This window comes from Adelges cooleyi, unplaced genomic scaffold (genome assembly GCF_023614345.1).
Source record: "Adelges cooleyi isolate 19-005CV unplaced genomic scaffold, UGA_ACOO_1.1 ACOO_flye_CR_arks_rails_tigmint_CR_PRNA_793, whole genome shotgun sequence".
Lineage (NCBI taxonomy): Eukaryota > Metazoa > Arthropoda > Insecta > Hemiptera > Adelgidae > Adelges > Adelges cooleyi.
In genome coordinates this window covers 457,691-601,869 of record NW_026096506.1, presented here as the reverse complement: position 1 = coordinate 601,869, position 144,179 = coordinate 457,691, and the positions used below count along the sequence as shown (strand labels likewise).

The window sequence follows — 144,179 nt, the reverse complement described above, 5'->3', positions numbered from 1 at the left end:
ATCATCAAAAGACTGCACAAAAACTTAATGGGATGTCATAAAGGTAACTTATTCGACTGGTATCACTATGCGATTAAAACAAATGCGAATCCTTCACAAACTGCGTTAACAGCAATGTTATCGAAAAACAATTCTGAAGCTAAAAAACTGTTGGGTAAAAATAAAATATGCGATGATTTGAGGAATAACGAATTTGCATTTAAATTAAAAGTAAAAAGCCTCCTTATGAATAACTTAGGTGTGAAAGAAAATTGCAAAACTGATTTAATGGACGTATACAACGTGCAAGTCGACTGGAACGAAACGACAATACGTATGAGTAAATCTTGGGAAAATGCGCGTACACTGGATTGGTCTACCGATAACCTTCAAAAGATCAAATTATATTATGTACTTAATTTTTCATTTCTCAAAATCATCATGTTTCGACTAACGTTAAAACACATGGCATATTTAAAAGACTATATTGATTCGGATCAGTACGAGCTGTACGCGCAAGAATGGTGCAATAAAGTAAATGAATTCGGTATTATGTTAAACTTGTCGGAGGATCTTCACGTGCAATGCTTATTAGATTTACTGAGTAATCGCGTTAAAAGAGAAGAAATGTTGGACAATGTGGTTAGCTATTTAATTGCAATTCTCCATACTCTTTGTCTGCCTCTCAGTTGCGTGGCTACTAATACTATTTTTCTAGACGGTCGAGAATTTGAGGTAGCTTATAGATGTGGTATGCCAAAGGAATTTGAATTGAACGATGTACACAGCCGTGCGCCAATCGAGTACAACAGTTTGGAAAACACTAGAATTTTTCTGCTTTACCTTAGGCGGGCGTTCGTAGCTGTCGATTTCGGTCTCATTCGGTTACTCGTAGATTTTATTGACGAAATCCGTTACGAAAATTATATCAAACATTTTGGTGATTGTCATTTATATCATTCAGATGTAGTAGAGTACCTATATAAATAAAAAACAGGGTAACTTTGTTGAAAATATTATAATTTTGAATAAAACTCAATTCACAAAAATAATACACTTGTAGCACATACGCATTTCGACACCTATGTTGACACGTGTTTAAAATAATAGTCATTATAACTGTATACTATGCCAAAAACAAAATTAATTTAATAAACAAATATAATTTATCGTACTATAGTTTGTAGATTAACATTTATGTAATACTCTTTATTAGCTATTAAAGAAAATATTAAAATTTTTAAACACAGTTGGATTTTTATATTTGTATTAAGCCGTTTTCCGGGATCCTATATATAACAGTTTACTCCGACTATCATATGTTAGATTTAAGATACTTTAATTCTGTGAGGACGGGCATGCTGATATGATGTGATTTTATATCAAATATAATAATAATAATAATATGTGCTTTGGCGTTAGCCACGCTGATAAAATAAAAATTTTTGGAAGAACTGTCCCAGAATAACCAGAAAAATCAGCATATGTAAACTAACATAATATAAACAAAAAACGATTTCTATGTTTCATATATTATATTGAATATAATTTATGTATTTGAACCTTTTTTATGTTTTTCTTTTTTTTTTTAGTAATTGTTTTAAGATGTTAACTAGTCTACTTTTAAAAAAATTGCAAATTTGTATTATTATGTAAAATATTTGCTTTTTGAAAATTTTTTAAATTATAGTACAATATTGGACAATATTCTTGACCGATCTACCAAATAGCAAACGAATAAAATCAATCTTAAAACACCATAATTCTGTCAAATAGTTTAAAATGATATACCTATTCAGTATGTATACTAATTTGCTTCTTTGATCATTTATGTATTACATACAAAACAATCAACAAACTAGTCACACTCTTAGTTATTTTTTAGGTTTTTTTTTAATAGTAGCTGTATTAACGTCGTATTGTTTTTGAAAAAAATAATTCGTTTTATATTTGTTCAGGACACATTTTTTCGTTTAAACATTTCGAAAATAGAACTTTGTTTTTTTGTAAACAATATTCACAATTTTGTCTTATGTTTTATTTTATTTTATTATCCCAACTGTAGTACGCTGTTTAGATTTGATATATTACTTACTTATAATAATTTTGCAGTTTTGTTTTGTTGTACCTACTTGATAGTATATTTTCGTTTTTTGTATGTAAAGCAATACAAATAATAATTACTACTTAAATATTATTAACAAGGTAACAAAACTATTATCATATTGAAACCTTTATTTTCTTTTGATAATAATTAAATATGGCTATTAATTAGCATAAAAGTTAAATTAGATGGTCTAAAACAAATTTATAAATTACTATAGAACTATGAAACACTGCCATAGATTTTGTTTAATAATAAATTATCTTAACCATCAAACAATTTATTAAAATTTTAATTCAAGTATCAGTTTAACATATTGTTACTCCTTATAATAGGCTAAACAAATATAAAAACATTAAAGAATTTGCTTATTCGACGCTTATAACTTTTACTAAGAGATGTCGTTAGTAGATACTGGAAAATGATTTACATTATATTTTTTTAATTAAAACAGAAAGTTTATAATCTGAAGACAACATACTACTACGAGTAAATAAAATATAATGACTACTAGATACGATGAAGATAAATATGTGCTCATTAACTACTACTCCAAATTATACACCAAAGGTTGGTAACTTGCTGATTGGCCCAAAAGAAGACGGACGTTTATCTGACTACTGAAAGAGTATAACATCTGAATGTCTCCGTATGTATTAAATATCAATTATTTATACCGAAAAATTGCTAGCAGCATTAGTGTAGCCAGAAATTAACCATTATTACAAATTATTCATTGCTGCCGAAACTGATATCAAAGATTTTCTGGTTAGTAAAAGAACAGTGTCACTTGAAATAACGCAGAAAAGGTAATTATCTTCATACAGCATCAAGCTCCCGTAGATGTGGCAAATCTATCCCCCGTAAGAACCCATGTAATTCTTGAAAAGTGTCTTTTCTTGTTGAACCTGTTCCCAGTCGCTATCAATGATAACAATAATTTGATAAAACAATAATAAAACGATGAATAATTCCTGGAAAATTTAGTTTTCCAAATATTAATAAAGTCAATAAAAAAACTCACAAGACATCTTCTCGTTATTTTAACAGTTTACATACACAGTTAGGTATTGTTTATCATTTGCTTCATGTTTTTTAAATGTAAAATTATACAGTCACGGGATGAGAGAGCAAAGGACAGTGGCGGCATAAACCAGACGCTTCAAAAATGGATGGAAGAGGAAGATGTTGATATCGTTGGAGAATACGCATACCAGTTACAAATAGATAAATCGCGCAGGCCTATACTCCACAAAAACTAGGGCACCATTTGATTTCAAACACACATAGAAAATGTTGTCGCGTTACACCTTTAATATCGTATAAAATTTAAATTGTATGGTCTAAAAACTATAAGCAAAATATTGTTTACCAATAAAATTGTGATTCAAATATTTTGTAAACCGTGCGGCCCCGCTGCCTATTATTATACACGCGGAATGGTATAAATTTCAAGTAGCTATAACTTAAGAATTAGAGGAACTCGCAGATGTTTTACTTCAGATTCGTAAATAGCATCAAAAATAAATTTACTGTGAAAACTAACTTACAAAACAATGGGCGATTAGAAATAATAGCGTTCGAAACATGTTTTTTAATAAAATCTTAATAACTTGTCGGTTTTCTACAAAAACTGTAATAGAATAACAAAAAAAGTGAATATAAAATGTATTAATTTTAAGTTTTAAGTATTAAGTAAATTGTAAGTTTTAAGTTATCATATATTAATACCTGTTCAAGTTAATTTGCACTATGCTATATAATTGTAGAAATCCAAATTGGCTATTTTTCATGCTATATTGTAATTCAGTGTATAGTATTTTTTTCAAATATAATATTAATAATATCTCAATACATAAACCCCTTAAAAATATTAATTTTGAGCTTCTATTATTACTGTAGGATTTTCATTCATTAACATAATTAGGTATTGTTGTTGTATTTATTATAGTTGTTATTCATGTTTCTCACTGATGTATCTGTTTAATCATTCTACTTTTTAAAAGTGTACCATAATTCAATTAAAAAAGTCTTAAATACATAAATTATATTTAATATGCATTATGCTATCTATATAAAACATAAACATTGTATTTCAAAGCATTGGGGTACACAGTACACACTACAATATCAAAAACAAACAACATATTGTAAAATGATTGCCTGCTATGCATTTTTTTGAACACCTATTAAACCTATTTAAAAATGTTTAAACGAACGATTTGGTTTAAAAAAGTATAAAAAATCTGTTGTTTTGTCTAAGCAATGCGTCATGAACAATCTATTTAAATAAAATAAAAAACAACAATAAGATTGTAACTGTTTGTAAGTAAACGATAAATAAGTAACTTGTTCATAAGTTAGTATACGTATGTTCATTTTACCGATAGGTCGATTATTTATCAAAAATATGGCGTGCTCAGACCTACTAATGCAATTTGTTGTTTTGTGCTTGATTTTGTTCGTTTGCAAATCGGTAAGATCGATGGAAACCAATGATGAATATTCTGAACAAAAACTTATCGGTAATGATTATCTCAGGAATGATTTGCCTTGCGCATACCTGTTAAGCGGTTTGATTCATATGGAGTTAATCAAGGTTTTTCTTGTCAACAAGCCAAGTTTACAAATAACACAGGCGGCACAAGAGATATTCATTTATAATCATATCATAAAACTTCAAATAGCTTCACTACATAAATTAAAAGTACCTATTGGAGACTTGTGGCTACTACATTTGTACACGAGCACAGTAATTTATAAAAATACAATGAATAAGACGGTGGACTTCAGAACACTTGTGGCCACTCACGACTATATCATCAAAAGACTACACAAAAACTTAATGGGGTGTCATAAAGGTAACTTATTCGACTGGTATCACTATGCGATTAAAACAAATGCGAATCCTTCACAAACTGCGTTAACTGCAATGTTGTCGGAAAACAATTTTGAAGCTAAAAAACTGTTGGATAATAATAAAATATGCGATGATTTGTGGAATAAAGTATTTGAATTTAAATTAAAAGTAAAAAGACTCCTTATGAATAACTTAGGTGTGAAAGAAAATTACAAAATTGATTTAATGGACGTATACAACGTGCAAGTCGACTGGAACGAAACGACAATACGTATGAGTAAATCTTGGGAAGATGCGCGTACACTGAATTGGTCTATCGATAACCTTCAAAAGATCAAATTATATTATGTACTTAACTATTCATTTCTCAAAATCATCATGTTCCGACTAACGTTAAAACACATGGCATATTTAAAAGACTATATTGATTCGGATCAGTACGAGCTGTACGCGCAAGAATGGTGCAATAAAGTAAATGAATTCGGTACTATGTTAAACTTGTCGGAGGATCTTCACGTGCAATGCTTATTAGATTTACTGAGTAATCGCGTTAAAAGAGAAGAAATGTTGGACAATGTGGTTAGCTATTTAATTGCAATTCTCTATACTCTTTGTCTGCCTCTCAGTTGCGTGGCTACTAATACTATTTTTCTAGACGGTCGAGAATTTGAGGTAGCTTATAGACGTGGTATGCCAAAGGAATTTGAATTGAACGATGTACACAGCCGTGTGCCAATCGAATACAATAGTTTGGAAAACACTAGAATTTTTCTGCTTTACCTTAGGCGGGCGTTCGTATCTGTCGATTTCGGTCTCATTCGGTTACTCGTAGATTTTATTAAAGAAATCGATTACGAAAAACGTTACAAACATTTTGGTGATGGTCATTTATATCATTCAGATGTAGTAGAGTACCTATATAAATAAAAAAACAGGGTAACTTTGTTGAAAATATTATAATTTTTAATAAAACTCAATTCACAAAAATAGTACACTTGTAGCACATACGCATTTCGACACCTATGTTGACACGTGTTTAAAATAATAGTCATTTTATCTGTATTCTCTGCCAAAAACAAAATTAATTTAATAAGCAAATATAATTTATCGTACTATAGTTTGTAGATTAACACTTATGTAATACTCTTTATTAGCTATTAAAGAAAATATTAAAATTTTTAATCACAGTTGGATTTTTATATTTGTATTAAGCCGTTTTCCGGGTTCCTATACATAACAGTTTACTCCGACTATCATATGTTAGATTTAAGATACTTTAATTCTGTGAGGACGGGCATGCTGATATGATGTGATTTTATATTAAATATATTAATAATAATATGTGCTTCGGTGTTAACCACGCTGATAAAATAAAAATTTTTGGAAGAACTGTCCCAGAATAACCAGAAAAATCAGCATATGTATACTAACATAATATAAACAACTTTTTTATCGATTACTTGCATACCGCTAATTTTATACTTTTTCAGACCATATTTTTTGTTTATTGCAAACAATATTCACAATTTTGTTTTGTGTTTTATTTTATTTTATTCTTTCAACTGTAGTACGCTGTTTAGATTTGATTAGATTGAAATTAGATGGTCTAAAACAAACTTATAAAATTACTATAGAACTATGAAACATTGACATAGATTTTGTTTAATAATAAATTAACGATTCATGTATCAGTTTAACATATTGTTGTATCTTATAATAAGCGAAACAAAAATAAAAACAATAAATAATTTCTTGAAAAGAGTTTTTTCTTGTTGAAACTGTTCCCAGTCGATATCAATGATAACAATATTTTGATAAAGCAATAATTAAACGATTAATATTTCCGGGAAAATTTAGTTTTCTAAATATTAATAAAGTCAATAAAAAAACTCACAAGACATCTTCTTCGTTATTTTAACAGTTTTTTTTTTTACTTTTGTGTGATCATAAGATTTTTTCTTATCTAGTTACTTTACTATTATATACAAGTTTGTACCTATATGTTAGTTAAGTACGCAAAAAAGCTGGTCAAATTGAAAAACTGTTAAATTCGTCATATCCAGAGTTATTGGAAGTATATTTGTTTAATGGTCTTGCTAATCACTTTTGTGATGACGGTGTAAGTATAGTATGAAACGTCTAAAATTGCATTGTCAACATATGTTGGAAACCTATGTCAGAAATAACAAAATTAGTCATACCAATCAAATAAATCACCTCTATGACATCCTATAAGAGTTTTGTGTCTGGACAATTTTGAGGTATTCAAAGTATTGTTAAATCGAAATATCGAGCGTTTTTACTTCCTTTTTTTTTTTAGTTTCTATTTCCTTTTTGTCTACCTTTATGTAAGCAGTTACAGAAGGTTCATATTTTGAAAAAACTATAAATATAGTTGAAAATGTAGTAATCACCCTGAAACCCATTCGAGATAATTGCAAAACAGAATTTAGTGATATCTATAAAAATGTTAAAGTAAATAAATTTTTAAAATAATTTCGTTCTATTGAACTTTATTAATTATTATTGTGTAACAGTATTCATACCGTATTTGGATTACTATATAATGCAGTTTGTTGAGCGATTTATTAACCATAAAGATATTTTTTTAAGTGTATAATATTTTGTATTTATACACATTTTTTAGTATTTGAAATTGTGTACCTATGTATAATTTAATTTTTTAGGATTTAACTGTTTTTTCAAATCCAAATCTATAGTGACAGAAAAAGAAGATATGATTGCTTTTCAAAAGCTTGTAGAGTTTTATTCCTCAACAATTGACCAACATTCTAGCAGGGGTAGTAGAGAGGAAAATTAATTACTGGAAATATTTCTCTCAACTCTGGGTTACATGCTTTAGATGTCTGTAACGAACTAGGTACTAATTTATCAACTTATTCTCATCGTTTTTTTAAAATTTTTATTTAAATTGTTTGTTTATGACGCATTGCCTTAAAAAAACAACACCTTTTTTTGTACTGGTTCAGACCATATTTTTCGTTTAAACGTTCGGAAGGACAACTTTGTGTTTTCCGAGAATATTCACAGAATTTGTTTTTATGTTTTATTTTATTCTAGTTAAAACATTTCGAAATAAATTCGATTAATAAATTCGATAAATAAGTTGTTTCAGATATTTTGGCTTGGTGTATGATAACTTTACAATGTTGTATTATTGTTATCTTGATATAATAATATATTATAATATATAATTTATGTATTTGAACCTTTTTTTTTATAAGTGATTAGATCCTAAACCAGTTTATTTTTGAAAATATTTGTATTTATGTTATAGTATAAAATTTAACAATATTCTTGCAAACGAAAAAATCAAGCTTGAAAATTCTTAATTTTGTCTAATCGTTTGTATGCTAACTTGTTTATTTAATAATTTTATGGATGAACCTAACCAGAAGATTTAAGTCTTATACAGAGAATCGAATATCAACGATGTCTTAAAAATGACTTGAGTAGATTAAGCAGCTGGACTGGACACGTGTGGAGATCGGAGGGGCTAATTAGGCAAGTTACAAAATGGAAACCAAGCACAAAAAAAACAGAGGACGTTCCAGACAAAGATGGGAAGATAGAGTCGCTAAGGAATTGAAAGAACTTTGAAATAAAGAACGGGAAAGAACTGGCTAGGGAAAGAAAACCTTAGGAGGCAAGTTGTTGTTGTAGCAATGAGTCTAAATAGCCTGTAAAACGCCAAGAAAATGAAAAAAAAACAAGTAATATTAAAAGTTTTTCTATTTATTAGGTATGTTGTTGTGTAAATTATTATCAACTGTAAATTATCTTATTTTACAAGTACACATATTTAATTACAAAATTGATAACTATCTAACTACAATTTTCAATAAAGATACGAACCTAATTAATATTTTTACTATAATTTTTTAACTTTTAATATTTTAAAAATTGTTAGACATTTATTTCTTATCATGTATTATCATTCCTCGAAAGGAATCTATTGGAATTCTGACACTTGATTGGCCGTGCAAACATTAATTCAAGAAAACATACATCTTTGTAATGTTTTCAAAAATTGATTGTAGTTTTCATTTATACAGGTACTCTACAATATCTGATGGATATAAATGATCATCGCCCGAATGTTTGTGACGATTTTCGTAATCGATTTCATCAATGTAATCTAAGAGTGACCGAATAAGAACAAAATCGACATTTCGGAACTCTCGCCCGATATAAAGTAAGAATATTCTAGTGTTTTCTAAACTGTTGTACTCGATCGGCTCACAGCTGTGTGTAACTCTAGATTTATAGTATCCAGTTAGGATAACACTCGTATAAGCCACCTCAAATTCTCGACCGTCTGGAACAATTAAATTGGTAGCCACGCACCCAAACGGCAGACAAAGAGTATGCAAAATTGCATATAAATATCTAACCACATTGTCCAACTTTTCTTCTCTTTTAACGAGATTACTCAGTAAATCTAACAAGCATAGTACGTGAATATCCCCCGACAAGTTTAACTTATCAGCGAATTTATGTACTATATTGTACCATTCTTGCGCGTTCAACTCATAATGATCCGAATCAATAAAGTCTTTTAAATAGTCCATGTGTTTTAACGTTAGTCGGAACATGATGATTTTGAGAAATGAAAAACTAAGTACATAATACAATTTAACCTTTTGAAGGTGGTCGGTAGACCAATCCAGTGTACGCGCATCATCCCAAGATTTACTCAAACGTGTCGCCGTTTCGTGCCAGTCAACTTGTACGTTGAATACATTCATTAAATCCGTTATGAAATTATCATTCACACCTAGGCTGCTCATAAAAAGGTTCCTTATTCTTAATGATTTTTCAATCTTCTTATTCCTAAAATTATCAAATATTATGTTTTTGCACGGCAGTTTTTTAGCTTCAGAATTGTTTTTCAACAATAGTGCTCTTAACGCCTTTAGTGTAGGATTCGCCTTTGCGTTAATCGCATAGTCATACCAGTCAAATAAATTACCATTGTGACATCCCATTAAGTTTTTGTGTAGTTTTGCGATGATATAGTCGTGAGTGGCCACAAGTGTTCTGAAGTCCACCGTCTTATTTATTTTATTTCTATAAATTATTGTACTCGTGTACAAATGCAGCAGCCACAAGACTCCAATAGGTACTTCTAATTTATCTAGTGAAGCTATTTGAAGTTTTATGGTACGATTATAATAAAATATCTCGGAGGCCACCTGTTCAATTTGTAAACTCGGAGTGTTGTCAAGAAAAACCTTGGTTATATCCATATGAATCAATCCGCTTATCAAGTATGCGCATAGCAAATCTTTTCTGACATCATCTTTTCCGATAAGATATTGTTTTGGATATTCTTGATCGGTTTCCATCGATCTTACCGATTGGCAAACGAACAAAATCAAGCACAAAACAACAATTTGCATAAGTAGGTCTGAGCGCACCATATTTCTGATAAATAATCGACCTCTCGGTAAAATCATCGTACGTATACTAACATTTGAACAAGGTACTAATTTACTTAGAAACAGTCACAAGCAACTTGCTCTCATCGTTTTTATATTTATTTAAATAGTGTGGGTTCGACGCATTGCTTTGAAAAAAAAAAAACAACAGCCTTTTGTACTTGTTCAGACCATATTTTTCGTTTAAAAGTTTTGAAATAAGTTCAAACGTATTTTGAAGTATTTTCAGCTTCGGGTAATAATTTTATAATATAATTTTATTTTTTATTTATTTTTTTATTGTATTGTGTACAGTGTACGCCAATGTTTGGAAATACGATTTTTATATAGCATATGAAATATAATTTATGTATTTCAATATTTTTTATTGAAGTATAATATTATCATTGAAGTAAGGATGATTGAGTAGAAACAAGTGAGATACGAAGAACCCAAGTTTCAAAATAACAACATTTAAGTAGCTAAGTAGGTACAATCCCAAGAATTCACAGATTTAGGTATATTTGATTTCATCAATTTGGGTTCAGTAGTTTAAGCAAAAAATGAAAACATACTTACCTACTTGCTTTTTGGTATTTTACGGTACGGTTATAAGCAGTTAATAATATGTCTCTTCATATGCAAATTTGGTGGTTGTTAAATAAAATAGCATTGATTAGTCACATGTGGATCAACCCACTAAGCACGTATGCTTATTTCAAATAATTCCTCGGATAATCTTTTCCGATAAGATTTTGTTTGGGGTATTCTTGATAGGTTTGCATCTATCTTACCGAATAACCAACGAACAAAATCAACAAAACAAAAATGTTCGTTAGTGGTTTTGAGTCCTCCACGTATACTAAGTTGGTTACTCATAATTTTTCAATTACATTCAAACAGCTAAAAAAACAAATCACTCTCTTCTTTATTTTTTAAAATTGTATTTATATAATACGTTCATAACACATCGATTTAAAGAAACAATAGCACGTTTGATATTTGACCAGCACATAATTTTCGTTTAAACATTTTGAAACGAAAGTTTTGCGGTACATATATGGAAGTACAATCTGTTTATATTCTCATATTCTACAGATTATGTGTATAATAAGCCTTTCGGAATTGGATTATAATTAGTATATAATACCATACTTTTCATGAACAGGTACATAATATAATGTGTAAATTGCATTTACATGTGGTGTCAAAATTAGTGATACTAAGAAAATAATATTTTCATCTTGTAAATTATAAATATAAATAATTTGCCCAGCTTTCAAAAACAAAATTTAAGTAAATAAATACCATTTGACATAAATGCTTCAAAACTCGAAAATATGGTCACAAACGATCTCTGACATACCTCTTCATCAAATGTCGACAATGCAATCATAGCACTTAAATATCTATACACAGAAGTGACTAGCAACAGGGCCGGACTTAAAGGGGGGTGTGGGGGGGTTTGACACCCCCCCACTCGGAAAACTCAAGTATACCTAGTCGGCACATTCGGAACAAAAAGTCGGTAAATATTATAACCCCCGTAAAATTATACAAATAACATATTTATTATTTTTATTTTATAAAAGTAGGTAGGTACATAATTTTTATTGGAATCTAGCGACGAATAGTGAATAGTCGGCATACGGACGACCATACGAAAATATAATTTTAGTTTTTAGTAAAAAAAAAACAATGCATTTTCGTTTATTCCCGATTTTAGCAGAAGTATTATTATTTGTTTATAATAACTGTGGTGTATATTATTATATCAAACGATGTTCGATCATGGGACCTATTGGTCTATTGTAAACAAACATTCTATCCCTCTGTAAGTATATATTTTTATTTTAGTTTTAAAATTCCAAAAGATTCCCTACTATAAAAAAAAAACCTGCTCTTCTGTTTTAGACATATCACATAACCCATAGTATTAAGTCTGCAGGCAAAGAGTTAGCGGGTTTATTTTTGCTTGTCCTGTGTGCGCGTGTAAAATAATAAGTATTGGTTATAAATGTGTGTAATCTAATATATATATATATATATATATATATATATATATATATATATATATATATATATATATATATATATGGTTAGAGAATGAATATAAAACACCAAGGAGCTGCTAACAATCCTTTTGAGCCTGCCCGAGTAAATTTTGAATAAAAGGTATGAGATGGATACGTATTTAGAATAAATCATTAGGCCAGATTTGTAAGGCCTATGAGAGTTCCTTGGTACTACTTCACTATGTCTTGTTTCTTCTTTATTACTATCGTTGCGGTGGGATATTACCTACTATAATATCCTACTATACTATATATATATAGCGAGCAGGGAGCAGACATGAGCATTATTTTTAAATAGTGTACCTAACTAAAATAAAAATAAAATTGTATTTAGATAATAACTCATAAAAAAATACACTTTTGTTTTTATTTCAAAGATTTTAATAATAATTTTGAATACAATTTCATTATTTTTTATAAAATTATTTAAAATAAGGCTATTTGGATTATATCTCGGTTAAATTGCAGTTTCAACTGCAATACGTTATAATTATGTTAAATAAATTCAAACATTTTTAAAATAATGCTTTTAAAGTAGGGCTCAAATTGTTTTAGTATTGGTGACTGAGAACTGAAAATGTAGTAATAAATAAATTTGTTAGCTGCCTAAAATATTTCTATGCTCCAAAAACATTTTAAAAATCAAAAAAATCAAGTCACAATATCACATCATTATCATTTTTCTTCTTCTTATTCTTTCAAAAATAATAAAAAATGACTCCCGCGATTTTAAACTCCACCAGAGATATTCTCGATATAATTGATTTGGAAGAAATAACAAGAAAATAGCCCGCATTAAAAAAAAACGGCATATTAAAGTTTAACTTTTGATGGTTTTTTTATAATCTAAATTTGTTTGTATTATTCATACTTAAAAAAATAATAATTCAAAGTTAAAAAAAAAATAATTTTCAACAATTATTAATTCCCATTAATTTTAGCAAAAAATTGTGACTTGTGTTGTAAAATGTTATAAAATATTTACGAAAGTACTCAAATATTTTAGTCGGCATCTTCATTTTGACACCCCCCCTTGCATATTTCTTAGCACCGGCCCTGACTAGCAAGACCATTAAACGTACATATTTTGAATGTGGTATTTAATCTTGAACTTGATGATTGAATATCGACCCAATGGCGTATGGGAGTAAGTTTCAAAGAAGAAAAATAGCTTCACAAACGAGTCAAGTAATTGGGTAAACAAGTTATGTATTTGTTTTTTTTTTATTTTACACTAGTTGAATAAAATTGAAGTTTAATAAAGTTCTTTTTTCCGCATACTCTCCCCTACTATTGATTTTGATACATACAGTTCAGCTGTGCTATACACAAATTTGGTGACCGATAGAATAAACGACCCTAACAATTTTAAATACATCAGTTATATGTGGGTGGGAATAGGCTTGTGGGTGGAAATGGGGATGGGGGCGTATATGTTGTATTCACAAACGTTCAAACTAGAACTTAAAAATAAATTCAATAATTTAGAAGGTCATATTCCTATTAGGTCAGATATTAAGAAAACACTAAAATATTAGTTAGAAACTTTACTAGCCACCTTAGATACATGAAAATGCTCTTTCGTGGTTGCAGACTCGGCTGAAAAATGCTTTTTTTTAGAACGAAATCGTTTAGTAATCGCAAAAATTATAATAATTCGTAACCGTACGGCCGTCAACACGATTGGATCTTAATGAGCCCATCGCAATTGGCTTGAAATTTGTACATCACCATGGTTTGACACCGACCGGAGGAACTTGTAACGCGAAAAATACATCCACATTCCGTGTCTAAACAAGCGGCTTCGAGACGTTCCTTATTGACCATGTCGCAATAACTTTCGATAAGTCGGATTTTACAGTTTTTCATTCTGTCCATCTTCTCCAAGTTCATTTTGCACCTTCTGCAAACTACGTGGCATATGCGCATTCCCTTTGTCGTAAATTTTCTTGACGACAGAACATCCGCGTGTCCGATCACTTCGACTTCGCACATTTGCTTGATGAACTTTCGACGGAATTTGCCACCTGAATTCCGACAGAACGACGGTTAAATTTGTTTTGGTCGGATATGAGATATAAGGCTTATATTTCCGTGACACTGACTGGGTCATTGTTAACCAACCACCTCGTGCAGCACTTATGTTTTTGAGCCATTTTAGCATCGCCCAAGAAAAACATCTCAACCAAAATGAAATTAAGAGACCTTATCACTCTCCTCCACCCCTCTGCATAGACCTCCTTAACGAGAAGAAAATTCATTCCACCTCCCTATTTTAGGAAATACATAACAATATTAAGGTGGTAAAATGATGCACACGCCTACTGCTAAACTACCCCACTCATTCAAATTGATTTTTAATGTACCTAATGTTATTAATTACCTAGTTAATGACCTATTAAGCACAAAATTATACAACGAATAACGAATGATAGTCGATAACTAGATTTTAGTAAATATCTGTTGAGTTATAATAATACTCGAGCATTATGTATCCAAAACCGACCATAGTCATTATTTTCAATATTTAAATATGCTGATCATTGAAAAGCCTAATACATAATTGCTATTTGACTTGTAAAATTCACTTTTTTTTTTTAATATACTATTTAAAATAATATTTTAAACTTGAATATTAAATATGATTTTCGATCGTTAAATATATATTTGTTTTTTTTTTAATTTAATAGATAAAATTAATGTAACCAACAATTTTGACAAGCCCCTTGATATATAAATATTGTGTACAATGAGAAACTAATTCATTCAAACGAGTTCAATAAACATTAAAAGTAATAAAACTAATTCAAATATCAAAAAACATGTGTTTTTCTTATAATTAAGGACACTCGACAGGGTTTTAAGAAAAATGTAAATCATTAACATCGACATTTTTGTTAGAAAATCTTGAAACGTCTGGAAGTCTTTGAAACGTTTTTCAGTCAAACTGAAAATTAAAAAATAGTAAACCAAAAGTTACACCTATTCCCTTTTAAGATTAAAAAAAAACCTTCAAAACATTTCCATGGTTTTTAAATTCAAAATTTGGTACGATAAAACATTCAGAAACATACAAAACCTAAAGCACTAACAAATGAATATAAAACATATAAACGATAATTATTTACCTAAAACATATGCCGGGTCTTGGTATTCACATGCACAATAACCAGGCTCCGGTAATAATTGCAGTGGATATTTATTGAACGACAACTGTTCGTTGGAAATGTAATTACTATTTGTTAAACAATTCACTATATCTGTAATAATAATATAATAAATGTTATTTTTAATCATATTTCGTATTATATTTATTTTTATATTTATCATAATTTAATTTATAAAAATTATCTTTTAAATCGTGATCAATGGGTACACAATTTTGTAGGCGAATTTGATTTTAAAAATAAAAAAGAGTTGTAAAATAAATATTAAAAAAAAAAATGGGGCGAACCTAAGCGGCAAATTCCTTTTAACAGACAATCAATAATTTTACTTGAAAACCACCGTAGGTACTTACTAAACAACATTACAAAACTACATACTGTTTTCGGGTCAAAACCGATTATCATAGCATTTAAATTAACTAAAACGTTTTTACTGTTATAAGGTACATGTTAGACATTCGTCAACAACAAAAACTCAGAACACATCAGACGGTGTACATTTAAGAAAAAATGAATGTTAAACACTAGCGTACTAATTAAATTCGAAATAAAACATTATTGTTGGCCAGCAAGATGAAAAACGTTGTATTTCGAGCGGTGTTTACAACGTCTTTGAATTACATATTTTCAAGTAGTCAAGTTTAACGTAGGTGCGGAATATTATAAGAATATTTATTTATTACAAACAATATATAATATTATGTTTCTTAAATAGACAAAATCTCGTCACTCTTGTCTAATTTTTATTTGTCCCTAATAATGTAAATAAATAACATTTTCAAAAAAGTTCAAATATCATTTCGACATTCCCGAATGGTCGCAAATAAGATTAGGTTTCGTTCAAGTTGATATTCCAAAACCATTTTGGTACTTATTCAATACTTAAGATTGGTAAAAGTTGTGTCATCCCTATATTTGTACCTATACATTTAAAACATCAAAACAAGTAGGTAAGATGTTTTTTGTATTTTACTCTCCGCAACATTTTTTTTTTTTTTGTTTAAACTACAAGTATAACTTTGTATAGTACTATTGTCACATTAATAAAGTCGAACAACAAACAGTTGCGCCTTTTAATATACATATTTTTTTTTTATTAGAAAGATATACAATCTGTACACTACAATATTCGTACAATAGGCATATGGTATGGTTAATATATACAATTAGCAGTGTATCATTTTTTTGAAGAAACCATCCAGTGATGTAACTCCAATGGCTGGAAGAATGGAGTTTAGGTTAGCAGGTCTTTACACCATTTTCTTTTTAGGCGACGGGGTGGGTTTTCATTTTTCAGGAAGATTATTAGAGGCCAAGTCGGCAATTAAAGGATTAGGATGTCCCTGGAATCTATTTCAGAATCTTTTGTAGTAAGTTTTGGCTACTTCGACTACAGCAGGGATGAAAGTGTCTCTGTGGAGCGTTTCGTTAGAAACAGACCACTCGGTTCTGTTTGTGTGGGAGATTTTTGCTGAACCCCAAAGTTCTATACCACAAGACCATACTGGTTTAAGTGACATTTTGTAATGCGTAAGTTTTGTTTTTTAATTAATTTGTGATTTATTGTTTGGTCAAGAACGCAATAAAACAAATTTGGTCAAAATTACCAAGCCTAAAAACTAAAATACCTATTCGCAGGAAAATATTGTCGAGTATTTATTTTGTACTCAAATACGGTACAACAGTATATTACATAATTTGTACACAAACGCATTTTTCAACGATTTTCGCCAACTCGAATAGGTAGTATTATTTGTATAAGGGAATTTATATAATATAATTATTATAAATATAAATTATACAGGGTGTCCCATTTTAAAATACTAATCGATTTTTCTCCAAAAATACTTGTCCAATCAAAAAGTTGCTTATTAAAGACTTTTAGAGTACAAAAGGGGACGTTATAAAAGTTTTAAAAATAGGGTCCAAAATTCAAAATGGTCGACTTACGGTCAAAAACATGTTTTTTTTTTAATGGAAACCATGTATTTTTTGTAAATGTTGTTATGTATTTTTTTTTCCACGGTGACTATTGTTGCCACACGACAGTAAATAAATAAAACCAAACAAAAAGCTGGTGCCTATTCGATTTACAAACGGACTACCCGTCGGACAGACAAGAAACAAACGACCATGGCGTTTCGACACATAATAACGACTTTTTCGAAAGTCATTCCAAGACACAACGCGACGGCGGCGAAGACGGTTCTTCTCGACTGCAGTCCTCTGATGATGAGACCCGCGTACGCGATGAACACCGAACTGGCTGTTGGCAATCCGAGTCCGGCAGTGACATGGCCGAAATTCCAAAACTACACAACGCTATTCGCCAAAGACAAAGTACCGCCCTCTACGCCCGGCAACAGCGATAACGACAACCCGGACAAAACCGACGGGAATGCCGTCCAAAAAGAGATCAAGAAAAGCAATCGCGTGGCGTTCAAACCGAAAAGGAAATATTTCAAAAAGAAATGCGGTCCCGGTACGACGAACACACCGAAAAACAAACCCACCTGAATCGGTCGAAAACGGCCGAACGGTTTGTAGCAACATAAACGAAATAAAGTTGGTGATATTTTTATCGAAACGAAAAAGCGTTTGAGTTTTAGTAAAATACCTAAGATTACCGAAATTTGGGTGGGGGAGGGAGGCGGGGTGACGCCCTGCTAAAAGGGCGCTCAAGGATCATAGTTCTGGGGCATAATTTCTAGATTGGACGCCTACTGTCAATAGTAGACAAATCGTTTACAACAAAGTGATAAGGATCTTCCCTCGATATTGTTAAGTATGCAAAAGTTGTATGTAGATAGTATACAGATTAGTAGATTAAATATCATAAAAAAAAATGTTTAAATAGAAATGGTTTTCCAGTTTAAAAATAAACAGGATGTAGTTTTAAGATTTAAAATAAAGATTCAATCTTTAATCGCTTGTTTTAAATGAGATAAATAGGTAATACTGTTAAACGGTAGTAATGTTTTATTTTTAATGTAATTCCTTAATTTGACTTTTATTATCAAACTAGCTGAGTGAGTACCGTTAAAAATGATTTCTTATGATACATTTTATGATTTTTATATTGTCTTTGCGTTTATTAGCTTCGGTGCGGTGCTGAAGAGGTATTTTTCTTACAATGTGTTTTTATTTTTTGTGTCTAAACCCAGGGGATACCTTGTAATCTGCTAAACCGATTTCTTTGTGTAGCAACTCTATAGAAATCATACCTGAAAGGTATTTTTTAAGGTCAAAAATTTTAAAAATTAACCCCTTCCCCATCAAAATCGAGAAAAACACCCAAAAAATCAAAACAATTTTCAACTTAAAATTACGATGCTCTATAACTTTTTCAAAAATAATCGAAATTTATATGACTTGTTCTACAAACATAGTACTATCGATTAACATTAACAAACCAAAAAAGTATCACAAACCCTTTCCCCTAGAAGGGATAAAATTGTTTTCTTTATTTCACTTTTTCAAGCAGTTTTAAATCTGAAAATTAGACCGATGGTAGATCTAAAATGGAACTATAACATGTACAATTTTCTCGAAAATCTGTAGTCAAATTTTTTTTTTTTAAGGAAAACCACCAAAAATAGGGTAAATTCACACTTTGGCCGTAGTCGGATTCTAGGTTGCTACGTGTGAGTGAATATCAACAGTCAACAGGCAATTAAAATAGTTTCATTATATTGTTAATTACGATATATGGGTCATATAACTATGACAGTACATTTTTATAGACAGGCGATCCACCCTGCACAAGACTAAATATTACATTTTAAGTACATTATTGCTGGTCCCACGATATCTTCTAAACCGCTGAATGGAACTATAACTGGTTTGAACACACTATCCACAGATTCGCATCGAAGCGTTTATTTAAAAGTGATTTTATCATTTTCAGTTATAATAAAATCTGTAGACTTGTGACCTCTCCGTCCCCACTGTACTGGTTTTTTTTTTAATGTATTTTAGAATTTAATTCAGTTGAGTTTATTCAATCTGTGTGTATTATTTTGATTTCGGGGTAAATAGTATTTAGTTTATTCATAACTAGTGCGGTTGACTTTGCGAATATGAAATAAATAGAGGAATCCAACATAGGTAACGTATTTTAATGTACACACAGGCCTGATTTACTTTTGGGCTGGATATTTCTGAAAAGTCATTCAAGTTTGCCTTTTTCCAGGTAGGTAGGTTACCGAATGACACTCGTTTTCTCTGAAAACATTTACAATTCCACAGTAGGTATGATTTCTTTTTGGGGACATTTCAAAAATAATGTTATTTTACAGTATTAATAAAAAAACAATCAAATTTTTATTTATTTTTGATAAATTATAGAACTCTAGTAACTTTTATAATTTAAATGGTAATGTATATAATATTTAATAATATATACTTAAATTAAAGACAATTTACCAAACATTTTGACCGTCGATAACCAGTTTTGAATAATTATTTTTAAAGTTATTAAAACATTTTTAGAGTAGGATAGGAGGAGAGTGGATTTTAGTATTGTTTTTAAATAATAATATATATTTATTATTGTTTATACATTATATATATATAATCAATAAATTTAATAGTTCCATAGACGGAACATTGTGCAGTAAAGAGTTAGGTCAAAAACCGACTTCCACAACGACCTGGAAAAAAAGCCAATGAGCTTTAAATAGGTACATGTTTACAGAACCAAAGTAATAATCACAAAGTATAAGTCTAAAGCATAATTTTGCCTGGCTTTTACGTTTAAATTGGTTTCTCGTAAGAACTAAATGGCTTTAACGCGTAGAAAAAATTGTATACGTTAAAATGGATATAACCTGTACATAGCTTATCTGCTTATACAGATTATCTTTAAAATAAATTGACGAGGTCGACATTTATTAAACCCAAGTTTTCTTAAATATTGCCTAATATATATAAAAAAAAAACTTTAAACCCCGCTCGCTTTCAATCCTCCCTTTAAAATTAATAATTATAGTGTGTGCAAAACAACATTTGTGTGTTTTCCACTCGTTTATCTTTCTATACCTCTCGTTAAACTCATTAAATAATTATCAAAACTTAAAATAGCTCATGGTATTACATTTGTTGGAAACGTTTAAAACAAGAGGTCAAATGATTTTGTTTAAATTTGAATTAACATAGTGGTGTGGTACATTATTATTTAATGTGGTACCTACGAGAATTACGCAATCAAATAATATGGGTGATTCCGATATAAGGTAATTATTTAATTATTGGTACTAACAGAATATTTGAGAAATAGAAAACAAATTTACAATTTTTAGATCTGTCTTACACATTGTGTGTATTTAATGCGTTTTAAATTAGTTGTAAAAAAATGTGTACGAATAAATTAATAAACTCAAAATTAAATGTACAGGTTTAGTTTTTATTTTTCGATTCGACTAGGTGATATTTAAGGAAATAATGTATGTTCGTTTTAAACGCTGGAGAAATTACAAGAACAATTCCAAATTTTAAAATCAAATTTGGAGTGCGTTACGATTTTTAATTGAAAAAACAAAATGCATAAACCGTATTGTGTTGTGTGCAAGCTTCTGGACAAATTAAAATATGTTTCAGATTTTTTACCGGATTATTGAAAAATTCAAATTATGAGAAAACACGGTCGGAATAGAATCCTCTTAACTCCAACTCAAAGAAACTATTTCCATTGACAGATACCTCCGTCAAATTTAAGCAGAAATCAAATATCAACCTGATTACAATTTATTAGGTACATAATTATAACCTAACCTCGGTTGTTATAATATCTATACTCTGCCTACGTTTACAGAACATTAAATTGTATTTTGAATTTTAATTGTAATAAATCGTATGAGCTTAGAAGTTAAACATTATTATTATATTAAAAAAAACAAAATAAGTACAGTAATTGGTGGACAATTTTGTTTGAACGCAGAAGGTTTCCAACAATTATTGTAGTTTTAGTATAAGTCACCTACTACTTATACATTAAAAGAAATCAGAAAATTATATCGTTTATACTATTTTATGAAAACAATTTTTTTTTATAGTAAACAGTAAATAACACAAAATATGGAAATTTTGTATGGAATACAACAGTCGATTCCGGTAGGTCCACAATGAGTGTGGGAAAAAATTAAGTGTTCTAGTGACATATGGTTGTATTACACGTTTTCAGCCATGTGCCCGGATAGCTCAGTCGGTAGAGCATTAGGCTTTTAACCTAAGGGTCCAGGGTTCAAGTCCCTGTCCGGGCGGTGACTTTTTTACTTTTTTTTTAATAGTTTTCTACATTTTTTTATGCTTGAAACGATTTAAATCGTTTCAAAATCTATTAAATCAATTAAATCGTTCATTTTAATCGGCTTTCATATTACAAAAAAAAAAAAACTTTAAAAACGTGGTAGGTATCATTTATATTCTTTAAATTTGCCATTAATATCACTGATCAACAGAATGTTGTAACAAGTAAGATGCTACACCTATCTACCCTTATTATACAACCATATTTATTTTTATTGGATCAGGTCTAGTTTTTGTGTGTTCCAGCTACTATCAATAAAATTGAGTATTTATCGTTTTGACTTACTTTTTTCATTCAAGGTGTTTTGTTTTCCGGTAAAGTGATTGTGTTTTCTGTTTGTCTAGTTAAGCGACTCTTGAATAATGTCAAGAAAGTGTAAAAATGACCTTGACAAGTTTTTTTTTATATTTGTGGCGAAATTAATTTTAATACTCGACAGAGAAATTTTACACCATTAGTAAAAAAATTATAGAATGAACGTTTCGGAATTTCAATGGTTTAGATGGAAACCAACATTTATTACATTAAAAAATATCCATATTATTTCAATATCAACTCTATTATACTAAACCTTGTTCCTAACATAATCAGTCAAAAGTTTTCATGTTAACACAAAAAGTGAATTTTTGTTGACCAGTGCGATAAGGTGTTCATAATCTGAGAAAAAATGGACAAACCATTTTAATCATTAGCATTTTACCAGTTAAGTATGTAACTGTATTAAAGATTGTATCGAACCATACGCAGACCCAATATTTAAATGGGTAGGTACTATTTAAATAGGCAGTACAAGCATGATCGACTTAAATTTATAGAAATAACTAATTGTAATCACTATGTATAATACCACATTTAGAATGGACTATTAAATGGGTAATGTAACTACTGGCTTTTTTAAAGTTTTATTAATACAAAGATAATACTTACAGTGGGATTTACTTGCATTTGATTTCATCGCATTGTTATCGAACCAATTTTAAATTAGGTACCTACTTAGTTTTAGACCCGTTTCTACTAAGCTAGTACCTATAGCTTGCCATGCTCAAATAACTTAAAAATATACATGGAAGAAAAATAAAGACAAAGAAAACCTACTTATTTGTATGCATATTATACTACTGCTATGTAATAAGGTATCTAAGTATTTAAATTATAGTCTGTAACACAATATTTGTGTTAAGCATGGTATAATACATGCTATGTGGCAATAATATTAGATGATTATTATATTATACTAATAATATATATATTTTTTTTTTGTTACATAACATATTATCTCCTCGTAAAATCGTAAAAAAATTAAAATTTGTTGAAAAATACTTGTTTTCACTGTGTTAAACATGAGCCCGGATAGCTCAGTCGGTAGAGCATTAGGCTTTTAACCTAAGGGTCCAGGGTTCAAGTCCCTGTCCGGGCGGTGATTTTTTTGCATTTCTTTTTTACATTTTTAATATTTGTTTTTTATTACATACTCGAAACGATTAATTTTATAGTATTTCCCATTAATCGACGATAAAAGTCTCCCCATAGTGGCGTTTCTAGCATATTTAATAAAATATTGCCCTTAAGGCGGATTAACCACACGCAGACCGTCAATAATTAAATAGATAGTACTTATTAAATGGTTTATTATGTATAGAAATTGTGTACTAATTTTAATCACTATTTTTAATTTACATAAAACTCCCATCTGCAACTAGTGTTAAAGATAGTATATTACATAATATTCGATATTATCCACGTTTTCATTATACCACCAAAGTATTTATTAGAGTTTTTAGGATAAAGTATCGACTATTGACTCAAATTTTATTAATTTGAATAAATCACTGACAATGTTTTGACTTAGGTACTTGTATTTGCTTTCATTGCATGATACTATTATCATACTAGTTTTTAATTAGATACTTTTGGAATGATTTCTGTAAGTCCAACAGTTTGTAACTCACATAGGTATTCGCCTTTAACTTATATTAAAGAGTTATCAGCAAAGCTAATTAACTAAAACTTTATCTAAATAGGTTATAATATTCTTAGTGGTATTTTTTGTATTGTTGTAACGTAGTTTGTTTACTGTAGTGTTAATAAAATAGGTATAGATAGGTTCTGAACCGAAGAATAAAGTGTTATTGTTTTTAAATCCAAGTATGGAAATTTTAATTTTCCTAGCACGCCACAGTTTGTTTTTTAAATAACCTTCAAAGTTTGGATATACTAGTCTTATTTGAGTACTAATTGTTGCAATATTGAAATTTACCTAAAAGAGATAAAATAAGATAGTTAATTATCTCTATGATAAAATTCATTTTTTTAAAGTATTAATTATAACATATTACAATAATAATACGTTATAAACCATTTTGGAACAAACTAATTAAATTAGCTATTAATAATTCATCATAGAAATGTTATAGTTGTCTTTTTAACAGCTAAAACGTCGAAAGAACAATTTTTAAGACATTCTTCTTTATGACATTACTGAGGCAAAGATTATGTATTCGAAAATTGCAACTATATATTGTCATAGGTAATATTAACTTTTTAATTGATATAATTTAAAACTTTTGATAATATTTGTAATAACTATTATATTATTATCCATATATTTATGAGAATGTAATTGAGTATACTATACCAGTTTATATTTCAAACATTAACCCATGAAAATGGTCTGAAAAGTGCTGAGTGCAAATGAACCAGACAAATTATTTAAGGTTTAGCTAACGAAAAACTGACATTTAATTTAACTATTAAAGACGAATTCATACTCAAATCCATTATTTGGTCAGATAGTATTAAAACATTTGCCGTTTTAAAATCAAAGAAAAAGAGCATTTAAAATATTAACTTATAACACCATAATTTTTTTTTTTTAACTTTATTATTATATTATTATAAATGTATTTCGATAATCTATTGTTATTTACAATAACAATTAGTTAACTCATAAGTGTGTCTTATGAACTAACAATAAGCTGATAAATATATTTTCCCCCCAAAACTCCAATGTTGAAAAAAAACAATCACGTCTAAATTAAAAAAAACAATCAATTTTTAGGGGTGGCAAATTTAATTTGCCCATAGGCGTCAATACATTTTAATGTGACACTGGTAAAACTACAAAATTGCAATTGAGGCGCTTATTGGAATATAAAAAACTATTTTTATAAGTACATTTTTTTTCTAACGAAAATTTTATATTTTTGCCTAATTCTTTGCCATTTAATGGGTTGATTTAATTTATAATAAATGTATTTTAAATTTTAATTTAGCCTGAGGATTTTTTTAAAAGTAAAATTGGGACTTTTTTGTTTATGATTATTTAATAAATATAAACTATTTTACCGACCACTCTGTATAAAAAAAAAAAAGCGTTTAATACCGGAGTATAGTCGATTCACCATGTGTTAATGTGTAGCAATAGGTTGGCGTTAATTTTTTATATATGACGAACAGATTGTTTAAATGATAGCAGAACATAATATTATAGATGTTTATTAATGGCGTTTTTTTAAAACATTTTGGTATAATTGCTTCAATTGAAAATAATGCAGTGTTATAATGGCACAGAGTTTTGCCCTTTCTATGATAATAAGCCATATCGCATTGTAATGTGTGTTTTTTTAATTTTAGATCCTTTCTTCGACCAATTAAGAAATAAAAATACACAGACGATTTTATTAGAAATACATTACTTTAGGTTACATAATAATTATTTCATCGTCGTTTATAATGGTTATTAAAGATTATTTTTCAGAATATTACAGTATGATATTATTTTAACGCGTTATCCAAACGAGGTTGTATTAACTACACTAGTTTTTATCGGTGTTCGTTTCCGACTGTTTTCTGATTACACAAAAAATGAATGATAAATACACATGCCGTGTACATGAACAAAAAAAAATACCATATGCATACTGTGTTTTAAATAACAACTTAAAACTTGGTACTGACAAAAATTGTTAACCACATAGGTCGTTTGAAAATCTAATGCTGATGAGAATATATTTCGAAAATTGTACAAAAAAAAAATTAAAATATATTATGGTCAAAGTGTAATTTTCTCTCTTTTTAGCTTTGATGCGGAGCTCAGATGTGTTTTTATTTATTGGTTTTATTTAAGTCTGAATTCACAATATCTTATAAACCGATTCTCTTCGTGTGCAACTCTAAATATCAGAAATTATACCTGAAACGTTCTTTATTGGGGCAAAACTTTTAAAAATTCATCCCTTGCCCTCCAAAAATGAGAAAAACGCACAAAAAAAATGTTTACATATTTTTAAACTTGAAATTACGGAGCATTATAATTTTTTTTTTAAACAGTCAAATTAGTTCCAAATCTGTAAGACACTTTTAGACATAGTACCGCGGATAAACATTAACAAACCAAAAAATATAACAAAACCTTTTCCCTTAATAAAAAGGGTAGAAACGTTTTTTTTAATCCGCTTTTTTAGGTGCAGTTTGTGGGTTTAAGGTCTGAAAATTAGGCCAAAGGTCAAAGATCTAGAATGGGCCTCTTAACATTTTTTTAAAAAATATGTAGTCTATCTTTTTTTCCATTTAGGAAAAGCCAAAAAATGAGCAATAATAATATTGGATATGTTAGGTATGGGATATTATGTGAGTAACTATGTCATCAATAAATGATTGGTATTAAGAAAAACTCTTCTAATGTTTAAAGAATACTTTATACAAATTTGGAACTAATTTGACTATTTAAAAAAAAGTTATAGGGCACCCTAAATTATTTTCATTTTTTTTTTTTATTTAATGAATATTTACAATCTATGCTACAAGACATAATAAGTAAACAGTATATTACATTTATATGTATATATATATATATATATTAATATAACCCTGATATAATATAAGGAAGGATGTCATCCAATGATTGAACTCAAAGTGATTTTCCGTAATTTAAAGTTCACAAATATGTACATTTTTCTGGTGTTTTTCTCAACTTGGAAGGGATGACATTTTTAAATTTTTGGCCCTATAAAGGACTGTTTGGGTACGATGTCTGATCTATACAGTTGCTTCACGAAGAAATTAGTGGTTTAAAGAAGATATCGTGGGTCCAGACACAAAAAAAAAATAATAATAATCCAATACCCCACTTCTTGGATCTGGTCTACGTGACTTGATAAAGGTCACTCGTGTGAACTATAATAATAATCATACTATAAGAATATAATTAGAATACAGAGTGTTTCGAAAAGACATAATGACAAATGAAATAACTTTTGTTCTATCGAATATTTTCAATATTTTTTTTTTCAAAAATTGATTTATAATCATTTGCGCTATAAACACTACGTTTTTTTTTACTGCACTTAACTGTTTTACTTTTAAAAACTAATTTTTAATAAAATGGCTATCCTAAATTTAAAAATAAAAAGGTACCGAAAAAAAAATTAAGAAAGTAAAACAATTAAGAGCAATTCAAAACGTGGTAAAGCACTGTATAACGGTGGGTATATATGTTATAACACTGAAACTATCTTATCATTCGAATATTCTAGAATAAAAAAAGGAAGAAAACAACAAGCTTAATTAATAACTAAAGATTGAGTGTAGCAACCACGTGGCTTAGACATAATGACTACATAATTCGTTGGCCGTTGTTTCAAACATATATAGCAATGTAGTTATTATACATATATTCTAATAATTAAATATTAACAACCAAGGACAAACGGCTGCAGACTATCAGGTTTCCGGTGGTACCTAATTTGAATGTATAATATGTATTTAGTAGACAGTTACTGTACAGTCCGTGTATTGAATAACACATCGTATAATAATTATTATCATATGATGTGTTATCATATAATTATTATAATACAGCAAATAAAATAGTTTATAAATTAAATTTCAAGTCCATCGGAAACGATATATAATTTTTCCAAAAGTCATAACTAGAGCAGGGATTAAATACTTTGGGGGCTATAAGCAAATGATTCAGATGGTACTATTTGATTACCAATTAAATATAATATTATAATTCTTGTGTTGAAGACTTCACTCCAGTGTTGTCAAATTACTAGAAATTAAAAATATCATGTTGTATAATTTTATTTATAAATAAAAATTATAGTTAAAATATAATCATGTTAAATTGAACACATTTAATTAGTCTAAGAAATTATAAAATTATACATATATATTCATACTCAAAATTAGTCACTGTCATCGTTACAACTTGTCTGTCCTCTTAACCCATACATACCTAACTCTTTTATTATAAATTTTCATTTAATCCTACTCAAAAATTAAAATTCCTAATTTTTTAGAGCCTGGTTGTTTAGACTATTATTACACGAAACCTAGTAAAGACATACGTTTTTATAGATTGCTTTATAATTTATGCTTAAGTCTCCTAAAATTAATAGCTAGATGTGTGTAATAAAGTTGACTGTCAAAAGACGGTATGCATATCAATTTGTAAACCCTTAACAATGAAAAAAAATACCTAACTCTTTTTGAATTATCTTAGCACGGATTTGTTCTAAAAATTGTTCACCGAATACATTGCAGGCAAATTTCCTATTATAAATATAAAAATGTATAATTAATAGTTTTAACTCAATCTATAATACATGTATAACAATAGTTCGTTTTTTATTTATACAGATAATAACTGTTTTAAATGGTATTATACAATTCATTATTAATAAATAATTATCATAGTTAATTTTAAGCGATGTCAACTATTTTCTCATTACCTATATAAAAAACTGAGAAATAAAAAAACTGCAACACAATCTTGCATTAACACACTTAGTAAGATAATCAGTCCAATAATTAATATTGTAGATAAATTAAAGATATTTGAGCACATACTTTATAAAGTATAAAATGAAAAATACTTTTGCTTGTTATTAAAAAAAAAATGTTTATAAATTATCTTTGTGAAACATTATGTTTACATTAATGTTAATGTGGAAGCTCAAAAATGTTTTATAAATTGGTCTCTCGCGAAGAATTTTGAGTCAAGTTCTTCAAAGACACAACTAGATAACTCTGATGAAAACAGGTTTGAATAATAATAACTGATCTATTTGTCGTTGGTGGTATTTTATATTGTGTTTATAAAAAATCTGAAAAAATAATTACAATAAATTATGAACTACTTTATACACGGTAAATAACTCTGAATTATACGTAAATTGTAAAAACTATAAACTAAATAATTAAAAATTCATCCTTTCCCCTCCAAAAATGAGAAAAACGCACAAAAACAAAACTTACATATTCTTAAACTTTTAAATTACGGAGCACTATAACTTGTTTTTTAAACAGTCAAACTATAGACTAAATAATTTATTTTGTAAGCGTAGGCCACTAGTCGTAGAGTTAACCTTTTAACTAGTGCAATTTTTGAGTAAGGAAACTTTGAGATAGTGAATTGTTTTTATGAACAATTTGATATTTTACTTGAAGTAAAGAAGTCAATTTACATATTATAGACAATAATACTTTTTATCGTTTTAAAATTAATTTGAAAAATCTTATTTTAAAAACAAACCAATAAGTATTTATAAATAATACTTTTGTTTAATGTAAATAGGTTAAAAAAAAGTTCTTAAAAACAAAATGTCACATAACTTTTGCATTCTGTTTTAAAATAATCGTTAAAACATGAATAAAAAAAATAATAAAAATACATTTTGATAATACCGTCTTCCAGGATTAGGTATTTTATAAATGTTGGCAAACCCAAAATATATCATAAATCCTTTGCACCAGAAGGGATTGAAATTATTTCTTTTAATTTTTTTAGGTGAAGTTTTAAGAGTTTAAGGTTTGAAGTTAGGTCAAAGGTAGATCTAGAATGGACCACTAGCATGTACAATTTTTTTAAAAAATCTTCTCCATTAGCATTTATTCTATAGGCAATTTGTCACTAAAACTTAACATTAAGCAAACATTTTTAAACGTACATATTACCATAGAAAAGAAGGATCTATTTTCATTAATTTTTTTTTAAACTTTTAACGCATATAGGATCTATTTTTGTACAAAAACATACGTTTCTACAGAACTTACCGAAAAATACTCTGATTTAAGTTTTGAATAAACATTTGAATTCTTCGTAACATTTTTAAGGCATCCTAAAACAATTTTAAAACTGTTTTCAGTTAATTAATTACTTCAATTTGAAAAACTGAAAATTTTAACTTTTTAAACTAAAATAATTAATTAACGAAAAATTATTTTAAAATTGTGCCACAGAAAATGTTTTGAATTATTCAAATATTTAGAAAAAAAAAAACTTAAATCGGAGTGTACTGCGGCAAGAGATTTAAGCATTACACTTATAAGACTTAGAAGATATTAAAAGGTAATTCAGACAGGGAAAAAACAAGTTTATAGTCATGTTTAATTACCACTTTTAAACACAATAATAATTCAAGACAATACTTATAATAGTGACACAAAGTATCAATTAGATCACTGAGTATACTAATTAAGTACTGCGGTGTCTAGCTTAATAACTAGTGCCCTTTTATATTAATCTAAACAATGGTTAGTCTTACTAATATAACTTACAAGATAACAATTTTTCTTAAATTTTATAACTATTCTAATAAGTTTTATAATATAAACAATACATTTTTATTTTTCCTTTTAGAAACCGTATTTTTAGCACGTTTTTTAGCATGTGTTGTCAGATTGCCATCTGGGCATTTTTTTTTATCACCGTTTTGGTTAGTTGGCTCTTGTGTGTCGTCTCTGGTTTTTTTTTCCTTCGTGTCGTTGCCAATATACAATCAATTACTGTCTGTGATTGCCGATGTTTAGTTCGTTGCCGTTTGTAGATCCGATATCTTCATTGCTTCGTTGATTTCCCACCGGTTGGCAAATCATCGAATCGATTTGTGTCGGTGAATTGCTTTGCATATATTATCGGAATTACTTCTTTGTTAGTAAATAAATCTAAATCGATAATCACACTTGTCGCGGGCAAAAAGTCCGTATCGTTTGTTGTGACCGATAATGCAACTGGATTTGAAAGATATGGTAAGTGTTGCTGACTCTTTTTGTCCTTCACAAGCGACCACAAACGTTTCCTCGGATGTTGTATAATATGACCATTTAATATTTGGTATACATTTTTATCTTGTAGAGGGAGGGATGTAATAATCCCAATACTATTGTTTGTTATTATTAGTCTGTACACCACTGCTTATTACATCCCTCCCTCTACAAGATAAAAATGTATACCAAAAATTAAAATTTTTCTTAAATTTTACAACTATTCTAATAAGTTATATAATATAAACAATACATTTTTATTTTTCCCTTTAGAAACCGTATTCCAAACGTATCTTAGCATGTGTTGTCAAATTGCCATCTGGACACGTAGGAAGCGGCGTGCTATTATTTGCGACGCTCGGCTCGCATACCGACGCGGATGAATACCCCTGCTCGAAGTCATCTGGCCATCGGTGTTCCAACGGTATTTCTTCATTACCGTACTCGTTGTTTTGATTTGTTGGCACTTGTGTGTCAACTCTGGTTTTTTTCCATCGTATTACAATGAAACATGAGCAGCCCGCTGTATTCCTATACATATTATGCCTGCTGCCAAGACATAATTAATTATAGGTTGTATTCGACGGTGTTTAGCTCGCAGTTGTTCGTCGAGCTGTTCTCTCAATTGTTTAACTGACTTCCCAATGGTCGTCGGTAAATCATTAAATTGATTAGCGTTTGTGATCCGCCTTGCATCTACTACTGGAATTACATGTTCATTAGTAAATAAAGTTAGGTCAATTGTCATACTTGTAGTGGGCACAAAGTCTGTATAGTTTTTCGTGACCCCCAATGCAGCCGGTATCAACAGATCGTGCGATGCGTATGCTTTGCATGTTTCGGGTAGTGATAAGGTGCCAACGTCGTTTATGGTATGAGCGATGGACTCCTTTTTCCCGTCGCAAGCGATTACAAGCGGTTCTTCGGTCGTTGCGTACAACCATTGGTTCTTCAGTTGCAATTTGTGAAATAACGTTGTTTCCAGTTGGAAGTACATCATTTCACAATTTTCTGGTAAGTCTTTTGAGTTTTGGAACAACTGTACCTCGCACGGTACTTTATTCTTACGTGGGTGGATCGCCTTGGTTTCAGGGCACAACATAAATGTTTTTGATTTTTTACATCTTAAAATATCTAGATCATTCAAAATACTATAATATTCATGTGTTTTACTTATTGCTACAAAATTATAGTTAGGTTGAATATAAACAAAAATATTATTAATAGTTTTTACAGGAAAAGGTACAATATTATATAATGTTAGTTCTTGTTCATATGTTAATGGTAATTTGATTAAAAACACCATTCTACCATCAGCGTGATATATCATGATTTCCGATAATTTTAATAATTCATATATCCCTGTTAACCCTAAGTCAATTGGCAAATCCGTTCCACTGGGTAAAGAAATTTTTATATCTTTAAACTGTTCCAAAAGTTCTTTTGGTGATAATATGTTAGGATGAATCAACCCTATTTTTGCATAGTTAATTATTTCTGATAAAGTAAATAATTCCAAAATATTTTGTTTTTTAATTATTTTGATTTGTTTATTTTTCATTTTCCTTTGTTTCCATTCCAATTTATTAATTTATTTATTTGAGACTATATTACTGTCTAATTTTTCACATATTAGACTAGCTGTCTTTTCTAAAATGAAAAAGGACAAATCCCTTTTCTCCCCCTCAAAGTTTGTTGATATCACCTTACTCATGTAAGATAAAATTTCTGATAAACTTGGTTTTATTATGTTACTTTCCCTCATTTCTTGTACCTGGTTTTCAGTCTCCTGCTGAAAAGCTTGTGGCAACCTATACTGTCTAATATTTATTGGTTTCATTTGATCATCCCTTAGCGTGATTTTATGTTTTACGATATCTGTATGTGTTAGGTAATCCCCTGGTAAATGAAATATGTCCGAAAATTTAAAACATGTTTCCAGCACACTTTCTCTCTCGTCTTCCGCTAAATGGTCTAAACAGAGGTTTTCCTGCAGTAGTGTGATCCTATCTCTTTCGTTGTTACTTTTATAATTACTCCCCTTGGAATTAACAACTAAGACATTATTTTCTAAATACGGTTCGCATTTGATGTGTTCTATAGTTAACTCTTCGATTTCTACTGGTTCTTCCGAAATGTTAATTATATTTCCAATTATGTTATCCCCATTTATTTTACTTATACTATTTCCTATGATAACATCCTCTGTTAATTCTTGTTTATTAATTATCCAGCATTCCTGTTCATTTTCTTTGAGAGATTTGTTTACTTTGATATTTACTAAACAATTACTTCTTGCTGGTATAATTATTGATTTATTTAATTCGTTTTCATCCGGAAATATTAGAACTTCTTTATTTAGATCGATAATTGCTTTATTATTTTTTAAAAAAAAACGTCCCAATAGACCTCCGCTTGGTATTGGGAACCACGGTTCTACGACATCAAATTTGTCCTCCACACATATTCCATTGAAATTTAATTTTAAAAACGTATACCCTAATGTTTTTATTGGCTCGTTATTTATCCCCTTGATTACGCTAACTTTGTCTTGATAGACCAAAATGTCTTGACGCAATGCCGTCAACTTAACTGTATTTAAATCGGACCCGCTGTCCAAGAAAAATTTGCCTTGCCCCTCTGCCAACTGTTTCGACATACATGCGACCTCATTGTTTTTAATTTCAGTCACAATGCGCACAGTATTAGCCAATTCTTGTACCGTTTTGGCACCTTCATTAGCATTGTCATTATAATTGCTCCCATTATTTCTATTATAACCTGCTTTTTGTTTTCTTTCGTTGGCGAGTTTCTTAAAGCAATTTTTTGTTTCATGGGACCCCTTTTTGCAAAACTCGCAAACCCTTACTGTATTTGAATCTTTTTGAGGACCGTTAGTATTTGGGTTTTTGAAATTAGGATTATTATTACTCGAATTTCCCCTACATTGAGCCTTAATATGACCTGTTTTACCACACCCATAACAGCGTTTATTATTTTTATCGTTGTTATTTTGGTTGGATTTTTTAAAGTTATTCCCGTTCTTGTAAGAACTATTCTGACCGTATCTATCATTAAGTGATTTTCCCTGTTCGGACGCCAGAGAAATGCCCTCCTCGAATGTCGAGATATTCCTAGCTCTTAGTATTATACTTAATGAACTATGAACCCCATTTACTAGAATGGCGAGTGCTTGTTTAGCTATAATTTCCGCAATAATTTTACTTTCCTGACGCGTTTTATCTATGGTTAAAGCTCCCGTTAGCTTATTTTGGACATCTAATATTCGATTCCCAAAACCGAATACGTCTTCCTTATGCATTTGTTTCAGAGAATTTAATTGCATTTGCAAACTCGGAATAGAACTTATATTATCAAAAATATGTTTAGCAGCTATTAGTGCCTTTAAAATAATCGGTTTTAAATTTTCCTCGATATTCGACCAGACAAAATCTCCTTTTGAAAGATAAAGTGATAACCCGCTTTCGCTACTGCCATCATAAGATGGGATTAGTCTTAAAGCGGAATCCAAAGAAATGAAAATTTGAGTTTGGTTAGCCGTTGATACTATGCGTCCACTTCTTAATATCATAAAATATTTTTCTGATTAAAAAAAATTGTATACCGAAACTTTCTAAAGAAGATTACTTGTCAATAAGAAATAACAATATTATTTCAATATTTAATTTCTGGCAAAAGTTATTCAAATAACTCCGTTATACAACAAAATATTTTAAAAGTATTTATCTGTTAACCAATTTTTTATTTTGTTTTAATTTAACTTTATTGTTAACTTTTAAACTTCCAGGGCTGACGGATTATCCAATTACCATAAATAATGCCCCAACAATTGTATTATATGAATTATTAATTACTATTTATCGAAACTTGATATATCATGCTGACTTACAAATAGTCCATGATTTTTTTTCTTCTGATGCTGGATGCCTTATTATCTTCTTTGCCTTAACTGGATTCTTGACTCTTCTGTAGATGGACGTCTCCACTTGCAGTTGAATCACTGAGGACTCTTGGACTTCCCCTAAAAATCCGACTTCCGACACCAATTTATGTACTGCGCCAAGAGATTTAAGCAGCACACTTATAAGACTTATAGAATATATGAAAAGGTAATTCAGACAGAGAAAAAACAAGTTTAAAGTTATGTTTAATTAACACTTTTAAACACGCTAATAATTCAAGACAAAACTTATAATAGTGACACAAAGTATCAATTAGATCACTGAGTATACTAATTAAGTACTGCGGTGTCTAGATGTACTTGCTTTGTTATTCATTTATTGTTGTATGACTTAATTTGTCGTTAAATGTGAAAAATAAAATTATCCAAAACGAAATATTATGTATCATGTTAGTATTACAAACGTCGACGTTTGATAACCTAATAGCACAGATAAGATGATAAGTTATAAGATAACATTCTTCCGTTCTTTTTGTGTTTTCCTATCGGTATACTTGCTAAAACTACCCTGTTTTCCTTAGAAAAATTTGTTAGTTTTAGGTGGAAATTCCCATTATTTTCATCGTCGTATGCCGTAATATTAAGTATGAGTTTTATTCCTGGTAACCTTAATCCTTTCATTATATTTAAATCATTATTTCCATTCCAAAAAACCAGAATGGGTGGTCGATTACCCTTGTGTAGATAATTTTGGATAAATACGGTTGACAGTGTGCTTTTTCCTTTGTTGAACACACTTTCCCTGAGTTCTTTTGGCAATCGCTTTTCTGGTTCGTACCGAAAAATTTTTTTAATATGGTTTTGCACATCCGGTAAATTTACTTTTTGAAAAACCCTTAGTTTTCCCTCTTTTGTTAATATCAGCGGTCTCCCTACCAGTTTTACCACTTTGAACTTGTCTAGGCTGTTTGATATTGCTCCGGATACCAACAAAATGTCTTTCCCATTAACGTTTGTGAATTCGAAATCTGCTACTATAAATTTAATTTTTGACCTAGAACAATAATTAATTATACTTTTTCTTTTTATTCTATTTATTATTGTTAGAGTAAAAAAACACATTATGCAAACAGTCTAATAAAAAACATTTACGATTTCTTTACTCAAAAAATTGTTTGACACTGTTTATGTGTATTCGGACTCTCTTTCGCCCCTTTAATATTAGTATGTTTTCGTTAGCGTATACTTCTAGTACCTGCCAGGGTCCTGTCCAATGTTTATCAAATGTATTTCTTTTTTTATGATTTTTTACCAAAACTTTATCTCCTACGTGGATTTGGATGGGTTGGACAGATTGGTCATACCTCTCTTTGTTTGCTTCTTTACTTTCCAAAATATTTTTCCTGGCTATCTCATGGCTTTCCTGTAGCTTTCTTTTAAGATCGAAAGAGTAATCATCATAGTTATATTGTGGACTTGGTGCTTGTGATAAGGCCGAGGGGATTTGTGGTTTGTGTCCAAAAACTAACTCATATGGGGTATATGATGTTGACGTGTGTGTTGAACTATTAAACCAAAATGTAGCAAAACAAAGCATTTTATCCCACTTCTGACACCAATTTATGTACTGCACCAAGAGATTTAAGCAGCACACTTATAAGACTTAGAAGATATGAGAAAGGTAATTCAGACAGAGAATAAACAAGTTTTATAGTAATGTTTAATTAACACTTTTAAACACGCTAATAATTCAAGACAATACTTATAATAGTGACACAAAGTATCAATTAGACCACTGAGTATACTAATTAAGTACTGCGGTGTCTAGCTGTACTTGCTTTGTTATTCATTTATTGTTGTATGACATAATTTGTCGTTAAATGTGAAAAATAAAATTATCCAAAACGAAATATTATGTATCATGTTAGTATTACAAACGTCGACGTTTGATAACCTAATAGCACAGATAAGATGATAAGTTTTATGTATGTTACAAACTACAAACTGTGTAAATAACACACGAGTCCACACGGTCGATATTTTATGTGTTCTTATCTACAACAATATTAATTATTATGTACACCATTCGACGGGAAAACATGGCCTGGGCCTGATAAATTCCTGAAGGAAAACGCAGCAACGTCGACCGTTTAAAATGATAAATAGGAAACCCAATACCTAATAATGTAATTGCCCACATTATTCTACAAAGCCGGCCATGGATAACGGGCTGTGTGATTTTCCCTTTTTTTAGGTTTTGAGTGAACGAAAATCCAAAATTATTTTACCATTTACATAAATGGTTGTTAAAAAAAACGATTTTGAAAATAGTACCAAAAAGCGAGCATTACACTTTGCCAAAAAGATCATATATATAGTAATATTCATTTTGCGCATAAGGAAGAAAATTATTATATTTATGCAAATCTAATTTCACGAAAACCCGCCTTTCCAACGGTATACTAATTAAGTGTCTATGTTCATTGAAGACTTGGAATCTGACCAGGAAATGAGATTATTCTCACTTATAACGACGGTGGAACATATTGTTTCTGAATAAGAAAAACGATCGATGCCCATTTTACTCGAATCATTAAGGGGACTGAAAGTGTTTGAAAACTTAAGGCTAAAAATACGAATAATCTGTAGTACAATATTGCCACGGTCGAGATTTATTAAAACCAGCAGAGGAGAGCAAACAAACCACCTGCAAACATCATTATCTAATAAAATCATTGTCATCGCTCATCGTTGTCTGTAATGTATGTTGTAATATCTGTTGTACTACAAAGTATGGATTTTGAACGTGGTTATTAAAAAGTAAGCAGCGTTGAAAAAACAAAAAACAAAATTTTTATAAACGAGTTATACTCGCGTTTTAAATTTGTATGTTCAGTTCCAAGTTGAAAATTTTCAAATCGAAATAGTGTACTGTTGTGAATATACATAGAAAATCACATTTAAACACTTAATCAATGTGACAGTTTTTTTTGTGGTGGGTTAATGGGTAGTACCTAAGGACGGATAAGGACAAATAAGTAATAGCATTGATAATATAATATACTCTATACTAATACTTACTTGTTATAAACCATAAACTCCCTAGGGCCTAGACCGTAAAAGGTTCTTTAATGTGCAACACGTTTAAGGTCCGCCGACTGGCGAGATTACAATACCAAAAGAAATGACATAAGAAATTTAATTTAATTTTTGTCAACGCACTTTTAAGACATCTAATATAGGTACTATAGATTTTTATAGGGGTCTAGTAAAAAAAAAACACACAAAACGTCACAGTACTTTATTTTAAACAGTCGGAATTTGGACGGAAATAATATGTTACTATTTCTAAGGAACTGTGCGTTTGACTAAAATAATTAGGACTAAATATTGTAATTTTGGTTTTAACATCTTTCATTTATAGTTATTTTTGTCAAGTGCTTATAATCGCCAAATGAAAAATTTATGTCTAGTGTCTTACTACTGTCTTGAAGATGTATCTTTAAATAATAAAGATGCACCATATTATTAGAATAATTATTCCAGTGAAAATATCAAATATATTATGGACTCATTTTTAACGCATCACATTCATATTTAAAAATATCGAAAGGAACTGTTGAAGTTTGATCGTTTACATCTATTGAAATTAAAATTAAGTCAATCAATTGTTTATCAGGTGCAATTTTTAGTTACCTATTTTCTTTTTAAGAAATTGTCTAAAATTTCTTTGAAAATTCTGATAAAAAAACTAAAAGCGTCTTCTAATCTTTAATAGTTAACTGATTTATTACAAATATTGTTAACTTTCTAATACCACCTTTTTAATATCAATTTTATAACCTTTTTTAAAATACAATAAAAAAATTACAATAAAGTCGAGTATCGAGTCCAAATTTTGTATGCAATACAATTAGTCTAATTTTAAAATAGATGAATTTCAATTTTTCATCCTTGAAATATTATTTTTATGTGTCAAGTAAATCATAAACTGATGAAAAACAATAAATGATACATTTATTTAGATTTGCATCATAAAATGCATTTGAATTTAGAATAAATGCTATTTAAAGTATTTTTTTTTTCAAATGGATTTCAAACACTACTCAAAGGAGAATCTAGAAGACAAATATTTTTAAAATAACGTCAGTGCTCTGTTGTCGATTAAAACAAATGATTTGTATTCAATATAACAGAATATTATTGTTTTATTAAATAAACTAAACAATTTTTAAAAATTGGTATGCGTGAGCTTGAACTTATTAAAAAAACAAATAACCATAGTGATAAACCAAAAGAAATTATATTAAACATTTATATTTTAGATAAATACGTTTCATTTGGAATATAAAAGTGCTATTATGATTAAGCCATTTAGGTGTAACGCAGTATTCCAAATATGCTATAACATAATAGTATAATATACTATGGTCCTGAAAAAAATATCATAAACCGAGTTATTAATTCCAGCTTTATCCTTTATTAATTTTTATATTCTTCCGAGCTCTGGCAACAGAAGAACGACAATGTTATCAATTCCACATTATATTTTAATCCAAACAATATTATGTTAATCAGACATTTTAGCTTTGACGAGAGCTGCCGATTAGGTATTTTTTTAAAATGGGTTGCATGCATTCTGTTTTAAGGTGTTTTGTTTCTTTGAGTTTCTTGTAGTTAAATAAAATAAATTTGAAATTTTTTCAATATTAAACCCCAATTTTTTGCATAAAAAAATCAAAAATCTGAATTGAAATCGGACCATCTTAAGTAGTCAAAATTTTGTCTGGTTTTATAGTCTTAAATGACTATATCATATGGATGCTATATTAATAACAATTATATAGACATTTTTATTTTGAGGCCAAATATTTGACGCATCTGACAGTGATCAAGAGTTAGGGATTGCCACAGAGTAACACAGAGACAACGTTTCTTATGTCAGCAGTGTAACCGATTTGAAGCCAAAACATCAGTCATTGGATCAAAGGTCACTTTAGCACTAGGACTATCACCACTGTGGTTAGATGAACAACATGTATAATAATATTAATATATTCACTGTATACGGCTGGGTGTTATTTTGCGCCTCGACGAATAATATATAATCAAACGCCGTATCTGTATTAGTCTATGGCGATTTGTATAATATAGGCAACCGACAATTTAACGGAGCACAGAGCGCTATGTCGTCAGCAATTTTGAACGGAGCTTCCCGTATTCTAATCTAAATTTTATATTTTCATAACGTTTTTATTATATAATGATATATTATGTAATGTTAATAATTGGCGTCCGGCTATTTGAAAAACGTCGAAGCGCGATGAAGAGGGCTGGAGAGTACACCCGTGTGACGGCGGCCGTTCGCGGCGGAGTGGGGCGACAGCCGCCGCGGCCTGCCGCCTGTTGGTCGGCGCCTCCCGCCTGCCACCGCGCAGTTTGTCGCCGCGTCTTCCGCCAGCCGGTTGGGTCATGCGCCTTCTGAACCGGTCGGTCGTCGCCGCCATGATGGTCGCCGTTTGCCGACCCGGCTCGGGTCCGTTGCCGGTGAGTACACGTTTTGTCACAATTATTATAATGTAATTTGCTGTTGAAAACGCACAACATTGGAACGTTTCCGATCAAAAACTAACAATATATTATCATCGTTATCGAGTTTTGTTATAGCAATGAAACGTGTCGGTACCGTCAAATGGGATGAATAGAAACAGTTTTCAACTTTTAAAGCTTGTAGCATCTTAAATATTCAACATACAATAATGAGTGATACCTTAAAATATGGGTCTCTATGAGCACTTTGATATATTACCACTGACAACATATTGATAATTAATGCTTGATTTTATATTTTTTTTTAAGTGCCTTGTTTCTATTCACCTGCCAAATGGGGCGAAAAGAAACATGACGTATACTATTTTATCATTTTTTGTCATTTTGTCTCGTGGAAGGTGAATAGAAACAAATAATTTAATTTTTAAAAATATTCAAGATTTAATTAGGTATCACAGTTTCTTTTCTGTTTAATTAAATACTAAATAGGTAATTATAAAAATATAAATTTGGTGCATAGGTAATTTAACAATCACAGATACTTTTCTGATCAGTCTGTACAATAAATTACGAAGTAGGCACATAATTTAACAATTATGAAAAATTGATAAATTAATTGATAAATTCGTGGCATTTTCACGTAGTTTCTAATCACCCCAAAAAGACAGTTTTTAAATTAAAAATTAATTTAAAAAAACTGGAAATAAATTACAAATTTATGCTTACGAATTATTAAATTGAAGACAACAACAGATATTAAAAAAATATATAATAATAATAAATTAATATTATCATTCAGAAAAAAATATTTGTATTATCATGTATTATAACTGATATTAACCTTGGTCACACAACCGCCATGTTATCAATGTATTAGTAAATAATACTAACTTTATTATAGGTTAGGTGTGATGTCGTTTATGTTAACTTGATAGTGGTAAAGAAAAAAGTGCCCTAAGCCAATACTCCTAAAAACCATTAGACCAAATATAACCTTATCACTTTTTGTTTCTAATCACCACACTGTTTCTATTCACCCCATTCGACGGTACATTGTCTGTAGCGCCAATAAAGCGTATGGCGCGTTGAACGTTGGATCAATTGCCTTTGACCCAAATATAATATTATTTCTATTAGAAAAACACTTTTTTTCTTTTTTTTACCATTTTCAAATTATAGTAGGTATGTTTATTAAGGCGTCTACGCGACAAAGTAACCAATATTGTCTTTCAGTTATGTGTAATTGCCCCTGGATTTGATAATAATAATCATGAGAAGTTTAACTCTCCATCAATAAGATTCATAAAATTCAACTTTTTACTTTCAAAAGCTTCTTGAGGCGTAAAATCTTTTATTGACGCTGGACATTCAATTTCTATAATGGAATTATTGTCAATCAAACCGTCCGGGCCAGCTGCTAAAAATGTTAATTTTTTGTCAACAAACAGACCACATGACAGAATATTTACTCCAAGCTTAATTTCTAATGATTCTTTGGCTAACGGTTCATTTGTAAAGCTCATTCGTAAAGTATGCCATTTTGATATTATTAGTGTAGATATTATTAGATGAAGATGGTGTGTGTATAATTGGCTGTTGGTATTTTTGTCTGAGATGCAGTAAAAAAAAAAATGTTCAATGTTAATCATTTATTAAATGATCTATTTCATTCAGGTATAAGATTTCACTGTCACTCAAACCACGTAACATGGTGACGACAACGATTATTATAATTCGATAACATACCTCTAATTACACCTTTTTTCCGTAAGGCTCGATACAATATTTCACACTGGCTGTTTGTACAGTTAAAGTTTTATTTTGTCAGCGACATGCAGTTTTTGACATTGCCTTTGTACTCTACACAGTGCCGTTATTTGGAAATATATAGTAGATTACTGTAAAAGTTTGTGCTATGTTTGGATTGTATTGAATTTTGTTGTAAATGTCTCCTCTGTACGCTACCACAATGGGATTTTCAATTATTTTGACAGTGAGCTGCATTATATTTAACTTTGGGTACACTACACATGTCGTTCATTACCCTACATAAAAACTTAAGCACGTTTTTTTTACTTATTATGTAACAACGAAGTAGATCATATCCATATTGCGTGTTCTAATAAATAGCATTAATGTTTATTAAAAAAAAAAAAATTAATAAAAAAAATCGATAAAAGATAGTTGATGTTTTAAACTTTATTAGTTTATAATTAATTTTTATAGTAAAACAAATCAATTTGATGTATTATATATTTGTTAAATATTTAAATATTAAAAAAAAAAAATTGGTTTTACCTAGTACATTTGAATTACAAAAAAATAAAAAGATGACACGGAAATTAAAGTTGTATTTTACTCGATTTTACAATCGCATTGTATTAGATATATTTATTACAGTTCAAAAGATAAACATCTTTGATTTTTTATTGCCAGTTGATATTTTTTAGTCTCCAAAGGTCTCCATTAGTGTTGTAAATTTATGTGATAAATATAGTGTTGAAACTATGGTAAAAATGTGTTTTTAATAAAAATTAAAATCCAATGCTTGTATGCTTGTTTTGGTACTAAATAAGCAGGTAGTATTCTGGTAAACAGACGAACTTGTCTTGTCAAGAATACATGCTTAATGAAATGTTTAAAAAAAAATAAGCGGGCAGTATTTCTTATGGCATAGATATAACGTCTAGAATACGCGCTTGATAAAACTTTTGCATAAATGAAAAAGTCGAGAATAGCAAATATAACAACCAATGATATATAATATAGTTGTTATGTAACAATCATTACATTAAGATATTAAAACAGATAATTAAATTAAAACGTCAAAAGAGTCAGTCATATTATATACTTTAAGAAAAATAAACTAAAGTTGGACTTATTGAGCCGCAAGAGACTTAAAAAAATAAAAATCCTGGCAGTAAAAAAGTAAGGTTGTTATTACACTTAACCTTATTTACATTGGTGGAAATTATCTATTTTTTAAAAATGCTATATTAAAAACAGTAAAACCTTTGAATTTCAGTGTTACTTATTTTGTGAAAAAAAAAAAATTAAAAGTCGAAAATCTTATGAAATTGTTTCAATAATTGTGTTTTAGATTTTAAAAAAATATCATAAAGACAAACAATTTTCAAGCAATTAAATCTTATAATTAAATATATTAGTATAAAATAAAAAAACGATTAAAACAAGGGTTGTTAGATGTATGTATACTTGATCATTGGTTAAATTAATTGACAATATAAAATACAACTATTGAGTTTCATGCTAATAATTGGAAAACATCAACTACTTTATTATGTTTGTCCAGCATTATTAACTATTGTTGGACGGCGTCTGGATATGAATCTATAAATTGTTATAAAATTATACAATTTGTATTCTGATATATACGTTTGAGGGATTATTATAAATCTAACGTAACCTTCAATCTATCATTTGTGGTAGTATTTCAACATGTGTAGGGTGCCCTGAGAACTTTTCCTCTTTTGTTCATCGGCATTAACTCGAAATCGAGTATTACTCATTTCATAGGTCCAGTTCTACAACTGTGTAATTTTTTGTATATTCAACTACTTATAAATATATCGTACGGTTCGTGGAGATTTCCTTGGTTATCTCATGAAAATCATCTAACGTGTCTCATGAGGCAGACGCCTTGTCTATGAAACTTCTAAGACGGTTTTTCAAAGTTTTTTTGCGACCTCTCATGCTGACCAATCATCCCTGGATAGTAGAAAGTAGAGCTAAGCTTTTGGATACCCTTTATTTTGCAAATGTTTTTAAACAAATCGGACATAAAATTTTCACCAAAGTCGGCGAGAACATGGGTTGGAATACCATAGTGACATACAAAAAATGCTCGACAAATGCTTGTGCTAGTGTAGTGTAATAGCCTGGACTCTTAATCTCAGCTATTAAGAATATTTGTTTTTCTTGACGATGAGTTGATGCAGGAAGATGTTTTTTTTTTAATAAAAATAATAACTTAATACTCTCTGAATACTTCTCAGATTAAAATACTTTATTTTAATGTAAAACGATTAAACATGTACAATTCGATTACAATGACCACTTGTCACTTAACTTAGTGTCTATACTGAGTGCTGTAGTTTGTTTGAGTGATCAAGGTCGTCTGTTTTAGTCTTGCTCCCTGCTGCTCTTTATATGAGTGCGATAATTGTGTGTTGTGTGAATTGTGTGGGCTAGTGTGCTTAGAGTAGGCTTTAGATAATGTGAGCTCGGACGCCACAGCGGACGTGCAACCTGTTTATACTTATGATATTTTTATAATATACTGTGTGATATTCTTTTAATATTGTTTGATTTTGAGGTGTGGTGTGTATGTACGTGGATCAAAGACAAAATAAGAATTAAACACAAGTTGTATAGTAATAATAAAAACAGTAATATTTCACTAAGACTAAACAAATAACAAAGTTATAAATAATGACTTGTTATACACAGTTAGCTTACATGAACATTATGTGATCTAATGAGTGAGAGCACTAAGCACTAACTAAGATAACGTACTTTGTACGGATCCCCGCCGCAAATCAATTTTAGGAAATCGGTGTGTCCAGGTTCATAATTGGGCTCGTTCCATAACAGCACCCGACGTTTGAACGCTTCTTGAAAAGCGAACGTATTGTGTCGGGTAACATACAAACAAAAAACAATACGATTCATCGTATGGTATGTATTATGATACATTTGATAAACAAATAAAAATTGGATCTTTCCCCGTTTTTATTTAGTATAAATAAAAGCGTGACAGGCGAATACATAAGTGTTTAAGTTAATTAACCCGTTAACACCTGTAACTGTTGGTTTAATAGCTTCAAGAAACTGTAATTGAGAATCGAATTTGTATTTAAATGTTGATAAGACTTGATTATATTAGTTTGCTTATTTATTAGCTTTAATTAGTGTTTATTTTCTCTAATCAACGTTTCAATGTATGTGTTTTGTTGAGACACGCAATGCGAATTACACGAACCAAAGAGAATGTGTGCCATGGTAGTCGTACAGATCTGATTTGTCTCTGCAATCCAACAGATTTAAAAATGTCACTTTGCCGGTTTTCAATGTGTATGCTAATGTTACTCATTGATTGTGTAAGTTGAGATCCGTTTTAAAATCCGTAATACATCTAGTAGTAAAGAGTTGGTGAGTTTCCTCAAGATTTAGTAATCTCCCGTTCTTATTTGGTCGCCTTACAGATTTCTTTCGTCCTATCCTTTATATCGATGAGTCTAATATAAAATCTCCCGTTGTTATGGATATCATATGCTTCCGGATTTAGAGTAATACAAGTTGGAATGCTCAATTGTTTTAAGATTTTTCGATCAAATGACCCCCCCCCCCCTCCAAAAAAAAAACTATGATTGTGTTTTCTCGTTTGCTGTGTAAATAGGAAGTAATAAATTCATTGTTTAGTGTGTCTAGAGGATTGTGTTAACTCTCGTCGAGTTTTTTCAATAGAGATTCGACTAGTTCAGATTTCTTTTCCTGTGAAGAGAAATGTTTGTTTAAATATTTTGTTAGACGATTTAGTTAAGCTTTGGAATTAAAATTAGAAATTAAAGAGTCGGTGAGGAGTAAAGGAGTACCGCTGAACTTCCTGACTTTGTACTTTTCCAGCGATCTCGTTATGGCTCCAGATATAAGTACAGTTTCAGTCCGGTTTAATGGCATGAATTCGAAGTCGACGATTATATATTTCATAGATCCCACTTCTGACACCATATGTAGTAGTTGGTCAGGATGGATAAGTTAACTACTACAGAGAATGAACTTATAAATATTATAACCGTAGTCTAATAATGTTTGGTACACACGTACTGCAGAGCTACTGTAATCTAATTCGTTAGGATCATTAGAATTAAGGTCTATAGGCAAATCGGTCCTTGCAGGTAACGAAACTTTTATATCCTTAAATTATTAATTAGTTCTTCATTACAAAAAACATGTGGATGAATATGACCTGCTTTTGAAAAATTAATAATGTTCATAATAACATTAATTTCTAACATGTATTGTGTGTATAATGATTGGAGTTGAGTAGTATAAAAATAAAGATTAAATTGTTTGTGTGCAGCATCGGTATTTAGTAAATAGGCAATATTTTGAATTAAAATTAAATTTCGAGGATTTTTGTTTGTTGTTTAATAAATGTACGTTGTTTAACATTTTCTTCGCGTAAAACATTATTATAATAATCTTGATAAGAAACACATTTTGATTTACATGAACCAAAAAAGAACAGTAGCTAAGTAGTTAAAGAATCATAGAATCATAGAATCAACAATAGTCATACAGCGATTCTATTAGGTGTGACTTGCATTTGGAAATAGTTGACATGTCTTAACGATGTGTTAGTTAAGTTCGCTAAAATTTTGATTAAAACTAGACAAAGTTAATAAGTTCCAACGAGTTGTTTGAATTTTTATAGGTCCCCCATTTTTGAAGTATAAACCAGCTGTAGTGTCATTGTAAATTGATTGTGTGCAACGATTTTCTAAAGGTCAACCGAATTCTAGTCAGTAAAACAAAATGTGATGAATATATTTCTGGATTCTAGTTATGTAGGAATGGATATTCAGCATGGATCCATTCCATGTTTGGATCAGCTAGATCTGCTGAACTTATTGCTACTACTAGCCCGTGTTTTTTTTTCTCAGTTATTCCCATACACCCTGGTTAACATCTCGAACATATCAGATTGAGGTGTTGTAATGTGTCTTTGAAGATTCATCACTACGTGTGCTATGTGTGTAAGGAGAACTTCATTTTTGGACAACTCTTGATTATAGAATATAATTATTGGCGGGCCTTGGATGTCATGACGCTCTCGTAGTTGGGCACATTACATAATACGACATCGGCCATTTGCTGTCAAATGAAGTTTTCCGAACGTGTTATTCGAACAGTTGTTCGAAGGCGTTGGCGGCCACAGCGAAATAACATTCCGCGTACATGCCGGCCGCGAAGAGTGACGCCGCAAGAACGATATACCACTTGTTGTGCCAGATCCATTGGACAGCCACGTTGGCTCGTTCCATCCAATCGCTTCCGCACGCTGTAGGGCGACGGGTCGGCTGGTCGCCGCGACAATTGCGCCAAGAAGACCTTTGGGCCGGCCGTCTGTCCACGGCGGATGCCGGACGATACGGACGAAGAGGCGTCCCACACCCTTCGTTACCAGCAGCCCGGTTCGGTCGGGCCGTTTCTCCCCCGAACCCTCCGGTAGTTTTGCCGCTCCCGTAATCGTAGCAATCGAAGTAACAGACGTCCCGGGCAGCGGTGGCGGTTCGAGAATGTCTACGGCATCCGCGCTTTGTCGCCGGCACTCTGGTCCCGGCGGAGTCTCGGCTGTTTTCGAAATAATCGCACAGCGAATCCGTCCGGTCGATCAAATCGTCCACCCGGTCGATCAACTCGTCCATGAACACGGCCGTTTCCCGTTTGTCGTTAAGCCATACGAATGCCCCGCATACAATTGCGCAAGCAACGCATACCCATACGAATCTCGGCCGCATACGGACGTCGAACCAACCACTCGGTCCAGTTTTAATACTTTTCAAAAATTCATACTTGGACGGCCCTTCGACTTGTGTTTATATTTATGTTTCGCCACGACTAAGCAACGTGAGCTAAGCTAGCGTGTGTGACGTTTACGTCGCTTCGCGTATTGAATATAAGGCCAGCGAAATAATAACAATATTTTCGTAAAAATTGCATAAATAAATACATATTTATTTATTTATTTATGAACGGGCTAGGAGCCCAATAGTAGAATACAATTTGTAGTAATAAATATGAACAATATAACATAATAATTAAAGTAAGCAAATACCAAACAATGCAACGGATCAAATAAACCAATGGCAGTTATATGGAAAACAAAAGGTAAAAAGTAGTAATAACAGATTGCAGTACTATTAATAAAATATTTTAAGAGAAGCCTAGGTGGTGCTCGTTACAAATGCGCATCATACGGTGAATGGGATTATATCTACCATAGTCGGTGGTGTAGAATGACACAAAAAAGGAAGAATTAGACCTAGTTAAGTGAGAAGGAACTTTAAAAAGGGGAAGTAATAGTCTAGGGTAGTCCCCCCCTCCTGTAGGCCTGTAGTTCACTCGTACAGGAGGAGGCTTGTGCAACGTTGTTGGTTTTATCTCAAGGATTCCAACCTTATGAGAACCTTTAGGACTCCGGTTGAGATGCTGAATCAACAGTGAATATTCCGATTGGTGCATAGGATGAAATTCCAAGGCATTTTGGACACTCTCTCTAACATTGTTATGAACCTGAGTTTTTCTTTTTGAACAAGTTTCTGCAAATCCCCACTTGATGTACACCGCAACAGTTTTCAAGACAGATTTTAATTCGGTGAGATCTGTGTAATCTGTCACCATTTTATCTATTACTTCCCCGTTGTGCACAAAGAATCCCGCCATTCCTGAAATATACGGTCTCTGTTCCGATGAACACTTTGTAACAGAACCCACCTGCATTTCGGCGCACCGTAGTTGTCACATTGGGCGGGACAGGTGTGAATTCTACATCATAAAGTTTGCTTTCCATTCCAATTTCATAATTCATGAGGGCTTTGCACAACTTAATTGACTCATTGTTCGACATATCTTCTCCGAGAAGATCAAGAAGGCTGACACCCATTATGGTGGTGATGTTCAAAGTGTTTTTTGCATCTGGGATGATGAGGGAGAATTCTGATTGCAGTCTGAAATGGACTGCGGTGCAAACACTGACGAGGTGATCATGGATCTCTTCGGAGGCGCCATCAGAGTCCATTTTCAAGCCCACCCTTATCGTGAAATTTGATTGACATATTGCATGCCTCATTTTCATTGTACGGTCATATGGATACGGTTAAAACCATGTATCCATACCAATTGATGAATTAGTGTACATCAGTTTTATTGCCTAGACGGCCGCATGGTCAGTGCACAAAGTAAAAAAAAAAAATATTAGCATTATTAGTTTATCTAACATTACTAGTACATATATTTTTTTTTTTAATTCGAAATATACAATCTATGCCCTAGGCATAATAAGAATATGTGCTACAAGTAATTTCACATGTATAGGGTGAGGGAAGAAACCATCCAGTGATCGCACTTCCTTATTAGTACATATGAATATTAAAAACGAATAAAAGGTAATATAAAAAAACAAATGATTGCATAGGTGTGACATTATAAATTAATTAAGAGCAAAGTATGGAAAAATTAATAGTGTGTGTGTGTGTGTGCATAATTATAGTAGAAAATATGAACTACACACATCGTGTAATTTATAAAATATTAGGAATATTATATAATATTATTATTATTATATTTAATTTTATTGGAATAAATATACTACAAATAATATATATACATAATTACGTTTATTATTATACAATGAAGACATGAGGTTACAAAAAAAAAAATGGATCACCAATCCAATTCCTCCGCGTCCCCGCTATCGCCAGTAGCATTTGGTTGAGGGTCACGTCGCATCCATCGTCGGACCAAAGGGAACTGGTAGACCCGTCTAAGGGAGAAAGAGAGTATTAATGTTTGTGACCATCGTGAATAACGGTATGCTTACCGGAAGTTGCTGGTGGTGGTGACGGCGTCCCAGCGATGACATCGACACTGGAGGGTGACGATCTGGGTGGGGATGGCGTCTCAGGGACAACGGTGACCGTTGACACTTGAACGAGTTGTCGTTCAAGTGTGCTAGACACGTCTTCCCAAAACTCATCTAAACCAAGAAAGGGGTGGTATTATTGTGTGGGAACCCGGTGCGGGGAACAAAACGCTTACCGGTAGTTGTTTGCTCTGAACTAGGTGACGACGGTAGAGGCGGTGTCCCGGGTGACGGTTGCGTCAGCACCGCCCAACACGGGGCTGGTGACCAAGTCCCGGGCGTAAACTCAATGAATTCGGTAGATTCCATTGGGAATAAATCTGGTGACTAAAAAAAAAAAAAAAAATCACCACTAACGAAAAAAAAACAGAATTAAATATAATTTAATGAAGAACTGGTACATACCAAGTTAAAATTGGACATTGTTGTATGTACAATTGGCAAATGGATCACCAATTCAATTCCTCAGCGTCCGCTATCGCCAGTAGCATTTGGTTTATCTGGACAATCGATTTTGAAATTTCAATTTCGGCTTTGTTATCCACCCAAGCGTACACGTTTACGCCGATATCGTTGTCGGTTTCGAATTTTGGGATGCACTTTAGCGCCGCCTGCATCGAGATTCCGCTGGTTTTATATTTTAATAAAACGTATTTACCTTTGCCACTAAAGTTTAATGAATCCCAACACACTTACAGAGGGTCCAACGTGGCGTCCAGCGGCGGAGCCGCCGGGGCTTCCTTGATGATGACTCGCAACCGCGGCAGCTGGGTGTGTGTATTGAACGCCTGTTTGTGCATATTCCCGTATACGTTGATGGTCTCCGACTGCGGGCCGCTCGGCAGAACAAACTCCGAGCCGGAGATGTGATCTAGCTCTATTTCCGTCGGCGTCTGAAAGACATGCGTCGATAGCGCCGGATCCGCGGGCGAGACTTTTTCAATCACGTGCGAATGAGGGTGTAGAGCGGCGAGGCGGTCGGTCTGCTATAAGTTTAAATTTATTGCACATGTAAAATATAAGTAGACAAACTGCTACAGAGATGTATTTTGCTTGAGTATAGTAATTCGTCTGGAATAGCCCTATGATAGCCCTACATCGTATGATTATTTTAATTGGTATTATTTTGCGATAAAATGGCAATAACATGTTTTTCCCAAATAGCTTATCTGAGCGGAACGGACTCTAAGTAATTTTGATATATATATATATATTTGTAAGTTAATCACTACGCCAAATAATCATGCAGGTTGTACTCTGTACCGACCATGAGTCAGCCTTCGTATAAGTATGCCAATGCATGACTCAGAGTGCCATCATTATAATATGAGTAATATTATGCTTAGTGTAGTTGTGTGGTTTGTGTGAAGGGTGTGTGGCGGTTACTGAAGGTTATATCATAACACCTCCCCCAAAAAATGCAAGTTAGGCTTTCAAAGACTAACTTCGAACTAGACCAGAGAATTTTACAAATAGTGCTAAAAATTTGAAAAAATACATGTATGTTAGTTAACCATTACATAGATAGCAAAAATAATTGAAAATTTCATAAATAAACAATAATATGTGAATACAAAGAATGACAAATATGTAACAGTCATCTAATTTTACAATGGTAACAATATATATATAGTAAATTGAATAATAAAGTTCATTAATATTTTTGTGCAATTATTACATAATGTAATTGTGCTTACAATAAAATATGGTTATTTAGTATAACAAAATAATACATAAAGTAATACATAACAAATACAAAACAAAGTTATAATATGACAATTTCAAAATCATGACATAATTCAATTTTTTTTTTTTTTTTTTTATGAGACATTGTAAGACATTTAAATGTACATAATATAATGTTTGTAAGTTACATATTGCTAAAGATAATTAAAGTTATACAAAAAAAAGTACTTAATTAATACGTGTTATTATAAGTGTTGTAAATAAACAATAGGTATATATATTAAAGTTAGTTTGATATAGATATATTGAGTTTGATAACTAATAAGTATTAATATTCATATAAACCGAATACTCTTATTGGGTATTTTGGATAATACAATAAATGGACAGGTATATCTGTATTCATAGCTAATACAACTAAACTCATACATTCATCTTTTGTGTTAATACACCCTGCTAATTGTCGGGTGGCTAACCTCAAGCTTATTTCTAACTCACTTAATTCCTCAGTGCTAAATAGTTCACTACCTGTTTGATGTAACATTTCATTAGCATCTTCTACTAACATTGATAAGGTTTTGTAAGTTTTAGTAATGTTATTTCTTAAATTATATTTATGAGTAGCAACTGACATATAGATATCCTGATGGGTTAACTGTATAAAATTATTAAAATAAATATCATCTCTTTTTGTGACATCAGGTGATGTAGGAAAAGATGGTCTATTGCAAATTCCTGACATTATGAAATCCTCAACTTTCATTACGAATTCTTCAGTGTAATACATTGATTTAAGTTATCTAAATATTATTGATTAATTAAGAATTTGTTAAAATACAGTTTTTTAATAATAAAAATGAATTGTATTGAATGTAATAATATAAAGCTAAGTGCGTACATATGGTGCAAAAATATGATAATTAAAAGTAAAAATTTACCTAACTCTAGTTAATAAATAAGTTAAGTGAGTATGTAAAATATAAAAATAAAATACTTTTTTTTTTTTTTTATCTTATAATTTTTTTTTTTTTTTAGTTTAGACTAAGTTATTTAAATGTAGTGAAAAAAAATGTGAAAATAATAAATTTATTATAAGTTAATATAAGTTATGTAAATAAAATGTTTTACTACTGTTCCCTACGGAACTCTTTTACTACACCAATGGGTTTAGGGGCTATTAAGTCAGGTGCTGATAAAATGGATGGTGACCTAGGTGAGACGCCCAGCGGCTGGTACTTTATTGACACCTGAGGGAAAAGCAACAACGCATGTGGATTGCTTATCCCTGGTGCTAAAGACAAGAGAGCCAAAGGAACATTCCTCCGGTCCTCGCAATTTAATAAAAACTGGGCCGCCGATACCAGATGGCTCTCAAATTGAGTCAAATTAGTGTTGGTAAAACGCGTGCCATTAATGTCGTTCGCTCTACATAGGCACCAATCCAAGGATTTATAATGGTAACGATTATGATGAATCCTATCTTTATAGATGACCTGACATAGATTATAAAATAAGACCCTTAAATTATATTCCAGGGGAGTATGCACTATTTTTGCTGCTGAATTGACTTTATTAAAGCGTGTAAACAGTTGATGCTCCATGATAATTTGAATGATAACTATATAAAGATTAAAGTAAAATGAAAATAATTAGCTTAAAAAATAAACTCGTTAATTGTTTACGCTAAAATTAAAATAAAAAAAAACTAACCCCAATACCAATATAAAAATTAATTATTATTAGTATTTATTATTAATTATTATTATTAAGCTCATTTAATATATCTCCTAAAAACATGCCTTGTACGATTAAGTTATCAATAGTTCTTGCAAATGCCTTACAAATTCTATTAATATCTCTAGTATCTATTACATCTCGAATAAAATCTAAAATTGGGCCAATTGTTCTATTTAGCTCTAGGATTATCTATTAAGGCATTAGCCAATCTTACATGGTTTCCTAAACATGTTAATGTAACGAAATTTCCGTTTGAAACTGTAAAATGGTCTTCCGTATCCATTGCTATTTTTAGAGCTACTATGAAACTAATTGCTCGTGATCGACTCATAGTAATGTTTGATAATGTAATTTTTAAAATTAAAAGAATCTGATATACAGATATGATAAAAACAAAATTCAATAAGAAATTAAATAAGAAGTTATAAAAGAAGTTAAATAGTAATATTTATATCGTAATTAAAGCAAGTTTCCCAGTAATGCACACCAAAGGTCTACATGTTCCTGCCTATATGTTGTTTCTATTATGGTTCTACTCAACATAGAACTATTTAATTCTCCATAAAATTCTGTCATCATTACTGTTAAAGCCTCTTCGAATTTATTAAGATTAGCTATAGGGTAACCATGTCTTAGTTGGTTATTAGTTTCAAGAATTATTTGGTTATAAGTTTTTTTTGATCGACGAAGAAGATCTCCGTAAGCAATTTTAATGAATAACTTGAAGAAAGATATTTCTTTTAAACTATAATGTAAAGCCATTAGTTAATTGAAATTAACTTACAGATTTTAATGCGTATTTGGTTATTACAGTGAATACTCAAATAGGTTGATTGGTAGATATGAATATCTGAAATAATTATTACTTATTATAACTAAAGTATACTATAAATAAGATTAAAAGATATCTTATTAAAAAGTTATTGTTATATATATATAAAAGTGTTACTAAATATTAAATATGTGCAATTAAAGTAAACTTTGTAATAAAGAATATAAAGGTTGGATATATTCTGGTTTTGAAGCTAAAACAACAATGCTCATACTCATTACAGATCTTTCTATATCTCCAAATATTCTCTCAATTAATTGTTTTAGATTTGTTTCGAATTTATATATTTTATCCACTGGGTATCTTGTGGTAAAAGGTTATTAGCTTCACGAACTATTTGTTCAAATGATTTTTGAGATTTGAGTATGAAACAATCCTCATGTGCAATGCAAACTACGTTTCTAAAGAACGTAATTTCTTTTAAACTATAAGATGACATTAACGAAGTTTCTAACTTACGGTTTAATGCGAATAGTATTATGACAGCAAGTTTGCAGATAGTGCTCTCTTGTACAGAATATTATCTGAAATATATATGATTATTAGATTTAAAAATAAAATTCTGATTGATAATAATTTTAACTTAACTATTTACTATATAATACAATTTTTCAATTAATATTAATTACTCATGAAAATTTTTTTTTTTTTATAACTATTTTTTTTTTAACGTGGTGAAGGCGGGGGTGGACCCGGAAGTGGGTTAAGTGCCACCACCTCTTCTCTACGGACACTATTAGAAAGTCGATTTCTAAGATCTACATAAAATTTCGGAGTTGTCGAATGTGATTCATTCGTATTTGTACTTTTGTTATTAAATAATTTACATTTAATTACAATATAAATCGTGGTTATTAAAATCATAACGAGAAATAGTATTCCTATTATTAAATAATTTATATTAGAATAAGATTTTGTTTGTTCGATTTGTTCGATGCGGTAGACGGGTGGGTCCCGAATGACGATGTGATAATCGAACAGCACGGCGTAAATATACCGCGTAAAGGGTCGTATGATCTCGAGCATGATCTCGCCATACGACCGTTCACCGACAGCGACTGGTAGTCCTCGTTCAAGGATGTCGCCAGAAGGGCTCGATTATCCGCGGGTATAACGTGCAAGCCGGCCAGTAGGTGGGCGCCAAAGTGTTGAAACTCTCGTACGAGCTGGCCGTAGGTGGCCGTCATCCGAATGGCCGTAGCGTCCAGCGGCGGAGCCTGGGCGTCTTTGCTGATGACGCGTAACCGCGGCAGTTGAGTGTGCGTGTTGAACGCTTGCTTGTGTATGTTTACCGTAGACGTTAATGGTTTCGGATTGCGTTGAAACTTAGCGTTTCGCATAGCACGGTAGTCGGCGTCTACCTTTTCTCCAATGCGCTGTCGGATCATTGTTCCTGGTTCGAGCGTTTCCACGCTTTGGCTTTTGACGGCCATTCTTACGTGTGTGTCTATGATAACCGATAATTGATAAATAGCATCGCGCTGTCTTTTAATTTGTGAAGTAATAGTATTCATCGAATCAGCAATGGTCATATGCCGTGGATATAAAGAATGACTGGCGTTAGGAAAAACCTGACATGTCTTAATGATATGTTGGTTAAGATCACTAAAATTTTGATTAAAAGAAGATAAATGTACATAAGTTAATAGGTTCGAATGTGTTGTTTGAATTTGAATAGGTCCGCGGTTTTTGAAAAATACTGATGACTCGGGTAGGGAAGTGTCGTTGAATATGTGTAATGACAGAACTGTTGTACATCCGAGAAAATAAGAATCCTGTAATGCATAAGAAATAATTAGTAATACAGAGAAAGTTGTCGTTATAAATATTCTCCAGACAATCGACCTATTAGAAAATTAAAAATACATTTAGTAAAAACAAGATCTGTAACCGGTTCGTGAGGGTTGGTGACATCTTTATGACAAGTACCACATAAGAAATTATGTGTTTTAGATAAATTAAATAAACGACCATTTTTAATGTGTCATGATGAACAAAACGCTTATCGGTAGACGCTCGTTGAGAACTAATAAGAGAATATGAGAATAATATATGTACATAAATATTTATATATATATAATTAAATATCACTATACGTATAATCATATTATTATTAATTGTGTTGGTTGTATTCTTACGGTTCGGAATTTGTAATTGCATATTATCGTTATTGGGGCCGTCTGTAGCAGCCGTTGTTGTGATTATACTCGGCACATCGGTAGCGTCCATTTGACCTATATGATCATATTTATTATTAGTTATCCGCACGCGTTATTTTAATTAGTGTAATTGATTATACCGTTCATTGACATTTTTTTTTTTTTTTTTTTTTCAAATAAAAAGCCTGGACTAATAAACACTACAATGTATAATGACAAATAAGCAAATACCCGTGTTGCCACAGAATCAAGATCCATTTTGGACTAATAATCAAAAGGGTCTGCTATCTCCATTTTAAAGGATGAAGTGGTGCTATCCCAACTCTTGAGTATGTCAATCACACTGCATTGGTAATGCATTGCCAGTGGTCTGTCAACGAGGCATTCATTAGCTTTCGCACAGAATGATTCAATATCCCAATTCGCAACTTTTCCTCCTCTCTTCCAGTTCATGAGCATCATGAACATCTTTCTGACTTGCGCAAACATGCCTTCATCACAGGATCCTGCAATTATGGCTGTTACTACCCCCTCCGTCATCCTGTCTCTTAGCCACCTTTCATTTTCATCTATAAATAAGCATGTTCTCCTTAACACATCCCCTTCACCAGACTCATTGTTGCAGTCTCTTAATATTATTTCTCCGACCATATTTGCAGTTGTGAACAAAGAGTTTGCCGTGAAAGTAAGGTAGGAAGGGTCTATCTTCATCACTGCATTTTGCCTCATAACCACCACATAATCTAGACCGATATCTATCACAAATGGTTTTTGCACCTTCTCCAAGTATGCCATTGACCTTGGACACTTATTCACCATTTCAAAAGTCACTATGTTTATCCTGTCAGTTGATGACCTGGCATGCTGAGGAGCCCTTATCAAGAATCCATGTACCTTCCTTACCACATTTCCTTGGTCATCTTCACAAGGGGAATGTATGGGCATGATAGCTGCATATGAATGTGCTGACCCAACCCCCTCTCCGATCAAGTAAGAACCACCCAACCTTGAATACATCCCAGTACACTTACTGGCTGTCACGGCTATAAATGTCTTATTGAAAGAGTTCACCAGTTTGGTGACTGCCTTACTTGACACTTTGGCCATTGGGTGCACAGTTTTTCCTTCCTCACGGGCAAGCTGAGTGTACGGCCGAAATTGGGATTGTGTTTCCAACGATAGGTCCCTAAGTAAAGAGTCAAACCATGGCCCATATCTTTGCTTCTCTGCTTCATGATACTCAGGCTGAGTGGTTGTTTCGTCGCCGTCATCCCTTGTCCTCTTCTTGCCAAGTATTCCCAGATACTTTCTCAGTATCGCAAAGTCTTGATTTTTCTCTATGTCTTTTTGCCTTATAAATCTGAAGTTGTTTCGGTCAGCTGGCCTCTCCACCCACTCGCGTACAATTGTTTTGAAGAAATCCATCCTTTCATCTGTTGAGTCAGAGTCCAAGAAGGGTCCTATCTTTGTTTGTATTAGTTGGTCTAATATGATTAGGTCTTCACATTCCTGAGTTATTAAGTTGTGCACCATCACTTCAGGCAAAATCTTTCCACGCCATTTGACTTCCTCCGCATCATGCCTAAGGCGAGGGTCCTCTAGATGGGCAAGTAGGTCTCCTGGCTTTATTACTACTGGCTGTCTCTCAAACATATTTTCATCCATCACTGGTGGGCCATTTCTTTCCTCCCAAAAGGGCTTGTACCATTCTCCGACTAGATTATTAAATGGCTGATTGCAGAACACTCGCTCTAACAGGCCTTCATCATCCATTAGATCGTTCATGTGTACTTTGTTGTTCAAATATTGAGATCTCCTTATCAAAAAGTTCACTACTTTTGATTGTCCATGTATCCCACCTGGATGTCTTACCCATTCTTGTGCCATTGTATTGGGGTTCACCACATACAGTGAGCTATTGTCCCACATTCCCTCTGCTTTCTCCTCAAATTTGCCCTTAGCTTTTCGGAAGTCTACTGACACCTTCACCTCTATGAACTTTTTCATCTCACGATCTATTATGTCCCATTGAGTGTTGGGCCGTTGGCACCCCCAAGAGTCAGCTGTTAAATTCTGCTTCTGGCCAACATTACTCGTCCCTTCGAGAAGGAGGAAACGTTTTGTCCACTCTTGATCCATAGCACGGCTCTGCATTTCTTCCACGTAAACACATCTTGGGTCTCTCATTGCTTCATCCTGTTCAGGTCTGGCACGTACTCCAGAATGTCTTGCGGTATTGTTTCTGCAATGGCTGAGTCTTGGACACCACCGCCAGAAGAGGGATTTGAACTACTTGCATCACTTCGACTCCTCTCAACCTCCTCTATTGACATCTCTTGCAGGTTGCAGAGGAGCACGCAAACCATGTCATGTCTTAGGCTTAATTCCCGCGAGTGCCAGTTTGAACTGAACCAATGAGGGCTGTTTATACCAAAAGCCTTAATGAATTTACCACTGTAAATCCCGGAATTGTAAATCATATCTTCAATGGGATTCATTCTTTCACTTTTAGTGCTTTGGGTTTATAAATCAATTGGTTTTTATTTCAGAAAGCGTTTTTACTGAGTAGTGAGTTCCGCCAGTTCTTATCGCTGTATCGGCTGCGACGGCGGTTCCTGTGTGGTGTGTTGGAGACGGAGGCCACATACGTCGATATATTCTAAATTGATCAACCCTGTTTTGTTTTGTATATTATTATTATTATTATTTTTACTCGTAATTTTGACTATCGCACTTACCCATAATATTATAAAAATACGACATAGTGGACGTTGGACCCGTTTTTTTTACCCCTGTAGATCATTGTTAGATTAGAATCTATCGGCTTCTGTAGTTCTTCGTCGGTCATTTTGAATCTGGTTGGCAAGTATACACGTATGGGTTGTGGATTATCGCCCAAGCGTAACTCTACGACGGGCGTACGCGCATCATGCTTGCTAACAACCGTTTCGAACCGTATCACTCCGTACGAAGGGTTGAATCTCCGTAATGTGACGCCTCCTCGATTCCAACACGAACTCGCTGCGATCGTTTAGGAAACCTTGGGTGATTTGACTCGTCTGTAAATGGTAATATTGTTAGTTTTAATACATCTAAGCTCTGGCTGTGCGCCCGGACTTACCTTGACCGTACGTGTGTGTGTGTGTTGATGTGCTCAAATGATTATCGATTGTTCACGGACTGTCTTGCAGCGATAACTGGTAACTGCTAAATGTTGAGTGGCGCACCTTTCCTTATACGCTGATGTTCACCCGTCCCCACCATGTGTGTGTGTGTGTGTTACCAGGATGAAGGGATAAGAGGAGCATGATACCAGTAGTGATAACAGGTGCGTGATACCAGTAGTGATAACAAGTGCGTCATAACAGGTGATAACATGATCGTGATAACAGGTGCGTGATAACAGGAGCCGGTACGGCCAAAACTTACTACTGTCCTTAGGTAAGTTTGACTGAAACTTAGCGTTTCGCATAGCACGGTAGTCGGCGTCTACCTTTTCTCCAATGCGCTGTCGGATCATTGTTCCTGGTTCGAGCGTTTCCACGCTTTGGCTTTTGACGGCCATTCTTACGTGTGTGTCTATGACAACCGATAATTGATAAATAGCATCGCGCTGTCTTTTAATTTGTGAAGTAAAAGTATTCATTGAATCAGCAATGGTCATATACCGTGGATATAAAGAATGACTTGCGTTAGGAAAAACCTGACATGTCTTAATGATATGTTGGTTAAGATCACTAAAATTTTGATTAAAAGAAGATAAATGTACATAAGTTAATAGGTTCGAATGTGTTGTTTGAATTTGAATAGGTCCGCGGTTTTTGAAAAATACTGATGACTCGGGTAGGGAAGTGTCGTTGAATATGTGTAATGACAGAACTGTTGTACATCCAGAGAAAATAAGAATCCTGGAATGCATAAGAAATAATTAGTAATACAGAGAAAGTTGTCGTTATAAATATTCTCCAGACAATCGACCTATTAGAAAATTAAAAATACATTTAGTAAAAACAAGATCTGTAACCGGTTCGTGAGGGTTGGTGACATCTTTGTGACAAGTACCACATAAGAAATTATGTGTTTTAGATAAATTTAATAAACGACCATTTTTAATGTGTCATCTACCACTCGGATGATTTGGTGTGTGAGGGAACTACTTATGGGCTCCCAATGGTTATCTAAACCAAGAAAGGGGATGGATAGAGGGTATTAGAGTGTGTGTGTATGTGGGAGGACGGTGCGGTGACAACACGCTTACCGGTAGACGCACGCTGAGAACGGGGTGACGGCGTAGGCGGTGTCGGTGTCCCCGGAATTATATCAATGAAACGATAGGTTCCCGGGTGATGACGCCGTCCGCGGCGAAGTTGTTGTTGTTGACAGTGGTAATGCGTCTTGATAGACCGCCCATGACGGGACTGGTGACCATGTCCCCGGGATAAAATCGAATGAAACATCCGGCTCATCAGGAAATAAATCTGGTGACTAAAAGAAAATCATCACTAATGAAAAACAGAATCAAATATAATTTCTAGTTTTTTAGGGTGTAGAAAGAAAAATCGTGATAATTTGTGAAAGAAGATTTCAGACACTGTAAGCCATATACTTACACAGTGTCGAAAAGCCTTACAAATGTGATGGTGGCTTTAAGTCATTTACTTAAAAAGTCAGTTTTTGTCATAAATGCAACAAATAATACAAATGTATTGTTTGCTGTAAAACTATTTACTCAAAAGAGTTCATATTTGTTTAATACCGTACAAATGTAATGAATGCTTTAAGTCATTTACTAGAATAGCAAGAGAAGCTTCAAGTTCCTCTAAGGGTTCAGAAGCATGCCACATCATCTCAGCAATTACGGTGGACCGCGGTTCATATACCGGCTCGCGATTAGGTGGAGGCTGCTCCACTGGCTGACGTCCTTGCCCGTTTCGGGGCTCTACCAACTGCTCTGGTCGTACGTATAAATGTTGGGGCGCTTGAGGCGTTGGAATATGATTAAAGGTAGAGTAAGGCACCTGTACATTAGGCTTACTCACACTCATTAAACTGCCTGCCTTTTCGATTCCAGAGTAGGACAACATGGGAAAAAAGATAAAGGGAGATTATTTAAAAAAAATAAAAAGAGTCAGTCTTGTATTAATTTTTCTCACTACATCCATACATCAGATAATATATAGATATATATACATCATCATCATTAATTTATTATTATACATTATTTACAACAACAAAACCATCATCATCATGTATGTTTGTATTCATCTGGCTATGATCTATATGTTGAATAAATAACTCATACTTTCACCGGTTTGTAATTTATTCCGCGGCACTGTGCACGCATATCCAAACCTGATGTTTCCCTGTACAATCCAAACACACACACACACACTTATCAATGTATACTTTGTACTATTGTGGACAATAATATGGCAAATATTATTACCTGATATTATTATCACTAAAGGGAGATTATTTAAAAAAATAAATAAAAAAGAGTCAGTCTTGGTTTAATTTTTATTATTATACATTATTATTTACACCGACAAAACCATCGTCACCACCGGTTAGTCAATGTCCGGTTCATCGTCTGGTGGAAAAAAAAAAAGAAGTCTTGGTTTAATTTGTATTATTACTATACATTATTTACAAAAAAAATAAATAAAAAAGAGTCAATCTTGGTACATTATTTACAAAAAAAAAAAAATAATAAATACAAAAATAGACAGTCTTGACTATCATTATACATTATTTACAAAATAAAAAACTAAAAATTAAATACAAAAAGAGTCAGTCTTGGTTTAATTTACTTACTTACAACAAAAAAAATAAAATACAAAAAGAGTCAGTCTTGGGTTAATTTACACTGTCAAATCCATCGTCACCGCCACCGGTTAGTCAATGTCCGGTTCATCGTCTGGGATGCGATAATGACCCCAGGGGAGTGTCAAAAACGAATTGGGTATTTGGTACCGCTTGTCGTCTTTGTACTCCATCGCTAGTTTCGTGCACATTTCGGTGGTCAACCTATGACGTTTCGACCGAAACGTACACGTCTGTCTCATTACCTTGTGGTTCGGGATAACAAGACAGTCGTAGTAATCCTGAGGGGTAATCGTCTTTTCCACGACCGCGCGTTGAATGCTTTTCAGTTTTTTTTTATTCATAGTCGGTTCGGCCTAATCGGAGGAGTACGACTTGCTCCGAAGGCCAATGAATAATAGGACGATGTTACCACCAGCATCGTCCTTCATCTTCCACAACAACATTTTGTTGATCAAAAGCATTCCATATGGGTTGTCCGGACTGAAGTTGCTGGTATCGTACCTGGATGAAATAATAAATCCTAGTCTGCTTGACGTTTCTCCAGCGCGTGACAATGTGCACTTTGGTTCGTTTTTCAGGGTTCTCGAGTGCTTTACCGTAAACCGAGTTCGACATCAGTTTTGGCAAGTCACTCTCGAACTTCGTCCTGGTTGCAGCGCGCAATCACGGGTTGGTTTGGATGAACGGACGGATCCAAGTGCCCTATGGATTCTCCAGAGAACCACCCCGTTGGCAGGCCTTGCTGTAGTCGCCTGTAATGAGTGACGTATCAGAAACAATAAAAATTAAATCGATAAACATCCCTTTGCAGTTACACTTTTTCCTCATTGTTCTTACTTCTCTTTATTGAACAGGTTTGCTATGTGCTTTGGCTGTTTGCCTCCGGGTGGAACCACATTCTCCCGAAAGAACGGTAAGTCTGCTAGGCGGTCGTGGACGTCGTGCGAATATTCGAGGTCTACCTCCACAAAGTAGCCGAATTTCGAAACGGTGAGGGGGTCAAAATTTACGAGGTCCGCAGGGGTTAAGAACCGGAACTCACCAATCGGAAGGGGAAGGCTCATCGCACACCCGTAAAGGTTATTTTCGTCTAACTGCATGATATACGATGGCTCTTCCGTCTGGTCAAAGTCCTCCATATACTTATTGTTGGCCTTTGCATAATGTTGGTTGCATTGGACCAACCCCCCGCGGATGTTTTTCATGACGTATTGCACCTGCTCGTGCTCCGTCATCAGCTCTATTTTGACCCCTGTCATTAGCTTCATCGCATCCCAGGCTAACGAAAGGGTCGTAAGATACGCAGCTGGATCGAGACGATAGTGCTCGAGGATAAACTTCCGTGTCTAAGTCTTAGTAAAATCTGAGTTTAGATTATTGTTTGCTAGAAAAATACTCATATAGTTCAGTGAAAATTGCCTATAGTTTTATACTCTGTTTGTTAAAGAAAACTCTGTCTAAACGGTTCATAGTCTGCTCCAAATGGTCATCGGTGTTGAAAATTTCCTGTCTGCCGTTTTCTTTGAAAATAATTGGATTACCCGTTAGCCTTTGTAGTTTAAATTTATCTAAAGAGTTAGATACAGCACCACTAATTAGGACTAGGTCACTTCGATTTAGGATTACAAACTCAATATCTATTATTACGAAATGAATCCTAGACCTAGTAATAATAATTTGAATTAAAACTAATAAATAAATATATATATAGTATTTAGAACGTAGAAAAAATGCCAACCCGGACCAGTTTGGTGCTTGAATATAGTAGTAGTAATTATTTTATTTTTTTATTTATTGATTTTTTTTTTTTTATATAATTATTATATTTTTTTTTTTATAAAGAAAAAGAGAAAAAAAATGTTTTATCCGAGAATGAACGACCCTTAGTCGTAAAACTTCTTTACATTATTTAAAAGGATATTTTTTCACGTCTACCCATTTTGATTGTGATATTATATGATTATTGTGTACCTTTAAAACTTGAAAGGGACCTATCCAATTGTCCTCTAACGAATGTTTTTTCTTATGTTTTTTCATTAGAACTTTATTTCCTATCTATATCGATTGTTTGCGCGCAGTTTTGTCGTAGATTAACTTATTCTTTTTTTTTTATGTAATAATGTGTTATCATACGCAATTTTATGCGATTCTTGCATCTCACGTTTAAGATCCGTGACAAAATCGTTGTAACACAATTGCGGATCTGGGTTTCTGTAAAAGGTTGACGGTATTACTGGCTTATAAATATAAATTATTTTATAATCGTATTCCGACAGTTAAAGCCTCCAACGAACCAACTTAGACGTTGGGTATTTAATATTTTTTTATGTACCGTTTTTCATGATTAAAATCGAGTTGTAGCCGGTTTTATAAGGGTTGTCTCGACGTGGTACACCCATCTATGTGTTACACCATAGATATGTCATCCGGGTAGGGTGACCTACCCTAACCTAGGTTAGGTTGCCGTTGGATATAAGTTTATTTTTTATAGAGTTCCTCTAGTTCTTTGTTTTTTCTTATTCTCCATCCGTCAGTTTCCTCGTCTTTTACTGGACCAAAGATCTTTCTTAGGATTTTCCTCCAGAATAATTTATTTATTTTCTTCCGTTTTCCTCAATGTCCATGTTTCTGCTCCGTATGTAATTATAGGGCATAATAGTGTAGTATACGATTGTATCTTTATTTCTCTCGACAGGGATCGATAGACAGGGGCGATAGATTTTACTTAAAACCATATAAACAGTTTAAAATGTCATTCATCCAGATTCCCAGATTTCTAATTTTTCATCATAGACGGGAGTATGTTCTAGAAAAGGGTACTTCTTTTTATATTTTTTTGCTACTGAACCAGCGATGTATCTTGAATTTTCTTCTTCACTAAACAATGAATTATATTTATATATAATAAATACACTAAAATGGTTATTGTTAAAAGCAAATAGTTTCTAACTGATTTTAAAATAAACGCGGTTTTTTCTTTATTCCATGATATTGAGTTTTTTCTTCCAAATTTGGGGCAAATCTATGCGCGAGATTATCTTGCAATCATGCCTGTTTATTTAGTCATAGCCTATGGCGTTGGACGTTGAATTAATATTGTTTACGGGCAATTTGTTACAACAAATAGAATGACGTATACAAAAAAGTGAAAAAAAAAATTCTTAAAAGATTTGTCGTTAATGTTAAATAATGTGTTGTTAATGAAAACCAAAATCCCATGCTAGTATGCTTGTTGTTTTGGTACTAATTAAGCGGGTAGTATTCTGGTGAACGGACGAACACGTATTGTCAAGAATACACGCTTAATGAAATGTCCGAAACAAATAAAATTAAGTGGGCAGTATTTCTTATGACACAGATAAAACGTCGTGTCTAAAGTACGCGCTTGATAAAATTATTGTACAAGTGACAAAGTCGAGAAAAGAAATAATAACAACCAATGATATATGGTATATTTGTTATGTAACAATCGTTGGTTTTCTTCATTGGGGTTTATGTTGTTTTCACCGGTGTTCGACATTTCTTCATCCGTTGGCGAACAAATTTTGTTTGAACTTGGAAATGGCGACTTGACACACTGATAGCGCAAACGCCAAACATTCGACGACGGACGGATGAAAAGGTTATTGTAGTGTATATTATATATGTTACAAACCCTTTTTTATAAATGGCTAAGTAACGCTTAAAATGTAAATTCACCAACTCGATGAACTAAGCGCCAGCTACTCAAATTTTTATAGGTACTGTACTGCACCAAGAGATTTAAGCAGCACACTTATAAGACTTAGAAGATATGAGAAAGGTAATTCAGACAGAGAATAAACAAGTTTTATAGTAATGTTCAATTAACACTTTTAAACACAATAATAATTCAAGACAATACTTATAATAGTGACACAGAGTATCAATTAGATCACTGAGTATACTAATTAAGTACTGAGGTGCCTAGCTTAATAACTAATGCCCTTTTATATTAAACTAAACAATGGTTAGTCCTACTACTACTCAATAATAATAACAATAGTCAATAACGATAACGCGTGATTGGGCTATTGGCCAACACGCGTGGCTACAAACAAGTAAAAGTATTACAACATCTATATGGCAATAATAATAAGACTAATAATAACAAACAATAGTATTGGGATTATTACATCCCTCCCTCTACAAGATAAAAATGTATACCAAAAATTAAAATTTTTCTTAAATTTTACAACTATTCTAATAAGTTATAATATAAACAATACATTTTTATTTTTCCCTTTAGAAACCGTATTCCGAATGTTCCGTAATGTTCATTAGTAAATAAAGTTAGGTCAATTGTCATACTTGTAGTGGGCACAAAGTCTGTATAGTTTTTTGTGATCCCCAATGCAGCCGGTATCAACAGATCGTGCGATGCGTATGCTTTGCATGTTTCGGGTAGTGATAAGGCGCCAACGTCGTTTATGGTATGAGCGATGGACTCCTTTTTCCCGTCGCAAGCGATTACAAGCGGTTCTTCGGTCGTTGCGTACAACCATTGGTTCTTCAGTTGCAATTTATGAAATAACGTTGTTTCCAGTTGGAAGTTCATCATTTCACAATTTCCTGGTAAGTCTTTTGAGTTTTGGAACAACTGTACCTCGCACGGTACTTTATTCTTACGTGGGTGGATCGCCTTGGTTTCAGGGCACAACATAAATGTTTTTGATTTTTTACATCTTAAAATATCTAGATCATTCAAAATACTATAATATTCATGTGTTTTACTTATTGCTACAAAATTATAGTTAGGTTGAATATAGACAAAAATATTATTAATAGTTTTTACAGGAAAAGGTACAATATTATATAATGTTAGTTCTTGTTCATATGTTAATGGTAATTTGATTAAAAACACCATTCTACCATCAGCGTGATATATCGTGATTTCCGATAATTTTAATAATTCATATATCCCTGTTAACCCTAAGTCAATTGGCAAATCCGTTCCACTGGGTAAAGAAATTTTTATATCTTTAAATTGTTCCAAAAGTTCTTTTGGTGATAATATGTTAGGATGAATCAATCCTATTTTTGCATAGTTAATTATTTCTGATAAAGTAAATAATTCCAAAATATTTTGTTGTAACATATTATCTAAACGTAAAAAAAATTGTTCCTCATAAATTTTTGCCCAAAAAAATTTATTACTTACTGGTGAATCATTTTTATTTCTAAACTGCTTTGTTAAATTTAGAGTTAATAACATACTTTCGGAAAAGTTTGAATATAAACTAAAATTTGAATATATTTCATTTTGCTTTTTAATTATTTTGATTTGTTCTTTTTCCATTTTTAATCGATTTACTTCTAATTTATTTACCTGCTCAATTAATTTATTATATTTTGATGCCGCACTATTATCTATTTTTACAAATATTAAGTTGGCTGTTTTTACTAAAATGAAAGAGGACAAATCCCTTTTCTCCCTCTCAAAGTCTGTTGTTATTACCTCCTCCATGTATGCAGTTAACATTTCATATTTATATTTAATTTGTTGGGCTAATTTATTCGAATTTTCCCATAATTCCCAACAAGAAGTTTGATTATTTGATTTTATTGTTACGTTTGGTGCTACAGTTATTGGTTCTGTATCTGGACTATTAACGCAAAGTTCCTTAGATTGACTCAAATGTTCGCTTAACAATAATTGCTTAGCTTCGAAATGGTTAAGGTCAAGGTAGGTAACTATTGTCCATTCTGCTGTGTTGATTTTAATTCTTCCTTGATTTTCGAAATAAATTCCCGCCGAATTATTGATTTTAATGTCGATAAATTTATTGCAATGACTCAGATTGACGCTGATTAGTATTGTTATTAACAGTCTGTAACAGAATAACGCTTATTATTTGTTTAGTTCATTATTCATTTATTTATTTATTTATGTTTTCCCGTAAATTATCTAATTTTCCTGACTTCCCTATTTTTTTTTGAAAAGGAAGAAAAAACAAGAAACCGTATTATTTAAAAAAAAATACTTTATTTGCTTAATTCTACACATAATTTATACAATTTCCTTGGTTTTATGTTTTTTATAATCGTGTTAAGCAAACACTTTGTTAATAAAACGTCTCCTATTGGATTATGGTGTTCCCAGTTCCCATGATCAATTTCGCAAATTATCCCGTGCGCTTCTACTAGGTTTAACATTCTTCCGTTCTTTTTGTGTTTTCCTATCGGTATACTTGCTAAAACTACCCTGTTTTCCTTAGAAAAATTTGTTAGTTTTAGGTGGAAATTCCCATTATTTTCATCGTCGTATGCCGTAATATTAAGTATGAGTTTTATTCCTGGTAACCTTAATCCTTTCATTATATTTAAATCATTATTTCCATTCCAAAAAACCAGAATGGGTGGTCGATTACCCTTGCGTAGATAATTTTGGATAAATACGGTTGACAGTGTGTTTTTTCCTTTGTTGAACACACTTTCCCTGAGTTCTTTTAAAAGAGGCAATCGCTTTTCTGGTTCGTACCGAAAAATTTTTTTAATATGGTTTTGCACATCCGGTAAATTTACTTTTTGAAAAACCCTTAGTTTTCCCTCTTTTGTTAATATCAGCGGTCTTCCTACCAGTTTTACCACTTTGAACTTGTCTAGGCTGTTTGATATTGCTCCGGATACCAACAAAATGTCTTTCCCATTAACGTTTGTGAATTCGAAATCTGCTACTATAAATTTAATTTTTGACCTAGAACAATAATTAATTATACTTTTTCTTTTTATTCTATTTATTATTGTTAGAGTAAAAAAAACACATTATGCAAACAGTCTAATAAAAAACATTTACGATTTCTTTACTCAAAAAATTGTTTGACATTGTTTATGTGTATTCGGACTCTCTTTCGCCCCTTTAATATTAGTATGTTTTCGTTAGCGTATACTTCTAGTACCTGCCAGGGTCCTGTCCAATGTTTATCAAATGTATTTCTTTTTTTATGATTTTTTACCAAAACTTTATCTCCTACGTGGATTTGGATGGGTTGGACAGATTGGTCATACCTTTCTTTGTTTGCTTCTTTACTTTCCAAAATATTTTTCCTGGCTATCTCATGGCTTTCCTGTAGCTTTCTTTTAAGATCGAAAGAGTAATCATCATAGTTATATTGTGGACTTGGTGCTTGTGATAAGGCCGAGGGGATTTGTGGTTTGTGTCCAAAAACTAACTCATATGGGGTATATGATGTTGACGTGTGTGTTGAACTATTAAACCAAAATGTAGCAAAACAAAGCATTTTATCCCACTTCTGACACCAATTTATGTACTGCACCAAGAGATTTAAGCAGCACACTTATAAGACTTAGAAGATATGAGAAAGGTAATTCAGACAGAGAATAAACAAGTTTTATAGTAATGTTTAATTAACACTTTTAAACACAATAATAATTCAAGACAATACTTATAATAGTGACACAGAGTATCAATTAGATCACTGAGTATACTAATTAAGTACTGAGGTGCCTAGCTTAATAACTAATGCCCTTTTATATTAAACTAAACAATGGTTAGTCCTACTACTACTCAATAATAATAACAATAGTCAATAACGATAACGCGTGTTTGGGCTATTGGCCAACATGCGTGGCTACAAACAAGTAAAAGTATTACAACATCTATATGGCAATAATAATAAGACTAATAATAACAAACAATAGTATTGGGATTATTACAGTACACAGATCGTTTCTGATCCGACAAATAGCTTGACACACTACAGTTAAACAGTTAGTTTGGAAAATATTTTCTTGAAACTAGGTATGAATTCTGAGAGCTAGATATATATACCTATATATAGACATATAAATATAGGTACTATGAATTATAACGACATTACTTTAAGACACAATGCGTCGGCCCGACACCCCCCTCGGAACCGCTGTGCATTAACTTCCACATACCGTGGCCGGCGTGTAAGAATAGGAGATTTATTCGACCAATATCTAGATATATAATATAGATGAGTACTATGTTTTAAAAAGTTTTGTTTCAAATAGGTATACCATACCAGACCATTTAGCCGGCTGACTTCTAAACATTTCTTTCTATTTTTAACCATTGCTTACCAAGCCCGTGAAGTAAGCAACACCAGATACTTTATTTTCAACATATCATTAAAATTAAAAAAAAAAAATAATTGTACTTTAAGCAAGTAGCAAACTCGCCTTATTAGTAGGACGTTTCTGATCTGACAGATAGCTACACAGGTAGCTCACACTACAGTTAATCAGTACTTTGCTTGCAAAACACTTTCGAAACTAGGTATAACTTCTAATTACTAGATAAAGGTACCTGAATTGTAAAATATAATATCATAATTTTTCGTGTTAAACATTTTCTCTTGTATGTATATAAAATTGTAAATTGTTGAAAAATACAGTTTTACACATTTATCAATATACACTTTTTTCTTGTTAAGTTGTATTTTATTAACTATGTAAATACAGATTTAACGAGTAACAAAATATTGAATGTACACCAGTGCTATGTCTAACCTAGCTTGGTTTAGGGTTGCTTGCTGGTTTGTGCGCTATGGTTCTTGGCCTGACGCAGCCATAATCCAAGATAATTCTTGTAGTCATTGGTGGTTATCTCTTGTAGTATGAAGTTTATTTATTTAATAATTTTAAATAGGTGAGCCTAATTACAATGGTATGTGGAAATGATGATGAGAGAGGTACAATAATGGATTAAACTGCTAAAATCTAAAATAAAAGTTACGTATAAAATATCATAAAAACATTAAATAACAATATACAGTAAATGGTGATACAAGAGGTGCAATATAGATTCAAGTGACTAAATTACTAAGATATAAAGTAAATGATTCAATAGGGTTCAAAATGGGCCTGTCAGTGTTAAATAATTTAATAATGTTTGGCATTGAAAGGTTAAATTAACCTTATGTTGACATTTTTGTAGCTGACTTGCTTTGTGTGGATATATTTTTGTCATTGTTTGGCATGTTATAATTGTCACGATAACTCTTTCAATTTCACTAAATATATATTGTTAGATTCTTGACATTCTAACTATATTCCAAATAACAAAGTTATAATAAAATTTTATATTCCAAATTTCCTATAATCCGGGTAATAAGTAAAAATATCGAAAACTAAGTTGTTTACATGCTACATGGTTCTAATTAGAGTAGAGTTTTTACCGTAAAATGTACGCTGGAATCATGTAGGACTCTACTGCAGACGTCAGTATCGCATAAAAAAGTTAGTTTTATTAATATTTTTTTATGTTTTTATATACCTATACTAATTGGTGTGGTTTTATATTTGCGATTTGATGTTTTTTGTAGTGTTGCGCTGCTTTATTGAGATCGTTGTGGAGCTCCCAATATTTTGATCTTTTGCAATACTCTACGTAATGTCCAACTTCTTTAATATTTGAATCTCCGTAAAAAAATGTGTTGTGTTTTGATTGTTCCATTATTTTTTAAATTATTTAAAACATTGCCAGTAGCGTCAATAGTTAATTTTGGATGCTCATTAAGACGCCAGTAATTTCTGTATAAAACATGAAATCCCATCGTAGTACGACCGTAGGTTTCAGAGATTTTCGAATCATTATAGAACACACTGTGTATAAACTTATTTATTTAGTCATGAAATTAATATTGAAAAGTTGGTACCTCTGCTCAAATGTCTTTTTTGTGTGGTAAAGATTCAGTGTCCTGGGTAAGTGATATCCCCCGATCTCCCTTTTATATAAGACCAAAAAAAGAAACAAAAAACTGTATACAATGAAATACTACTATTGACGTCAATTTACACGAGAATTACTTTATTAACAACTGATTGGCTAATATATAAATCACGCCATAATATTTTGCTTATTAAGAATATAATATAAATTATTTATTGATTATTTCAACAATTCATAATAGAGTCCAGTATGATTTGTAATCGGAATGTTTGTAAAACAATCACAAAAAACCGTGGTAACGCAAGGAAATGTCAGAAAAATCCTAAAAATAAAAAATAAAAATATTGTGATATAAAATACGAAGAAAAAGATTAATTAAATAATTATAATTTTATTAACTTACGTGGGCACGGGTTACAATACCGCTATTCCGTGTTTATTATCTTATATCTAATTATATTACTTACTATAATTAAACCTAAGGGGTACATATTAAATACATTTTTGGGTATCTTCATTTCTAACTAAATTGACGATTCCGCGACTACGTCTCGGGGTTGGTACACAACAGGTTTACGCTTTTTGTACTTGGAAACAGTAAAATAGTAGAGAGAATTACAATTGTTAAAGTGAGAATAGAGTGGTTTATTTGTATTGATTTAAAATTCTGTAAATTATTGTGGCTTCATTTTTGATTTCTTTCAACGATTTAGAATGATTTTCGATTTCTATGAGATATTTATCATTCAGAGGTTCGGGAAATTTGTAATTCTTTAAAATATCTTGTTCGTCCAAGGATAGAGTGTAACTTTTAATGTAACTACTATCGGTAGGTACAGATCTTGACTTGTATTTTTAGTTATGGTTTTGAGAAGGTATGAGAATGATTTGATTTGCAAACAAATTACACGTTTGATTAAGTGTTACCTGTCCTGTACCATCTAATCTTATAATACGGGGTTCACTATTATTACATTTTATGATTACGCTTTCATTTTTGGCCCAAAACAACCAAGTGTTAGTTTTGGACAAACGACTAAACATAGCGGATTTTTATGGTTATATAGTGGATATTACAAAAGAGTTAGTATAATTGGTCGTCCTAATAAGGGTTGAAGACTGCAAAGGGTATTAGTAGCTGTATACAATAAATGAGTATCGGGGCAAAAAAATGAAGAGTCTAAGACTTTACAAGTTTCGAGTTGGGTTTCTGTTAACTGTATAAAATATTCATGATTTTTGCTGAGAGCTATTACCGAGACAGAGGGAGTAATTAAAGAGGATATATCATCTTGTTCGTGAATAAGAAATGGAATAATTTTAAAAGTTGAAAAAACATTATAGTCGATTAAAGGGATACATTGGATGAAAATAAACGTGTCATCTACCATGACCACTGAGATGGTAGAAATTTGAATTAATTTGCTTATAGAGGAGAACACCTCTAGTCGGAACGGTAAATTTGAACCAGTAGGTAGTTGGAATTGTGTTAAATATTGTTTGTGCGATAAAAGAGAAGGATGAATGTGTCCATTTATGGCGGAGTTTACTAGTTGCAACAATCTCTGAACTTGGAATACGCTTTGCGTCAATTGTAGATTAATGACGGCAACTTGTTCTACCAGCATTTCACGTGCGTCGATTTCTGATAGTCTCCCTGAGTCTTTCTCGAGAGTCTTATACAATTGTCGGATATTGGATACCATATCACGGCGCTCCTTGATTAAGGAAGATAGAGTAACATTCAAGTCACCAAACGAAGCACGTACAATTCGAGTTTGAGTCTCGAGAAGATGTAATGTTTCGCTAGAAAAACGACCGAGTTCCGCAGACTTAGTGTACAAGAGTTCTGCATCTTCATCTGAGCAAGTCCCAAACAATAATTTAGAGACACGACCTACGGCATTTATGAGTCCACGTCTTTTCCTTGCCAAAATTCTCTTTGAACCGACAGCATTGAATATCTCTTCTATAACTTGATCAATTTATTTCTGAATGGTTATGACGCTAGTCCTAATCCAGTCACAGCTTGCGTGTAAAGTTGACGTTGGGTTTTGACGAAGATACTTGTCGCAAAAGCCTTGTAAAAGGGTTAACTCCTTGACGACATTAATTTGACTAACGGTGATAGCAGAAATATTTAAGTATGTGACTTATTTGAATTCATTGATTATTGGATGTACGGACCACGGTTAATATGAAATGTGAATTTTATGTGATAGTTTGATTGTTATATTTTACAATTTGTTAGTTGTTGTGTTACGATTTTAGTTTTTACGAATGTTAGGTAGTCACGAATATGAAGAAAGTAGACCTAAGAGTGAAAGGAAAATCTGTAACAGTAAAATAAAAATATGGTTAACTTTATGGAAGCTCACCCCGAGCTTCAAAAAGGAAAATTTGGTCCAAACTTTACTCATAAGCAGGCAAATTTGCTTTTGAATGAAGTTGCTCTAGAATTAAATAATATAATTGGTGCGAATAAAAATGCAGAAAAATGGAGAAAAGTTAGTATAATTTAAAAATATGTGTTCATTTTATACCTAATAATATATCTTGAAACAGGTATAATATTCTTTCAATAAGATATTCATTGTTCACAATAATAGGTAGCTGTATTTTATTTTCTGGATTAAAAGCTATAGACCATGGAGTGATGCACAACCTGTTTGGTTGGTCCATAATTTGGTGGAACAATTGTGTTATTTTGCTGAAATACTTTTATAAAAAAATCCAAATTTATTCATCAAATATTGTCCTCTTTAATTGACTGTAATGCCAACAGTAAAACTTGAATGTAAACCATCTATTATTTTTCAGTTTTCTTTCATTACTTAGCTAAAATCTGGCAAATCCCAGATTTTGAAAAAACAAATTTTATCTCATTACAAGTTAAAACAGCTTCTAGCTTAACAATTAAATAATTGTTATTGTGTGATTCGAACATAATGAAAAAAACCATTATAAAATAAATATTTTAACCTAATGCATTATTTAAAAATATTTTTAATCTAGTTTTGTGGCAGTATTTTATCAGATAGTTAATACATTTTGATCATGTCGCCTATTTAACTTCAGGTTTAAGTAACTTGGAGGAAACAGGATAAATTGGCCTTCAATTTTCAATTACATTACTATAAACTGAAAAAATTTAATTTGTATGGTGGAAATTGGTCATAATTTAACTCTCCTGTAGGAAGTACTACTTTTTAAAAAAAAACTATTTGTTTTAACCCTTAAGAAACGAGCAGGCTTCTAAACATTTCAAACACAAATGTTAAAACTGTATTTTTATGATTAGCTTTAATTGGTTAAACTTTAACTTTAAAATAAAACACAGTTTTTATGAAAAGGGTTTTATGAAAATATTAAATAATAAATCCAAATCTGGTTAAGTTTTAAGCATATATGGTTTTAAAATCATTAGCATTTCAGTACGGAGATCGTGGGTGAAGTAAGTTTGATAAGTGCGCAAAATCAACATTTACAACGCCAACCTTTTTTCCTACTCTGTATGCTTTTAATTTCTAAAATATTTACCAATTTATTCTCATTTAAAAAAAAATGTTATTTCTAGGACTTAATGCAATACTAAACTTAATGCTTTTCTAAGCGTATAGAATAGGATAGACCGGGGCTAGTTGGCTCACTTTTAACATTTGTATTTTTAATTTATTCAGTTTTATGACTTTAAAGCTCAAAATACACCTAACAGTTCACTAACTTGTAAGCTACATAACTAATTTAAATTGCCATCTTAATAATTAATCTATAATTGACAAAAAAAATAAAACTTAAAAAAAATAATCAGGCCAACTTACCCCGTGTATGGGGCAAGTTGACATGATCACTGGGGCAAGTTGCCACACACATGAATATAATCAGTTTTTCCTTATTTATTCATTTATTTAAATTTAGGTATTGTTAAAATATAACAAACATAATAATTAATGAAGCAACAGTATTTTTAAAGTTAAAAATAACCATATTGTGAAAAATCTTATCTCTCCTTTGAAGTCAAACATTATAAATTATAATACAAATATATTCAAATTTCCCTATTTATTATTTAACTAAGGGTATTTCTAAAACATATCAAACATAATAATTAATGTAACAAGTAATTTAATAAAATAACAACTGTAAAACTTATCTCACCTTTGAGATCAAACATTTTAAACTTAAATCTAATCTCTTCTTTGAGATCAAAAATTTTAAACATAATCAAGATCAAACGTTTTAAATTTAAAACTTATCTCTCCTTTGAGATCAAAAATGTTAAACATAATCAAGATCAAACATTTTAAATTTAAAACTGAACTCTTCTTAGAGATCAAATATTAAAAATTATCACAGTTAATTAACAGGTAAAAGGTAGGTTAAAATTACTTAAAATTTATTCATCTGAAAATGATTCATCATCCGATTCGCAATGATGACAAATATAATAATCCTCGCCGGTTGTACAATCTTCGTGGGACCATTTTTTGCATTTAACACATGACACCCACTTTTCATTGGCCCGACTAGATGAGTAAGATTCGCAGCACACTAGACAATATGCATCTTCATCGTCACTTGAACTTGTTCTTCTTTTCTTAGAATTCTTATTTGCAGTACTTTTTTGTGTCTTCTTTTTTATTTGAAATAATTTTTTTTTAACTTTTTTATTATCGCATGTTTTTTTTACTTGACATTTTTTTCTTGCTTCTAGCTTGTCCTTTTCTGGAGTATCAGGCAAAATTGCCGTACACCTTTTTCTCGGATGTTGTCTTCCTTGTTTTCTAGCACCAGCTTTAGGCAGTGGTCTTATGTCTTCAGGAGATTTTTGTATAATTTTTTCATTTTGAGTATTTAAAGTAGAAGCTACTGCTGGTATTGACACTACAATATTTTCAACTTGTTGAATAACAGGGCTATTAGATTCTAACTCTTGAATATTATACACCTGACTGGATGTAGAAGGCATTAGATCAAGATCTTTGTTTAGTTCTTGAGTAGTCTGGTTTATAGGGTCTGGTTGATTTTCAGTTTCAATGTTTAAAGGCCGGTCTGTCACATAACTTGGCATAAAATCTATGTCTGTAAATATTTGAGGATTAAAGGGATATATACCACTGACTGTAAAACCAGCTGTAATATTATTTGGTGTAGCTGCTAATGGCAATGCCTGTTTCACCATTTCAGGAATTTCATAAATCGTCATGGTTTTACCAGGATTGTTCACCATCCATGAGTCAAAAGCCGTACTAATATATTTTTTCAGGGGTCCATACACACTCCTATCTAAGGGCTGTAATTTATGAGAACAATGAGGGGGAAATGATAGAATTGTAATTCCATTTTCTTTAGAGTAATTCAGGCCCTCTATAGATAAATGTGAGTCGTGATTGTCTAATAACAAAAGAACAGGTTTGGTTTTTCAACACCTGACATGACTAACAAAATGTTTTAAATAATCAATGAAGTGAGTTTCTTTCATCCAGCCCGAGGGATTAGCACTACCTACACAACCTAATGGTCCTTTAGCTATGAAGTGATCTTTAAAATGTACTCTTGGGAAAATGAAGTATGGTGGTACACTATTACCTAATGCTGAAACTGCAAAGGCTAACGTCACAAGTGTGCCTCTTTCTGCCGACGTTATTTTGCCAATTTGTTTAAAACCTCTACGTGCAACAATTTAGTTTGGTTTTTGGACAGTGGTTATACCCGACTCATCCATGTTATATATGTCACCTGGACCAAAATTGTAACGATTTAGTACGGTCATTAAATTAACAAAAAACGAGTTAACATTAACTATGTTAAAACTAGATGCGCGGGCTAAACTAGTGGCTTCTGGTATACGTATCTACAGGGCGACGTTTTTTAAAACCAGTGAACCAATCTTCTCCAGCAAGTTCATTTTCAGACCAATTTTTTGGGATGTTAGTTTTATTTAAAGAGCTAGCATAATCAAACGCTAATTTTCTTACTTCTTTCGGGGATAAGCCAAAATAAATATCAGCAGCTTTTTTAATATATTTTGCTAATTCTTCCTTTTCGACAATCGAAAAAACTTGTCTTGGTTTTGTATATCCAATAGAATTATTAAAAATCTCAGAGTTATTAATATATTTTTTACAGTAACTGGATAAAGTTTTAATAGGTATTTGAAAATCATCTGACACACTCTTACGTGAATACTTTTCACTCAAAACCATTTCAACTGCACGTTTCATAACATCCTCTGATACACGTCCTCTATCAGACTTGCGTTTGTAATTTCGAACCATCTATAATATGAACAAATAGAAATTGTTAGTAATATTATTTAAAAAAAATTGTACAAGACAATATGCCCCAGTTTTAGAAGACCAACTAGCCCCAAATTGCTTTTTCATACTTTTTAAGTAATTATGAACATCAGGGACAATATAATTATTAAAAAATAGCTGAATCGTATTTTACATACCTTGTACAGTTGGTTTACTCTGCTGTAAATGTTTAAAAAAACAATTTAATTCGGTAAAAACGAAATTTTTAAAACGTTAAAAAAAAAAACGACAGCTGATAACAATATTTATTGATTATAAGATTAAGGAAAAATCATATAATCACTACGAATTGTACAGTGATAAACAACGATGGACATAATACAATGCTGTTGATGCAGTGTGTCCAACTTAAACACTCGATTTTAAAAATCGACTTGGTCAACTTACCCCGGTACCCAACTAGCCCCGGTTTCCCTTACACATGTCACGTACAATACAATAATCTGACTGAATTACATATCAAATGTAGGTAGATAAGTTAATCTCTACAAGATTATTGTGATATACTCTCAATCAATAAAATGTTGTAGTGATAAATATTCGGTATAAGCATTCATACGTTGAACCGAGTTAATATAATCATGATTATGCTGTTTAAATACATAATTATGTTCTACTGTGTCGTTTCACTAGTAATGCTTTAGTTACTACAAGGGTTTACAATGGCATTACTTTAAGGATTTTAAAAATATAATTTTCTTCTGTCCGTAATATCAAATATGTTGTTGATCATGTGATACACTAATATAATATAATATAGCGAGTAAAGCGAGTGGAATTTGGTATTTGAATAAATAACACACCACAAATAAATTAAATGATTAAACACACTACTATTGTCAAACACATAGAGTAATTACAATAATAGATTATATTATTACATAGCATGGTATGAATCGCCAGTATTAAAATCGAATTGCTTTCACAAAAATTTGTGTTTTTTTTAGAGGTTTTATAACACTTGACATTCTTGTAAAATTACTATGTATATAAATCTAAAATAAACCTTTATTTATTTTTAACTTTTTTTATTTATTATTACGCATAATAATAAATGCAGCACGCGACTAGTTCTAAGTCTATATAGTCACAACTGTCTTAGCAAACACATAGCGAACAAGTAAATTATGAACAAACGTTTGACTTTAATTTAGGACCTTCAATAGGTACTTTTAGAACACATAAAGTTTTACATTAAATCATTTTTTTTTCAACAGCATTTCTTTCCTAGGCAACAATTTCTTTATTTATTAAAAATATACCACTAAACAAAATTCAATTCAAATATAAAAATTCATAGAGTTTACATCATAGATATTTTAAATCAAATTACTTATAACAATGTTGAAGTTCCGTAGTTTGACACGTTTCCAAAGTACACTTGGAAAACCAAGGCCAGTGTTAAAACAAATTGATATTCCTTCAAAATTTGCTATAGTTAGTGTGTTATTGTTATTATTTTCCTAGTAGTTACTATGATTTTTAATCCTAAATTGTATATATTTGTAGTTATTAACAGGGTGCGGAAGACACGATGGCACCAATCCCCTAGTAGCCTCATCTATATTTGTTCACATGTCGCGATTGAAAATTCCATTTCAATGCTATGCTCCACAAAGAAACCTAACCGAAGTGTTTAATCACTTTAAAGTAAGACCTAACTTTAAACAACAATTTGCAAGAAACACATTTTATTAAATTAATGGCCCTCTAAGTATGGTATCGGTCAGGCAAGTGAGACAGATGATTCTTAGACCTTTATTTGTAATCACCTACAGTTACCTATAGGTGGTGGGTAAGTGCCAAATTTGAATTTGGATTTCCACCTGTAACTTAAGAAATGGAAAGTTTTGTGTTATGAATGCTTGAATAGGAAAAAAAATTACTTGCCTCATCAACGTCTTCTGGCATCGTTAGTACCCATGTGAACACAGGTCTCGACAACGTATATGATATTTCACAATTAAAGTTTTATTGGTACTATACAACTGGGTGATCAACTATTTGGAAGTACAAGTCTCTTTTTATTTGATTAAATAGCTCAATAGTTTGTTTTAATAGAACGTCATACTATTTGTTAGTATAGAGACAGAATACAATTAACATTATAATTTACTGAAATTTGTATTTTCATTTTGTAGAACAAAACTGAGTTGCAACCGCCTTACCGGTGTGCATTAATCGAGTCTGCCAGGATAGCTAGAGGGAATGTTTTACCGTTGCACAAATTGAGGAGTAACGTATGTCATCATAAAGCCCTAATTATTCCGGACGGACAAGGATCGATAAAGACAACGTCAGAATTTAGTATTGTCTATTATATTATGTGCAATATAACATTATTTAATTGTGGAATTTTAGATTGGATTTTGACGAGGGGAAAACCATTATCCCCGAGGTCGAATATGTTTTAAAAGAATTTATAAATGCTAGAAAACCAATAGGATTTATGGGAATTTCAGCATTATTAGCTCCTTTTGTGGCCAAACACCCTACAATTACGTTGGGCAAAAATGGTAATTACATGCAGCGATAGATTAAGTTTTATATTGAGATTTGTTATTTGATTGTGCTAGACGATCAATGCAAATGGCCGTTTAGACACTTTATACCGATTGCAGAAAAGCTCGGAGCAAACGTTTTGTTAATGGAACAAAATGAAATTTGTCACGACAACAAAAATTTGATGTATAGCACACCATCGACTTTGTATTCTGCGCCCAATGGAAACGTTGTAGATATTCACGATGCTTGTTGTTCATTTGTAGCATGCATGTACCAAATAGCTGACGTTTGTAATAAAAACAATTCTATTAAAAATTGTACACAATAAAATTTCATTGGTTATTATTTTAGCGAACGTACAGGGAATTTTAAAGCTAATTTGAGAAAGGAGGGTAGGAGAATTAATTTTCCGGACAGAAGTCATTAAAGGAATGATAAATCAGCTGCGTGCCTACGATAAGACAAGGGAGGAAGGTTAAGAAAGTATTGGAGAGGATAGTATTCGCGAGGAGGACAAGGGATGCGAAGTCAAAACACTGCCTTGCCACTCGTAAAAAGCGCCTCTGGACTAATTCATTTATAGCTCAGTGGTCTGAAATAGCACTTTAGGTGGACTTAAGTCAATTTTAACATATAAAAACTTTTACAAGCACTTTTTATAAAGTGCATGTAGTGCATATATTGAATATAACCTATAGAACTTGGACATTTATTTTGAATGGAGATATATTTCCTTATTATTTTCTTATATTACAATTTGTAATCGACAGTAGAGATTTTCCACAAAAAAACGCTATTTAAGCTACTCTATTGAATAGGTATTAAATATTATTACACGATATAGCAGTGAACCCAAGTAAAATATTTTTGATTAAAATGTAAAAAAAAATGATAATGATTCTCATTATTAGTCGACATTCAACAGAATGGTATTGCTAATTGCTATTACAAAGATTTCAAGGCGGATCAATCCATCTTGGATATTACTATGCATAGACTTATATTCAGAGCCTGATTTAATGAAATTAGGGCCAAGTGCACCAACCTATTAGAGACCCCCAAGTCAAACATTTTCTGAAAAAATCAGCAGAGAGTGGAGGAAGAAACGTCGGTAATTAAAACAAAATGTTGTTTATGTGTTAAATACCTATCTCATAAAATATTTGTACATTATTTTATGTACTATAAATACAATTTTAAATCATATTAAAAAATTAGAATTTTAATATAATTTAAATTAAAATAAATAAATTTGCAGTCTCGCTTTAAAATGAAAAAATAACTTATTATTATATATAATTAAAATTACGTTTGTTAACAAACAGGAAGTTGTCACGATCATTTGCTTTTAGGAGATAAATAAATCTATTTATTTCATATGTATTTTTGTAATGCTAATGTTTTATGATTTAATACAGAAAAAGAAAAATGAAATAGAAATAATGTTACATTTCTGTTTTTTATAACATATTATAAAAAAGTTAAATAATTACAATGATTTCTATCTTGCTTTTTTCGCTGCAAACGTTTCAATTGCCGAGTCAAAGTTTATCGATGACGTAACATCACTCTCAATAGTCAATAAAGCCAACCCGTCTAAACGTTACTGTGTGATACAAGACCTCATGCGTGTTTTGATTCGTTTCAACGCTGAAAAAGATCTCTCACTAGAGCAGTTGGTAGACGGTATTGTTAGGGGTATATATTTTGTAATAATATTTCAATATTAAGAAATGTATGACGTATATCTGCTCATCTGGAGTGATTGACTTAACCAAATCACATGCATTTTCAAACTGTGACAACTCATTACCGTTGTGGCCAGAAAATTCGGGCACCAAACGCCGCACTACGGTATCCATTATTTTACTAGCGGAAAATACATCATTTCCACTTATGGAACCGTTGTTATCCTCCATATTTGTATCAAGAGAGTTACCTACTACTACCTATTTCAAAAATACGCGACTGAGACAATAAGTCTACTACAGACTCAGAATCTCCCAAACTTATATCCAAACTCTTATTCATAAAACTAACTTAAACTAATGTTACAATTACTTTTCAATTCTTACAAAAACTGGAGAATTTTCAATGTTGATGACGTTCCGGAAATCCAACACGAAGATGAAGTTGCACAGCAAGGAAAGAAATAACTCTTGCCTGATACTTAACGTCGCCTAGAATCGTTTCTCTAAACTGAAAAGTTCTCAGGCCGTTGACACAGCAACCGCCGCACAGTGGTCTGAAACGCAATTTTAGCTGTAAAAAACTTATATTGATCAAATTTTCATCAGATTTTGTCTAAAAAATTATAAAAAAAATGGTACTTAAGGTTTTTGGGGTCAAAGAGTTCAAAATTTGTATCAATTTTTAAATTCACGTATAATTTTAAGATGCAAATAAACATAATATTTTGTTTTTAAATTGAAATTTAACTTTCGTAAACTTCTTCATCTGTTTCATAACTTAAATTTAATAATTATTTTACGTCATTGTCCAATTAATTTTTTTTTTGTTGTTGGTATGTTGCAAATTGAGGAAATATATGGATCTAAAGTGACAAGTAATAGGTGTAGAACGTCTTCATTTTGAGCTACTCTACTAATTTTTCGCGAGTGATGTTCGCGATAATTTTTATAGTCTTTATTTCAAGCTTCCTGTGCTTCCTCGGAAAGGTGTCCTTAAAAATTTTCATATTACATTAGTTAATTATAATAAAGTTTATAATGGCTTTTACACCAAAGTCTTTGTAAAACCAAAGTAATATTTAAAATTGAATGGTTGACTAACTTAATGTATTGCGGTTCCCATTTTACATTTTCAGACCGTGCCCTCAAAATTTCAAATAAATAGTTTCTCGATTTTAAAGAATGGGGATTTAGTGGACCTCTATTTTTTAATAGCTGATAAAAATCATTATAAGTATAATACCGAGAATCAGTGGTATTCCAATTCAAATTGTCGTCAATTTTAGAATCATTTATTCCAACACTGCCGCTAGAGCTACCTACAAAAAAAATTATTAAAAATACAGATGCTAATTGATGCAAACCAAATTTTGGGATCTGGTACTGAAGAATAAGTACTATATTGTCTATATATTAAATAACGATTATTATGAGTTATTTTTTAGTTATACGCTTTGATATATTAACATTTTTTTACTACTTTTTAACTTTGTTTTAATAGTAAAATAATAAATATTTATGGTATTAATATGAAACACTTACCTAAGTTTTCAAAATTCATTATTTATATGAAACTAATAAAAAAAAAAAAGTTAACCTGTGTATAATATACTAATGAACTTTAATGTAAATCGGTGAACGATTCGACGTTTGTGAGCGCGTTATTATGTTTTACTTATCGCTTGCGCCGCTTGATAATGTCAATATTATCTGAAATTCTATTTTTATGTTATATAGAACTTATATACAATGGGTTAATGACATAAAATACCTATTTTTATGAATTTTAATAATTGACTTTATTCCACCTAAATTAGCTTTTAGACCACTGTGCGCCGCCTTTGTATTCCCTCGTATCTCCGATTCTTCTACTGGTAGAATATCCGAGTAGTCAAGCCGTAGGTTCTTTAATAGGGTTATACCTGGTTTCGGCACCAAAATAATGTCCCTGTTGTAGACTTCAATGTACAAGTCCAAGTTCGTGACCAGATCATAGGAGATATACCGTCAGATTTGTATAATCAACACCACAAGTATTGTTATAACATATATAATTATTAATATTTCACGTAACATTAGTATAGTTATTTCAATAGAGTATTTAATACTGGATAAATATAATAACTGCGTATATAGTAGTACAATAATTATAAGTCTAACACAGCACAATTCAGTTGAGTTCACAAATCACGAATAAAAAGTTATATAATAACAAATGAACCCGATGGGTAATGCAAGGTTTATCTACTTCCTACACATATTGATAGCCACCGTGAGGACTACGCTCACAACACCTCCTCTTTTAAAGAAAGGGTTATTATTTTGTTATTAAGCCTTACTTTATCCAGTTATATCAAATAGTTTTATACTATTATACCCTTTTCATGCGATTCTTATCAAGTTTCTATGTGTAACATTTAACGATTCGGTAGTAGATGGGTACGCTGACCCCTACAGTACTATGCCATATGATAAAACAGACTCAACCAGAGCAAATTATACATTACGTAAAGTAAGTAAATCTAAGGTCATATTTAATTCTTCAACCACAAAATAAAGCTTCCTTGATCTCTTGGTATTTATATTTGTTTGTGTTTTGCATTTCATATCTTCATAAAAAAAGTTCCCGAGTATTTAACTTTACAAACACGATTTAATTAAAAATAATCGGAGTCGCAATTTAGATTTCCCAAATATTTAGACTAGTGATTTTCTAGTGCAATTATTTTAGGTAGAGAAAAATTGAGTAAAGCAAATGACATAAAAACAGTTTTGCTTGTATTACACGAAAGAGAGTTAGTAGCTAACCAATTTTTTACTGTGATAAAATCTTGATCAAATAAATCATTAATATAAATAAAAAATAGTAGAGGTCTGACGCGGTAGAAATGGGGGGTAGAAGTAAATAGAAACGAAAAAAACCCGATTTTAAAGAGTTAAGGTTTTTTTTTATTTTTTTTTAACTTACAAAAGAAACGTGGTAAAACGTGAATACGCGGGACGGCGGCGGATGGCAAACCGGACCAATGTTAAATTAATAACTGATTATCGGATTGCCTACAGTGGTCATCGCCGCCGTGTTTCGCTGTAAAGATGACACCCCCCGGACCTCTTCATACACCGACGGCCGGCTCGGGCCGATATAGTAGTTTATCTTTCCCACCTGCGGTGAGACGGTGGACAGTTGATAACACGACCGGGCGCACATTTAATCGCTAATGACGGAAACATGCACTTGCAGACCGTGTCAACCCTCCCCCACTAAACGGTCCAACCGGTGAACTTAATCGGTGTCTGTTCCTCCCTGTCTTTCACATCTCCTCGAGTGACATCGCTGAAACCTTTTTCAGGCAAGCGGGCCATCAGAGCACTCGCATCGCACCGGTGACCTGATGGTCAAGGGCGGGCGTAGTAGAACTGAGAAGGAGGGGACAGGGAAAGGAAAGAAGTTGGAAGGTGGTGTCTGACGGTGGTTGGAGGAAGATGTCGATTTCCTCGATCGTATGGTCAACTTGACCATCGACGGTGACGTCCATCATTGCATCCTCTTCCTCCTCTGCCGTTGGTGTTACCGGGGCATGTGTCCTCGGTGTGGGGATTGGTTGCCTCTTCGCCGAGGTCTTCCCTGAGTCGGTCTGTGGCGTTGGTTTCTCCAACCGATGTTGCTGGGATATCCGACTCCTTTCTTTCCGCTTCACCTTCCTCATCGCCTTTCGGTACTCGTCGAGACGGATCATCCTCTTCCGTCTCGTCGATACCGTGTTGTTGTCTACTTCAGTGCTGACTGTGGTCGGAGCTCCGGCAGACTGGTTTGCCGTGGACACAGCTCCAGTGTTCTGGACGGCGGAGTTGGATGGTGTTGCCGAAAAGTTGGAGGCGCCCTTAGGCGTCTTGTGGCGTTCCGCAGTTTGTGGCCACGGGGACCTGCCAGCGTAGGGCGTGGGCTGACGCGCCGTAGGTCGCGTTGGCGGCTGATTGATTAGTGGAGGTGGTGCCGGGACGCTGATCATGCAGGCTTGCCACCCACGGGTGAAGGCCGCCCACAAAGCGGGGTGCTTCTGTAGCTCGCTTTGGGGAGCTGTGAGCACTTGCTCGGGCGTTAACGTTGAGCTGGGTATGGTCGCCCCGAGTATAGTACCTTGAGGTACTCTATATCTGTATGTAGTAAATTTGATATCACTAATCGAATCATTAATTCTTACTACTTGGGTACGCTCAAATAAGTAGGTAAGATTTAAACCAGTCTAAAAATGTATTTTTACCTAACAGCTTTCGGAGCTTGTAAATTAGTATGTCATGTGTTCATGACTCATGAAAAACCAAAGTCAAACGCTTTGACTATATCAATACAATTACACAATTTTATTAAGAGAGCATATTATAACATTAGTAACATGATAATAATATTATTATATAATGTTATCTGACTACAACTAACTAGTAACATTATGTGCTTATCACAGTTATAACAGTCACAGTGCTACCATATATATAAAACACCTTCCCCTTATAGAGAAGGAATACAATAACATGTTTACAAATAAAACTTGATTATTAGTACAACGTTAAATTTTAATACAGCTTAACTATTGTCTAAATCTACTAGGTAACTTAATTGTTATTTTTGGTCTGTGTGCCCTCTCAACATTATCAGTCTCACTACCTTTCATTTCATCAATATCTACATCTTTCCATCTAGACATTCTACTACTTCTTCTAATTAGTCCACTATTTAGCTTATGATGTGCGTACCGATTTGTTTCATTACACAATTAAAAGTAAAATATCATTATCGATAATACTAAAAAATACGTCGATCGGTTTCAAAATGTTTGTAGAATCTTCAAAAAAAAGTATTGATTCTAAGTCCACGAACCACATATGGGTCATGCTATTTTTAAATATAACCGGTTTGTATTTATCATTGTTTATAGATATAGTTTACTCTGGCACTCCAAATATAATTTAAACCATTATTATCGAAGTGGACTAGTGCATACTGTTTATCAATTTTAATTAGGGACTTTTCTATAAATAAATCATGAACCACATATGGGTCATCGGACAGTGAAGTATATACGAATCATATTATGTTTTTTATCAACAATCATGTTCTAGGACGAGTACATGCACCTAACCTAGCTATACAGTAAATGTGCTCGTGCGAATCACTGTTATCACACTCTGAAAATGATGATTACTGCGCACTGTCATATACGAGCAGTGTAACCCAATTTATATAATAGAATCCCCTGAGTACAATTGTGCAGAGGTTAAACCAATACTGCGTACGTTAGTCCTGGGTTCACGAGTTTGCTTTGTTTTATTAAGTTAATTTACCAGATAATTGTGCTCCACAATTCTTCCAGACCATTTCTCGCCATAATGTAGACAACCGTACCCATAAACGACATAAGCAGATGGAACCCATCAAGACGCACAACTATTTTCGGTTCAGAAATGTTGGATGATTCAATCAGATGTTAAGCTGATAAGAACAGATTTTTATTTAGAATATTATACAGTGGTTTATGAGTTGCTACAATAATACACATTTTACATATAAATTAAAAGTTGGTAAACACTAGTACGAGTCGTTGGTTTCAAATACATAAACGTCATTATATGAAGAAATATACTTACAAAATTCGAAAATATATCAATAGCACGTTTTGTACCAAAATTTCTATGCAATTATAGCCAACCTATAACCCAACAAAATGGGCGAAAAAAAAGAACGTGGTCGGCAAAAACTTATTAATCTGTGTGTGCTAATGCTACGAATTTATTTTCAAATATTTGTGGATCGGATTATTTATGTTGAGCACAAACTTTAGAGAGAGAAAACATTAAACTCTTTGGTATATCTGTTGCTGCATTATCCATAAATTGGTTAGGTGAAAGGTAAGAATCAAGCTCATAAGCAGTTGATTTTATATCGTTTTTTATGATAGCTGCTGCCTTTTCTACTATTCCTAGCCGTTCCTCTTTCCTATTTTCTTTTTTCGGAGCTGTATGCACGCATCGTTCAATAATCTAAATCCGGTATTTTTGAAACAACTGGTTTTTTCACGCGGTTTTTTTTAAATTATTATATCCGTACCATACTTCTCAACCAATTTGTTGCTAAAAGTTTTTTCGTCACATGTTCCCATCACCTTGTTATACAAAAATTGCATGGTGGACAGACGCACGTGCATGACCGACGGCGACAGGTTATCAAACATAAACAATAGCGCGCAAGGTAAAACCCAAATATAATGCAAAATCGAAAAAATTATTTTCCTCAAAAACCCATAGAAACAGACCGCGTTCGGATACAACGAAAAGCGTCCGAGTCGTCGAAAAACGCGTAAAACGTTCGTCATGAACGTTTATGTACGATTTTGTTGATCGCTTAAGAAATTCATCAATACTTTTAATTTTCTTGTAAACGTCTTAAATAGTCTAAACAGTAACAACCTAATAAATGGGATTTTAAAACGCATTCTACATTGTCTATATAATGTATTGTTATAGCGGTAAAACTGGCGTTATTTTAAAGATGTCCAGCTATCCGTAGTAAACGCAATGCATTGCGCATTCTTTAAATTATTTTTTATTTTTAGTTTGGTTTTTCTAATAACTGCGGATTATTAGATTTCGAAACGGGTTTTCTTGAAGGAATTCCATAACCGGGATTAAGCACTTTAATAAAATGTTTAAATTCAGTATTTTCAACCAGACTTAATGGCTGAAACTCCTTAAGCACTCATTATGTGTAATTATTCGTCAATTTGTTGCGATTATAACACAGATATTGGTCTTGGAGTATATGTTGAAATAAGTGCCTTGAGTTCGAGTGGAATTTAAAAGGACTGTATTAGTTTTAAAAGTTGATGGTTGATATTGAAATTCAGACGCAACCCTTGTCCGGATCATCGAGATTTTGCTTTGGGTATCTATAACTATTTCAGTGCTTACCTTCTTTTCAGCTTCATATTGTATAATATGTTTCCTTTTTAAATGTCTACTAAAGTTCGCGGTCGTTTACCTTTAGAAGAATAAGACACCGAACTAGAGCTCTGCACGGTCCGTGTTTTTGTGGACTGGACCGGACTATTAAAACAAAACTAAAACTGAAATCGGACCGGATCATTGAATATAATTATGAGACCGAACTAGACCAGATCTTAAATAAGATTTCGAGTACATAATAGAATTTAAAAAAACAGACCACAAGAAATCCTCTTAATAAAATTTAAATGTCTTATAATTTTTCACTCCACTCTATTGAATCCTATATAAATTGTCTCTTTCGATGGCCACTATCGCAATAAAAATTAGGTTTTCACTTGCCGGGTTTAAATTCGCCAAAATCATCGTCATAAAATCCAAGACTGCCATTTTCCATTGTGCTTAGTCATTGTCCGTCTCCACCGTTTCCATTGGCGTTATCCGGACCGGAGGCAAAGCTGCTATAGCTCGATGCGACCTTAGAGACGAGCCACTCCCTACTGCCGTACCTCGGGGTCCGAACCCTCCCAGTAGAGATCTACTGACCCTTTTAATAAATCAAGTGATGATTTTAGTACACTGAATGAATTACTATACTTTGAGAGTTGGATAACATTTGTTTGTTTATTGATTAACTTTAATGTATTTTTCTGCTGGTCTGCTGGAATGATTTATTATATGCGTTATATTTTTGTGTGCAGTATGTATCACAGACACCGAATATATTGTATGCAACTTGCCCGAGTGTTTCGAACGGCGCGCTGACCTACGGTTTCTTATCTGGTGACCTATTGATTCGATAAGCAGTACCCGTTAGTGTTGTGCGTCTTTCGCTAATTCTATAATCGAATCGGCCGCGGAAACGCATTTATTTTGTGTAAAATACGCATTAGTAATAATATTATGGGATGCCTGTATTAATAATCTTTTTACAAAACTTATCAGTAATGTTAATAGCTGCCTGTATGGTTTCCACTCCCGTGTTGTATGTTTCCATATTGTAATACGCGGCTAGTACCCATTTAGACGTAACCACTTTAATATCCCCTCTATTTTCGAAGAATATTCCCGAAGGTTGATTTAGTTCTTGCAGTTGAAGGTTATGTTGAGCAGTCGTAACTCCCAATGTAGTAAAAAACAATCTGAAATCATATAATTTTTTATTTATATATTTTTTTTATTTTTATTTTTATAAAACATTGATAATTTATACAACTACATATATAATAATAGTAACAATTATTGTTATAAAACTAAAAACTTAAGACAATATCTACGGTAGAAAATATTATAAATTTTCCCTAAGTATTTTTATGAAACCGTCGTACGACCATCTTCTAATTACATCATTAAAAATGCATTTTAAAAGCAGCACATTTGTCGACGGATCGTTTGCCCGCGCAAAATTAATATAAAATTTTAGAAAGTCAGAATTTAAATTATTGTTTGCCAGAAAGAGGCTGTCGTACAGCTCAGTAAAAATAGCTTGTAGTTTTATTTGTTCGTTAGAAAAAACGATTCATTGCCTGCTCCAAATGGTCTTCTGTGTTAAACGGTTCCTGACCTCCGTTTTCCTTAATAATAATTGGATTTCCCGTTAGTCTTTGAAGTTTGAATTTATCCAATGAGTTAGATATAGCTCCGCTGATCAGGACTAGGTCGTTTCGATTTAAGATAACGGAACTCGAAATAGTCGAGTTGTGTAAAGTATTACACATTAATTAAAAGTTACCCAAAACATCAGTAAGCGATAATCTGTATTCCACGTGAGTAGTATGTTTTGGCCGTACCGGCTCCTGTTATCAATAATAATAGTAATAATATTGTTTATAACCATGTATCCATACCAATTGATGAATTAGTGTATATCAGTTTTATTGCCTAGACGGCCATTATTAGTTTATCTAACATTACTAGTACATATATTTTTTTTTTTTTAATTCGAAATATACAATCTATGCCCTAGGCATAATAAGAATATGTGCTACAAGTAATTTCACATGTATAGGGTGAGGGAAGAAACTTCCTTATTAGTACATATGAATATTATAAACGAATAAAGGTAATATCGATAAAAAAAACAAATGATTGCATAGGTGTAACGTTATAAATTAATTAAGAGCAAAGTATGGAAAAATTAATTGTGTGTGTGTGTGTGCATAATTATAGTAGAAAATATGAACTACACACATCGTGTAATTTATAAAATATCAGGAATATTATATAATATTATTATTATTATATTTAATTTTATTGGAATAAATATACTACAAATAATATATATATATATATTTAATTCGTTTATTATACGATGAAGACAAAAAAAAAAAAAAAATGGGTCACCAATCCAATTCCTCCGCGTCCCCGCTATCGCCAGTAGCATTTGGTTGAGGGTCACGTCGCATCCATCGTCGGACCAAAGGGAACTGGTAGATCCGTCTAAGGGAGAAAGAGAGTATTAATGTTTGTGACCATCGTGAATAACGGTATGCTTACTGGAAGTCGACCATCTGGGTGTTGGTGGTGGAGACGGCGTCTCAGGGATGACGTCGACCGTTGACACTTGAACGAGTGTCGGCACTGCCTAAGACGGGACTGGCGACCAAGTCCCGGGGTCCATTAGAATCCATTGGAAATAAATCTGGCGACTAAAAAAATCACCACTAACGAGAAAAAAAACCAGAATTAAATATAATTTAATGAAGAACTGGTACGTACCAAGTTAAAGTTGGACATTGTCGACAGTGACGTATGTTCAATCGGCAAATGATCACTGGGTAAACGTCGAACAATAATGCTGATGTACACTATTTATTGAAAATGATAATCGATCACGCCATACGCGGGTGAATATATAGGGTCAAATGAGTATAGATATACATACCAGTAGTGGAGTATATGGAAATTAAAAAAAAAAAGCAGACAGAATTATGATAGATATGATATGCATCCAAAGTGCGTGGCAAATAAATAATAGGTCACAAGATCATCCGGATAAAAAACGTGTAATTGTATTTTTTTGTGCATTATATTTTATTTTTAATAAAATGTTTAATTACATTAAGATCATTATAATTTAAATTCAAAATTAATGATAATAAATCATCACACAAATAATTTATCAAATTTACCAATAATATTATACTAATATAACGTACGATTAACTTGTACGATTGACCATTACAAAAAAGATTAGAGAATTCTATAGTCTTTTGTGATTTGTCAATGTTAACAAATTATTGAAATAAAAAAAAAACACAGCCTGACTGACAACTATAGGACAATTCATTTTTATTACTTAATTATAATGGAAACTAAAATAATGTTAAAATTAATATGTTTTAACGTAAAACATAGGTTTAGATTTTAAAATACCTGTTAAGAGATTGTTCCGTGTAAAGTAACTATGCCGGATTGACGATAAGCAATATTTTGTGGACAACTGATAAGGATCAAGAATAATGAAATGTTATATTATGTAGAAATAATTTTGACCATAAGACTATGTTATAATCTATGATTTTAATAAAATTGGTACGATAAATATACTATGTTCAGAAATCTTTCCTAAAATACTACACTTACTAAACAGTTATGGGGTTTTCATACACCGTCGTATGCGAACGACATTTTATCGGGTTTTCCAGTGTAATGAACTGTAGAGTCCAATACAAACACTATCTTAACAGTATACGAAATATAGTAATTAAATGATTTAGACTTTAGTAAAACAAATAAACTGCCAAGATAGATTTGATTCAATTTAATATATCACTTTTATAAACAGTACTTGCACGGGTAAAACAAGTAAGAGCAATTGAATACATACTCGCTGTTTCATTGGGGTTTTATAGTACAAGAATGCAAGCTAGCATATCCTAATACTTGTGGTAAACAAGTATTAACAACGTCATTTACATAGAATTGAGTGCAATGATAAAATGCTTAAATGCTAACTAAGTATTACATCTTAATTAAAATCTACCCAAAACAACAGTAAGTAATAATGTTTTACACGTGCCATGGTCAATATTGTATCTCAAGGAGATCTGGCCATTACACCAGTCTTATTTTTATAGGTAATTATGATAACATTGAGTGTAAATATGAGAGTAATGTTTTTATTTTTTACTGCTTGTGGTGGACAAGTCGGATCATAAAAATGAGCTGACAACGGTGGAGAATGACAACGTATGTCAGGTACAGAGTCTATTGTTTCTACTGGATTTGTAGGTATAACATAAGCAATGATGACAAATATAATTAAAATAATACAAAATAAAACAGTTAAACTAAAAGTGATATACAATAAAATATTATGAAAAGTTAAAGAGGAAAACAATGTGTCGTGTATGATGTCATCAGAGTATAAGTCATTAATATCCAAGGTGGATATTGAAATATCTTTTAAGTTAGTGAGTTCTATACAGTGGCGTAAAAAGGTCATTGAAGGCCCGTGTGCAGACTAATATGGGCCCTCCAAAAACTTATTATAAAGTATAAAAGATTCAACATTAATCAAATAAAAATACTGGAATTACTTGAGAAAATTTTTCCTCCTTGACTTTAAATTTGCAAAGTCGTTTATAATTTTGTCAATTTCAAGTTCTGATTTTTTTTCTCTTTCAATATTGAGAATTGCAATATTCGTAAGTCTGTCTTGTGAAATTGAGTTTCTAAGATAATTTTTTATGAACTTAAGCTTAGAAAAAGAACGTTCGGCAGAAGCGACTGGAATAGTCAGAAAAATTAAACGCAGCGTAAACACGTCATGAAAAGACGATGCCAAGTCATGTTCGATTAAATATACTGTTAGCCTAACATTGTTAGGTCTCTAATATTATGTAACATAGATGTTGAGTTATTAACACAAAGAAAATTTCTTAAACATAAAAGTTGATTTGTAATATCTGAACTTAATTTATTCTTATATTGTATGTGTAAATCGTAGGATGCTTTAATTATAATTCGTTCCTCTATTGTAGTAAGATTTATTGGTTTTAAAAAAGAAAACTCATCACTTATTGTTTTAAGACCTTTAAACCTTTCTTTAAGCTGAAACAATGCCGTGTCCAGTGTGGGATAAAATACTTTAACTTTAAAATTGTCCTCAGTTATAGAAAGTCTTCGGTCACAATCAACTTCTTCGTGGTACCTAACAGCAAATCTATCACGTTTACAATTGAAGTTGAAAGGTATTTTCCATGTAACACAAAGACTTTTGGCGTCTTCTACTATATTATTATAATTAGCTCGTAAATTAGTTAAATCTTCAAAGGCATTATCAAGTTAAACAACAGCAAATTCTATATTGAAACATCATTAACTGGAGAGTTTTAGATACTATATTTAATGATCGTAATATCCGTTCCCAAAAACTTAAAATTAATACAAACTCAGCTGATTCGAGCTTCTTTTTCAAGGAACCACCTAAATTTTTTTCATCAGATTTATGAGACGTAAGTAGAATATGAGTAAGTGCTTTGATAATGTCAAAATATCGTTCCATTAATGCGAATACAGAGTCGTGGCGTGTTTTCCCATCGTGTTGGGCAGACTCTCTTTAAGGTTTTCTTTTGAATTTTTAATTCAACGTCTTTCCCTAAAGCTAGTAAAGCCCATCTAGGTGCACTTACACTAAAAAAGTTGTAAACATCTTGAACTATATTGAAAAATGTCTGAACGTTACTAGAGCTTTTTGACGCATCTGAGATCACTAAATTGAGGTTATGAGCACAACAATGTACATATAAAGCGTTGGGAAAATCCGATCGAATTAAAGTTTGAACACCTGAGTGCTGTCCGCTCATAACTGCTGCACCATCATACCCTTGCCCGAAACACTTATTGATACTAAGACCAAACGTCAATAATGTTTGACGTAAAAGGTTTGCATAGTCAACAGCATGATGTTTATCAAGTACCAAAAATCCCAAAAACGATTCTTTGATTTCAATTTTCTTGTTTTCGTAGTTAACTAATACATAACGTATAATAATACTCACTTGGTCAACTTTTTTAATATCTTGAGTAGAATCCAGTATTATTGAAAAACCACAAGATTTTCTGATGTCACCACAAATTATTTCACGAACTTTATTAGCTAATATTTCAATTATTTAATTTTGTATTAATGGACTTAAGTACTTGATTTTGTGTTTAGGATTACTCACTAGATTATTTAAAATTGGATCAAATTCCGCTAATAAATTAACAGTACGTAAAAAATTTCCTTCTAAACACTTTTTTAATGATCCAATTTTTCCTCTATGCTCTCTTAATGCAGTATTTCCCGCTGTTAATGATAATATGATTTTAATCAAACGTAGTAAAATATTTCTCCAAAATGTAGCCTCTTAACTATATTGCATTTCTAATTCCTTATCTATCAACCTATTTTTCACCCATATGATCCGCATATTTGTTGATTCTAAGTGTTGAATTGATATTTCATGTCGATGAATGCTTTGTGATAAATGTTTCCAATCATCGATTCCATTTATCCATTCAGACTTAAAAGAAGTACTTTTTCTTAGTAATATTTAAATTATTTATGACTAAAATGTTGATATTAACATTATGAACTTGATTAATTTACCTATATTCAAATTATCAACAGTTTTTTCATCGATTTGAATCTCTGGTGACTGGATCAATTCATTTAATTCTGAAGCTTGAGGTTCATCTGCTATAAAATACAAAATTATGTATATTTAATTTAATAGGTAATATTGTAATAATAATAATAATAATAATAAATTTTTGGTACGCGGTTAAAAAGTGTTAAGTTAAAAATATACTTTTAATTTCAAGTTATGTTTAAAAAATATTGAAAACATTAAATAGTTCTAATTTAAATGAAATTGATATTTAGTACAAAAAAACATTATTTTTAAATTATTCATTTAGAAAAAATTGTGCATAGGTCACCCTTATAATAATGATAATAATTTTACTTTAACTCTAGGTACCTATATTCTTGAGGGTATCCAAAAAAAAAAGTATATGCTATAGGTATACCTAACTAGACATTTAATAGGTACTCCTACTAGTAATATTTAAATTAATTATGACTAAAATGTTGATATTAACATTATGAACTTGATTGAGAATGATATAGGTAAATTGACATTTTTTTAAGATCTTAAAACCTTTTAAATTTGTAATTTATCTTTAATATCAATCAATAAACACCGTAAGAATCTTATAATTGACTTAACTTATTTGTTCCAAACATCGAGTTTTTTTTACAATTCTAAATGAGTCAAAACACGATTTTGAAAAAAAATCTGGTTTAACTCCTTTTGACCGCGCACTACATATAATAATAATAATATATAATAGGTAAATATTGTTCAGCAATCAGCATATTATAACTAAATAATAGGTACTACTTAACAATTTCCTATTTTTTCCGGTTTAAAACCAGACCAAGGCGGAAACTGCGTTAGCATTGTTTCAGCCTAGACTGATAAATTTTTACTTACCTATTCTAGGAACAACAGCAGGAATTGTAGAAAAAAAGTTGTTGATTTTCGGTAATTTTGACATTTTCTCTTGAATATCCTTCTTCTTTTTTCGTTTTTGGTATCCACTCAAACAATTTTTATCATCAGACATTTTATTGCGAATTATTTTTAGTATTTTAGTATTGTTTTTAATAGCACGTTTATTATAAACTGTCACTACAATACTATATGTGTTAAAAAAAAATATTAAATAATTTAATATTTAATAAAAATAAAAATACGAATCATATTATAACATAAACATAACAAACAAAACACTTTCAAAGTTAAACGAAATCCAAATATTGGTAAGTGTGTACACTTTACTGTGTCATTAACATAGTAGCACACTATACAGTGCTGAAGCTATGCCAACCTTGCTATAATATAACAGTATTGTTATTGTCGGCATTATCACTATATTTTCCCATTTTATTTTTAGCCATAAGCCAATATGGAAAGCAATAATATAAAATAATATCGGTACTTATTTCGACAACTATTAGGTATAATAATATAAATTATACTTTGTACGCTATTTATAGTATACCAGTTTGATAACTGTTCCAGATATGAGATACGTTGTAGTTAATATTTTTTTCTAAATCAGGCCCCCAATGATATTATATTATTAACATATGCCGTATCGGTATAGACTATAGATGCATAATACCAATACAAGGTCCGTATTTCTTAGTATTTTTTTCAGATATCAAAATAATACACCTATTTCTGTGAAATTTTTAATCGAATGACGAATATAGAAATAGCCAGTAGGGTATTGTAGGTTTAGCTGAGGGCCCCCTTTGGTCCCAGGGCCCGTGGCATTTGCACACCTTGTCCACCAGGTATTTACGCCACTGGTTCTATACTATCACGTTTAATGGATGCCTTAAATAATTTGGATATTAAAGAAACATCAAAAGAATGAGATAAACTTGGAATAAAATCTGGAAGTAATGCAGGATGTTGGACATGAGTTGGTAAAAGAATATCCTTATCGGAATAAGCTTTACAAGAGTCCTGGAGTTCGATGATTCTTACACCATTTAAAGGATAAGAAACTGAGTCAGACTCTGCTGAGCAAGTTACAAAAAGAGTGTCTGAAACAGTGATATAGATCCATTTGTTTGTATATTGAAGTTTATGAAAGATAGAGAAAGTTAATGGGAAAAATTTGACATCGCACATAGACGGAATTGTTTTAGCTCCTTTAAAAAGTAATATTTCACATGACGGTATCATTTCACGAGGGTGTACAGTTTGAAATTCAGGACACAATATAAAATCTTTAGCTTGTTTACAACGTAAAATATCAATTTCATTAAAATTAGTGTAAAATTTTTTAGTTTTGCTAATAGCCATATAATCATATTGTGGCTGTACATACATAAAATGGTAATTGTCATTAACAAAATTAAACCGGTTTAGGTAACAATGCATACAGAGATAATTCATGTTGATATACTAAATATCAAAATAAATACAATATTATCATTCGCATAGTATATCTTTATGTCAGAGAGCCTAACTCATTAGCATCGTTATTGGAAAGATCGATAGGTAGATCAGTACCTGAAGGTAATGAAACTTTAATATCTTTGAACTGAGCAATAAGCTCGTCATTTTTAAATATTCGCGGATGGATTTGCCCTAACTTTGCGGATTGAATAATGTTGGAAATGTCTTCTAGGTTTAATGTGTATTGTATAAAAAGTAATTGTAATTGTGAAACATATGTGTTAAAGTTAATTAACCCGTTAACTCCTGTAATTGTTGTTTTGATAGCTTCAAGAAGCTGTAATTGAGAATCGAATTTTGTATTTAAATGCTGATAAGATCTGATTACATTAGTTTGTTTATTTATTAACTTTAATTGATGTTTATTTTCTCTAATCAATGTGTCAATGTTTGTATTTTGTTGAGACACGCATTGTGAGTTACATGTACCAAAGAGAATGTGTGCAATGGAAGATCTATTCGGTGAGTACAGATCGGGTTTGTCTCTGTAATCCTACCGATTGAAATATGTCGCTTTGCCGATTTCCGATGTGTGTGCTGATGTTAATCATTGATTGTGTAAGTTGAATACATTTTGCCGAAATCGTTGAGTTATCCTGAGGAATGTTTGTAATGACCGAAGTTATGCGAGAGTTAAGTTCCTTAAAATATGATCGTACATAGTAAGATTTAAATAAGTGATTAAATTCCAATGTGTAGTTTGAATACGTATGGGTCCTCGATTTTCAAAATAAAGTCCGCCTAACTGAGGCAGATCGAGTTCGTGGAATGGTGGTATTTCGGAAAGAATGTGATGAAAGTAGATGGAAAGAACAAGAACCCTGTAACATGAATTTACGTATTTAGTAATTGATATTAATTAAATAATCCAACCTTTATTTTGTCCAAAGGTGGACCACGTACCTACCGGTCAATTAAGGTAAGCCATTTTGTCCGGGTTTCGTTAGCACTCAATCAAGAGACCGTGAGCCCCTCCACCACGACAAGGTGGACCCCACGGAAGGGTGATTGCTTGAACCTAACCTAACCTAATCTAACCTTAGTAGCCATCACGATTATCTGTTACTTTTTTTGCTTCGGGTAATTCTTTAGATTGTGAAGGCACGTCTTCTCTGGTGCTAGACTACTCGTCTAAGTCAGCTTGCAACCATTGTGGTTCTTTCCACCATAAAGAATTTTGCCGCAGTTGAGTTGGACTACAACCTTTTAATAAAACGTCCGGTGGACTGTCGTTCATCACAACCATCTGTTTATCCATAGTGCTATTGAAACATTATCATGTGATTTAGAAAGCATTCATAATGCTGTAAATGTTTGCTATTCCACTTCCATAATAACCTCGAATAAAAATATTCTATTACTTGTTGCTTGCACTATCGTCAGGACCTAACTGCCCTTTTTTTTTTTTTGAATGTCTCATATATCGATGACGTGGTCATCATATAACACCAGTACATCAGTAGTATCGTTTACCATCGAGTTCATTGTACCCACTTAAAATAAGTATAGCAAGAAAGCATCGATTTTTTTCTTTAGAGTTATTTGGGTTGGATCAAATTTTATATTGAGTATAGAGTTTAATTTTTCCCCCCGAAAGTTCTAAAACGTTTTTAGTAAACCTTTTTTCAAACACTTCAACACTTGTCAAACCTTTAAATATCGAATAATCGGATGGAGGTAGTGACACGGCATTGCTATTATTTAAGTCCCTATCATATATGCATTTGAATTGGCGTAAATATATAAAAGAGACATATGAGAAAAGTTGGGCATCTTCTTTCTATACCAGCCGCAAATTTTTGTATCCCATGGAATGTGGATGAATTTGTTCTGTAGAGTGAATGTAATTTTTCTCAAATCTCAAGGAGACCTCTGATGGTTATTTTTTTAGGGGGTTATACCGTTCTCCAAAGCTTCTTCTCTCCATTTTTTTAACATATTGAGCTAACGATCAACTTGATGATTCGAGTCATATCACTTAAACTGCGAATGAAGTTTTCGATTTTCTCGTTTGTACTTAAGTGTTGTTTTTAAATAAATTCAGTAACAGCTCGTAATTAACTATATATTAACTATATAAACAACCTAGTCTCATTTATAGTTGGTTGTGGGGAAGTTATAGTTTCATGAGCATTCTATGTGTGCACTTTGATAGCTAATTACTACCTTCTTGTAAAAAAAAAAACACGGTTCATATGCATTGAAGTCAAGTTTATATTTTAAACGTGTCAACTGTTATAATATCGATACTGTGCAATATTTAAATTTAGTGTAAAATATTTGGGTTCATTGCAACCTAGAATTAATTGTTTCAATTTGCTGATGATTTAACGTATGATACATCACTGACATAAACGCTTCTCTGCCTATTTTTTGTTGATCTGGAACAATTAAAAAAATACTAGGTTAATGTTGATATAACGAAACATTTTTCAAAATTTTTAGTCATTTTATATAGCGGATACCATAGCATGTATTATTGGTTTGTATAATTATTTTATGAAACAATTTAAGCTACCAAAAGTGTTGTCAAAAAAAAAAATCGATTTTTATTTTATTCCAACACTATTTTAACGGGGTGCCACTGAGAACAACTCACTTTTCGTCGTGAAACATAAGTTTTTAATTTTTTTGTTTGTCAATATCGGACGGTATCTGACCGTTAGCGCGCAAGCTGGACCGTTGTTTCTGTTGTCGCCATAAGGCAGTGAAATGCTAAGGCCAGGACAGGACGAAATTTTGCATGACCTGCGGCGAAGAGAATCACCAGACAAGAAATTGCATGGCCCCTTCTCACTATGTTTTATGCCAGATTGGAAGAATGCCGACCAATATTCAGGAAGTGGAAAGTGCGAGGCTTACAGAAGAGTAACAGCCAAACCTAATACTTCCAATGACGCAAATATTATTGGTGTTATGATTTTCGTTTATCAATTCACAGTTATCTCAAGTTTTATTATATTTTTAACAGAAGTTCGGAACTAATTCCGGAATAGGTTCCTTGTTACTCCCTGTTGTAATCGTTCCGGAACAAATACTCCGAAATTCGCTCCTTTAAGTTAATTGTTCTGGAGAAAATACCTTGGAATTCGTTTCTTAAGATTTTCGTGCGGGGCAAATAAAATATACCTAATCGTTCCTTGTCATAAATCGAGCAAAATGTATGTTTTACGTATTATGTTATTTCGTTCTAGTTTTTACATTTCTCTCCTTACCCAAAACTTTTAATAAAAAATATAAATCTTCTTCTTCTTTATCTTCGCCTTACACTCCCAACTACATGCGGTCGGCCACCATAGTCCTACACCTCCATAGAACTCGGTCTTCTAAATCTCGTTAAATCACTTAACCTAACCTAACCTAACCTTTACTCTCACCTACAACTTCCATCGTCACCTTTTTTATAGCATTTACTACCCTATTCCAAATTTCATCTACATTTCCCTCCATGCTTCAATTTACTTCTTCCTTCATTCTCCTCAGAACCAACTTTTCTTTATCACCCGCTAACTTCCAACACCTAATCTTTGGCATTTTATCTTTGTGCTCTTTTCTCTTGTTCATACTGCTTCCTTCACACCAGAAATCCATGACCATTAACCTATGCTGCGTTACCACACTTTCCCCTGGAATTACTTTACAATCCACTATTTGTGATCTATAACTTTTACTCTTGTTAGTTATATAATGCTCTTCTCTCTTCCTATACAAATTATTCACAACTGCCAACTCATACGCCTGCGCAAAATCAAGTACTCTCTCGCCCATTTCATTTCTTTCTCCAAAACTATAACCTTCGTGTACTCTTTCATACGCTGTCTTATCAGTCCCTAGATGTCTATTCATATCAACACCGATCACAATTTCCTCTTGTCCCGGTATTCCTTGCACCACCTCATCCATCTCTTGCCAAAATTCTTCCTTCAAACGTTCTTTACGCCCTACTTGCGGAGCGTAGCACTTACTACATTCAATACCTTACTCCCTAAAATTAATTTTACTATTATTACTCTATCACTTTTCCTCACAACTCCTACCACGTTTGCTTTCATCTCTTCATCCACTACCACTCCCACACCATTCCTGGTACTAGACTTCCCTGAAGTGATTTCAAACCAGGGAACATATGTTCTTCCCCTACACCGTTGACATCTCGAACGTTGGGTAGACTCGTGCACATAATAGGTGCATCGGCTACCGCACTCGCTGTCGGGCCGGTACTCGCTACACACATCCGCTGGCCATCCTCCCCTCCAAATATATGGCTACTTCTAGCCCGTTGCCCCGCGAACATCCGAGATCCACTTTACACAGGCTGCCAACCTGACCGCATTAGAAATCATCTTGCATGTTTTATCATTTTAGCCGTTATGCTTTAAGTAGACTGTAACTTTTTTTGTTGGCCGAAGATACTATAAAAAAAAACTAAAGCAAAAAAACTGAAAATACCTTATACGACCATAACCGAAAAAATATTAAAAAAAATCCCAAAAATTTTTAGAACATTCTTTTCATCGTAATAGCCATGCAGGCAGAGTTTCAAAAAGTTATGAAGGGATGCTCCAAACGTTCGTTGTGTAGTGATCCCCAGAGGTGATTACTACAATATTATTTTTATTTGACGACTCGGCGATCACGAACGAAAGAAAGGAAACACTTCAGATTTGTTAGGTTAAACATTATGTTTAATTATTTATTGTAGGTACTTAAGCATGAACAAAATACAAATAAAATATGAATTAAAACTAATATAAAAAAAACTGAGTGTTATTATTTAAAAACAACCAAGTTAACAAGTAGCAACCATTTACGATATACTGTCGCGTTCGATTACAATTCACCAACAATTCGCCTTGGCTACTTAGAAAATGATGTAAAGATAGTTAAAATGAGATAGAGATGATGAAATGATAGTTAACTTATTATACGGGCACGTCCTACGTGGGAACGTGCTTGTTAGAGCTATAACTTATCATCACGTAGGTTTACTACAGTTGGTAATTGGCGTTTTGACCCATATATAAATATTAATTACAATTTATATAGTATATACTATAAAAAATACTAAAAACAATGTATGCGACTAAGATTCGTCAACATTATCGGTCCTTTAGTCATGAATTAGACTTGCAGTTAAAAATAATGAAATGTATTGATTTATTTATTGTTAATTATTTTTTTTTTATATACTTATAATGTAAGACTAATTTAAAGTTTAAATTAGTCACAATATAAATTCCATAGAAACTATTGGCAAGTTAAAACAATTATAAAAGCTAATAACAATAAAAGCTTAATATCAAAGCTATTATTATAGATACAGGGTACAATTATTTTGTAGTTTTCCGAACTTCTTTATTAGTTTATTTAGCTACTTAAGTATTTAGTAGCGCTGTTGCTGCTGATACGTTAGTACTCAGTAGCTTTAATATCTAGTCATTTATCACGTTGTGCTCAATTTACCCTTGATTTAATTAATGTATGGGATATGGGGTTACTATTTGATATATTCCTCTAAAACTACCTAAAGCAATACGGAATACCTTTAGAATCAAAAATTACTCATTTAAACAAAATGGCTGACATTTTTAGAAACATAAAGGTTATTGATAATACCATGAGGCATGATTAAAATATACAAACAATAATATATAATATAATATAAATAGCATTTTAACTAAGGGTTCGAGGATTATTCTAACTGTTCAGTTTTTACATAATACTAGTGTTTTATAGTTTCACTGTTTCTATATTATATATTCTATGTAATAATATAATCTATTGTTCTAAATTGTAATTACCATATGTTTTTATCAATAGTAATGTGTTAATCACTTAATTTATTCTTGTTGTGCTATTTATTCAAATACTCGTTTTACTCTATACTATATAATATTAGTGTATAGTATTTCATCAAATCTTCTCGAGCAAAAAAAAAAAAAAGACAATTTAATATATTTGATTTTATTTGAATGGTCTGCTGCAGAAGAACTGTATTGTAGCTTATTCAAAAAAGGAAATGGAAAAAAATGTCATCTTATCCGCATGGTATATTACCAATAGTGAGAAGTAAAAAGGAAAAAAGTTAAATCAATATCTGATTTAATTTTGGTGTGTCAAAGCGTTCCATTAATACTAATCCAAATGATTTTTAGGAAAGCTGTTTGTTTGCGATGATTCGCTACTTAAATAATTACTTATTTTTTACATGATATGTGCTTTCTTTAGCACATGTCTTATTTGAGATTTTTACCATAAATTCGTATACCAAAACAGTTTTTGTAACTACATCTAATTATCTTTCAGGTAGACAATTGTCAGGCATTGTTGGTAGACATTGTCGCGTAGACAATGAAAATTATGAAACATACGTTGAATAGGTGTTACCATTTTTTTTTTTAATGCATTAAAAACCTTCTTAGAAAACATGTTAACCCCTGGCTTTAAAAACATGTCCACACAGACTGTGCTTTACTTCTTCATTCCGTTTTTAAATATTAAGGTTAACGCGTAAAACATAAAAAAACAAATATGATGAAATTGCATCCATATTGTCATCACTATTGATATCCGCAATATCAGTCCAATTTCTTCGAATTGTGTTTAATATTTAAATGCTAAGTAAAATACTGAATATTATTGTTATATTTACCACCGTTGAAATTTTCTGTAAACCAGCCATTCATGTGTCCATGTAGATCGGGTGTTACAAGTTCGGTCAATTGTGCATAACTCATGTAACCTGTTTTATCACATCCCGTTTTACACCATATCTCTTTTAACACCTGAAATGTTTTTGAGAATTTCATAAAATTTCAACCAACGAAATTTGTCCAAAATTAATTTTAGCAAACATAAAATGTCGCATGCAAGATGGGCAAAAACAATAATAAGTAATCAGTATCCAATCCCATTTTATTTAGAAGCAAAACCTGGGTTACATAACAAAAAAAAATATTGCGTTAGAATATTAGGTTTGTGTTGGAATAAAATAAAAAATTACACCTAAAAGTATTCAATTGAAATTGATTTAATTATTATTATTCCTAGGTTTTAATAACTAGTTATTTTTGGCTGATTTAACCTATCATCGGCGCGGCGGCTTTAATAGTGATTATTTTTTATCATCAACGCATAAGTCTTCTCCCTAATTATGTTCCCCACGGATGTTACTTCCATTTCGAGGCCAAAATAAATCGTCTTCGCTTCCGTGGAGATTTTGCCCATGCAATCCCATACAGCGGAGCTGTTTTCAGACATGATGGAAAACCGTCAAATCCAAAGGTATTGACGGTTACCAAACACGCTGTATTAGCGCGAACGACTCGTAAACCGGAACCTGGGGCTATTTGTCTGCGTACTATGCGCCTGCCGAGTTTTAAGGCCGCAGACCCAAAGGGGGGGGGGGGGAAACGATTTTTCAGCCCTCTCTGGTGGTCGCGGGTTTTGCCCTAACCCTTTGAAATTTGGCAGGGACCTTCAGGCCGTTGCCTTGAGCCGGTATGCAAAAGTTGGGGGCTTAACCGCTTCCAGTCGTTAGCTGCTGGGCAGCTGCCTAATCCTTGGATGTCAACTGCTGCCAGACGCGCAGTTTTTGTCCGATCTACCCGAAACTCGGTGCCTGGCAGTTACTGACCACTACCTAGATGGTCACTGAGTTTGGTTCTTCTAGCCCAAAAGGGGGGAGTCGAATTTTTGACCGCCTCTGTCAAAATTTGGCGCCAAATTGGGCCTAACTCCTCGAAATTTAGTAAAGACCGTCGGACAGTTGTCCCAAGCCAGCGTGCTGAATTTGGGGAGAATCACTCCAGCTACCAGCCTTAAATCTTCTTTTTTTCGTACCCAATTTTGTGAATAAAAAAAATATGAAAAATGTATAATTTATATGTCTGCTACCCTCATGGCCTTATAACTATTGTAATTATCTAATGTAATAATAAATATTATTCATTTAACATTTTTTAATATGTCGAGCGTATTTATATATGTATTTATGCAAACCGAGACGAGCGTTACGTTACGGTTTTTCTTCGTTGACCCCCAGCTTCAAAAAATTGAAAATAAATATTTAAACTTAATTTTATAAGTTTTTAACTTTTACCAACAATATAGTTGCTGATTTGTTGATTTATTTGGTAAACATAATATTCTGAGAACCCCTGGTCTCGAGTTTTTTGCGCCGCCGCTGTTGTGCCAACTTATCTGGCAATTTTTTTTACCAACTTCTATAACAGATTTCCTAAAACGCTTTGCTGCATTATTTTCTCAATAAAAAAATGGATTGGTAGGTAAACTCGTCCAGTACACCTGGCGACCGTTACGGTTTAAAAGTAGTAGGGTCAACAAAGTAGTAAAAGTGAAGAGGTGCTACCAACATATTTCTTTTGGAGGTTGTATAAACAATTGAGTAATGCAGTTTTTAAAATAAAAAATTAAAACAAATGCTATTGATATTTGATTAACTCGTAACAAATGCCCAATCTCAATCAGAATCACTAAACAGTGAACCGTGATTTCATATTTCCCTATTACTGATAACATTGACGTCCGACCATAAGTTTCGAACCCCTGATCTGTTCAGACGCGTGACGTCACAGTGACAAGATAACCTAGACGTATGTCTCGAAAAATCAGCTATAAAACAATGACGCTTATGAATATCACTACTAATTAAAAGTAAATCAAAATGTTTTGGTTTTTTAGCGTCGCAAACTATTATTGGATAAATTAGTCCATAAATATTGATAGATACATTATTATTTGAAACTTTTTTAACATCTTTGATTGGACTTATTTTACACAGCTTAAATCTAATTTACCACTTTTCTCTAAATAACTAAAATGTTTTTTAATGAAAAGTTTGTTATGTCATGATTAACTTCGAATGATTATTGATACCGGAATTTGAGTATGTGAGTTAATAATACCCAACACATCTGTTTAAATTATTTTTAAAAATATGAGTAATCATAGTGTGCATTATTTACACTACTACATACACTTCTTGATAATACCAATATTGTTCTTATAATGTAAAGAAGTTTCACTTAAAAAAAAAAAAATTCTAAATCATACATGTTTTAGACTATTGCTAAAACTATAATTACCGTATATGTCGCGTATATTTCTTCAGGGTCGTCTAAATGATCTCCGATCCATTCCAAATCCGATTGTCCCGTCTGATAATTAATAATTATTAAAAATACATAATATTTTAGTTAATTGGTCAATTAATAATAATTATTGTAATGTATTTTTTTTTGCTATTGTCATTACAAGGCACAGTTACGCCGAACAACAAAATGTCATCGTATTTATTTTTGCAAAAAAAATGTACTCATTCTAAAATATGCAATAGTCTAAATTTAGGCTACTGAAAAAACTATAGTTACCTGTGCTAAATCGTACTGAGTGAGCCCCCAGTCTCGTGGGCCAAAAAGAAATCTCAATCTTGCCGGAGGGCCGACCGTTTTTCCTACCTGACAATATATAACTATTATAAACACATAGTAAATTCGGCGTCATTTTTTCACCTGTGGTTGTAATTTACAAAATAATTATAATGTTTTATTTATGGAGCTAAAAAAGTTTAACAGCTGTTATTCTAAATTAATAAATGAACAGTAGTAGGAGCGAGAAATAATACAGTTATGAAACTAAGCAAAATATCTAGGCCAAATGGCAAACGGTTAAGTGTTTATACAGCGAAGATTATATTTATTTCTATTATTTAAAACCGCACAAGTTATCATGTCGGGTCGCACTCCCTTGGCTTGGCCTTTGCGACAAAGATTTTAATTATAAGTCCTTATGCTAAAATAATTATTGTTTCCTAGACTAAAATGGCTATATAGGAATACTTTAACCTGTATATTATAAATGATTAAGCAAAACTTCGACAAAAAACTAATAGTTTTAAACAAATAGTTTAAAAATAATATCAAGAATTACTTCGTTTTCAGTTGGCTCCGGTACAGTACTAGTATCTGTAGCTTCATAATCTTTTTCAGGATCTCTATGTGAAACTCCCAGTACAGTATTAGAAGCTAAGATAAAGGATAGCAACGAAATAGAGAACTTGAAGGTCATTGTAATATTCTGTGAAATATTAGCTGAAGTTTAACTGAGAGACAAAACGAATAATTTTTACTATCAGGCATTGTAGCCTAGTTTTTTTTTTATTGAATTGCAAAAAAAAACTTAAATTATACAATTACATTAATGTGTATGTCTTTAATTGCTATTGAATTTTTTAGATGTCGCATTGATATTTAAATTTCATATTTGCACAAGTATATAAACAAATATATTTATTGTGTGTAAAAACCATACAATAATGTCAAGGTCTTTAACGCAAAGATGATCCCGTGTACAAGATATAGACGCAATGACTATGTGTACATAGTCATTTGTAGACGGTGTCGTATTAGAAATTCAATATTTGTCTAATCGACTATGTGTACCTAACTATTTTAATACTTTTCGGCATATACAATTAATAACTACCTACTAATAATAATTACTATTTTAAGTCAAACCAGCATTTTGGGCTTTTTTACTCTTTATTAGTATATAAAAGGCACAAACTTATGTTAATCTTTCTAAATTCATCCCTTTATAACATTTTAAACTTATAATATTATTTCGCTCAACTTTGATTTTTTTTTCAGTTTGTGCGGGTACTTGTTATAATAGCTTGGAAAATTGTGATAATCTTAATATGTGTTTTTTTTTCAACTGCGTCATATCGTTTAATTATTTATAAAAGAAAATATAAAAAAATTGTATTATTTTCTGTAAGTGTATAATACAACTTTGTGTTACATAGCCATTTGTACACGTTTTCTTATAAAAAATAAATGTAACATCTGCCTTATAAACTATGTATAATCATTACAGTTGTGTAAAACATTTGGGATTACACATAACAATTTTTTTTACTGCGTGACGAAAAACTTGTATTGAAAAAAAGTTTTAACAAAAAAAAAAAATGAAATATATTGTTGTTTTGGCTACACTACTATTCTGTATAGTACATTTCTTAAATAGGCATATTTTAAATTTTGATAATACTTAACATTCTTTTAACGCTATTCTACTAATAATGAATTTTAATCATTATCAGTCAACCTTATTATATTTATTGAAAATATAAAAGCTTTATGTAAAAATTATCGCTTTTTATAAAAAAATGTAGTCAAATACTATATTTAATAAAATATTGTTTATTCTATCCAATTACACAATTTGTAAAATTATGCTGTTTATTAACTGTTTTCCGAACCACTACTTTAATATACGAACGTCTTATTACAAATCTTTGTCTAAATCAGATTGTAAAACTTAACTAATATTTTAATTAAAAAATTAATTTTTTTGGTCATGAAAATTAGACTGTTGTTCATAATTAATGTTTTAATTAAAGGTCTACATTACTTTGAACATTTAAAAAGGTACCTACTTAAATTGTATAAGTAGCCGAGGCGATCAAAATATTTTTTCATTTCTAGCATGAGTATTATTTAATACACATTTTACTTGACAGTAAAGTTCAATGAAATAAAATGTTGAATATCAATACTATTTAACAACGCATAAAAAAATGTATTAGTATGAGATAGAATTATATTAAATATAATACTTACCTTAAGCTGTATTCGCATAGAGTTTTGAAATTAAAACGTTTCCAAACATTTAAGCATGCATAAAATCATCTTGGGAAATATTGCTGTTCTTTAATACACTAAAAAAAATTTTTTTGATTAAGTTTTTTTTTGTTATATAATTATTGTATGTTCTTCTAGCTTCTCGCATGAGTCAGTATACTTATAACTTATATACTTTGAAAAAATTATACATTTTTCCCGCTATTCGGAATGACATTTATGCTGTGGGGTCCTGTCCTAATTCAGTTATAATAAAGTGTGCATCTTAATTACTCAAACTATGAAAAATACACGCTACAATTTTAGGGGTTCTTCTTCTTTGGCTTTACAATTCTGTAAGAATTTTTGCCGCCACGTCACTGTTCTCCAATTTTCCCGACTCTGGATTCTGTCTTCCCAATTCGTCACGTCCAGTGTTTCCAAATTCTTTCCACCCCATCTATCCATTTCTTTCTTGGTCTTCCTCTGGGTCTTTTTCCCATCGGTTGCCATTTGATTGCTGCTCTTATACTTGCATCTTCAGTTTTTCGCATCGCGTGGCCAAACCACTATAGTCTTTGGCTTTTAATGTAGCTTGTTAGCAATGGTACTTTAGTGGTTTCTCGTAGCTCTGAATTTTTCCTTTTGCGCCATATATTAAGTTCCTTGTCCAAAACTGGGCCACATATTTTTCTTAGTATTTTATTTTCAAACGCCTAGTAGTTTCTTTTCTAGTTGTAAGGTTGTGAATCATACCTTGCACCCCTGTTACCGAGGGCCTTATTATGGTCATGTATAACCTAATCTTAGTCCCTCTGGAGAACAGCTTTGACTTGAAATACTTATGAAAGGCGAAATATGCCCTCTCCGCCTTATGTAAGCGACTTATTACTTTGAGACTCCAGTCGTGTTGTTAGTGATAGTCGATCCTAGATACTTAATTAAACTGTTTGACCTTTTCGAAAACATGATTCCTAATTTATATATTTTCCTCCTCGTTTGGTTGTAGTCCATCACTTGTGTTTTTTCTTGATTTTTTTGCAAGCCAACCGATTCAGCCTTCTCTATGAGTGTGCTTGTATTTTGTACTAATATTTCCTTGCTGTCCTCTATCAGGTTTAGATCATCTGCAAAGCCCAGTGCATTAATTCGTGTGGCACCAATACTAGTCTCTAAGTTGTTATCTTGGACACAACGTATTACTTTTTCTAGTGTTATATTAAACACTGTTAAATAATCTAACTCTTAGTTGCAAGCTACAAGATGTTTTATTCTAAATTAAGGTCGCTAAATAAAATACAAAAATTATAGAGTATATAATTCTTCCTTGTAATTGTAATGGTAGAAGTCAAACATAGTGACTTCTATATCCGTCAACAAGTCTTCTATAAAATTGGCTTCTATAGAATTGGCACTTCAAAATTCGAAAAATTAATTATGTTGTTTATGTCATATAGCTTAAGTGCTTAGGTACTTAATCGTCCTCTGTTGCCTTCTTAGATTTTGTAAAATTTCACTTTTCTGATCATGTTTCTTCTGTAAATAGATTTAGTTTAGTACCGGGTGTCTATAGAATAATTAAATTTTGAATACATATTTTATAAGTGTATTTGTAAATATTAGTAATAGTTATTTTTTTAAATAAATAACTACTATATTACTAATCGGTAGCATACATTACATACGAAGTCTGTTAAAAAAAAACCCAGATTAAAATTCCTATCAATAAAATATTATGCTATAACACTTATTATATAGAAATTAGAGATAATTTTCAATACTCAAATATATAACCAAAGTCATTATCTCAAACCAGTTATTTACATAGAGTTATATAGAGCTACACTTATAACGGCAATTTTTACAAGAATGTTCTAGCGATTTTGACTTGATAATCAACTAATCAACCCTAGTGCTCTTACATATTCTTCACCACAGTGTTATGCAAATATTTTTTTATATTTATCTTCCATTTATCTGGGTTCCTTGAACGTTTTTTTTTTTGGGGCAATAAATAATGATCTTCAGTATCGGTCTCAGCATCCCCACCTAAATTAATTGGATTAGTGCGTTCCATAACTATGTTATCATTTTAAATTTGATTTTCTTGTTCTATATTATCATAATATTGATTATGATTGATAAATTCTAACTGAAGATATTCATATTTAAAACACTTAAAAGTATCAAACACTCTAGACAATTTTCTTACTGGAATAATCTTTACATAGTGCGTTTCATAATAATCATCGACCTGTTCGACTTCATTAGTATTTTTAATATTAATAAAATTCACTAAGTATAATATTATAGTGTATGGTTTATGAAATCGAGCACACAGTTTTCAAATGTAAGTAAAAGTGTCAATAAACTTTTCCCCTATTAAAAGTGTTTGATGTTTTTCACAATTGAATTTTTTTAAACAACCCATAACCAAAATTTTTTATATGATCTTGGCATAGTCGATTGGTAATTAAAAAATAAGGTTTCGCATTAGTTTCCATTTTTTTTTTTTCTGATTCATATAGCTTAAGTATGGAAGTCAGAGTAAAAGTAAATTATGTGATACAAAGAGGAACGTTTTTTTTTGTAATGGTATTTTCTGATCAAATGGAACTTTTTCGGCATTTTTAAATGATATTAAATGATATTGTATGAATGTAGTATATTATATGACGTAGGTATAGCTAGGTAATAGTTTAGGTTCCACTTCAATGTATCAAAATAAAATAGAAATACCTAGGTACTCAATTACAATAAGTTAATTTTGTATCTATTTAAATGGTTATAAATTTAAATCTAAAATAACTTATCAATTAAAACTATGATAACAGAAATTAAACATGCAGAAAACAGTAATGATCCGTGGTAACCATATGTAACCAAGATGCTGGTCGCGCAATTAATTTTATAAATCCATAAGAATTACTTTTACTTATAACTTTAAAAAGTATAACTTAAAATTATTTATGAATACTTATTCACATAAGCGTGCGCAGGTCCCACAGTGGTCCGAAATCAAAAAAAGTTGGCCAAAATTATTTTTTTCACTTAACTCATTTTCAACCATCTAATATATAATACTGAAATAATATTTAAAAAAAAAAAAAAAAAAAAATAAGCACATTTTTTTTAAATTTAAAAAAAAATTGTACTATTTTTTTTTTTTTTACATAATTTTTAATATTATTTTAATCATCACCACTACTATCATAATCGCTACTACTAGAATTTTCACAGTCTTCGAATCCGAGTAATAATTTTTTAACCCATGGCAAAAGTTGCTTTTTCTTTCTCTAACTTTTGCCGAGACTACTTATTTATGTATCCGATGACAATAATAATCTATTAAACATATCAATATTTAAATTTATTCTCGAAGTCTTTCTTGTATGCTTTAGTCTATAGTATTTAATATCTTTATTTCGGGCTTCTTGAGCTTCTTCGCTCATTTGCCCTATTGGTAAAATGAACGTACTATAGATGCCCCATGCAGCAAAACTTTGTGAACCGATGGTGGCATGTAATACCAGTCATACATAGTTGTATATAATATAGCCGTATCCCAACAATATTTGCCAAATAAATCCGCATTTACTGTGTAACCTCATGATAATGTTTGTAGAATTACATTGCAGCGAAAAATTAAATTTTCATCAATACCCGTAATCTCAGATGATGTTTTATGGTTCTTAAAAAAACGTCTAGCAGTTGTTATATGATGACCACGTCATCAATAAAGATTACATGTTTTTTAAATAAATGCGGGCAGTGCTTCCGGCGACTTGAGACTGATGACCAAACAATTAAATTAACAATAACGCTGACACTCAAAAAAACGTATGTAGGCATGTAGTGTTGAAAGTCCAAAAGTAAATAATTATATAAAAATTAATTAAAATTAGATTTTGTGATGTATCTATGATGATTTTTACAACATATTTTGAATTTTTTTATAAAAACTTACCTGTTAAAAAAAGACGCAGCTAACACTTTAATAACTACTTGTTTCGCATCATGTAACTCTACATTATGTATATCTATTTTTAAAATTTAAAAAATAAAATTTTGGGCGAATGACTTTTTTTCAGCTAACGACTGAAACGACTTATTAAATATTTGTTCATGAATATCAATACGTTTAACTACAGGTAAATTAATTGCAGCCTGCATGTTTACGGAAAGGTCACAAAATAAATGAAATAAATAAATCGTTAGAGTTCCGGCGTTGCAGTTGCAACGCGTAGCGTCCTCGGTGCAAGTTATATTTAAACAGCTCGTTACCAAAAAAGCGCAAGATATGAAAAGAGTTTATCATTGAGCAGATAAGCCTTTACAATGTAGCGTAAAAAACGGCGTGAAGTCTCGTGAATAAACATAGTAAAATCGTAATTTTAGATAGCATATAGTTCTATTTTTAGACTCTTCGTTGTGTACAGTTATTACTTAATATTATTCGACCAAAATAATACTAATAATCATTGAAAATCGTTTATTAATATCTATACTAATCGTAATTAACAAGATTTCGAATTTTTTTAATGTTAAAGCTATACATTTTAATTTAGCAAAATTGGCGGTAATGAGCGGTTATTTTTTTTTTAAACGATTATTACCAATTTAAACATATTATTTCCCAACAAAAAATCTATGAATTAAAACTAACTATTTGAAATTAAATAGCTCAAACATTCTCATAATTTGTGAGCACAAAAAAATTTGAAAAAAAAAAATGTAGGAGGGATTTTGGCCAAGTATTTTTGATTCCGGACCACTGTGGGTCCCCTTGGCAAGGGAAGCAAGACCGTTGCTAAAGAGGTCCAGACTTTGGTGTGAGGCAACAATCATTAAAATGAATCCTCGCACAAGATTATGGATGTGCTTCCATTAAAACATAGTTTAACGCGCATCCTAAGGATAAAAAGTCAGAGTGCGGGTGGCGCATGCGCCACCCCCCGCGCTCCCGAATCGGTGAATTATTTGGCCACTCTTTCCAAGGTACGTCGAATAATTTTCCACCACTCCCGAGAGTTGGGTGTGGGTGGCGCATACGCCAGCCGGTCAGCCAATCAAGTTCTCCAGATTGTGATGCGGCTTTGGGGCCGGGAGTGAGGTAGGCGATAGTTTGCCGTCGGCTATATATAATCTCGACCGCCCACCCCTCGCCAAGCCGCCACCCTAGACTCTTCATCGAGCCGGTATAAAAAGGGGCGGAACGTTGGTCGGACATCTACAACCTCGCATGCTTTGGTCGGGCTAACGTCACTGGATTTGTTGATCGCGGCTTGCGTGCAAGGGTTCGACTGTGAATCGAAACGAGCGAATGTCAGCGACGACGGCCCAGCGAACAAACGTCATCGGCCGTTTCGCTATCTCATCAGTGATGAGTAATTAACAGACAGTCATGGCCGCGCCCGATTACGATGGACCGTACGCAATCTTTGGATGCTAGAGCCTCCATCAACTCGCCAACCTCCTAGACCGGAATGCTGATTACAGCTACGTATTCCCACCTGCTCCGTGGTCGATCCGCGCGGTCGACCCGGTCGAAGATCAGGGGCCGGCGGCGCGGATATCGGCCATGTATATCGACAAGGACTCGATTACTACGGAACGCTGGTGCGCGAATCGCGGGATATTCTTTTGCGATTCGGCGTCGTACGTCCGCTGTTACAACACTCGCATGCGGTACGGCGCGTATAAAGCTCAAGTGCTCAGGCCTTGTCTATTACGAGGAGGAGGTGAGCGAGGATCGCAGCGCGTGTCTCGTGGCCAAGATCCTGCGGGCGGCCTGTCCGCTCCCTGGTCGCCGACGGTGCTGACGAGGCGTCGCACGACAAGTCGGTTGACGAGTCCCGTCGTAATGCGGCCCTAATCTCGACCGAGCTGTACGTAGGCCTCGCGACACTGGCGATCGGCGGTAGCTTGATGGTCAAGTTATTCGACGTCGTGGATACGAGGTACTGCGGTCTACTTTGACACGCCTTCAAGCATTTCGACGAGCTGGTGTTATTCAAGCCCAACGCCAGCCACGACCGGAACAGCGAGAAGTACGCCCTATTTGTGGGGCGGCGGAACCCGGCCAGTTCGTGTACGGAGCAGGAGGACGTGCTCACCCTCAGCTACCGGCGCCGCCAGTTCAATCAGTTTCGGCGGGTCTTTATGTAAGTTATAGTTTGTTATATACCAAGGAGCATTTGTAATCATTCGCAGTGTAATATTTTGGAACGCTTGTATTGGTCTTATAGTTGACGGTTTAGCTGGTCCCCATATTTGTATTCCATAAGCCCATATTGGACGAATTATTGACTTGTATATAAGCAGTTTAGTCTTGAGTGACAGATTAGACTTTAGCAGAGGGCGCAAAAGATGTAGTCGGATATTTGATTTTTTCCTTTTTTCTTTGCGGTGTGGTCCCCCGGTTAGACGTTTGTCAAGAGTTAGACCAAGATATTTTGTTTCATTTTGAGTAGCGATAATTGTATTGTTAAGTATTATAGCGGGACTTATTTCCGGACGGAGGGCGAAGGTGACTTGACTGGACTTGTTTACATTGATTTTGATTTTCCAATTCCTAAACCATTTCTCACAAGCGTTAGTGTGTGATTGGAGATGGTGAGCCGCATCGTTTATGTTTTTGTGACGACTTAGAATAGCTGTATCGTCAGCAAACGTAGCTAGTAATGTGTTACAACTTTGCGGCACATCAGCAGTAAATATGTTATAAAGGTCGGGAGAAAGATCGCTATCTTGAGAGACCCGGCCTCAATTGAGTAGTAAGATGAATAAGCACAACCTTGTCTGACAATGAATTTTCTATCTTGTAAATATGATTTTATAATGAGATATAAAGGGGCTGGAAATATTTTTTTCAATTTGGAAAGTAAACCATTGTGCCAAACTCTATCGAACGTTAGAGCGACATCAAGAAATAAGCCAGTACAATATTGCTTGTTTTCAAAAGATGAAGCGATCGCATCTGTCAGTCGGTGGATTTGATGAATTGTGGAATGCCTTGCACGAAACCCAAACTGGGTATTAGGGATTATATTGTGTTCCTGTATGACTGGTCGAATTCTTTTTAATAGTAATTTTTCAAAGAGTTTGCTCAATGTAGGCAATAAACTAATAGGCCTGTATGACATAACTAAGTTTTTTGGTTTGCCGGGCTTAGGTATGACAATAACTACGGCTATTTTCCAGATAGGGGGAAAGTAGGAAAGTCGGAGTATAGCATTATAAATAAAGATTAAAAGGAGAATACATTTTTGGAAAAGGTTCATCAATAATTTATTGGTAATAAGATCATTACCAGGAGCTTTGCCTTTAGGTAATTTTTTGATTGTCGCTTGAATTTCTCCTGGTCTGAAAGGTTTGACAGGCTTGGACATTGGCAGAGGGCTCGATAGAAAGTCATTGACCATATTAACGTGGTGTCGGGATCTTAAAAATGTACGGAGTGGTTCACTGTCATGTGCGCATATCCCTCGAATTTTTAATCATAACTCTAAAAATGTCATTTAATGAAAATACATGCGTTATTAGCCTATTTAATTGTTTTTCTTTTATAACCGTTATTCATTAGTATCACTAATCACTTTATAACAATCGCTAATTATTGTTGTTCCCGGTATAACCCAATCTCGAATAACTCTTAATAGCGTGTCTTTTTCTCGCTTCTCGACTGGAATCAAAAAGCACGAACCCTAAACTATGTCTTATATCTATAAGAGAATAAAAAAAAAAACAAAATTTTTAAGTTTATTTCCTAAAGTTAAAATTCGGTTTACCGGCGCGAATAGTCAATAATTCCATTTATGTGTAGGAAAATAAAATGTAGAGGTAAGTAGTATGTTTTGGCCGTATCGAATCCTGTTATCACGAACCAGCTACCACGATCCTGGTATCATGATCCTGGTATCACGATCCCGGTATCACTACTGATATCACAATCCTGTTATCACTACTGGTATCTCACACACACACACACACACACGATGAAGAATGCGATGACGCTGGAGGTGATAAATCGATACGCAACAATGTCGGTCGATGAGGTGTACACCGCAATGATGAACCATCCTGTACACGGATTACCGCCGCGAGAACCAAGTTATTACAAAGAAATCGCGGTCATAGAGTACAAACGGCTGTGCGACGAAATATGGGGAGAAAATGTTAATACGATGATGATGCCTAACTCACAATGGAATTTAGCAGAGTTACTTGACGGTTACACAGATAAGTAAGTAAAAAAAAAACCTATTGATTATAATTTTAGTGCATAGTAATTATAACAGGAACGACGTGGTGGAGGAGGAGGAGGAGAAGACGAGTACTACACCAGTAATCAAGTCAGACGGTGTGAGCATTGCTCCACCACCACCACCACCGTGCGATAGTGTGGATGACCTGACGGTCGAAACCTGATAAGGTTATTTCCCGTTAGACCGCGTACAATGATAACACAAAGAAAATGGAGGGACGAAATAACCACGCACACCATATATAAACGAACACACTGAACCATTTAATCACATTCACACATACAACCAAATCAAAATGCACTACAGATATTCACCACCATCGCCGCCAAATTCGCCGCCACCGTTTAATATCAATTGGGTGCCCTGTCAGCGATCCCGACGCACCGCCGAGCAGTGAGCCGATCGCTGACAGGGCTGAGAGAAAAGGCACAAGCGCGAACGCGCCGCCGATTTTCGGCACGGCCAACGTGCGCGGTCGGAGAACCGGTTTTCCTCTGGCTTTCCGACGTACCTGGTTGACGGCGGATAACGCCTTCCACGCTGCCGCAGCGACCATTAACGGTTTCGCTTTGTGCATCGCAGCCCGAGCGGCAGCTACGAGACTGCCGAAGCGCAGCCCGCCTCCGGTTTTCGGTGCAGACCGCCGTCCCTTCCGTTTACGTCGGTTGACACGAGGCATTACAGTAGTGAGCTTATAACCGCAGTGACGATAACCCGACCGATCTTGTTCGCTGACAACCTTCGACGACGACGCACCGTTTACGTTTGGACACGGCATTGGTCTGCAACACCGCCTTTATAATGTTTTTCGAACCGCAAGAACACAAATTAACCGTTCTGCGGCTCGACGACGACCCAGCCACTGCTGACGGCCACCACCGCCGTCACGGTCCCCTCCTACCCTTCTCAATCAGATGTATTATCGCGAGTTGTCGGCGCAGCGGACGCAAGCGCGTGGCACCCGGAGAGATGAGTCTAAAGGAGAAGAAGAAGAAAAAGCAGAAGAACTCCGTATTACCGAAAGCAATCCGTCGTACGGCATTCATCTACAACCAGACGGAACATGGGTGATGGGTGATAAAGCAGTACGGTTCACCAAGAACCGTATAAAAGTGGGCACGTTAGCCGAAATATCCTTCACGAAAGGACTCCAAGAATTGGTGTGCAGCTCGGTACCCCGCATGCAATTCATCACCGAAAGCGATCTGACCACGTATCGCAATTTTCTCATTCACACAGGATGTTATTTGCTGTCGTCCGGTAGACCGAAAACGAACCGCGGATACAAGTATAAGTACATTATCAAACAGTTGTTCAACGAGAACGGACGCGACCTGACCGCAGTTCGCGCCGCGGCCAAGACGGGTGACGGAATTACGCGGTTGACGGTTACGGGGAAGGACAAAGAATATGTTTACTGGGACGACGCAAACGAAATAGTCGACCGCCTCGCTTTGCTCAGAGCCGCGGGCAATACCGCCGTGCACGACGAAATTATCGCGTGTGAGGAGGAACTCAGGGAAATAGGTGTGATCTGCTGACGATGATGACCGTCCATCCGAATGACGCCGAACGACGCGTCCCGCGAGCCCGGGAGAGTTGTTTTCTACCGGTTGCCGAAACCGGCGGCGGCGGCAGGCGGCAAACCTAAATTCGCCGTGGGCGATGCCGTACGCCTGAGCAAACATAAAACGGTATTTGATAAGGGCTATGCGCAAAGTTGGTCAAACGAAATTTTCACCGTGTCCGGGGTACGACGGACAGCGCCTACAGTTTATACAGTGCGCGATAAGAGCGGCGCGCCGGTTAACGGAACGTTCTACGCGCAAGAGATGAACCGGACGCGTTATCCCAACACGTATTTAATAGAAAAAATTGTCCGGAGGAAGGGGGGCAAGCAGTTCGTGAAATACGTCGGGTTGCCCATCAAGTATAATGCTTGGATCAAACGAACGGATAGCTCAGTTTGACAAAATGCTTTCAGCGGTTATTGACGTTCAGTGCGTGGTCGACTCGGACCTTCACATGGTCATCAAAGAAATATGCATAGCGGACGCGCAAAGAGCTACACACGTGATGCATTGGTTGGTTCAACATCCGCCTACCTTTCGGCTGTCACCGCAAAGCACGAAAGTAAACGTTTGGTTGCAAACAAACTTTCACGGTATCCGCTATACAGACGGTCACATACCGTATTCGGAGCTGGCGCGCGTCCTAGGCGCCGTTAACAGCCGCTACACTGCTGTTTACGTCAAAGGCATCCAAAAGCGGAACCTCCTACAACGCTATCTACCGAAGTGCACGGTCATCGACCTGGAAGCTTACGGCTGTCCCAAGTGCCGGATGCTCCAACAACAACAACACGTATGTCCATTTCACACGGACCGCGCTCAAAACAAAACCTGTGCGAAGGCTCAATGTTTAGCCCTCCGCGTTTGGATGGATGAAAACATTGGACGGTAACGTCAAATATTGTACCAAATTTAATATTATTCTATTATGTTTTATGCAATAATTATATATATAATCCAAGGTGAGACCTTGGAAGTATTCTTTCTCCCCTAACCACAGGGATACCCGCGGCCAGTAAACTGGCCGCCCGCGCCCGGCGCACGATCGACCCCTACTGAGCAAACTCAGCGTGGTCTTCGTGCCAACCTAGCCCTCGTCGATCTGGCCACGCTGAGTGCTACCCGGTAAGGTATGGTTCTATGAACCGTCCGCTCAGTGTTGTGCACTGCACAGTGCTCGATGCACTTACGCGCACATGAAAGGCCACGGAGCTTCCACCGCTTGGCTCGCGCGCCAATCCTTTTTTGGCCAATCCCTCGTGATTTGACTCCCGGCGGAGTGTGGTCTATAGCTCCCACATGCCTCGGTATGGTAGTGGCCGGCAGGTTCGCACCTGTATCGCGACACGAACGAATTTCGTACGGATGGAAGGGTAGCGCGCTGAAGGATGTAGTTCCCTCGGACCTCAGCACGGAGCCGGAGAAGAATAACTGCATGGATCGCCACCGAATCTTGAGCTCTTTTAGGAGGGTTGAATTGGGTACACGACCAGGGGAAGGCTCGTCACCTACCTGGCGTTCAGTACCCTTTTCAAACGTCCCTACGTGTCTGAAGCACGGACTTCGCAAAAGTTGTGAAGGCATTAAACAGTTTGCGAGATGATACTAGGATCGAGGGCTCGCATGGCCATAGAAAACCAGCTCGGTGAACCGCAAGTTCAAGTCTGGCACGGGGATCACGACGTAGGGGGCAGTGATACAATACGTGCTCCGCTGTCTCGTCACCATCATCGCAGTCACACATGGGTGATTGGGCAAGGTAAAGAGAATGCAATTTGGCACGGAAATTACCATGTCCAGTAAAGAATTGCATGATGTAGTGATCGAGTTTTAGAGGGATGGACAGTCGGAACGCGACTTCCGGAAAGAAGCGGAAAGTCCACCTGCCAGTGTCGCCTTCGGACCACAGAGTCGGACGCGAGGAGTGAGCTCCAGCTCTCAGCTATTCGAGCGTTACGATCCGCAAGAGGGATGTCTCGCACGTCACGAATGACAGCAAGGTGCTTGATCATCAAGTGAAGTGGTGGGGTTGCCGCACAGACCTGCAGTGATAGATTGGCAGCTGTGCTATAGGCGCTAGTCATACCTAATAGTGCCCTCCTTTGTATTTTAAAAAGCCAACGACGGACATGGGAATGGTCAACAATGTGTGCCCAAAACTTACAACCATAAGCCACTTTCGGCAAGAAGACACAATTATACAGAAACCGCATGTTGCTCTGATCATTTCCCCAGTCGGAACCGAAAGAACCTCGTAGCCTGGAGAAAAGATCATAGTCTTTCTCTTCTATCGACTTGATATGCGGGAAGAAAGCCCGCTTCTGGTCAAGGATAACGCCTAGATACCTAGCGTTATCACTTGTTCTGATGCGCCCATCTCCGAACTTCAGCGTGAAACCTGTTACTAGTCTGGATTTTAACAATACCGTGGTAGATTTCTGGGTCGAGAACTGCAGACCATGAGATGCGCCCCAATTATGGGTGAGCAGGAGGGTCTCTTCTGCTCGCGCAATGAGCTCCGCACGGGATGACGCCGTTGTGACAATTGCAATGTCGTCTGCGTAAGCTTGAATCCTTGTGTGCCTGGGTAATTGTAGACGGAGCAACGCCTCCATGGTAATAGACCATAACAATGGACCAAACAAAGAGCCTTGCGGGCAACCCCTCGTTAGCCTGACTGAATGTCTGACGCCACCAAGGGTGATTGTGGCCAGTCTGTTACTCAGGTAGCTCTGGGTAATGGCCATCGAATCAATTGAGCAACCAAGCGCTGTCATATCCCTCATTAAGGAGGGCCATACGAGATTGTCGAATATGTCCAACAAGGAACATAGGGCGTACCGTTCCGGAGTTTCATCAACAAAGGATAAGAGGTCCTGAATCGCATCCTCTGTAGATCGTCCCTTGGTGAAACCATACTGAAGGCCGCTAAGGTTTGGTTGAATTTCCCGAGTGATATGATCACAGATCACATATTCCACAGCCTTGGACAGCGTGGGAAGCAAGCTGATCGGTTTGTAAGATTTCGGCACCGTGGGGTCTTTTTCTGGTCCCTTCTTAATGACTACAACTTCCGCCTCTTTCCACCTGTCAGGGAAGTGGCAGTTCCGAAAGCACTCTAGAACCAAAGCGTAAAATTGGTCACCAATAATCGGCCAAGCCATGCGAGCCATTTTGGCGTTTATGCCATCCAGGCCAGGCGCCTTAGTCGGAGCGGTTCTCCAAAGAGCTAATCTCAGCAACTCCTTCGTTGCCATGATCGGGTTACGGTGTCCAGCCGGGGCAGGAAGAGCAGGCGGGGCGACATCATGCGGAATAAGTGTGTCCATTAGGAGATGAACGGTCTCAGTCGCATTGGTCGTCAAAGTCCCGTCGGTGTGCTGTAGGGCTCTCAAGATTGATGACTCTTTTGAGCCCTTCTTGAGCCATCTGTAAAGTTTGCCCCACGGGTTGGTACCATCCGCTGAGCAGAATGACCTCCACGATTGAATCTTCGCCTTGCGCAGTAGTGCAGTGAATTGGTTCCTCAATTCCCGGTAGTCGGCCATACTAGCATCGTCACCGGGATCTCGGAGCCTCGCTACTCGCTTAAGTTCCGCTCGCTTGGCAGTGAGCTCCCTGGTCCACCAGGGGGGCGTACATTTCCTACGTGATAAAACTCTCCTAGATGAGACCTTTGCTGCATTCCCAATTGCATTTGTGAGGAGTAAGACCTTATCGTCTATGTCACCCTCGTCGAAGACGATTGACCTCAGGGCAAGAGTTCCCATGACGGTAGTTCGAAATGTGTCCCAGTCAATGCGCTCCGATCTGAGTCGCTTAGGTCTGCTGGCGGCAGCCGTGGGCGAGACGGAACATTTCCAGGTGATAATCGAATGATCACTAACTGTCTCATTGGGTATCACCGTCCAATCGGACAGGCGACTGAAAATCTCATCTGTGGCGAGCGTGACATCAATATTTGTCCTACCCCGGGCACCATAAAAGGTGAATACGGGATTGGAGACATTGACGATGTTGAGACGATTATGTCTAAGGAAGTCCTCCACTACCTCACCACGGGCGTCTGTGATGCGGCTAAACCACAACCGTGAGAAGGCGTTGACATCCGCCGCAATAATGTATTCACCTTGAATGTTGTCGACGATTCTTTGGAGGCCTGCCACATGCTCAGCTGTCGGCGAACGAAACTTAAAATATGTCGATATTAGAGTTAACGTTAAGTCATCGCACTTCATAGTGACAACAGTAAAGTTCTGAGTAGTAAGGTTATCCCTGGACAGCTGTCTAAATCGCGGATTTAGGATGGCAATAGCCGAACCATGTACAACGGCATTAGACCCCGGTCTGGTTTCGCCTAAACTAAGGGCTACCCTGATGGGGTGGGCTTCCCACCCGATGAGACGACCACGGTAGGTATACGGCTCTTGAAGCATTACAATGTCCACATTATTGTTTTGAGAATAAGACAGCAGTTGATCATTTACGGCTGCCGTTCTAGCCGCGTTGTGCTGAACAATGTGTATTGTTGCAGCCATTAAACAGTGGTTTTTTTGTAGATGGTGCGCCTTAGTAAACTAGCGATGGATGCTGTCCTAGAGGAGCAGGTAGGGTCCCTTGCACTGTGCTTGCCTTTGCAATTGGCACATTTTGGGTCGGAGGAGGTTGACGGGCAGTTTTCCTTAATATGCCCCACTAAAGAGCAATGAGAACACTTTTGTTCGCTTTGGCATTTAGATCCCACATGGTTGAAGCCAAGACATTTAAAGCACTGAGTTACTTCCTCGAATTTGCTTGTGGAACACGAGAAGCAACCGATGTAAAGATTTGCGAAGTTACTTTTTTCAAAGAGATCGTAGAGGTCCGGATGGCACTCACAGATCCAATGCACGGTGAGTTGATCTTTTGGACGCTTAAAGACCGGTTTAATCCAGTGGTTGGCCGCATTAGGGTCCATGCTCAGATGGGGATTCTGGCTTGCGATTGCCACGACAAGTTCGTCCGCTGAAAGACTGGCATCGACGTTGCGTATTAATATTCGCGGGAAGCGTACAGTCTCAGGAGTCATTAGGTGCTGGAGCTCATTGGCCACCTTAGCCAGTGCCTCTTTGGTATCCTCATCGACTGCTTTGATAAGCACTTTTCCAGATTTAGTCGTCCTCATATCAAGCTTGGCCGCCATATGATATTTTTGCACGGATTTAAAGATTTGTGCCCCCATGGAGGAGGTGCCGGTAGTTGTCTTATTTGCAGTAAGCTGATAGGTCGGAGTTGGGAATAGGGCTCTATTCTGGGCTAGTTTTTCAGCCCTTTTAGCTACACGCGACTTCGATCTATTGTCCTTCCTGGAGACAGAACGTGTGCTCTTTGATTTCGGGGCCTTTATCGATTTGCGGCTCCTATCGGCTACAGGGTTGTCGGTCCCCATGGCAACTTGACTGTAAGACGGGTTGGGTCTCTCCTTTGGCCGTTCCATAATTTGCACTTTTAGAGCCTCTATCTCGGTTTGCTTAATGGCAATTTCGCTAGCAAATTGTTTAACGAGCACGCTGACCGTGTCGTTAACAACAAGGGGACTAGGTTCCTCCAGTTTACGAGCTTCTGCTAGAATTTGCTCCAGATGCCTAGTAACTTGCTGGCTTGTTTCTTCACTTATTTTCCTTTTCAGGAGTCTCTCGTCATCAAAAGCACGCCGGATCCATCCGCACGAGTCCAGTATGGCTTGAAATCCACCTGGTTGCAATTTGGCTTTTTTGCTGGTGTGAGCCGAATTTGGGCTCAGCATGTTGACGTCAGTCGTTGGAGACAATCCACTAGCCATAGTTAACTACGAATCGCGGTTCGTTTCTAAAAGAAATTGACCCCGCCGAGGGGCAAAAACACCGCACTTTTACACTACTGATGAGTAAAATATGAGTTTGCCGGAAAAAGACGGTAAATCAAAGGGGCATGATCCTTAAGGGTCGATTCTTTCCGCGCGCGCTAGGAACGCTATACCGAGCGCACCTACCAAGTGGTGGTCCTATGAGACCAAAATTGGGGGGGGGGAGACCGGTCCTTGTGGGAGGGTCTTAGGGCCCCGCAAGTGGTGCGGGCTTAAAGAGCACTATAAACCAAAGTTTTTGGCGTTTACTAGGGTACGCTGAGTTAATTTGCCTAGGAGTTATAGCGGTTTGAAAACCGCAAAAAGTGGGGGGGAGGGGTCAACTTTCAGTATGTAGTGGGCCTCTACCGGGCCTACTCGATACCGTTTACCCGAGGAGCGCTCGCGCAGTGGTTTTTGAGTATTTCCACTTTAAGTGATCCGGGGTGTAGGGTAAATTGAAAAAACTTGTAAAACACCAATGTTCGGGTTCAGGGTGACCGGACACCCTGTATATTAACAATAGTGTCACTCGGTTCACTATCGACATATGATAACACGAATAACCGAAAAAACTCGATGCATCAAGGTTTTGATACACCCTGTATATTGAAAAAGCTGTCACCCTGTATCAGGGGTTTTGGCGAGATTTAAATAATAAAATGGCCGGCGATGGCCGCCGGTCAGCAACGAGTTGCCGTTAGTACAAGCACCGGAAACCACGTTTTCTTACCTGTTGATCGTCATGCAAGTGAGTACATATGAACTAAAAACAGAGCTAACTAGAGAGGTAATTATCATTAAGGCTCGAAACCGACGCCAAAACGAACGCGCACTTTTTATAAACCTGTTGGAATGTTCCGCTTAAAAAACGGGACACACGCCTGTCGGGAATCGACAAAAACGATCGGGAGTAACGTAAAACACGTGCACTCTCGACCGCTGTACAACTGGCACTGAGCAGTACGACTTGCTCCGAAGGCCGATGAATAATAGGACGATGTTACCACCAGCATCGTCCTTCATCTTCCATAAAAGCATTTTGTTGACCAAAGGCATTACGTATGGGTTGTCCGGACTGAAGTTGCTGGTATCGTACCTGGATAAAAAAAAATAAACCCATTAGTTTGTGTGAATGACCGGCAAAGCGGTCCGTGCATACTTGTCGATATCAGCCTTCATGTCAGCATAAAAATCGTCGGTTTCAACCCAATAAAACAGACTATCCGTGTCTCCATAGATGACACGCGCTTTAGAGCCATATTTGGGTACCATGTACCCGTAATGGAAGTCGTACAGAATGTATTTTGACAGCTCCAGCACGGCGAAACCCGCGTATGACGGCCGGTCGTACTTGATAACCGATTTGGTCATCTGCACGGCCGCCATGGACGGGGTAAAGATCGCCACGCTATCGAACGTGGGTTTAGCTATCAAAACACCGGCTCCTAGTCTCTGCTTGACGTTTCTCCAGCGCGTGACAATGTGCACTTTGGTTCGTTTTTCAGGGTTCTCGATCGCCTTGCCGTAAACCGAGTTCGACATCAGTTTTGGCAAGTTGCCCTCGAACTTCGTCCTGGTCGCAGCGCGCAATCTCGTGTTCGTTTCGATGAACGGACGGATCCAAGCACGCTGCCGAAACCGAAGTGCGCTATGGATTCTCCGGAGAACCACCCCGTTGGCAACGCCTTGCTGTAAGCACTTGTAATGAATGACGTATCTGAAACAATAAAAATCGATAAATATTCCCGTTGCCAACTCACACACACACACACATTTTCGGCGGTCGTGGACGGCGTGCAGATATTCGAGGTCTACCTCCACAAAATAGCCGAATTCCGCATCGTCCGAAACGGTGAGGGGGTCAAAAGTTGCGAGCTCCGCGGGGGTCAAGAAATGGAACTCACCAATCGGAAGGGGAAGGCTCATCTCGCACCCGTAAAGGTTATTTTCGTCTAACTGCATGATGTACGATGGCTCTTCCGTCGGGTCAAAGTCTTCCATATACTTATTGTTGGCCTTTGCATTGGACTAACCCCCCGCGGATGTTTTTCATGACGTATTGCACCTGATCGTGCTCCGTCATGAGCTCTATTTTGACCCCTGTCATTAGCTTCATCGCATCCCAGGCTAACGAAGGGGTCGTCAGATACGCAGCTGGATCGAGTCTGTAGAGCTCGAGGATAAACTTCTGGAACGTTTCAAACACGTCGGCCAGTAAGTACACGTCGCCGCACATGTATACGTCACTATACTGGCCTAGTGTTTGACAGTTAAACGTTGTCCACACGGTCTGCGCGTGACGGTATTGTTCGGCTGTGATGGTGGACAACGTCAACTGACTCCGGAAGGCGTCGAGTGGAGGTAACGACGTTTCCTCAAGCACCTCTGCGCTCGTTACGTATTCGTACGGGAAATTCCCCCTTCGTTTTCATTAACCGGAACTGTCCATCGTCCGGAAACCGGGTTCTGGTAATCACCAGCTGGCCGTCGGTCAGCGACCGCGCGGCTTCGTCCAGCGACGAGGGCAGAAACCTGTCCAGAAATACCGTTATTGTATACCAAAAGTACTGCTTTGTTTTTATCAGTCTTACCGGTATGAATCGATGAACCGCATGACGATTGTGTGACTCCCGCCGGTTTCGTCGTCCAACCGCAGAAACTTAGACAACGAAATGTACTTTTCTTTGGTCTTGGCGATGACTTGGATTTGATTGGTGTCGTCGGCGAGGGCGGTGGTGAGAAAATGACTATCGTAACCCGAAAAATTGTGGAGCACGATCGGTACGTAGTTCGGTACTCGCAGTTTTAAGTTACACGCGCTGTGAGCCGGGCCTCTGTATCGTACGCTCAGGTGACAATGGTCCCGCACCTTGTCGGCCGGCGTCAACGGTTCGCGGCAGACGTAGCACGCGGTCGCCACATCGTGCACAGCCTGCTGCGCGGGAGTAAGGGGGGTCATATCCACCGGGGAAAAATACCGTCGAGCTATGGTCTTCACGTCCCGTTCCAACCGTTCCACAAACACCGACATGCAATCCGCGCCCCGGTAGAGTTCAAACTTGTCAAGTGACGAATCGAAATCGCATTTGACAAAGTAAGCAAAACTACACGCTACGTGCTCCGCGATGGCGTAGGTCCCACCGGCGTTCGGGGGCGGGGCGATCGGTTTAAGGATAGCTTCGGTGTCTGCGTAAATACAGAATGGAACGGGAACGGTGTTTTTCCAATTGATGAACTCGACGATATTTTTATCGTCCGATGGGAGAACAACGCGACACCGCCGGCATTCGTGTTGATCCATCGCCGCTTGGTTCCTAAACGTGAGGAGACAACCGTCACACAGAAACGTTCTGTGCCCACGCCTAGACAATTGTTTCCCCACGGCGCGTGCCAAGTCGGTTATCAACACATAATGACCGTCGGTGCGGTTAACCGATGTGACGTACATCAGGTTCACGTGGTGCACCCGCTTTTCGGTCGTATAGTAAAGCGGCCCGACCATCTTGTTATCCTCCCAAGCGTACACGTTAACGCTGATCTCGTTGTCGGTTTCGAATTTTGGGATGCACTTTAGCGCCACCGGCAACGAGATCTCGCGGGTTTGGAGTATACGGTTGTAGGGAGGATAGCTCGTAGTACGCGTGGGATCAACACCTGCCGGTGCAGGGTGGATGTGCGCCACGATCGCCCAAAAAAAACATGCATCATCGGTGTTCGCGATGTTCAGGACGGCCCTCTTCCGCACCAGCGAGGTAGGCAGAGTAATTGTGCACGATGCCCTGAGCGGATTATACATGTACATAGACGTTTCGAGGTATACGTTCTCGCGAAACGCCCACCCCGAATCGCCACGTTCAAATTCATCGGCGCGTGTACGAATAATATCAGCAAGCTGTGTATACACTGTGTGCTGATCCTGTCCCTGTGTCAGTATGACCGGACCGGCCGCGTGATCGTGCACACATGTGTCATACACGTCGGCGCCACCGCCAGCAGCCGGCTGCTTCTGTTTTTCGTACACCGCGTACAAACCCAGACTCACTTTCAGCGCTACGTACCGACCGAGCTGTTTCTCCCACACCTTCAGCACCTTAGCTTCCGCTCGGACCAAGAACTCGTTAATGTCGGCGGCCGTATTTCGACAATCGATTTTGAAATTTGAAATTCAGCCGTCGAAAGCATCGCCGAATCGAGCTGTTCGTAAAGCAAATACGCACAGTTATGAATATTATTATTCTCTTTTCCCATTCGGATCTTTATCATACTTGGCCGACCGGTGGTCATCGTGTCATCTCCCTCGCTAACGTCGTCGTCGTCACCGCCGACGCCATCATCGTCGTTGACGAGCGCTATGAATATTAAATTACAGTACACTGATATTTCCTTATAAATATTGTCTATCTATCTATCTATATATATATATGACACACATACACACACACACAGCAAATAAAAAAAAATAAATAAATAATGCCCACATGAATATAGTCGAGAAAAAAAAATGTAACGCGTTCCGAAACATGCGTTATGAAAACTATGTGTGTGTGTGTGGTGCGGTCGATCGCGATCGGATCCCAGGTGTGAGTGGTACCGGGATCAAATCCGGTTCCCCTCTCATCACTTTTTGCATTAGTTTTACAACATTTATTGTAATTTATATTGCAAGAAGACTAAAAACTTATAAAAGATTTATATTTTATTCCTACAGAATACATTATCCCATGTACTTGAAAAAAAAATGATGAAAAAATGCAAAAAGTGTTGAACCGGGGACCGGATTTAAACCCGGTACCACGCACACACACACACACGCACTCGTGGGACCCGATCGCGCTCGATCGCACCACATATAGTGACTTCATTCCAAACGCATGTCCCGCGACACGCACCAGTTATATATATATATATAACTCACCTTATTAATTTCTTTAAATAAATTATTCGCATAAATATCAGTTAAAAAAAACCTTGTATTTCCCTTTCATACCCTATTTATCGTTTACTGATTATTTTAAATTATTTACTAAATTACATATCATTACATAACTCTATATTATACTGATTCAATAAAAAAAATTCATTTAAGTATTATTTATAACAATGATTCAATAACACTATTGGTAATTTCCTTCCTACTTTGTGCCATTACTTAAATACGTATGTATATCACGTCTTGTTAATTTAATTGAAATTCTACATTAACTTAAATAATAGGTAAGAAATTGTGTTTTACTTTTCAATTTGTTATTTTCATTTTAAATTAATTAATAATATTTGGTTCTAATAATGATTAAATCGTAATTCATTTAAACATTGGAACTTCCTTGCAAATTAGTTATTTTAAATAAATTTCTATACATACGTATATCAACATAGTAATTTCTTTTGAATTAATTATTAAATTAACTAACAGTTTACCAATTATAATTTCATTTTAAATTAATTATTTCCTGTTTTATAATTATAAATTATTTACTCAATGATTATTTTAAATTCCAACATATCATGTAACCAAATTTATTTTATATTAATTCATACCTAAATTATCATTTTACTACATATTTTAAATTAATTTATCATTTAATAATTGACAATAATAGTGCTTCAATCATGATACATTTAAAATATACTGTGTGTCGGGAAGCCAAGTACATAATCCAATAAAATTAGATTATACTACTACTACTAATTGTTGAATAATATATGTACATAAATATATATATGTAATTAAATATCACTAAACGTATAATCATATTATTAATAATTGTGTTGGTTGTAATCTTACGGTTCGGACTTTGCATATTATCGGTATTGTGGTCGTCTGTAGCAGCCGTTGTTGTTGTTGTTGTTGCGAATCTATTCGCCACAGCGTCCATTTGACCTATATGATTCCATTTATTAGTACTTATCCGCACGCGCGTTATTTTAAATAGTGTAATTGATTATACCGGTCATTGCCATGGCACCACCAATTCTTATCGCTGTGTCGGCGGCAGCGGTTCCTCCGTGATGTGTCGGGGACGGAGGCCAGACGTCGATATATTCTAAATTGATCAACCCTGTTATTGTTTTGTATTATTATTATTAATATTCTTTTTACCGATATTTTGGTTGTCGCAGACATTGCTGTAATTGTGGTCGTCGCAGACATTGCTGTAATTGACCGAATCCATTGCCACCGGTACTCTTTCTGATACATATATATTGTGTCAGTATTAGCCGAGTTGAATGAATGTATATTAGTTACCTTAAATCATTTTTTTTGTTTACCTGTATCCTCGATGCTACTAAAATTGTCTGCATCATTATTTTGTTGTTGTTGTTCTTCTTCTGCAGTCAAGTCTATCCATACTGTAATTAAATAACAAATAGAATCATCCTATACTAGTATATTTCTTTTTCAATTACCTTCATCATCAACATGGATTTGACGATGAGCAGAGTGTTGAGGCGCGGTTGCTGTAATGTTATTTCACTTTTCTTATTATTATTGTTCTGTTTATGATTTTTTTTTTTTTACTTACTCAGTTCCCTATTAATACTATTGTCGGATTCATCATCATCCACGGTCAAGTCTACGTGTACTGTAATTACCCAGATCCCAATGTTATATTTGATCGTGTGTGTATATATACAACTTATAATCATATATCTATAATTAATACTAATCTATTTTTTTTCCTTACCTTCGTCGGGGGATTGTTGAATTGATCCGGGTTGATGCGGTCCAACTGTAAATAACGTGTCAGGGTGATATTAATCTATTTAATCATATTTCCATATTCGTTTATACCTAAGTAATGGTTGAACTGTCTTTGATGTCGTAGCATATTGCTTCGGTTAGCAAACGTGTACTTACATACAGGACAAGACTGATCCATTTTCGCTGTGTGTGTGTGTGCGTGTTAGGTTTGAAAACGTGCGTGTTAAGATGAACTTTCCGGTTATTGAAAGACAATATATATCGTTAGCGCCGGTATTTATAGCGTATTCGCCGGACAAGTGTTGCAGCATTTTTTATCCGGATGATCTTGTGACCTATTAGTTATTTGCAAAGCACATTGGTGCATTACATAATTCTGTCTGCTTTTTTTTTTTGTTTTTTTTTTTAATTACCACATACTGCATTACTGGTATGCATATCTATAATAATTTGACCCCATATAATCACCCCGCCGTATAGCGTGATCGTATCCGCGATCAGTCACCCGCGTATGGCGTGTACGATTATCATTTTCAATAAATAGTGTACATCAGCATTTTTGTTCGATGTTTATCGTGATCATTTGCCAATTGTACGTACAACAATGTCCAATTTTAACTTGGTATGTACCAATTGTTCATTAAATTATATTTAATTCTGTTTTTTTTTCGTTAGTGGTGACTTTTTTTTTTTTTTTTTAGTCACCAGATTTATTCCCGATGGAATCTACCGAATCCATTGAGTTTACGCCCAGGACTTGGTCACCAGTCCCGTGTTGGGCGGTGCTGACGCAACTGTCACCCGGGACACCGCCTCTACCGTCGTCACCTAGTTCAGAACAAACAACTACCGGTAAGCGTTTTGTTCCCCGCACCGGGTTCCAACACAATAATACCACCCCTTTCTTGGTTTAGATGAGTTTTGGGAAGACGTGTCTAGCACACTTGAACGACAACTCGTTCAAGTGTCAACGGTCACCGTTGTCCCTGAGACGTCATCCCCACCCAGATCGTCACCCTCCAGTGTCGATGTCATCGCTGGGACGCCGTCACCACCACCAGCAACTTCCGGTAAGCATACCGTCATTCACGATGATCACAAACATTAATACTCTCTTTCTCCCTTAGCCGGGTCTACCAGTTCCCTTTGGTCCGACGATGGATGCGACGTGACCCTCAACCAAATGCTACTGGCGATAGCGGACGCTGAGGAATTGAATTGGTGATCCATTTTTTTGTAACCTCATGTCTTTATTGTATAATAATAATAAACGTAATTATGTATAAATATATATATATATATATATTATTTGTAGTATTTTTTATTCCAATAAAATTAAATATAATAATAATAATAATACTAATATATATATATATATATAATATTAATCCTAATATGATATAAATTACATGATGTGTGTGTTATTAATATTTATTTTATTAGTACATTATCATTGCAATCGTAATAATAAAAATAAGATCATACTTCGTTTACTTGAGATATATTTATTTAGGTATTAATAGCGAAACATACATTTTTTTTTTTATTGACAGTATTCACATTTACTCCTACTGCTACTTATATTTGTGCGTGTGTGTGTTGCAATGCTGGTCAGTGTGTGTGTGTGTGTGTTTGTGCGTGTGTGATACCAGTAGTGATAACAGGATTGTGATATCAGTAGTAATAACAGGATTGCGATAACAGGATCGTGATATCAGGATTGTGATACCAGGATCATGATAACAGGTTCGTGATAACATGATCGTGATAACAGGAATGTGATAACAGGATCGTGATAACAGGATTCGATACGGCCAAAACATACTACTGAGGTACCTAGATCTTAATGTTTTATTTGGAAATAAAATATTAGTTAAATATTCAAACGTACATGAAATTATATGATTTTTAATGTACCTGAAAACTTTGCAATGTTTTATAATGATTTTGTACTTCTAATGAGCATCTACTAAAATGCAAATCAACTAACTCCCTAAAATTGCCTTTGTTTAAGAAATTTATACTCTCATCGTGTCCTCGAAATGCCAATCTTGCTTAGCCAAATACAACCCTAAATTAATCAAGTGTTCCACACTTAACCTATTCAATCTCATATTTTCGTTATAACGTATTTTAAATAATTTTCCATGCTCAGTTATAACATCCACAACACTAAAGGTATTTTTTTCTAATTTTCTTAGATTTAAAAAATTATGGAAATGATCTTTAGATGTGTCTTTGAATACTTCTTGAAATATTTTTGAAATCAGAGTAACCTGATGTGGTCCAAACAGAATTTGTTTGGAAATTGTATAAAAATACAAATTATCTAGAACTACTTCGGCTGAGAAGGTTTGGTTTTACGATGATGTGTTTTTATTTTTGTGTCTGGACCCACGATATCTCGTAAACCGCTGAACCGATTTCTTTGTGTAGCAACTCTGAATCATAATCTGGTTCCGGCACAGGTGGTGCTCGGTATGAATAATAATGATTAATACAATAACATATATTTATTACAATATAATTACATATAACATTATAATATCAGTATCGGATTGTAATAAATGTAATTTTATTAAACTTACACTATGATCTATACGTGAATTAATATCATCTAAATCATTTGAAATATGACTTAAGTCCTGAAACTTATTGATTTTGGAAATCTTTACCAATCGAACTGAATTATTTTTTTTAGTCATAGAAAAATTTGGAAACGCCATATTTTTAGTTTTAGGTGTAACATCAATAAACCTACTATTGTTAACGTGATTAACTGATTGTAAAATATTATGAGCGGTATAACCCTTACATGTATACTCAATAGATAATAATCCTGTATTTTGTAGTATTGTTACAGAATTTTCTTCCTCTTCCTTACACATAATAACTACTTTTTCAGTAATTACTGAATAAATCCAAGTATTACTAAAAGTAAGTTTATGGAAAAGACTAGCAGTTAAATTGAAAAAACTGTACTCACAATTAAAAGGAGTTTCAGTTGGATTTAAAAATAAAGAAATTTCACAAAGTCCACTATAAGACTTGGAATGTAATGGTTGATATGCGTAACACAAGTAATAATTCAATAGAGTTTTACATGTGTTAATTTGATCTCTAGTAAAATGTGTAATATTCCTTAGATGCACTAACAGCAATAAAATCATACTCATGAGAAATATGAGCAAATAGAGAATTGTTTACATGTATAGGCATAGGAATTAACCCATATAACATTAACCCTAATTGATCTACTAACGGAATATTAATAGTAAACACTAATAACTGTTTTTGTTTCTGATAAAAAACACTAACCTCGCTCAGTTTATATAATTGATATGGTTCAATATTATCTAAGTCTATAGGTAACGAAGTACCTTTAGGTAAAGCCAATTAAATTCCCTTTAAATGTTCGTGTAGTTCGTCGATTGATAATATAGATGAGTGGACTTGACCTAACCAAGCAACATTAATCATGTCGGAAATAGATTGTGTTTCAAATGAATATTGTGAAAGAAGAACATTAAATAATAAGTATGTGTTAGAAATAAAAACCTACACAGCCCCTGTTTTTGGGCCTCCACTTTAAAGACTCTATTTAATCTCATTTTACGAAAAATGAGAATAAAACACTAATGAGCAAATTTATGCAAAAGAAATGGTAATATTTAAAAACTAGATTAAATTTCCTTTAAAACCGTACAATGCTCATTGCGCCAATTTTCACCTTTCTTATACTTTTTTTCTTCTAAAGTTACAAAACAAAAATAACAGACAATTTTTTGAAAATTTTCTTTAATTTTTATTCGTACGTACCTTGCTTGAAAGCATCCATATCAAAGTTTTATTCCTTAAATATAACTATTTTAAAAATAACTTCAAAATTGTTGTAGTTGTAATAATTATTACAACTGATAAGCAACAGAATTGACGCTGAAAACAATGCGAGATAACATAAATTTGTTCAACTATGTCTTAAAACCGTCACATATTAAATAATTATGAACAACTTTTCAACGGGAGCTATGCTGTTTCTAGGTTTCACAACTATAAAAAAAAAAAACAACTAGCATTAAATGGAGAACAATAATTCCGAGAATGACTTTTGTCCGCCTAAATCAGCTATTTTGCCCACTGTGCGCAATTATAAATTTGTTTATTCTAAATTATTTAATGGATATAAAAGTCTAAATATATTGCCTTTTAATAAATACTATTTGTTATTTTTTCCCATTAAGTATTTCATACTCAAATCTCTATTCACAAATAACAATAGAAAAATCTTCTTTATATGGAAAAAACTAATGAATATAATATAATATATTTTTTTGTTATAGGTTCAAATTGCAGTTATTAAGTACAGCCAAGAACTTTAAGTATTATAAGAACTGAACTTGAAGACGAGCCAACTCCATCGATTTTAAATATTTGTATTATGAACAACTAAAAGAATACGAAAAAGTAAAAACACAATTTATTATACAAGAAAAAAAAAGGTTATCGTTTAAAGAAGCTGATGTGCGCTATAAAAGTACAAACGAAAATCTCAGATCTCAAATAAAAGATTTGCAGACAAATTTGAATGGTGCAAATTTACAATTAAAAAAAAAACAGAAGTGCAAATTAAGTCTCTTTCTCTAAACAAAACACGAACGATTAGAATTCATGCCAAAAAAATGGTATCATCAGTATTCACTAAAAATCAATTGGACATGATTATCAATGAAATTTAACATTGTAAACGGAGTCAACTCGATATTATATTAGAGTTGAAATCAATATAATATTGTTTTTGACGCCCGTTCAAAAAGCGCGCGCTATTCGTCCGACGTGGGTAACCGTGCGGTAACAGAATTCGAGCGTTGCGGTAACGGTGCGTTTCGTCGTTCTTTATCACAACTCCGTGGCACATTTTAACCTACTGCGTACCGTCTCTTTTGTTTATCTTTTTAGAGCTGCTATTTAGACTGATCGATTATCGATACTCGATTCATTTCTCTGGCCGCTGCCCTTCGGCGTAGCCACGTTTGATTTTTGTTGCTAAAACAATATTTTTGCTTTGTCGTTTGCGGCGTCTTATCGAATCGGTTTTTTTCGGTTTGGTCGTTTACCGTTTGTTCGGATTTAATCGAATACGTGTAGTGTAGATTATTATTGTTAATAGTAGCAACATTTGCATTGCCGTTGTTGTATAGGATAAATATTTTATGTCGACGGCGATAATAATCTAGTGTGTGCATCGGTTCGATGGCGGCAGCGCCTTTTGTTAATATGTCTTGTTTACACACTTAAGCCTTTGGTTTATAACTAAAATAGCCGTTGAACACAATTATTGTTGTGCGGCTAATGGCTTAATGTAAAGCGCCGATTAAGTGACTGTCACGGTCCAATTTGCTTATAGTACATTATAAATCAATATAACCTGCTCGTACACTCGACTAGAATAAAATATTCGATAATTCACCTCGAATTGATTGGTCTGTGTGATTGACGAGTCTATTACAATATCTGTTATGTGTTACTTTGATGACCATGTTGGATTTTTTTTTTAACAAGAAAAAAAGGTTAAAACCAACTTGCTTAAACGACATAAAAAAATGTTGACAGCAAATACACATTGTGACCTTACTATGTATGTGGCCGTAATAAGCAAGTCAAAAATAAAACTTGTTCAATATGTAATAATCGAGTAGTTGCTGGTTAAGTTGTTTGTGCCAGCCAACGGCATTACGGCCCATAGAAATTTAACACAAATTCAATTTTGTATTAATGATGATGACAAACCAGATAAACTGGTGAACAGATGTACTTGCAAATTAAATTATTTAAATTGCAAACTTTTCATAAAAAAATATATATTATTTTAATGGGTAACAGCTGAGTATATTTGTTATTGTATGTACTGTGAAACGTTTCAAGTGTCTACGCGTAATTCACCACCTTAAGTGTTCCCAGGGTGTGGTGAACACTTATTTCTTTTATATTTAAATAATTTATTGAATTATTAATAAAGATCATAATTAAATTATTCTATAACGGTAGTTATCAGACTCCTTATAACGGTGCTCTTACCTATGCGTATTTAACCGTGCTAGCGGAGTGTAGGTGATTTTAAAACATTTAGTTTAAACTTGTTCTTATTTTAATAATGTTGTTCGTTAAAATATTATTAAAGGGTTCGTTTTATAATATTCTTTATCAGTAGAATAAAAAATAATAAAACAATCTCTTCTGTGGTAAATAGTTAGGTGAAAACCCCACCGACCAAAAAGTAGGGATCGTTTCATTGACGCCCGTACATCAGACCTGATTAAGGTACCCAAGTTGGGAACATTAAAAAAAATGTATGTTTAGTCCTTTAACCTGAGAAAATGAAATGGGAATAGGAAATGTCAGTTACATTAGAGGCAATGACAGAAGAGTAGAGATCTGAGGGAAAGGTTGTGCTAAAAATATGTCACTAGATTGAACGGATTGGAGGAACAGAAAAGTGAGGAAATTGAAATTAAACTAAAGGAAAATGAGAATAATACGATAGAAGAGATCAAGGTGTTCGGTATACAATATGTAATAAATGTAGAACATTCATTGTATAAAAACAATTATTTTGATCTCGTTAAATCATAATTTGATACACTTACTTATACATCTACGATGGCTGCCGATGCGCTTCGAGTTCTCAGGAAACGAACCCTAGAAGATTACGATGATGACTATGAACTGCTGCGCTTTGCATGCCCAGCATAAATTTATTGGATACACCTGTAACTGGAGATCTTTAAATGACAATATCCACGGGGATGCGTCAACGTCATTATTCAATAGTCGACCTTCGGTTACAATTAATTATACAAATTTAGAAGCCCAACAAAATATTGTCCTAACTGCCGATGGGATAATGTACTTACTAAACTACATATCGAATATTATTCTTAGCGTTAATTTGGTTGGAATTTTTAAGTCCACGTGCCGTGTAATAAAAATAAACCGTCCCTTAAATTGTTCAAATAAATTTGTATATCAATTTGACAAGCAAATTCAGCCCAATCTACACTATATACGTTGAAGGTCATGTCACATTTGGCACTTGTCGGAATAGTGTACAGCATTTGAGTGTATTTGTTTTGCACATATAATATCTAACTGCTAGGCTTTTTTACTAACCTTTTCTTGAAACACTTCCTGTCTTTCAAATTCCTAAATCGCATATAACAGTATACTAATAATAATATTAAGTTCTATTACTTAATAATTACTTATACTTATACTAATTTAGTATTGAATTACTGCAGAAAAATATAAAACTAACTTTTCAACTACTTATTTTCTTGTTCATCCCAATTTTTTTTTAAATTCATTAGTCAAAGTAATCAACTGAAGTACAATAATTGCAAGTACCAGAAATTTGTTTTCTTAAACATTTCATATCAAGAATTTGAATAGGTTGTTGAATATCAAGACTTCTTTTGACATGAAAAGGGAATACAACATGATTTGTTTAGATTTATTAAACATCAGCCCTAGTTTAAAAATTAATAATGGAAAATGTCTTGCAAAAAAACATAACTAGCTCTTGTCTCATCACTGTTAATAGTATATGCCAAATCGGGCAAATATTACCCGAATATTTTTATAATCTGTAATCTTTGGGAAACACGTAGTTATCATAAACTGCTACTTTTGCTAATCGCGCATTATAGAGAATGCTTTTGCTAGTTTTTCGAATTCTAATTGAAGTTCTTCGCATTCCAATCATTAAAAATATAAGGTCCATAAAACGAAATTGATGTATATTTCATCACTTTTTAAAACTGTATTTTTAAATGAATTTTCTTCTAAATGAATGCATAGTGACGAATATGGTGGTATGTCCACTCCCACTTCACCTGCCGAGGATAATATTACACAAACGTAAAAAAGTATAACGCACATATTATTGTCTTGGCACAATTTCCGTGTTACTGTTCATTTGTTTTCAACTGGTCCGCGTCTGGAAATAAAGCGACAAAAAGCCATAAGAAAGGTTTCAGTTGACAAGTCCGAGGCCACTTCCAAATGTAACGCCTTTGTTGTCATACACACAAACAGGCATATGTATGCTTGACTTGGGCACTGTTCGCCGCGTGGTTGAGGATGTGTAATCCACGCCTGTTGTCATAAACGGGTTTTTTACCTGTTGTAGACGACACTTGGGAATGTCACCCACGAAGGGTTGTGGATTGCGCGGGCGGGTTTCGTAGCAAGCGACGCAGAGCCTTAATCGGGATCTAATGACTTGGCGACTCGATATTTATTTATTTATTTATTTTCAAAACAGGCCGAGGCCCAAAGTACAATAATTTTTGTAGACACAGAAATACACGTATAATTATTTAAACTAACAAGCTATACAAAAGTGAAGGTGGAGATGTTCTCGTTTGCAATGCGCGTTATCCTGAAAATAGGTCTGTTATATGAATAATTAGTGATGCAAATCGGTACAAAGAAAGGATATGGTGATCTAGGATGGAAGTTAGGGACTTTGAAGTTGAGTTCATTTAATAAACCAGGACAATCAATAGATCCATCCATAAGCTTTCTCAAAAAGTCTTGACTACCAGAAATACGCCTATCAGCTAGTGTTGCTAACCCAAGTTTATTTAATACTGGCTCATAGTCGTGTGGTCGGTGAGCAATATGGAGTACCCTGGCAGCAAAATACAAGAATTTCCGTTGGACCCTCTCTTGTCTGGTTTTTAGCAATTATGGTATTAGGGTCCCATATAACCACAGCATACTCTAGAATAGATCGAACAAGAGCACAGTACAAAGATTTTAACGGAGCTAACAAGTTAAATTCCGTGGAAACTCTCTTTACGAACCCAAGTGTCTTTAGCGCCTTACAGCAAGATTTTTCTATATGGTCATGGAAGTTAAGTTCGCGATCAAATGTTATACCGAGATCATTTACTGTACTAGCAACATCAAGGGATACTTCTTTTAATAAGTAATTATACATAATAGGATGATGGATTCTGTAGAAGGACATAGAGTGACACTTGTGAATATTAAATTCTAAACCCAGATTATCAGCCCAATCACTTAATGCGTATAAATCGTTTTGAAGCAATTGGCAATCATTTACACTGCGAATTTTCAAGAATAACTTCAGATCGTCAGCAAATAATAAAAATTTACTATTTCGAATAACACTTTTGATACTATTTATGAATAGGGAGAAAAGTATAGAAGAGAGATGTCCCCCTTGAGGGACACCAGACGGCACGTTATAAATGGCGGACTTACAACCAAACACTCTAACATTATGCTTGCGATTTTTCCAATACTGTTGTGCAATTATTGTTTGCAGAATATTTTATTTATTACAATTTATTATCCAATTACAATTACTATTAATTACAATCAATTTCAATTACTTTTAATTTAACACTGAAGTATTTGTTAAATTTGAAAAATGAATACAGAAATGTTAATTGAATTGGTCAGAGAACGACCTTGTTTATATGATATGATTATCAAAAAAAACAGTGATCATGCATAAAAAGAAACCGTTTGGAAAGAATTCGCCACTGTATTAAACAACGAGGTATGTACTTTTATGTAGTTATCTATGCAGGTATGTAAAACACTTTATTACAAACAATTTATAATCCCATTCCGAGTATGGAACATGGCTAGTATTACTTTCAAGTTTAATAAGTGTAGGTAACACTCTTATTTAATCAAACTTAACAAATAAAACAATAGGAATAGATTTTTTTAATTTGATATTATTTTAAACAAAAAAATAAAGTAGGTATAATATTACAGGTAGGTATCATCTGTTCAGAATATTTTTCTAATTATTTTAATTGAAAGTATTCTCAAAACACCGTATATTATTATATTATAATTTATAATTTAATTATTAAACATTTTTTAATTTAACTATATTTTGTTTAGTACAAGAGTGCAAAATACTTGGACAAACTTGCGAGACTCATTTCGAAAACCTTAAAAAAATGCGGTTACAAAATCAGGACAAAAGTCTAAACTTCTAAAAAAATGAAAGTTTGAAGATAAGTTAATGTCTTATACACTTTGGTTCTTAGTGTCCTTAATTAATATGTGTACTGAGGTTAAATATAAATATAATAATTACAAAATGTAAAAACATTTTTTGTTTTGAACACAGAACTTATATAGTTATTAGAATAAAGATTAAACTAGTTAATACAAAAGTCGTATTAAAATAACTATTGTTATTAAAGTTTTCCTATGATGACCATTAGTTTCAATCCAATTTTTAAAAAATCACTCCAATAAAATGAGAGTATATTTTATAAATCTTATATAAATGACCTGTCAATATTAAATTAAAAAAAGTTTTAGTGTTTGTTAAATAATAAAAAATTTAATTTGAATTATGTTTTTAAAAATAATAGCTTGTTGAATTTTAATATTATATATAACTATAACTTTAAAAAGTCAAGGTAGTTGTTTTGAATGTGATGAAAGAATGATCTAAGGTTTTAATCATACAACTTTAAAATTATTATGTACATCAACGGAGTTTGGCAGAAAAACTAATTATGTAATTTTCAACGACACAAAATACAAGACGAGAACATTTTTTTAAGTGTTGCAATTAAATATACATATCTATTATAATTTAAAATAATATAATATGATTTTTTATAGGTACTTTGCGCCATTCGGACCATTCCTTTTGAGGTCCGCGAATGTTATTTAAAATATCTCGACATTCCTCCCATAACCTCTTGGCAGAGTTTACAGTAAAAGAGGACGTACACTTTCATCTCATTAGATCTGGACGACTCTCCATGTAATCTATAAGGGCATCTTTTTGCTATCCTGTTACGTGACATTTTTATTTTGTTTTTGCCATGTCAATAAAATACCGAGAAAGTATATTCGGAGATGTGTATTCAACCACTGCTAGAGTAGTTATGATGAGTTAAGGGATGCGCAAAATATAACAATATCGAAATATCGATCTTTTAGTATCGATAACCTATAAAAATATCGAATTTTTATTTTTTTTATACCGGGTATATAATAACACAGATAAATGATAATACCATTGGAACCTAATTTGGTTGTCACACATCATTATTTATTTTACAAAATATATGTATTTTAACAATTTTGCAATTAATTAAAGGGTACATAATATAAAATATATTAATTTAATATAATATACAAAGCTAGATAATATAATAATTCAGGTAATAGAAAACGCAATTTCAAGAATACAGTTTAAAAAAAACCAGTAGAAAGTCACATTTCGTATACGAAATGAATGGTAGTAGACAATTTTCAAGAATAGACCCCCAGGGGGTCTATTCTTGAAACCATTAGAAAATTATTCGTATACGAAATGTTCGTATGCGAATGTCAAGAATACCATTTAAAACAGTGTTATATGACTATTCGTACACGAATAATGTTCTACTGCAATCACTCAAAGCACTCGAATAACATTCTATTATGGGTCCAATTCGTATACGTTGCAACTACTGGGGTATAGGCAGTAGAATC

The 144,179-nt window shown here is 33.6% G+C and overlaps 3 protein-coding genes, 1 long non-coding RNA gene and 2 other non-coding genes across 8 annotated transcripts; 4 read left to right on the top strand and 2 right to left on the bottom strand.

The window, feature by feature from the left end:
• The first annotated feature begins 21,813 nt into the window (after positions 1-21,813).
• On the top strand, positions 21,814-21,886 carry Trnak-uuu (transfer RNA lysine (anticodon UUU)). Its single transcript has one exon. It is a non-coding gene; the product is annotated as a tRNA-Lys (tRNA).
• A 1,391-nt stretch (positions 21,887-23,277) lies between these two features.
• Positions 23,278-23,350, top strand: Trnak-uuu (transfer RNA lysine (anticodon UUU)). The gene has a single exon. It is a non-coding gene; the product is annotated as a tRNA-Lys (tRNA).
• A 7,386-nt stretch (positions 23,351-30,736) lies between these two features.
• Positions 30,737-81,245, top strand: LOC126845482 (glutamine amidotransferase-like class 1 domain-containing protein 3, mitochondrial). 3 transcript variants are annotated; one of them, XM_050584127.1, is made up of 6 exons: positions 30,737-30,969; positions 31,258-31,408; positions 79,872-80,012; positions 80,504-80,658; positions 80,724-80,878; positions 80,939-81,245. In XM_050584127.1, exons 2-6 carry the CDS (start codon positions 31,364-31,366, stop codon positions 81,193-81,195), a joined length of 753 nt encoding a protein of 250 aa, XP_050440084.1. In that variant the 5' UTR covers positions 30,737-30,969; positions 31,258-31,363; the 3' UTR covers positions 81,196-81,245. The 3 variants fall into 3 exon arrangements, with proteins under 3 accessions (XP_050440084.1, XP_050440083.1, XP_050440085.1); XM_050584128.1 differs by lacking the exons at positions 30,737-30,969; positions 31,258-31,408 and adding an exon at positions 40,382-40,453; XM_050584126.1 differs by lacking the exons at positions 30,737-30,969; positions 79,872-80,012 and having other exon boundaries at positions 31,367-31,998.
• Positions 49,882-92,496, bottom strand: LOC126845487 (uncharacterized). Its single transcript, XR_007686780.1, has 3 exons — positions 92,273-92,496; positions 92,051-92,202; positions 49,882-50,024 (listed from the first exon to the last, which is right to left on the bottom strand). It is a non-coding gene; the product is annotated as an uncharacterized LOC126845487 (long non-coding RNA).
• Positions 92,497-100,788: 8,292 nt separating this feature from the next.
• Positions 100,789-108,690, bottom strand: LOC126845484 (uncharacterized). The gene is made up of 5 exons (XM_050584131.1): positions 108,535-108,690; positions 107,976-108,062; positions 107,691-107,762; positions 105,236-105,368; positions 100,789-100,964 (listed from the first exon to the last, which is right to left on the bottom strand). The coding sequence occupies exons 1-5, from the start codon at positions 108,670-108,672 to the stop codon at positions 100,870-100,872; spliced, it is 525 nt and encodes a 174-aa protein (XP_050440088.1). The 5' UTR covers positions 108,673-108,690; the 3' UTR covers positions 100,789-100,869.
• A 9,589-nt stretch (positions 108,691-118,279) lies between these two features.
• On the top strand, positions 118,280-118,766 carry LOC126845486 (uncharacterized). The gene is made up of 2 exons (XM_050584133.1): positions 118,280-118,473; positions 118,529-118,766. Exons 1-2 carry the CDS (start codon positions 118,298-118,300, stop codon positions 118,656-118,658), a joined length of 306 nt encoding a protein of 101 aa, XP_050440090.1. The 5' UTR covers positions 118,280-118,297; the 3' UTR covers positions 118,659-118,766.
• The last annotated feature ends 25,413 nt before the right edge of the window (positions 118,767-144,179 follow it).

Bases quoted from the DNA above. Each gene is read 5' to 3' on its own strand.
- LOC126845482 (XM_050584126.1), top strand. From the start codon at position 31,777: ATGCAGCCGGTATCAACAGATCGTGCGATGCGTATGCTTTGCATGTTT. The intron at 80,659-80,723 runs GTCAGAATTTAG...GTGGAATTTTAG, and splicing joins CAAGGATCGATAAAGACAAC to ATTGGATTTTGACGAGGGGA. The intron at 80,879-80,938 runs GTAATTACATGC...TGATTGTGCTAG, and splicing joins AATTACGTTGGGCAAAAATG to ACGATCAATGCAAATGGCCG.
- LOC126845484 (XM_050584131.1), bottom strand. From the start codon at position 108,672: ATGACCTTCAAGTTCTCTATTTCGTTGCTATCCTTTATCTTAGCTTCT. The intron at 108,063-108,534 runs GTAATTCTTGAT...ATATATTGTCAG, and splicing joins CGGAGCCAACTGAAAACGAA to GTAGGAAAAACGGTCGGCCC. The intron at 100,965-105,235 runs GTAAATATAACA...TAATTGTTCCAG, and splicing joins TACAGAAAATTTCAACGGTG to ATCAACAAAAAATAGGCAGA.
- LOC126845486 (XM_050584133.1), top strand. From the start codon at position 118,298: ATGATGAACCATCCTGTACACGGATTACCGCCGCGAGAACCAAGTTAT. The intron at 118,474-118,528 runs GTAAGTAAAAAA...TAATTATAACAG, and splicing joins CTTGACGGTTACACAGATAA to GAACGACGTGGTGGAGGAGG.